At 33.3% G+C, this 144,179-nt stretch overlaps 2 long non-coding RNA genes and 1 pseudogene across 6 annotated transcripts; all 3 read right to left on the bottom strand.

Annotated features, from left to right (window-relative positions):
• Positions 1-38,103: 38,103 nt before the first annotated feature.
• LOC115698213 (uncharacterized) lies at positions 38,104-39,927 on the bottom strand. Of its 5 annotated transcripts, XR_004008074.2 has the most exons (5): positions 39,715-39,924; positions 39,441-39,621; positions 39,141-39,208; positions 38,910-39,001; positions 38,104-38,680 (listed from the first exon to the last, which is right to left on the bottom strand). It is a non-coding gene; the product is annotated as an uncharacterized LOC115698213 (long non-coding RNA). The 5 variants fall into 5 exon arrangements; XR_009683377.1 differs by having other exon boundaries at positions 38,910-39,208; positions 39,715-39,927; XR_009683379.1 differs by having other exon boundaries at positions 38,104-39,001; positions 39,715-39,921.
• Positions 39,928-58,472: 18,545 nt separating this feature from the next.
• Positions 58,473-58,967, bottom strand: LOC133039864 (uncharacterized). The gene is made up of 2 exons (XR_009688801.1): positions 58,744-58,967; positions 58,473-58,627 (listed from the first exon to the last, which is right to left on the bottom strand). It is a non-coding gene; the product is annotated as an uncharacterized LOC133039864 (long non-coding RNA).
• Positions 58,968-59,398: 431 nt separating this feature from the next.
• LOC115696689 (uncharacterized) lies at positions 59,399-133,776 on the bottom strand (annotated as a pseudogene).
• Positions 133,777-144,179: the final 10,403 nt, after the last annotated feature.

Below are 144,179 nucleotides of genomic sequence, written 5' to 3'. Positions count from 1 at the left end.
AAGTTTCTACTAAAGTTTGGAATAAGTAAAACATTTTCTAAAATTAAAAATCTTTGTTGAAACTTGATGCGGGCTTTTCCTCTAGCTTTGACCGACACTAATTCGCCATTGCCAACTTTAAGCTTTAACTCTCCTGGAAGCAGATTTTCCCAAGTTTCAAGCAACTGCAGTGAAGAACATACATGGTTAGTAGACCCAGAATCAACAATCCAGATGGATTTGTCGTTCTCTAAAACACATGATTCAAAGACAAAAGCATTACCTTCGTTTGAATTGTTTAGAAGCCTGGGACATCGTTCTTCATGATGTCCCTTTTCATTACAATTCGAACATAGAAGACCATGTCTGATAATTGTATTTAAAGAAGCAGCTTTGCTAGATCCTTCATACCTAGTCCTTTTCCTTCGATTTTGGATTGCAAACCCAGGGGGACCCATTGCAATCAAATTCCGTTCATGGGCTCGTAATTCTGCTTCGAGCTTGTCCATGTCGGAGGAGTTAGAATTGTTGATCATGTAAGAGATAACAAATTCATTATACTCCGGAGGAAGACTATTAAGGATGAGTTGGAGCCATTGTTCTCTTGATAAATCAATTCCTAGTAGATTTGCCTTTTGGAACTTCAGATTCATCATCAACAGGTGCGAGTTTATGCAACTACCAGGATGCATTTTCACACTATAGAGTTCTTTTGCTAAGATAGTAACTAGGAGAGATCGGGGTGAGGGTTATTCATAATGACACTACAACACATCAATAAAACAAAAGTAAGGTTTTGGCTCATAAATTCATACACAGTTCAGAAAATAACAAGTAATGACATATGTTATAGAAATACTAAATCTAACATAGTTTATTTTCCAAGGTATTTCAACAAATTGATACAGTGTCCCGTTTAGGCGAGAGTCAAAGCATCATCCATTGAATAGAGTTGTCAGCTCATCTAAAATGATAACCATTCTAGCAACCTTTTATTCGATCAAGATTGGAATTCAGCGTTGTCCCGTTTAGGCGAGAGTCAAGGCAATTCTATCTTATGAGCTTCCACCATTGTTTCATAATTTACAAGTCAAGTATGGTCGCCACCATTAGGGTGATCCATACCATACAAAACACTTACAAACTACTTATCATGCGAGGTTAAACGGTGTGAAATTGCTAATGAACGTTCCTCCATTAGGGAGGATTACTCACTAAAACAAACGCGGTGTAAAACCCACAATGGAGATCGAATATCTCTTGATTAAAAGCTCATTATTTAAAAAATATTATATGTATTTTGTATAATCAATTTAATTCGATATTATAATAATGAAAAATTACAAACTAAAGTTGGTTTAAATAAAAAATCAACTTTAATTAATTTTCAATTATTATTTAATTTGAAAAATAAATTCAAATAAATATCGAACAAGTTCAATAATATAATAATGAAAAATTACAAATCAAAGTTGGTTTAAATAAAAAATCAACTTTAATTAATTTTCAATTATTAATTAAATTCGAAAAATAAATTCGAATGGAACAAATTTGAAAATATCTTGTTTAAGTTGTTTTAGAAGAATCTAAAAAATCAACTTAAATATCTTTCAAATCAGATTTAATTAAATTAAAATTAAGTTGTAACCACTTAATTTGAAGATATTCCATTTTAAGTTAATATTCGAAAAGATATTAACCTAAAAAATATCTAAAATATTCCATTTTAAGTTAATATTCGAAAAGATATTAACTTAAAAAATATCTTAAGAATCTTAATAACCAATGCCTAAAATTCCTCAACTTAATTTTGAAATTTTAAATCCAAAAGATATTCAGATTTAAGTTGGTTAGTTGTAGATAACTAAATATCAACTTAAATAAGAATATTTAATGAAAAATTTAAATTAAGCTTCAGAAAGAATCTAGATGGTTATAATTCTATATTTAACTAAATACAAGAAAATACATATAGTTTAGCTTAGAATATAAAATTCTTTAAACTATGGTTTTCTTAAATTAATTTCAAAAATAAATGAAATTAATTATGTTGCTAATCAATTTTATTAGGTTAAACTATTGTAATTAACCTAGTATAGTTATTCAAATCAGGCAAATGGGCCTTCACAATTGGGTGGTTCATGTGAGGGGGTGCTGGGTTCAGTATGTCGTACCCACTACTATGGCTCCCAACTCTCACACAAGCCCCAAAAGAGAGGAATTAAACCTTAAAATGAACAACTGTTATTAATTGACTAAGCCAAAAAACTAAATGGGCCTTAATAAAATCTATTAAGAACTATGAAATTTTATTTAGCAATAGCAACCTATATGCATCTATAATGAAATTAAACACATAGGCTCATACAGGCACACTTTGGATGGGTCCTATCATGTTGCTAGGTCATACACAGATGAAAGAAGATTGTAAATATACCTGTTACAAATTATTAACTTGACCAAGGGAGCCATGAGTTAAAATCAAATCATTGGATCTGTCAACAAGTTAACAATGGCTATTTGCAATCAATGAATAATAGGTTTTGAAAGCTTACACACAAGCTAAAACACATACTCCTGCAACAAGGTTAGCTGGATAGTTGGATGTAGGATTTATTTAATTTTAAATTAAATTATTAATTTCGAAATAATTAATTAAATAAAAAAGTAATTTTCGAAAATTTAAAAAAATTTGAAAAAAAAAAATCAAAATTTTTTTTAAAAAAATTAAATTTTAAATTAAACCTACAATTTTGAAAAATTAGGTTTCAACCAACCTAAATATCATTTCAAAATTTGCTAACTACTTTTAAAATTTAAATGTTATTTTATAAATAAAAATTAAATAAAAAATTTAAAAAAGATAAATGAATATCTTTTTCAGATTTTAAATGTAATTTAAATAAATAAATAACAAAATTTAAAAGTTAGCAAAATATCTTACATCTTTTTAAAATTACATGATTATAGTTATCTTATTTTAAATTTAAATAAGGTCAAATTATTTAAAAAAAATAATTTAAAATATTTAAAATCTGACCTTAAATTTATAAATAAGATAAGATATAATCAAATTTAAAAATAAGATAGATTATTAAGCAAAAAAAGATAGATACTAACTATTTTTAAATTCAAATTACACTAATATCTTGAATTAAATTTAAAAAATATTAAATTAATTCATAATGATAATTAGAATTGAATTAGGAATAGTAATAGTATAAATACAGAACTACACAAAAAATCGGAAGTAAATTCCATGAAAAAGCATGAAAAAACGAAGAAAAACGAAAAAATTGCGAGCTGTACGGACGGGATGTTATGCATACCCGTCCGCGCACGCAGGAGGGTTGCTTGGGCGAGTTTGTGCGGCGAAACAGATATTCAATTATTTTAACGAAAATTCACAAACACCAATCAATCATCAAATAACACTCAATACAACATGATACCATCCAAAAACAAACAAACAATCGTTTTAAAGTCCAAATTTCTTGCAAGTAAATCAATTACCATGGCTCTGTGGCCAGTTTTTGGAATTTATTTTACCAGGATCTTAGATCTACTCACAAGTATGTTTATTAACACCCTAAATATGAACTTTCTAAAACGATGAAATAAACACGTATAAAGTTTAAGAAACCTTACATTGGGTGCAGCAGAATTAAATGACTCCTTCCGTTCAGATCTCTAACCCTTATATCCTTTCTGTAGCAGAGTATTATCAAGATCTGAACCTGGATCTCTTTCTCTGAATCCTTGATGCTGAAACTCCTTTGCTGATGATCTTTCTTCACGATCTTCCTCACTATGATTGAGGTATTGCTTGCTGTGTGTGGGCACTACTCTAATCACTAAGGTAATTTCGAAATTCTAAGGAAGAAGAGAGAGAGAGAGTGGCGGCCAAGGTAGAGAGAGAAAGGCTCAGGTTTTCTGATTCAGAAGTGTTATTTTCTTGAAGCCTTCACTATCTATTTATAGCATTCCACTAGGGTTAGGTTTGAATTATTTGGCATTAAAATAATAAAAATATCAGTTTAAAATGCCTACAAAAGTGGTCGGCCATGGCTTGTTGGATTTGGGCCTTGCTTTTTGCAATTTTGCAATTTTAACACTTTTGTATCTGATTTTCTCAAAAATGCCAATTTTCTTTTTTAACCATTTAAATGCCAATTCTAACTATTTAATAACTATAAATAATTATTAAATAATATTGTCATTTATCATATTTATTAATTGAACCATACAAAGTATCATAATTAACAAATATGCCCCTAACAACTCTTTCTTTACAATTTCGCCCTTACTTAGTGAAAATTTCACAAATAGACATAGTCTAATTTGTGAATTATAATGGATTAACCAAAACCAATTACACGAGTCTTACAAACAATATTATCTCAACTAGTGCGGGGACCATGGGTCTATATAACCGAGCTTCCAATAAGTAGATCAAGAATTTAGCACTAAAATTCACTAACTTATTAATTCTTCGTTGAATCCACGCATAGAACTTAGAATTGCACTCTCAGTATATAGAATGCTCTATATGCTCCACCATATAGACGCATCATTAGTTATCCATTGTTATAATCCTAATGTGATCAATGATCCTTTATATGAATGATCTACACTGTAAAGGGATTAGATTACCGTAACACCCTACTATGTATTTTATCCTTAAAACACTTGACCCCGTATACATGATATTTCAGCTTATGTGAAATGAGTACTCCACCATTTATGTTCATTTGGTCAAGCTCGAAGGAGGTCATCCTTTGCTTACTATTCGCCAGATAGAAGCTATATATTCCATGTTTATGCTAGCGCTCCCACTCAATTGCATTACCGTGTTCCCAAAATGTACGTATCACCCTGACCGAAAAGTAGGCTTAACTAACAAATCAAAGAACACGAATAGCCTTCCAAGATTGAGCCTAATCATAACAGGATTAAGAACATTTGATCTAGGATCAACTTGGCGATATTGACTTGAATAGATTTTACGGTAAGTTTAATTAAATCTAAGTCAAAGTTCAATATCGGTCCCTTCCGATGCATACTCCATGCATCCAACCTGAGCTTTACTTTAACCAATGTTCTGGAAAGAACATAGCATTTCTCCAAATGCAAGTAAACTCTTGTTGTAGATTATCATATCAGTAAAACCCTGTGTCTGATAAATCTAGGAAACTTTATTCACATAGTCATGTTTACTTTCCAATGTGATGACAACACAATAAACGGGATCTAGTATGTGAAAAGGGTTTAAGTTGAATTTATGAATCAAATAGACAAGCAATTGATAAAGTGAACCAAAACATACACAAATGAATGAAAAATACTTCTGTTTCTTTATTGATGTTGAATAAAATAGATTACATTGAAATGGAGTTTTATTTAGGGCATAAAACCTAACACGAAGACCCTAAAAAACTTCATAAAAAGATTCAAAGAAGTGGTCTGAAAAACAAAAAAAAGGCAATGATGGACAACAGCTAGCGCTACTCCAGGCTGGGATACGAACTGGAACTCCTTTTTGAATGAGAATTCAGTAGGAATGAGTTGCCAGCCTTCAAGATTTCCAAAAGAGGGTCCAAAAATTCATCAACTTAGAGGAGGCGCACATAACGGCCTACGGTGGGTATTATCCAACTGGTGGGCCAGGGTACATGCCAGGAACACAACTTCCTAGAGCTATCCTCCCGACTATACCACAGACAAGCCGAGTGACCCCACAGTATACTCAAAACCTCCCTCTTGCTCTGGCTCAATATAGTTTTGGGGCACTAGGTCCATGCTCAATCTTCTCCACCAACCAAAAGTGTTGCGGGAGCCCCCCAAAACTCCTAGAGCAAGAGATCCTCAAAAGGAAGCACCCAACCTAAGGATAAGAGACAAAGGAGAGGTTATACCCCCCAGTATACATAATACACGTGGATACTCAAAAACGAGTGTACTTCTCAATCCAACACAACACTCATTATTGGAAGCATCTTCCTTTGTATTGAGATAGCTTCCGGAGAGACCCCAACAAAAGGTGCGACTACCATAACGATATTGGTCACACCACTAACGAGTGCAAAAACTTGAAAGATCAAAGATAGGTTACCACACTTGAATCTTGGGCAAGTCAGAGTCCCAGCACCTCAGGGGGGACCTACAACAGTACTGGAAGGGCAGATACCTCCCGGGGGTGTTACCCATCAGGAAGTACCCAGAAAACCTCCCCGAACTAATGGAAGGGTCGCCATGATCTCAGGATGTCCCCACATAGGAGGAACCACAAGGAACAAATTGAAACATTATGCGAAGGCCTTGGACTACGACGGGGAGATATCGAAAGTCAATCAACACATAGCCCAAAGACCGAGACTCATGGATCAACCCATCACCTTCACAGAAGAGGATGCTAAGCTGGTGTGCTTCCCACATCACGAATTGTTAGTCATAGAAACCCCAATTACAAACAAAATTATGGCCCAAATATTAGTAGACAACAGAAGTTCAATAAACGTATTATTTAAGGAAGCTTTTACGACCATCAGACTCGCCGATCGAGAACTCTCCCCAAGCAGTTCACAACTCACAGGATTTAATGGGACTACACTTGTTCCAATGGGAAAGGTAAGACTCCCTATTACCCTGTGTCCGGACACCCCACAAAGTACGTTCAAATATTGCAACTTTGTGGTGGTAGATTGCCCCATAGCTTACAATGCCATCTTGGGTCGTCCGGCATTGGTCGACTTTGGAGCAATAACTTCCATCAAGAACTTGTGCCTCAAATTTCCCACTCGGACGGCTGAGATAGGAATGGTCTGAGGAAATCAAGGAGAGGAAGACAGTGTTATAATGTTGTTTTACACTTGTCCATTTTCACAATCCAAGGGGTTACAACGGCATCCTCATCAAGCCAAGATGAGTTGGATCCTCGCATCGGCTCCAAGACTACATTGGAACCCATGGAGGATATTGAAGAGGTAAGAATTTGTGATGAAGACCCAACTAAGGTCAAAGGCTTAGGAAAGGGTTTAGATCTAGAGGAATGAAGCAAATCATCGATACCATCAAAGAATCAAAAGACGTATTCGCATGGTGTCATGGAGACATGACTGAGATAAGTCCCCATGTTATTACTCATGTTCTGAACGTCAACCCAAGCATGCTTCTGGTACAATAAAAAAGGCGTCCATTAGATCAGGTAAAGTTAGACGCCCTGGAAAAAGAGGTAGATAAAATGCTCTCAAACATTTTCATTTGAAATGTATAATACCCAGAGTGGTTGACAAACCCTGTCCTGGTACCCAAGCCAAATGGAATGTGGAGGATATGTATAAACTTCACTGATCTTTACAAAGCTTGCCCAAAAGATTGATTCCCATTACCAAGGATAGACCAGATGGTGGATGCCACTTCAGGTTTTGAATTACTGTCTTTTATGGATGCATATTCACGATATAACAAGATCAAAATGCATGTTACGGACCAAGAGTGCGCTAGCTTCAGAACCAACAAGGGGGTATAATGTTATCTGGTCATGCCCTTTGGATTGAAGAATGGAGGAGCTACATATCAATCCATGGTCAACTGAATGTTCAAAAGCCTTCTGGGGCAAAACATGGAGGTTTACTTGGATGATATGCTAGTCAAATCTAAGATACATATGGGCCATGCAGATGATCTCATGGAATGCTTTGAAGTAGTCAGAAAGTATGGGATGAAACTCAATCCACGAAGTGTGCTTTTGGTGTCAAATTAGGAAAGTTTCTAGGGCTCATAGTAAGCCAGTGCGGAATAGAGGCAAACCCAGAAAAATCTATTAGATATGCCTTCCCCAAAAATACATAAAGACGTGCAAAGCTTGATTGGGAAGGTAGCTACTCTGTGTCGCTTCATCTCTCGTTCCACCGATAAGTGCATCCCAATCTTCAGCATCTTGAAAAAATGCCAAAAGTTTGAGTGGACGAAAGACTGTTAGGAAGTGCTTAAGAAGTTAAAAGAACACATGGCCAAGCCACCGGTATTGTCCAAACCTGTTCACTGGGAAGACCTGTACCTATACCTCGTTGTCTCTGATAATGCGGTTAGTGCAGAATTGGTCAGGGAAGAGGAAAAGGTTCAACATCTGGTATACTACATCAACAAACGTGTAATAGGGGCAGAAATTCAGTATCCTATGATTGAAAAGTAAGCTTTCTGTCTCCTTATTGCATCGAGAAAACTAAGGCCATACTTTTAGGCCCACTTCATCAAAGTATTCACAAACCATCCTCTCTAACAGGTCTTACAAAAACTCGAAGCTTTTGGGAGACTCCTCAAGTGGGCAATGGAACTAAGCCAATTCCGCATACAATACATATCCCATATCTCGATCTAAGGTTAGGCGCTCACAATATTTATTGTTGAGTGCAATGAAACCGAGGCTAACGCTAGTATGCCATATCTATATATGCCTACATGGAAAGTGTATGTCAATGGGGCATGAAATGAGAATGGATTAGGGGTTAGGGTAGGAATGATATCTCCTGATGGACTGAGACTCCAAGTAGCCCTGAGGTTTACATTTTTGGCTTCCAATAATGAGGTTGAATATGAAGCCCTGCTAGTAGGACTAAGTCTGGCAAACGCAGTAGGAGCCAACAGGGTGGAGGTGTACAACGAATCTCAACTCGTTGTTAACCAGGTGTGAGGAGAATACCAAAAACGTGGAGAAAAGATGGTCGCTTACGTCTTAGGTGTCAGAGAATTACTGCAAGAATTTAAAAATTACAAGATCGAACAGATTCCCCAAGAAAGGAACGTTCATGTAGATTGCCTAGCTAAGTTAGCATCGGATAGTGAGTTAGAAAATTTGGGGGTAGTGCCAGTTGAGTATCTCACGGAGCCAAGCATTAGGCGAAAAGCAGAAGTAGCAACAAATGAACGAATGCCAAGGTGGATGGACCAAATTGTCAAGTACATAACAAAAGGAGAAATGCCTCAGAAGAGGACAATGTCCATAAGGGTACAATATCAAGCTCACCGATACTTGATAATCGATGGTATTCTTTATCCAAGGGGCCTCAAGATCCCATATCTAAGGTGTGTATCGGATCCTGAAGCTAGACAGATTATACAAGGGTTCCATTAAGGATTTTGTGAAGATCACACGGAGGCCCAAATCTCTCCAAGAAAATCCTAAGGCAAGGATACTTTTGGCCTAGCATGAAGAAAGATTTTGTAGACGACGTCCTTAAGTGCGATCCATGCTAAAGATTTCCAAACATCCCAAGAGCCTCGCCAAATGAAATCACCTTAATAACAAGCCCGTGGCCCTTTGCGGTATGGGGAATAGACCTTATAGGGTCTCTACCCAAAGGAAAGGGTGGGATAAAATATGCAATAGTAGATGTGGATTACTTCACGATATGGATAGAGGCAGAACCTATGAAGTCTATAACAGCTAAGAAATCTTTGGACTTTGTCGTCAAAAATATTGTTCGTCGATATGGTTTGTTGCATAAAATAGTCTTAGACAATGGTAAGCAATTCGATTGTGATGAGTTCATGGATTTCTGCAACAAACACAGAGTCATCAAGAGTTTCTCCATTGTGGCTCGACCACAAGCAAATGGAGAGGCGGAAGCCGTCAACAAGATACTAAAGGTCACCCTTAAGAAAAAACTGTGGCATGCAAACACAATTGGTCTAAAGAGTTGCCAAGCGTATTATGGGCATACAGGACCACTAAAAGAACTACCACTGGACATTCCCCATTCTCAATGGTGTATGGGTGTGAGGCCATGGTCCCAGTAGAAGCTGTCATCCCCTACCATAGAAGAACTACTTATGATCCAACAACAAATCAAGCCTTGTTACAAGAAGCACTTGATTTAGTAGATGAACTCATGGAAGAATTACAAATACGCATGGCAGCATACCAAAAGAAATTGGCAAAGTATTTTAACTCCAAAGTCAAGAAGGAAATTTTCCATTGGTTATCTGAACCTAAGAAGGGTCTTCCTAGCTTCCCAAGAATCAGGAGTGGAGGTACTCCAACCAAATTAAGAAGGCCCGTAAAAAGTTGAAGATGAAATAGGCTCTGGGACTTATAAATTGAAGCGAATGGAGTGATCCATAATACCCAGAGCTTGGAATGCTGATCATCTCCGAAAATACTATCAGTAGTTAAGAATTAAGTATTTAATTTCATCTTTGCACTTTGTAAGTTAGCATGTAGCGAACAAAGATATATGCATTATCCCAGGTAAATCTAAGCTAAGTGACCCGAAAATTCCTTTTTAAGTCACTTAGGAGGGTACTAAGGCATAACTATACGCAGAGACAGGCAAAAAATTAAAAACAAAAAGAGGCGACAAATAGATAAATAAAAGAACTTTCTTAAAATATAAGTAGTCCAAAAAAGATAGGCCTGGGGAAAGGCTATAAAAATGTCTCCCCTAATAAAAAGTAAAGATAGTATAAACTAAAAATTAAAAGTATTGTCTTAAGGGGGAGAGTAGTAAAAGGAAGTAAGAGAGAAGGGTTTAATTAATCAGCTCTTGGAGGAAGTCGAGGGCCCATCCGCTTAGCCAAGGCCTCCTCCAGCTTCTTGTTCTTTCCCAAAAGCGAACCACTGTATCCTCAGGATCAGGCATGAAGTGGAGGCGAGGTTCAAATTTGTTCAATTTCCAACACATAAAAACTCCATCCTCGAAGTGCTTCACACAATGCTTATATGTCACCGGAGTTAATAAAGCTTCCCCTGCACCTTTTGTAGCCTCCCTCTGGGTTTGTTCCCAGAACTTGCGCAACTCTTTAAGCTCAGCCGACATACTTACGACAGTCTCCAAGTCAGTCTTATGTAGCTCTTCAAGAGTCTTGAGTTTCACCATGAGTCCCTGAATCTCCTCTTGAGCATTTAGAAGGTCCTTCTAGTTTGAGGCAATAGTGTCATCTTTGGCCTTCAAAGCCTCCTGGTCTCGATCCCTGAGAGCCTTCTCCACCAGAGTGTCATTGTGAAGAGTCTCCATCTGGTTCTCAGACTCCCCGAGCTTCCTCAGAACGCCATCCATGCCACCTAGCTCCAAAACAATAAACCCTTGGTCAATTAATGTCTTAGAGATATGACCAGCCTCCATAGCAATTTGACAGCAATCAATAAAATTGGGTCAGGTCTTCAAAAATAATAATGAAAAAGGAAAACAAACCTGGAAAGTATATACTCATGGAAGTAAGAACCACGCTCATGTTCTCAATTTGGTAGACAGGTTTAGTGGAGGCGTAGGATGCATACCTTTTTGTTGGAAGTTGGGTTAGGTCAGCAGCAAAATGACTTACCATCTCAGAGGAAAAAAGTGTCAGGGTTGGGCCCAGGTAGTACTTGAACCAGTCGATCATGGGATCAAGATTTAGGTCTTAGACCACCCTAGTATACTCACCTCAAAAAGGCCCATCATGGACCTCCCTTAGCCATTTTTTCAGAGCCTCTACCTTTGCGTCGCCTTTGGACAACTCATCCACCGCATAGTTGTGTTTGGCAATGTGGAGCTAGACCCGATCTTCATCAGGATAGGCCGAGGTTAGGAGAATGGCTTGAGTGGCGAGGAAGTCTTTAGCTTCGGTTGGGATATTGAAGTCAGACCTAGGATCAGGGGTTATTGACCGTCTAGGATTTTTTGAAGGCTCAGGAAGGGAAACCACACCTTTCCGTTTACGGTCAAGTGGGGGTATCTCTTCCTCCTCTTCCTAGATCAGTACCACCCCCTGGTTCCCAAGTACCTCTTCAGTCATGGCCCCAGGAGTCACCGTCACCTAGGGAGGATTAGGCATCTCCGACTCAGGGCTATGAGTGGTGGCTAACATGGCCAGTAGGTTGTCCATGGGTTTTGCTATTCAAAATAAACAAAAAGAGTTAAAAAAAAAAAAGCACTAAGGAATCACAAATGCAAGTATAGCACATCAAGGAAGGCTAATTCTACCTTGACGCTCTAATTGTGCCCTAGGAAATTCATAAATTAAAGAGCTGGTGTTGTCATCCCATAGAAAGCTATCTGAAGGAAGGAACAACCTCAAGGTCATGTAAGAGGAATGATCCAAAAGGATAGGAACAGGAGGACTAGAGTCCATTTGAGACCGACCCAAGAAATTACACAAGTTGGAAAAGTAAAAACCTTTTGCATTATTGCCCCACCGAGTATGGGGCATCCAAAATTTATACAGCCTCATGTCAAAACCCACTGGCCTTAAGTAAGAAGAATCTTGGACGGAAGGAATGAAATGAAGGTTCAAAGGGGACTTATGGGCTCTAGAGGTACTGGCATTAGGGGTCCCGGAGTTCAAAACAGGAAAAGAAAATTCAGGCCTAGCTGGCGTCTTTTCTGTTCTTCCTTTCTCCTGGACGAGCCTCGCGGAAGCATCTTGGAGGCGAGCGTAATAGAGTTCCTATTCCTTCTTGTATCTATACTTGTTGTATTTATCCTCGACGGTTGAAATAATGTCAGCCTTGAGTGCCTTTTCGCTCCTAGGATTACGGGCATTGGGGCAAATTACCTTGGACAAGTTAAAATCTTCAACCGATTGACCCTCCAAAATTAGTTTAGCCCTCTGACAATTGGAGATTGTCACCAAATCTCCCACATTCAAGTATTCTTTCTTATAGCCAGAAAACACATGGGCATGGTTCAAGAAAAGTTGAGTGGGAGCAGTGCGATGCATTGGGGATATCCTGACCCAGTCCGTCAATAGATCCGAGTGTTGAGAGGCTTTAAACCTAGAAGAAAAGGAAAACCTATGACGGTATTACTTCACGTTCTTTTGAAAATTGAAGGATAACAGGGTTTCATTGGCTGGATGACCATGTAACTTGTAAAAATTTTCTTTAAATTTTTTACCCTTCTCGAGGACAGAAAGAAGTTCGTAAAAATATAAAATTTTAGTGGGCCTGGGACCGGCCCAAGCCCTAAAAGCATAAAAAATAAAAATGCCTAATAATAGGTTGTAGGCTTGAGGAATTAGTAGGTATGGCACAAGTCCCAAAAATACAAGGAAATCAATGAAATAGTCATGCAGAGGTAGCATGGCTTCAGACATAAGATGGGTTTGGGTCTAGGCTCCAAAACCGCTGTAATTGTGGTTCAGTGTCTCTTCATCTTTGGGAAGACGATGATAAACTCTAGAGCCGGAAGATTTGATCCCATTTACAACCACTATCTTCTCTAGCTGATGGGCATAGGTCAAAGTAGAATGGAGTTCATCGGCCTCCCAACCGTTGGAACGACAAGAGTATTTCTTGTAAGCAACTAGGCCTTGCATAACCTCTTCCAGGGTGGCAAGCTTCTTTGGCCCTTTCTTGGAGGATTTGGCGCTAGACACATTAGGATTCAACATGGAGTTTGTGTGATGGAGCTCAAGAATTTCTTTGTCAAACCCAAAGAAACCGTGTTTGTGAAGGTCTTAAAGAACTTCACTCATCTGAAAGATAAGAAACCCATCAGTTAGCCCCCACATAAAACCCTAGGTTAAAAGGGGAAATGGGGGTCCCCTAACCGCTGGGAAGAAGCCCTCTCCGGATCAATGTTAAAAGGAATCTAACGATTCACAGTGGCAAACATCGAGTTTAAAGAATCCAAGCAATATAGAGAAATCAAGAGAAAATAATAGGAATGTGCAGAGATGGTTTAAATCGCTAAATATTTACAGAGAAAACGTGGGTCGGAGGGCCTCTGGCCCTTTGCTCCACCCAAAGGAAAAATAAATATATAATAATAAAGGAAGATAAAAGAATCGTCAGACATTCCAAGAAAGGGTATCCCACGAATAACCGCCATGGCTGTTATCCAGGGTTAACATGCATACGATTTCCTTTAAAAAGAGTGAATCACTATCTATCACCTCATGCTCTACTATATGAAAAAGTGAAAAGAAAGAAGAGCTTACACGATGAAGGCAGAGTAGAGGTAGCAGCTGCCGTACAACGGTAGTAACTCACCTGGCAACGGTGGAGGAAGAGTAAAAGGAAGTCGGAAAGGTTTGGAATTTTGTCGAGAGAGTTTGTACGACTGAAAATCAAAATACACTGCGTAAGTAAGCCAGTGACAAGAGGTACAAGTTTTTATAGGCCCCTCAAGGAATGAGCCAGCATCAATCGAGTACCATTGAGCGGTGGGGGTTCACAATGATTCAAATTCTAGTGATCCAACGGTTAGGGTAAATGCATGAGATGAAGAGAAAAGGGCAGTTTAGACGTTTGAGTACCTTTTTGACATCGACATTAATGAAGGGTCTGTCAACAGGTGGGAATCGAATCGTTGCCTGCCAAAAATAAGACAGAATGATTATGAACATTAAAATGGACCACATGCATGCGAGGTACGTGCCATGTCACTTCCTAAGAACAGAAGCAATACACAAGTCTCATTTACAAAGTACTAAATAAGACTTGGGAGGTAAATGTTGCCCTGGTTTTCTCCCAATGTACGTGGCAATCTCGCAATGTGACATGTGACAGATTAAGCTCGAGGACTCGGAGATAATTAAAAGAAAGTCATTACATAGGCGAAATCTCCGTAGCAAAACCCAATAGCTACTCCAGGAGCAATGACTTGGTCTAGAGGATTCGTCTTGAATTTGCCTTCAAGAGCTAGATAGCGTCCAGCTCCTCCGAATTTAGGGTACCGGAGATGTAGTGTCAACAAGCATTTAATGCAGCATGGAGGAAGCGTCTATCAATGTATATGAAAGGACGTGTCAGACGTATTAAACCCATCCTTAGGCAATTATGTGCTAATCAAGGATATAAGTGACGACTCCATAATGTCCAATCACATCAATCAAAAATGGGTTAAGAGCTAGTCTCACCTAAACCCTACGCACCCTACTAAGTAGGGAGTGCATGCCCTACTTCATAGATTTGGAAAGTTGTGTACAACTAAGGTAGAAGCTTAAGACAATTGTGACCTTTCTTCTCTTTTACAACTACTATAAATAACCCCAACCAAATTAATGAGGGGGAGAGAGGGTAAAAAAACAAAAAGAGCATAACATTCCCTGTAAGAAATACCCACATATTAATATCAAGGACTCGTGGACTAAGGCTCATTAATGCCCCAACCACGTAAAAATATTTGCATTTACTCTCCTTAAACCGTCTTTACTACATTAATGATTTAGTTGCCAAAAATCTCGATCAACACTGGGAAATGAGTATTGATTATTATCTAGACATAGATTTTGATATAGGACGAGAGTACCTATATGGTTATGTAGCATTTAGGATTTTTATGCTTAATGGCTCATATGTGTTTAAATTTATCACGAGAGTAGAAAGTTGCATATAGGTTAAGATTTGTATGTCCTAGCCCGAATATAAGTTTCTTTAATAAATTTGCTATCACATGAAAATTAAAATTGAGAATTAAATTATATTAAATCATATAAAGTAGATGTAATTGAAATTAATCACCCTAAGTTTTATTCATTCTTAATTTCACCTTAATTATTAATTTTCTTTGTTTTTTAGTAGAAATTTATCATCTTTTCTTATTCTATTATCACCAAATAGAATTAAGAATTTAATTATTTGGTAATTAACTATAGTCCTTGTGGGATCGACTCACACTTGTAAGTCTATTACTTGTAAACGATACGTATACTTGTGTGTTGGAAAATTCATAACACCCAATGCATTTACAACTGAAGTAGCTAGTTGGACCTCACTTTTACTTTTAAGTTAATAAAATTAAAAGTAAATAAATAAAATAGAACGACACGATTACTTGGCAGTGACAATGCTACAAAAATTATCACTCAAAAAACACGTTCTCTCAACTTCATCACTGTTAGATTTTGTGCAATAAATAAAAGTCATTTCAATATAATCATATTTACTAATTAATAAAATATCAAAAATCATTTTATGTTGCATGGTTCACATGATTTATTTCATGATTATATGTTTAATGTATAAATTCTATTAAATCCAAAACATATAGTTATTCGTGATTATAATGTTATCAACAGAGTGGAATATAATCATGATTATATGTTTCAAAGTTTTATGTCTCATGATTTGTCAATACACTAGATTTAGATTGACATGATAATCAGCGATAAAGTATACTTACACCTTAGATAAGGTTCATGTCCTTTCTAGGATATTGGCAAAGTATGCTAGTATCAAATGTATAGATAATGCATCGGATTGGACCAATATTAAACTTGGATAAGATACCATAAACTTAGCGTTATATCTATCTAAGTCAATATCAATTAGTTGATCTTAGGTCAATAGATCTTAATCTTGACATGGTTAGGTTCTGGTTAATTTTATTATTTATTGTCTTAGAGTTGTTCGTTAAGACTAGGTCAGCCGAATACTTGCATCTTGGGAATATGATATATAATTGAGTGGGAGCGCTAATCATAGATATGGAATTTATGGCTTTTATAAGTATTTAGAAGTGAAACGTTGATTTCCTTCGAGCATGGGTTAATAGAGATAAATAATTGAGATCGCACTTCAGTAATTATATTAGTTTACTGAAATATATTTATAGGTAGCTAAGTATTTTAAGGATAATATACATTGAAGGGTATAACGATAAATTTGTCTCTATTAGATGTAGACCATCTAGAGAGGATCTTTGACTATTTGGATTAGAACGATAGATAATTCATAGTGTGTCTATATCTTGGTACATATAGAGTATTCTATATAATTAAGAGTGTAATTTTGAATCTATAGTGGCACAAGAAGAAATTAATAAGGTAGAGAATTTACTTGGTAAATTCTAGATCTACTTTTTGGAAGCTTGATTATATAGGCTCATGGTCCCCACACCAGTTGAGATAATACTTCTTGCAGAATCAGTTAATTGGTTTTAATTATTCAATTATAATTCTAAAATTAGTTTATGTCTTATTTATGAATTTTCACTACGCAAGGGCTTAATTGTGAAGAAAAGAGGTTTTGGGGTTTGTTTGTTAATTAAGAGACTATGTTAAGTCTAATTAATAAATAAAATAAATGGCAATTTTATGTGATAATTAATTATAATTATTAAATAAATAGTTTTAAAATTTATAGGATTGAAATTGGAAAATATGGTATTATTGAAAGAAATATAAATGGGTAAAATAAAGTAGCAAAATTGTAACTAGTGAGGCACATTAAGTGACTAGCCACTAGAATTTTTTTTTACCCATTATTTTATCTTTTTTAATCCATATAATTAAATCCTAAACCCTAGTTGAAATACTATAAAAGTGTAATATCCAGTTTATATACATATATTGGTATTTAGTATATTAAGTGTGATACAATTATATTGTTATTATTATTACTATTATTATTATTATTATTATTATTATTATTATTATTATTATTATTAATATCTTTTTTTTGTTGTTGTGCGTGTGAGTGGGTAGAAAAAAAATTGATATATATGTATATATTAAATAGTGAGATAGATAGATAGTGAAGCATTAGATTAGTTAGTTTAAAATTTAAAATTTTAATTATATCAGCATAATTTTATCTGATTAGTTAGATTTTTTTTTTTTTTTTAATTTAAACCTATTATACGATATGTTATATACGTATATACTCTAGAACCCTAGCAGCCAGATAGTATCGTATTCCTTTATTCTCACCATCTCTCAATTTTTTTTATCCTCTCTATTGCACCAAATCAATTGTTTTAATCTTAAGAGCTTCGGGGTCAGCAATCAACCGATCATCGTTCCGTGTCTTCGGAATCTTCAGGTAAAAATTCGTAGTGTGTTTTATTTTCGTTTTAAGAGAAATAGGCTTTCATAAAATTACCATATCTCTCTTCTCGTATATCCGTTTTAAGAGATCTAGGTACCATTTTAAAGATAATTTAATGTTCTACATTTTTTATACAGACACTCTTTCCTAATTCTGATTATTTCGATGTCAAAAAATTCATGTTTTACACTGACTGTCGAATTATAGTTTTTTTAAATTTCTTTCCGACATTACCTTAGTAAAACTGTGATATCTCTCTCGATATCTATTATTTTCTAGCAATTCTTATACTGTTAGAAATATAATTCAATAATTTATATTTTCTTTGAAGAAACCTTTCCCTAATTCGGAGTTCTTACCAGTCAAAAGTTAGTATCTTTACTCGATTAGGATATTTCGTTTTAAGTTTTGTTTCAGAAAAAATGTCTTCAGTAAAAATTCAATATCTCTCTCACTTTTGATCCATTTTAAAAGATCTTTATCTCGTTTTAAAGCGTAGGAAGATAGCTACATTTTTTATGAAGGAATTATTGTCTAGATCTGGGTGTAACTATTTTTAAAACTTTTATTTTTAGGCTGTATTCAGAAATCGGCATGATCCAGGATTTTAAAGAAACTGTTTTACGAAAACATGCATAACTCCTAGGTTATAGATCCCATTTTGATGATCTTTATACCGTTAGAAAGGTCTTTCGATTAACTAAAAACTTTGTGGACAGTAGGACTTCTAATTCAAACGTTTTATGAGTCAAATTCTAGGCTAAACTTGTTGTACAGTAAGAGTAATAAATATATTGAGTTTATCGGTGGACTAAGGGTTTCACTAATTGTTATAGGGCCTAGAAGGTATCGTAGGAGTTAATTACAGCGGAGTTCAGGTAAGGAAAAATAATTATACTTTATACTTGCTTTTTATATGGTTTGAGTACCTAGTATGACTGCTTGAATAAATTGTATTGAAACTGTGGAATGTGATGGTTTCGGTGAAATAATGTTTTGTCGATGGATTGTTATTTTTTTTAATAAAGGCAATATTTGTATCTTAATGCCAGTTTATTTATGCATCTTATTTTACGTAAGTAAGCGCGTTACAAATGGTACCAGAACCACAGTTACATTGATCCTGAATTCACGCGACATACACACCATCGCTGCAAAGGATCAACTTGTCATCAAGTATGTATGCTTTATATATGTTATGTCTTATATGTTAAATTTGGTTTAGTCTTTATCTTTTGATTTTCCTTTAGTTAGCTAGAAGTTTAGGGTATGGTTAATCGAAACAATTAACTGATTCTTCGGAGTTAGAATTTTAGTATAACTCAAACAATTTTCTTATTAGTGTAATTTTTTTTTATATGAGTGAAGATTATTTATTTATTTATTTATTTTACATGGTGAATTGTTGCTTGATGATTTACGTTTTTTTTTTAAGTTTATATAATTTAGTGTATAGATATTTCCTTTTTGAGCGAGATACATCTTTGGTTATTTTTCTTACCCCTACCATCTCCTTTCTTTAGAAGAACAAGTTAAGGGATTTGATGGAAAACGGTGAACCCAGAAGATCAACCCGGTTGAATGAAAGAGCGGCTGTAAGAGACCGAGCTAGAGGTCGAGGGCGAGGAGGTGCTCGCGGTCGAGGTCGCGGTCGAGGCAGGGGAAACCAGCATGTCCCTGCCGAGGCGGTGATCCAGGAGAATCAAAATGCCCCTGTAAATGGACAACAACCAAGTCAAGGTGGGGGCAACCACGAAGTTCCTGCTGGGGTAGTTGGTCAAGAACACCAAAATGCCCCTGTAGTGATGCCACCACAACAAGAAGATTTGGCGCAAGAAGTTGCTCGTCCCAGAGAAGAAATTAGGAAGCGAGATGAAGAGCCTCACAACCGTCAGGAACAACCCAATCAAGGACAACATCAATTTTTGCTGGGGCAATACATGCCTGTGCCGGAGGGTCGATGGGAACCAATATATGAAAGGTTCCGCAAGCAACACCCACCAAATTTTGAAGGGGGCTCAGATCCAATGGAAGCTGAGGAATGGTTAAGAATAGTGGAAGGTATTGTTGAGTACATGCGGCTCGGTAACGGAGATAGTGTAGCTTGTGCTGCTAGTTTATTGAAAAAGGATGCCCACATCTGGTGGGATGTTATTAAACAAACACGGGATGTGGCCGCAATGACCTGGGCTGACTTTGTACAAGTTTTTAACAAAAAATACTATAGTGAAGCAATACGCTCAGCTAGAGTTAATGAGTTCACAAACCTGAGGCAGGGTAAGTCTACAGTTACAGAGTATGCTTGCCAATTTGAAAGATTAGCAAAGTTTGCCACATATCTTGTTCCTACTGAGTTTCTGAGGATTGATCATTTTCCTGAAGGGCTCGACTCCCGAATAAGTCGGGACATAGCGATGTCAGGAGTAAGGGCAACCACATATGCTGAGGTACTGGAAAAAGCCCTAGAAGCTGAGTTGTGTGAAAGTCGTATACAGAAAGACAATACAGCTAGGTGGGAGGCCAGAAACGCCAGTAATGGAGGTGGTGATAACAAAAGGAAACTGCCAAGTAACCAACACAACGAAGCCGACAAGAGAAACAAGATAGGGTCCAATAACTACAAAGGGAAGAAGCCATATGTGGAGTACCCCCTATGCCCAACATGTGGTCGTAAGCATCCGGGAGAATGTCGACTGAAAGGCAAGACTTGTTACAAGTGTGGGCAACCAGGCCACTATAAGAAGGACTGTCCGCAAAAGGGTGATCAACTCAAGGATGACAAACTTGTCCCAGCTCAAGTATTTGCACTAACCAGAGGGGAGGCTGAGACTAGTAACACTGTGGTTGCAGGTCAGATTTCTATCTCTGGAAAACTATGCACTGTTTTATTTGATTCTGGAGCTACGCACTCATTTATTGCTTTAAAGATGATAGATAAGTTAGAACTACCGTATGTAAACTTTAGTTAAAAGTTCATGACAGAGTTGCCCTCGGGCGAGGTTATGATATCATCAAGAGGAGTGCGGGATGCGCCAATAAGGATTGCAGACAAGGAACTTAGTGGAGATCTGATAGAGCTGGAGATGAGGGATTACGATCTTATCTTGGGTATGGATTGGCTATCACGACATGGAGCAACAATAGACTGCCGAAAGAGGACAGTGACTTTCACCCCTGAATCTGGAGAGGCATTCATATTTGAAGGAATCAAAGTCAAGTCAAGCTTACCGCTAGTTACAGCCCTGAAGGCACAAAGGATGATACGTGCGGGATGTCAAGCATACTTGGCCAGCATAGTAGACAAGTCAAGAGAAACCACCCTCAAGCCAGAGAATGTCCACATAGTATGTGAATTCCAAGAAGTTTTTTCGGAAGACCTACCAGGGCTACCCCCAAATAGAGAGATATAATTTGTGATTGAGTTAGCGCCAGGGACAGCACCAATCTCGAGGGCTCCATACCGCATGGCTCCCAATAAATTGAAGGAATTGAAGGCTTAACTACAAGATCTTTTAGACAAGGGGTTCATTAGACCAAGTTACTCACCTTGGGGTGCGCCAGTGTTGTTCGTCAAGAAGAAGGACGGTAGTATGCGGATGTGTATAGACTATCGAGAGTTGAACAAAGTGACTATAAAGAACAAGTATCCCTTGCCTCGCATCGATGATTTGTTTGATCAGTTACAAGGGGCGATCGTCTTCTTAAAGATCGACTTGAGATATGGGTACCACCAATTGAAAGTCCGAGAGGAAGATATATCAAAGACGGCATTTCGAACACGGTATGGGCATTATGAATTTCTAGTGATGTCATTTGGGTTAACCAATGCCCCAGCAGCCTTTATGGATTTAGTGAATAGAGTATTCAAGGAATATCTTGACAAGTTTGTGGTGGTATTCATTGATGACATACTCATTTATTCAAGGACAATGGAAGAGCACGAGGAGCACTTAAGGCTAACTCTAAGCAGACTCAAAGAGCACCAATTGGACGCCAAATTCAAAAAGTGTGAGTTTTGGTTGGAGAAAGTGGCGTTTCTAGGCCATATAGTGTCCAAAGATGGGGTAGAGGTGGACCCTGTGAAAATTGAAGCAGTGAAGAGCTGGCCAAAACCAAAAACCGCAAGTGAGGTTCGGAGTTTCCTCGGACTAGCTGGATATTATAGGAGATTCGTTGAAGGGTTCTCAAAAATAGCCACACCGTTGACGAATCTGACTCGAAAGCAACAAAAATTTGCATGGACAGATAAATGTGATGAAAGCTTTCAGACATTAGAAAATAAACTCATAACAGCACCCATCCTGTGTGTTCCAACTAACAAAGACAAATTTGTAGTATATTGCGATGCATCAAAGCAAGGGCTCGGCTGTGTGTTGATGCAGAATGAGAAGGTGGTAGCCTATGCCTCTAGGCAGCTAAAGGAGTATGAGACAAGGTACCCAACTCATGACTTAGAGTTGGCAGCAGTGGTCTTTGCATTGAAAATCTGGAGGCACTACCTCTATGGAGAGAAGTGTGAAATATACACAGATCACAAAAGCCTAAAATACTTCTTTACACAGAAAGAGCTCAACATGAGACAGAGGCGGTGGTTGGAACTGGTAAAAGATTACGATTGTGAGATACTGTACCATCCTGAAAAGGCTAATGTAGTGGCGGATGCACTTAGCAGACGCAACTATGCAAGCTTATTAATGTTAAGGGCATTAAAAGTGTCGTTGCAACAGGAAATCGAGAGATCTGGAATAGAGTTAGTAACAGGAAAGCTAGCTAACCTCACAATTGAATCATATTTATTAGAGAATATCAAAGAAGAACAAGCCCAAGATGAGTTTTTAATCAAGAAGCGGGTCGAACTACAAAATGGGAAAGTCGGGGACTTCTCAGTTAATGAAGATGATATTCTACTATACAAGGCAAGGGTGTGTATACCTAATAAAGCGAAGTTGCAATCAAAAATCTTACAAGAGGCGCACACTACACCCTCTTCTTTACACCCAGGATCAACCAAAATGTACAATGATCTTAAAGGTAGGTATTGGTGGCCGGGTATGAAAAATGATATAGCAGAATTTGTAGCAAAATGCCTTACCTGCCAGCAAGTTAAGGCCGAACACCAGAGACCTGCAGGGTTGTTGCAATCTCTTGATATTCCTGAGTGGAAATGGGAAGATATTGCTATGGATTTTGTGACGGGGTTACCGAAGAACAGCAAACAACAGGATTCTATCTGGGTGATTATCGACAGACTCACTAAATCAGCACATTTTCTGCCTGTGCACACTAATTACAACGCAGAGCAATATGCTGAACTGTATGTAAAAGAAATTTTAAGGCTACATGGAGTCCCAAAGACCATTGTATCTGATAGAGGTTCAGTTTTTACCTCTAAGTTTTGGGAAAGTGTGCAAAGTGCTTTGGGCACAAAACTGAAGTTGAGTACAGCATTCCATCCTCAAACCGATGGACAATCGGAATGAACTATTCAAATACTAGAAGACATGCTACGAGCTTGTGCGTTGGATTTCCCAGGTAACTGGAGTAACTATTTGCCACTAATGGAGTTCTCGTACAATAATAGCTATCAATCTACAATAGTGATGGCACCCTATGAAATGTTGTATGGGAGGAAGTGTCGATCACCACTACACTGGGATGAGGTTGGCGAAAAGCGATACTTAGGCCCAGACCTAGTAAGAGAGGCCACTGAAGCAGTAGAAAAGATTTGAAATAGAATGGCAACAGCACAAAGCCGCCAGAAAAGTTATGCCGACGCAAACAGACGGAATGTGGAATTTGCAGTGGGTGATAAAGTGTTCCTTCGAGTGTCACCTATGAAAGGGGTTATGCGTTTTGGAAAGCGAGGAAAGTTAAGTCCAAGATTTATAGGTCCTTTTGAGATATTGGACAGAATGGGACAGGTAGCTTATCGACTGGCATTGCCACCAGTATTAGCAGAGACGCATAATGTGTTCCATATTTCTATGCTACGAAAATACGTGTCGAATCCATCACACGTGCTGAACTATGAAAGAATGGAGCTAAAGCAGGACTTGAGTTATGAAGTGCGACTAGTTCGCATTATAGAGAGAGGAACGAAGGAGTTAAGGTCCAAAAGTATTCCTCTAGTAAAAGTTCTGTGGAGAACCGTTCAGAAAGGGAGGCAACGTGGGAAATGGAGGGAGACATGAAAGAACAAAACCCCGAACTTTTTGGTAAGTCTAATTTCGAGGACGAAATTTCCTTTAAGGAGAGTAGAATGTAATATCCAGTTTATATACATATATTGGTATTTAGTATATTAAGTGTGATACAACTATATTGTTATTATTATTACTATTATTATTATTATTGTTATTATTATTATTATTATTATTATCATCATCATTATTATTAATATCTTTTTTTTGTTGTTGTGCGTGTGAGTGGGTAGAAAAAAAAATTTGATATATATGTATATACTAAATAGTGAGATAGATAGATAGTGAAGCATTAGATTAGTTAGTTTAAAATTTGAAATTTAAATTATATCAGCATAATTTTATCTGATTAGTTATATTTTTATTTTTTTTTAAATTTAAACCTATTATAGGATATGTTGTATACGTATATACTCTAGAACCCTAGCAGCCAGATAGTATCGTATTTCTTTATTCTCACCATCTCTCATTTTTTTTTATCCTCTCTATTGCACCAAATCAATTGTTTTAATCTTAAGAGCTTCGGGGTCAGCAATCAACCGATCATTGTTCCGTGTCTTCGGAATCTTCAGGTAAAAATTCGTAGTGTGTTTTATTTTCGTTTTGAGAGAAATAGGCTTTCGTAAAACTACCATATCTCTCTCCTCGTATATTCGTTTTTAGTGATCTAGGTACCGTTTTAAAGATAATTTAATGTTCTACATTTTTTATGCAGAAACTCTTCCGTAATTCTGAATATTTCGATGTCAAAAAATTCATGTTTTACACTGACTGTCGAATTACAGTTTTTTTAAATTTCTTTCCGACATTACCTTAGTAAAACTGTGATATCTCTCTCCATATCTATTATTTTCTAGCGATTCTTATACTGTTAGAAAGATAATTCAATAATCCATATTTTCTTTGAAGAAACCTTTCCCTAATTCGGAGTTCTTGTCAGTCAAAAATTAGTATCTTTACTCGGTTAGGATATTTCATTTTAAGTTTTGTTTCAGAAAAAGTGTCTTCAGTAAAAATTCAATATCTCTCTCACTTTTGATCTATTTTAAACGATCTTTATCTCGTTTTAAAGCTTAGGAAAATAGATACATTTTTTATGAAGGAAGTATTGTCTAGATTGGGGTGTAACTATTTTTAAAACTTTTATTTTTGGGCTGTATTCAGAAATCGGCATGATCCAGGATTTTAAAGAAACTGTTTTACGAAAACATGCATAACTCCTAGGTTATAGCTCCAATTTTGATGATCTTTATACCGTTAGAAAGGTCTTTCGATTAACTAAAAACTTTGTGGACAGTAGGACTTCTAATTCAAACGTTTTATGAGTCAAATTTTAGGCTAAACTTGCTGTATAGTAAGAGTAATAAATATATTGAGTTTATCGGTGGACTAAGGGTTTCACTAATTGTTATAGGGCCTAGAAGGTATCGTAGGAGTTAATTACAACAGAATTGAGGTAATGAAAAATAATTATACTTTATACTTGCTTTTTATATGGTTTGAGTACCTAATATGACTGCTTGAATAAATTGTATTAAAACTGTGGAATGTGATGGTTTCGGTGAAATAGTGTTTTGTCGATGGATTGTATATGGTTGTTTAATTATGTTCCAGTTACTTTTAAGTGGTTGGAAACCACACATGTATGGTGATGTGGTAAGTGAGGCAGTGTACGTAAGGGTGCACTGGTTATTGGTACTGCGTTCTGGTTAAGAACGTAAGACACTCCAGATTCGTATGGAAGCTGGAGTGTGAGTGTGTGGTATTTCAGTATTTGTGTGGCTGCCTCTATTTATACTTATGATTAGTTTGTTGTATGTTGTATGTTTGATGTATATGTTTGTGCTATGATGTGTGAATGCTGGTACATAGTATTTTGTTTTTCCTTACCGGGCTTTGCAGCTCACCCCTTATTTATCCCCTATGTGCAGATAAGTAAGCCTGTAAGCTTTCGGTGACAAGTTGAGTCTGGGCAGCGTGGGGTGTATCTCGTGTGATCATGTAACTGCGTGTGGTCTTGGCCATCTTCCGGTGAAAGTTTTTTTTTTAATTTATTAAACTTATCGAGGATGTTGTCGTTTAAATTTTCTATTATTTTTCCCTAAGTGGTAATACTTTATTTTCAACTGGGTACCCATGTTTTGAAAATTGTTATTTTTTTTTAATAAAGGTAATATTAGTATCTTAACGCCAGTTTATTTATGGCATCTTATTTTACGTAAGTAAGGGCATTACAAAAAGGAACATGATGCTCTCATTCTCATCCAACTCAACCAATCTCAATCAAACTAAACCTAGTTTTCAACTCTATCAGACAACTAGTAGATGAGAGACTCCTTTCATAGTGATTTTTAACTCCTCTAGCTGTTCTTCCATCAAATTCAATCATTTAGTGATAGAGTACCATGCCCATACATAGCAAGTCAAGTACTCAATCATAGTGCGGAGTATGTTGGTTAACCAATCCGAAGGAGAGAATGAGATCTAGGCTCAGATCTTTTTATTACTCTGCGACAGAAAGGAACAAGGGTTAGATATCTGAGTGGAATGAGTCATATTATTCTGCTTCCATCATGTAAGGTTTCTAAACATTATATGTGTTTATTTTATTATTTTAGGGAATTCATATTTAGGGTGTCAATCAAATATCAATGTTAGTAAATCTAGATCCTGGTAAAATAAATTCCAACAACTGGCTTCAGAGCCATGGTAATGATTTACTTTCATGACAAAAGGATTTAAAGTGATGATTGTGATGATTTGGATGTGCTCATGTTAGTTTATGTGTTTAATTGATGATTGTATGTTCATTATAAATTTTCGACAAAAAAATATTTTTAGTTTCATACTGTAAGTATTTTTTCTGGAAAGTAGATGAAAAATTAATCAATTTAGGCTTATATGCATCTCCAATTCGATTAAAATTGACTGAGATATGATTTTTTAAAAAAAATTAGTTGCAAGGTTGGCCGAGATACCCTACTTGCACATGCGGATTAGACAAGTTTTTTTTGAAAAACTCGGCCAGGACACGCTCGGACAACCCCTTGCGCATGCGCACACCCCTTTTTGGCCCCATTCTCTCGGTTAGGTCCAAACTTGCATCCAAACAGGATTTTATCATATCTTGAGTTTTAAAAATCATTTTTTAATGATTCAAAAGACAAAATTTATTAATTTTTTTTATGTAGAATTCAAATTTCAATTTAAAAATTGAAATATCATAAGAAAAATTATTTTTATTTATTTTTTTAAATAATAAAAGTTATTATTAGATATTAGGAGGTTTACAAATTTGAAAATTGATTTTTTCACATAAATTATTATAGTTATTTTTGAAATTTGATTATTTTATTTAGATTTATTAATTTTAATTATAAGATCAAATATTTACATAATTTATTAATAAATTATGAAATGATCTTGTTTTGACTTTAAAATATTAATAAAACTTGAAGATAATCTAGAGAAATTTTAAATTGCTAACTATATCATATTTTCAAAAATTTATCTTTTTTAAAAGGGTAAATACCATTTTGGACTCTGTGTTTTGCAAAAGTTACAGATTGGACCTTGTGTTTTGTTAAATGACAAAATGAACCCTGTATTTTCTAAAATAGTAAAAATAGGACCCTGAGCTTAATTTTTGACAACTTTTTTTTTTAATACAACCAACTTGAAGACGATGCTTAATACGAACAGATACAAAAAATGTAAACAGTTTTGTCATAACACTTTTAGATCGGATTATAATTAAACTTTATTTTGACAAAAAATCAATTCAGGGTCCTATTTGTACTATTTTAGAAAATACAGGGTCCATTTTGTCATTTAACAAAACACAGGGTCCAATTGGTAACTTTTGCAAAACAGAGGGTCCAAAATGGTATTTACCCTTTTTAAAATATATTTTATTAATTTAAATGATAAGATTAGAGAAATGTTAATTATTTGACATTTTATCTTATAATGACATTTATCCTAATAAAATTTAAATTTTTTGTTAAAATTACATGCAATGTTTTGAATAATTCATTAATTTTGTTTGAATAGATATTTTAGGATTTTCTAACCATAAATTATTTTTTAAATTTAGGATATTTTATTTTATTTATTTTTCAAATAAAATTTGTAATAACATAACGATAAAAAATATCCTATTTTCAAATTTTTTTATTTTGTTAATTTTAATATATTAAATTATAAAATTTGAAATATAACATTAGAATTATCTCTATTTTTAAATTAAGATATTATGTTACATTCTCTTATTAGTTATTTAATTAATTTATATTAATTAAATAAGTTATATTTAAAAATTAGTTGGATATTTAAATTTCAAATTTGAATTTAAGATATTTTAGGGTTTGTTAGATTTTAATATTTTTCATTATTTTTAATAACCTAATTTTAATTAAAATTAAGATATTTTTTAATAATATTTTATTTATTAAAATGAAATATCTTAACCAACTTTTCAGATCTTTATTTTATTGTCTAATTCAAAACTTTTTTAAACAAACTTATTATTTATTTGATCTAAATTACTATGATTAACTTATTGACAGATCCAATGACCTAATTTTAATAATAGTCCAGTTGTTTATATATCAAATAAATAATTTATAACTGGTAAATTTTGTAATTTCTTTCATCTGTGATAAACCTAATAACATGATAGGGCTCATCCAAATAAGTTTGTCTGTGTGAGCCTATATGTTTGCTATTAGGCTTAGATGCATATAAGAAGCCCATTTATTTCTAGATATATAAATATACTAGGTCCCTAAAATAAAGTATCACATGTGATAGTTTTATTTAGGCCTAATTAGTATTGGACTTATTCAATTAATAATAATTATTTAATGAAAGGTTAAATTCCTCTCTTTTGGGTCTTGTGTGAGAGTTAGGGAGCCAATAGTAGTGAGAACGACATACTGGACCCAACCCTCTCTCACATGAACAACGCTAATTGTAAAAACTCATTTTCCTTAATTATTTAAATAATTGTATTAGGATAGTTATATTAGGTTAACCTAACTAAAATTTAAATAGCAACATAATTAATTTTGAAATAAATGAAATTAATTTTACATTAGATTATTTTAGAATCAATTTAGAAAAAAATACATTTAGTTTAAAGAAAAGTAACTAGATAGTAATTTCTAGTAACTAATTTATATTTTCTAATATTTAATTAAGTAGAAAAATATATTTAAGTTGAAAATTAATTCTAATTAATTATAGACCAACTTAAATTAGGACATTTTTCTTAGAACTTAAATTGGAATTAATAATTAAGTTGGTTTTATTCAAGATACTTAATTTTTAACTTCTATTTCAAGAAATTAAATTAATTAGAAAATATATTTAAGTTAAAAATTGATTTATTTATTAATTTTAGACCAATTTAAATTAGAATATCTTTCGTAGGTATTAAACTAGATTTAATAATTAAGTTGATTTTAGATACTTAATTATTTTTTTTATTTTAATAAGTTTAATTAAATAGAAAATTATATTTAAGGTGGAAATTTTTAAATTTCAGATCAATTTAAATTAGGATAATTTTCATAATATATTTTATTTTATTTTAATTATTATTTTTTTATGTAAATTTTGAGATACATTTATTTCAATTGTAGATATTTTGAAATTTTCAATTTTGAAAATTTGATTGAAGTTGAAAATTAATTTGTTAGTTAATTTTAGATCAACTTAAATCAAGTAAAATTTATTAATTAAAATAGATAGACTAAAATATTTTTTTTTTAATTAGAAAATAAATAATTAGTTCATGAAATATCTAGATAGTTATTTTTTAAGTAGATTTTTTGGTATTTTTCTAGATGTATTTAGTTAAATAGAAAATTAATATTTAAGTTGATTTGTTCAAGGCACTTAAATATTTGATAATTTTCTTAAGAAATTTAATTAAATAGGAAAATTATATTTATGTTGAAAATTAATTTATTTATTAATTTTTTATCAATATAAATTAGAATAATTTTTCCAAGTTTATTTTATTTTATATTAATGGGTAATTCGAAAATATATTTTTAAATGCATTAGATTTCGAATTATGATTAGATATATATATATATATATATATATATATTAAAAATTAGCTTTAAGTTAAAAATTATTCTTAATTAATTTTAGATCAACTTAAATTAAGTAATTTTCATAAAATTTATTAAAAAATTAATACTAAGGATGGAAAATAAATTTTTATTTTCAGATCTATCCGGGTATGTGTAATTTTATTAATAAATTAAAATTTATATTTAGAGTTATGTAAATTAGTAATTTTAATTAAATAAATATATTAATATTAAAATAAATATATTAAAATACATATCAAATGAAAATACAATCCTTTAAAATAACGAGCTTTAGTTTAAGGATATTCGATGTCCATTGTTGGTTCTACATAGTTCTTGGTTTAATGAGATTCATTCCTAATAGATGTTCATTCATTAGCAATTTAACACCGTAGAATCTCAAAAGATAAGTATTATTGTAAGTTTTTTATTCTTAGTAACGATCACCCCAATAGTTACTGCTAAGAGTAGGGCTTACAAAGTATGAAATAATATTGAAAGCTCATAAGATAGAATGGCCTTGACTCTCGCCTAAACGGGACAACGCCAGATTCTTGTCTTGATCAAATAAAAGGTTGCTAGAATGGTGTCCATTTTAAATGAGTTGACTACTCTATTCAGTGAATGATATCTTTCACTCTTGCCTAAATGGGACACTGTATCAGTTTGTTGGAAACCTTAGAATTGATTTAAGATGTGTTTATTTTGTATTTTCACATGTCTTTATTATGTTCTAAATTTATAATAATTTCAGATTTGTATATGAATTTATATTGAACCTTCATTATATTTTCTATTATTAATTATTGTAGTACCGATTTCGAGTCTTCACTATTGGTCTAACATAATTTGTTGTTTTTAATGGGACAAATCCCAAAGGATTGTCATCCGTTAGACAAACATGATAGTGTTAGATCTTGACAGATTAATATTTTTAAATGCAACATCTAGTTAACTCATCAAAATATTACAACTTAGACTAGTGCTTACAATATGAAACAATGAAGAAATTTATAAAATAAGAATAACTTTGACGCTCGCCTAAACAGGACATCATTAGATTCTTATTTTAATTGAAATTATCCTTTAGTTTTTCCTCTTAGCTTATTCATTAAGAAATTGCTTAGGTAGTATGTCATTGGACAAAAGGATTATAAGTCATTTGCTTATGATGTCATTCTATTTTCTTTTATGAAATTGAATGGCGTAGATAACTATATTCTAGAATTCTATCCCGAAATGATATAATCCTTGATCTTGGAGAATCTCCTACTTGTATAAGCTTAATAAAGAAATCTACTGTTGGAAATATTTTACCAGGATCTAGATTTACTACCATGTATGTTTCATTAACATCCTAATATGAATTATAAAACAATGAAATAAACACATATAAAGTTTAGAAAACCTTACATTGGGTGCAGCGGAATATGATGACTCATTCCGTTCAGATCTCTAACCTTTGATTCCTTTCTGTAGCAGAGCATCACCAAGATCTGAACCTGGATCTCTTTCTCTCCTTCTTTGATGGTTGGATTCTACATAATCTTCCACACTATGATTGAGATACCACTTGATGTGTGTGGGCACTACTTTATCACTAGGGTATTTCAAAATTGAAGAGAAGAAAAGAGAAGAGAGGGTGGCAGCTTGGTTCAGGTTTTTCTCTAAGAGAAAATAAGATGCAAGTCATAGTTTCCTAAAGCCATCACTTTCTATTTATAGAATGCCATCTAGGTTTAGGTTAGAATTGTATGGCATTAAAATAATGAAAAATATAAATGGTAAACCCTATACAAAGTGGTCGGCCATATTAGTGGATAATGGGCCTCACTTTGCAATTTTGAAATTTTGTCATTTCTCAATCCCATTTTCTCAAAAATGTCAATTTTCTAATTTAACCATTTAAATGCCAATTCTAATTATTTAATAACTAAAATTTAATTATTAAATAATATTGTCATTTAATATATTTATTAATTTAGACATATATAGTCTCTTAATTAATAAATAAACCTAAAATCTCTTTTCTTTACAATTTCGCTCTTGCTTAGTGAAAATTCATAAACTAAACATAGTCTAACTTTAGAATTATAATTCATTAATTAAAATCAATTAACTGAGTCTTACAAGCAGTATGGTCTCAACTAGTATGGGGACCATGGGCCTATATAACTGAGCTTCCAATAAGTCGAACCGAATTTACCAAGTAAATTCCCTAACTTATTAATTCCTTATTGAATCCACACTTAGAACTTGGAATTGCACTCTGAGTCATATAGAACGCTCTATATGTTCCACGATATAGATACGCTATTAAATATCCATTGTTATAATCCTAATTTGATCAATGATCATATAATAAATGATCTACATTGAATAGGCACTAAATTACCGTTACACCTTCAATGTATTTTATCCTTAAAACACTTAGCTCCATATAAATGATATTTCAGCGAAGTGAAATGAGATCTCAACTATTTATCTTTGTTTAGCCAAGCTCAAAGGATATCATCGTTTCACTTCTAAATTCCTATAGAAGTTATAGACTCCATATTTATGTTAGCGCTCCCACTCAATTATACTATCATGTTCCCAAAATGTACGTATCACCCTGACTGTTCAAAAGTAGGCTTAACTGACAAATCAAAGAACATGTATAATACTCTTGAGATCGAACCTAACCATATCAGGATTAAGATCATTTGATCTAGGATCAACAGGTGATATTGAATTGAATAGATATTACGGCAAATTTAATATATCTAATCAAAGTTAAATATCGGTCCCTTCCGATGTATACTCCATACACCCGATACTGGTAAACTTTGCCAATGCCCTGGAAAGGACATCACACTTATCCAAGGTGTAAGAATACATATCGCTAATTATATCATGCCAGTCTAAATCCAGTGAACTGACAAATTAGGGAATAAACTTTCGAACATATAATTAAGATTATATTCTACTGTGCTGACAACACTATAATCATTAACAAATTCATATGTTCTGGACTTAAAGAGAATTCATACATTATATACATATAATCATGAAATAAATCATGTGAACCATGCAACATTAAATGTTATTTCTGATCTTTATTAATAAGTAAATCTGATTATATTGAAATGGGTTTTATTTAGGGCACAAAATCTAACATCTACACCTAGAGTTAGATTAGTAGTGGTGGTCCAAGCTAGCATAAAATTCAAGATATATTTGGTATAAATTAAAGTCTTTGACTTTAAATTTTAGATACTACATAGAAATTTTAAATTTCAGTTTCTAGAATACATTGAACAATATAGTCTAACTTTCAACAATAGATCCAAATTGTATGTAAATGTATAGATCATGAGTTTTGTATTCTGTGACTAGAATCTACTTGGACTATTCTAAGAACTCTTTGTTGAAACTAGACCTATGTCATAAAAAACACAGCCACATAATATATATCTATGGCATTTGCATCTTATTCATAGTAGTTTTGACAAGATTATTCTCTGAAAAGAGTCAAATATGCCAATATCCACTTGAAAGTAGGGTCATCTGTATTTGAACAAATGGATGTACATTCACGGGGTGGATATGAGTTATCGTTAAATTCTTACGACGATTACTTTAGATATTTACCTTATGGAAAGAAATTTAAAATGTTTGAGAAATTTCATGAATTTCTAGCTGTTATACCCAAAATTCGGCAGGCAGACACGTGTCAAGATAAAGAGAATGTGAATCGGTGTCGTATCTTTTTATGGAATAACTCATTAATTGAGTAAGTACTAGAGTATATTTACAACCCGTTGACTGTAAAGTCTTATGCGAGGAATCAATGTACGAACTAGTACTTAGAGTATTAACGAGAAACCATATGCGGCCGAAAAAGAATAGCGAGGCACCAGAGAAGAATAACTTTGAGAATAATCTTCCAAGTCATAACAGGGTGGGTTCTTTGAAACCCTCCCACTACGACAAGGTACTGTGACTTTCTATTTAGGAACACTAATGGTATTATCCCCATCGATTGTATCAAGACAATAAAGGCAATGGGACCATCTTATATAGATTAAGATGATAGAGCATTTTGGAATAAAAAAAATATCTCCTCTACTTTGCTACTTTGTTCTAAGATTTAGTCATATTCTTAGAAAAATAGTATTTGTTGAAATAAACACTTTCTTATCTTAATGACCATAGGATGGTCCACCCCTAATCATTTTAGAATAACTATCAAACTTGTAAACCTTAGTTGACAGTTCTAGCCTTTTTTAAGTTCATGATCAGGACATCCCTGAATCTAGTATTGGTGTATACTAAGTACATAATCATTCTATCATTCTGAAGTTTTCATATCACTAGGGTATTTCCCTAGAAGGACTCAAGCAGCTGCTAGTAACTAATCATAGACCTTATACTTTCATCAATATGCAATCAAAGTTTTTGGGAAGGTAAGTTTGAATACAATTCAAAGTTCAACTTAATGATCTTTGAACTGCATAACCAAATATTTCTCCACCCCTATCAGTTCGCAAGATCTTTAACCACTTACCTTAATGGTTTTTCACCATTGATAGTGTTAACGCAGATTTTCGTTAACCAAATTTGAGCCTCACGAATATGATTCAACGACACAGAAAATATAAAAACAATAGAAAAATAACATATGGACACAGGGTTTTTTACGTGGTTTTGCAATTAAAAATCTACATAGTCCACGAGTCAATCTTATTCAGATTTCTAAGTATATTTTTTCAGGGCCTCTCGCGTAAGAGTTTTCTTTTTGTCCCCCCTTTTTGATCTTATCTGCCACTATTTGTAATTGCATAGTGGTAGTTAATTACAAAGCTGACCAAAATGTTATTACAGTCATTATGCCTTAAATCATGAGATTTGATTACATATTACAAAATGTAAACGCGGTTAATGATTTTGAAAGTCATACAGCTGTGATTTTCCTGGTTTTATTAGGTCAGAAATATTGTGTATTAAACACGTCTTTAATTGTTGATTCTGAATGTGTTTCGACAGAAACTTGATTATAGTGATCCCAATGGCGAGCTGGAACCATTATTCTATCCGAGATTGACAATAAACGGTGATCGCGGATATAAGGAAATCAGCTGACTTGCCAGGGTTGTGAGTCTCACTTCCGTTAGTTGGATGTAACTATAGGAAGTTTTCTCCTGGCGAGATGGTCTTCTCGTATTATGGTACTCCGAGGTGGTTTGACTTTTATAGTTAGTCTGCTTATTTGTGAGCCGAGGTATGTGTTATTCTTCTCTGGTGCCTCGCTATTCTTTTTCGGCCACATATGGTTTCTCGTTAATACTAAGTACTAGTTCATACATTGATTCCTCGCATAAGACTTTACAGGCAACGGGTTGCAAATATACTCTAGTACTTACTCAATTAATGAGTTATTCCATAAAAAGATACGACACCGATTCACATTCTCTTTATCTCGACACGTGTCTGCCAGCCGAATTTTGGGTATAACAGCTAGAAATTCATGAAATTTCTCAAACATTTTAAATTTCTTTCCATAAGGTAAATATCTAAAGTAATCGTTCCACCCGTGAATGTACATCTATTTGTTCAAATACAGATGACCCTACTTTCAAGTGGATATTGGCATATGTTCTCAAGAAGTAACATTGAGAAAGCGGGTAGTAAAGGGAAGTTTCAAGTGAGTAAAGCTTATGACTATTTGATTAAAGATGATGCTCGGGTGGCGTTTAAGAAGGTTGTATGCTGTTCTTTATCAGCTCCAAGTCATAGATTTATTTCGTGGTAGGTAATTCATGCAAATCTTCCTATTCGAGATAATTTAGATAAGAAGCATGTGTATGTTGATGTTGCTAATTGCTCAATAGTGAGGTGAAACTTAAAAGTCATGAACATTTAGTTGCCTTTTCTCGTAGAGGGTATTGCTCAAAATCAGTAAGTAGCTTGGTTTCCATCTTTGGTCAGATCAATTTGAGGATTTATCCCATTGGTTGAATACTAAGAGACCTAATCGGTTGATAATGGATATATTTTATGCAGTTCTTGCAGGAGTTGTATATGGCATTTTTGGATCAATCGAAATTTATATATTTTTGAAAAGAAATGTTTAGGTTCTCATTGTATAGATGAAATAGTGAAAGAGAATCTTAATGTTAGATTATGTCTTGTAAATGAAAGGAAGTTAAACCAAAATGATAGAATTATTTTGGCTTTATAAAAAGTTTGGTACCTATACATAGGCTTGGCTGGTATGCGTGTTTGTTGAGTGTAAATTGCTTGTTTGGAGGAGGATTAGGATAAACTCAATCGTTATTTATTTTTATTATTATTATCTTTTTCAAATAACCACTACAAAAAATCTTACTTTTAGTCACAACAAAACTTGTGACTAAAAGTAAAAATATTATCACTAATTATAAATTATCATTCTTATGCTGTGACTAAAAAGTTCGTGGCTAACAGTATTAGTCACAAAAATTACAATTTGTTGTGACTAAATGTATATTTTTAGTCACAATACTTGTTCTGACTAAAGGTGACAACTTGTAACTAAAGACTATATTTTAGTCACAAGTAATATTTTGTTGTGACTAAAAGTCACATTTAGTCACAAAAAAATTATGTTGTGGCTAAAAAATTATCACTAAAAGTAGCAGTTTTTTGAGTGAACTAAATTTGGAATAGGGCTACATCTTTGATGTTGTAGAACTTTTTTTGGATAGAATTTGACATATATATATATATAAATATATATATGGAACACTTCTTAATGGGTAATACCCATTGATGGGAACTAAAAAAATTAATAAGGTAACAATCTAATAACCTTTTATGGCAAGTTTCTAACAATTATTTTTTTTTAAAAAAAATTATATTTATTTTTTATAAAATTGGAAATAATAATTACAACTAATAGTTTAAAAAAAATTATAAATTATTTTTTAAAATTAAGTAAAATTACTAATTTATTATTTTATGAAATAATTGTGAGTTTATTAATAATTTATTATTGTAAAACTAAAAATCATTTACATGTATATTAATGTGTTTTTTTTATTAGGAGAATAAGAGCTTGATTGTGGAATCCAATTGTCTTAATATTATTCATACTCTTAAAAATAAAACGCTACAATATAATACTTCTTAGTTCTTACTTAGGGTATCATTGTTAGAGAAATATTATTATCATCCAATAAATTTTTTGACATTACCATGCATCATTCTCCTAGAATAACTAATGATGTGTTGTTTATTATTTATATTTTTAGGATTGGAAGATGATAATCTTGTCTAGGGGTCAAGTATAATTTTTTGTGCTGAAATTCTTGTGTTCGCAATTGCCATTATTCAATAATGTTTATGATACTTTTTTCTTCGTTCATTTTTTTTTTTGTTAAAATTTTCTTTATTGGTTTTGTTCTTATAGATTTTGGTAAGCTCAAGTATTTAAAAAAAAAATATAAATAATTGTTAATTATTATGAAATTAAAGATTTTAGGTTTAAAAAAAATCTTATACATTTTATATGTATTACAACTTAAATTTTAAAGTTATTATTTTTTTTGTTCTCAGTAATGCAATTTAGAATTTTAGTTTGAAGAAATTTTATAAAAAGATAAATATATACTTTTTTTCTTTTTAATCTTTAAAATGATTTTTATTAAAAAAAATAGTTTGTTAGTTTTTTTAGTGTGTTTTATTTTTTAAATAACAATTCCATTTATAAATTTTTTATTTCTATTAATAGTTTTATCTATTTTAGGAATATAGAGAATAACAAAATTAAAGAAGAAGTGACAAAATAGGAAATATTAATTTTTTAATATTTAATTAATGATAATAAATATCAACCATTAGATATTTGATGCAATGGTAAAGAATGAAATACCCATACATGGGTAATACTCATTAAGAGCATACCCATATATATATATACTAGAAAAAAATTACGTGCGCGAGGCACGTATACTTAGTTTTATGTTAGGTGTTAACTATTTCATTTAAAAATAATACAATAAGTAATTGAAGAAAAATTATTATTAGTTATTATTTGATTTTGAGATTATTTTTAGAGGTACATTTATATTGAGTAGTCAACCTCTGATTAAATGAAATGAACGATGCAAAGATGTATACTAAATAATGCCCAAAAACAATGTTAAAGTGCTTCCTTTATCACATTCACACAAGTAGTTTCACTTTCTTTGTTGACTTTGTTAATAATATATCTATACATATTTAGAACAATAACTATTTAGATTTTCCAAGACAAAATGAGTTCTCCAAAGCTCATTTTCTTCTTCTTCATCATCATCATCATTATTAGTTAATAATAATTGAAGAAAAATTATTATTAGTTATTGTTTGAGATTAAATGAGTTCTCCAAAGCTCATTTTCTTCTTCTTCATCATCATCATCATTATTAGTTGTAGCTTCTCTTCAATTTTTGCTCAACAACCATATGTGAGAGAAGACACAACCGAATGTGACAAAAAGGATAACTCAAACTCTTCTCTTGGCTACTTCTGCAATGGTCTAAACAGAACATGTCAAGCTTTCATTACTTTCAGAGGTGTGCCTCCTTACACAACCTTAGCAGCAATCTCAAATCTTTTGGCTGCAGACCCTTCTCAGATTTCTGCAATAAACTCCAATAAGACAACCTTTGATACGAACAAATTGGTCATAATTTCAGTAACCTGTTCCTGTTATGGCGGCTACTACCAATCATACACCAATTGGCCCAACAATAGCAATAATAGTAGTTATTGAAACTATTCTCTTTTCCGGCTCCACAATATATATGAATTGCTAATAGATTGTTGTTGAGCATAGTTTTTCCTTTATAGAAAAATAAAAGTGATTACCTAAATCAAGTGGCCAAGTCGATATTAGCCTCATTCGGAACCGTCATGTTCTTATGAAATAGACGATCCTCCCATAGCAACTTCTTCGCCTCCTTCAACAATTTCAAACCCAACCATTAAAAATTCCTTTGAAAACAACAATAAGAAAAGAAAAAAAAATGGAGACCACCAAAATCAATAAATACAAAAAATTGCAAAGTAACCCATATCAAAATAAAAACAATAGCATACCTAGTTCTGGTCAAAATTTGTTCTTACACAATGCTAGAGTTCAAATTGTATTCGATGAAATTAAATAACTAAAGTAAAAGAGAACAAACATATTAGTGAAATTTAAGAATATAATAGAAATACAAAAAAAAACAATCTCATATTCTCGAATAAAAAAAAAACCCTAGGTAAATATATGATGTTAAATATATAATAAGATTCATTTCATTTAATACATAATATATAATTATACATATATAGAGAGAAGAATTGTTACTGTAATTTACTGTCGCAATGAGAGAGAGAGGTTTTAGTTCTTACCCAGAAAATTGAACACCTCCGTTCGTAATTGTCATCACTCTCAAAAGCTTGCTCAACTCTTCATCGTTTCTCACAGCCAATTGAATGTGGATCGCAATGATTTTGATCTTCTTGAATGAGGACGCACGGTAGGGAAGGGCTTGAATGATTTTGCAATAACTCTGAATTCGTATTTCAGAATCTGTAATTAAGAAAATAATTTTTATTTTAAAAAAAAAAAATTGAACGGAATAAGAGAAAAGACAATTAAGATTTTTCCTGTCTCGTTTCCTACTCTTTCTCAAAGATGAGCGTGGGATCTCCGAAGGGGAGGAGCGAAAGAAGAAGAATTAAAATGCGAACTTATTGTAAAACTCTGGCCTGCGATTGGAAAAATCAATAGCTGCGAAGACTACGAAGAAGAAGAAAGACTTACGGAGTGCAAAGCCATAGCTGCATTTGGTTGATCGTAAACGAAAGCTAGAGAATTGGATTTGATAATTTGGGGATATACAGTTTGTTGGAGAGATGTGTGACTAATATGATTTTTTTAATTTAAAAAAAAAATTGTTTAATTTTTTGAGTTTAATTATTGGGTTTATTTGTTAACGTGAAATTAACATCGTTAAATTTAACAGAATATTCTTTGGATTTATTGGGTATATTCTGTTAAACCAAGAAATGCCGTTAGATAGGCACTTTTAATATATAAAGATATATATATATATATATATATATATATATATAAATTGAAGGCTCTAATAAAAAAAAAGTTAAAAGTCTTTTCCTTTAATAAGATTTTGTGACTAAATGTTACTTTAATTGATAAATATTCAGAATTCCAATATCTCTATATATATATATTTTAGGTTGGACCAAAAATATATGAATATATTTTGGTTTTGTCCCAAGAAGATCATCAACAATCAACAACTTATGCTTGATTTCAAGCTGTTTTAAGAAGCAAGAAACTTTGCTAAACTTGAGTTCAAATGTCTACAATACCTCCTTGATGATGTCTAACAATATATACCCACAATATATTCTCTAATCTAATGTAACAATATCCACTATATTTTTTTTTAGTAAATTAGAAGATTTATTCAAAACACAAAGCACTATTTTGGCATAACACATTGTACTATATTTTTTACACTACTACAAATATTATTATTTACAATTAAATATATTCTTCACACTTTAAATAGCTAAAATGTTTTATTTCGAACCTTCCAAACATAATACACTACTGCTGCCACAAAAGCCACATAGATCAACTTTTGAAACTTATATATAACTCATATATGAGCTCGAGAAATCTACCCCAATAGAGTGTTTAATGATTCTAATTTGTAAACAATTCATTTCATGAGCATACCAAAAATATAGAAATGAATTAATGTCACTTCATCAAAATCTAGAAAGTTCACATTCGGCTCAATCGTATATGGTCGAAAAATTAAGGAAAAACTTCTCACAATTGATGTGTTCACTAAGACTCTTCCTTCAACAATATTATAACTTTCATTTCCAAACTATGTGAAGGGGGGAGTAGGATTGTTTTTATCTAGATTTTCAATTTAAATTAATTCAGTTAATTATCGTTGTGTACTTGATAGTTGTATTGTTACTATAGTTTCCTTAACTAATAACTTCTCCTTTTCAAAAAAAAAAAATTAAAAAAATAAATAATAAATAACGTTAACCCTGATACTGTATATATATATATATACATAGCTAGCTACTTCTTGAAACTACTTTTTTGATCATTCAATTCAATGCAATATACTTTCATTCGTTCATTACTTCATTTACGCAATATAATTAAATGAATTATTCTTAAAAATATTTTCACCAGAAATCCTGGTTGTGCTAAAAGTTTTATAACAATATTTGGAAAAATGAATATAGCTGTGTTTTTTCTGATCAGTATATATTAGACAGATATCACTTTCGTTGGCATAAAGCATGCATGCATGTACATATAATTTATTTTGATATTTATGGAGTTTTTGTTGTACAAGTATAAGATACTAATTTGACAATTTTCAAACTCAACATGAATTGACATTTGTATATAATTTGACAGAACTAACACACGTACGAAGAAAAATGAAAGTTAGACCGACAAGATCTAATCCCAAATATTCCAGTTACGACTTCTCTTACTATATACTACTGTCCATTTTCTGTTGATTAATATTTGGATTCCAAAAATTCTTCAACACTATATATTAATTTTATGCAATTTAGTAATTAGTATTTAAAGGTAAATATAGAGAAAGAAATTATTTACTAGCTATATCAATTAAATTAAGTAATAAATAATTATTGTGTTTTAAGAGAGTCTAGATCTAGCCTACTATATTATTAAATTGTGTAATTTGTGATGTATATATAATCTAAAATGAATGATACCATATCACATTTCGATCTATAAACGTACAATAATTATTTCTCCGTACATACAAATGATCAAATTAATATTCAATGCATGTCTCTGTTGATTGATGTCTAGTCTATATATATATATATCAAGTTATCAACTAACCGAATTTATTTGTAGATAGTTAAAATGTTAAATCTATGATTTGTATAGTGAATGTCTAATAAATAATTAAAATATATGCTAATAATCATTCCTTTTACTGTATAATAATAATCTTCAAATAACTCCAGAATTATATAGAGGGGTAGAAATAGAATAGTAGTCAGCAATACTGTTCATCAAGTCGAAGGTAAGCTATAGATAGGGTTTAATAACTTGTTGCTTTTTCAAATTTTCATTTGCCAAATCAAAATAAGTAAGTAACCTACAAAATATTGAATATTGATTATTGATTATTGAATTGAAGAAGAAGAAGAAATTGTTGGAGATGGATTTCGGGTTAAGGGGGGAGGCACGTGCAAGTTGGGAATGGGGGCAATCAATTTGTTCTGCTAAATCTGGCAAAGAATAAAAACAGTAGTAATAATAATAATCACTATCCTCACTCTTTTATATATTTCACTACTCTTTCTATCTTTCTTTTTCTCATTTCTGTCTGTCTGTTGAGTTGTGTATGTGATGGATTGATTTAAATCTCAAACCAGTGGACAAAAAATGAAATGAAAAGACCAAATTGATTTGACATCTTTGACAAGATGTAACATTGCTGCCTACCCCAACTCTATTTCCTTTTCAATACAGCCAAAATCATCAATTTTACAATAAAACAAACTACTTTATTATCATCATCATCATATTCATACTCTCTCCATTTGTTTTTTATTCTTTATATAAATAATATTTAAAAACTAAAAAACACTTCATTTTCTGGCACAGTACTATTACTACCATACTATATCTACTACTTCTTTACTTCAAATCCATGTTTCGTGTACTCTTTTCATGTTAGATTTCCCTGCATGCATTAATTTACTCCTCTTTTCAAGGGGTGCATGTTGTTTTCTCAATATCTCTCTATTTTATTTATTTTTTAAAAAAATGTTTTTCATTTCTCAAATAATTGTAACACACTACAGTGCAGTACAGGCTCTTTGGAAATGCCATTATTGGAAGGATTCGGGGGCATGTCTTCTGAAAGTGAGGCCATGATTCTCTCTTTTGTTTAATTTTCTTTTGGTTTTGTTAGAAATGAGTTGGGATATTATTGGTCTCATAAAATATATATAAAATAATTATAATAATGGTTTTGGAATTAGACTACACATATTGATTGAATAAGATAATTAATAGAAGGTAGCAGCAACAGTTTAACACACCAGAATTAGGTCACCAAGGTTTACCAATGAGTCACGTCGGTACTTTTTTATATCCATTATTTATTATAATTATTTTACTGCCTAGGCTTGTCACACTCAGTAGTACCATCTAGTTCTATCATTTACTGTTTTCTTTTCTCTTTAATTCTATGTGTATAACGCAATCAAAGATAGGAGTCTATTCTATTGTCGATCCATGCATTCCATAGTACGATCTGTATTTAATAAATACGTACCTATTTACAACTAACTAATGTTAACCCACTAAAGCTATACCTCACTCGTGAGGGAGGAAGGGTGGAAAAAGATGGAGGACATGATGAGTACCCGCGTTTGAATCTAAGGGTGTTTGCAAATTATTAAATTATATATATTTAATAAATTATAACTTTTATTTAATGATAGAAAAATAATAAAGTTATATGGGTTGAGAATTATGGGGTTCCATCTCAAAAGAAATTGGCAATGAGTTGAGTAGTCCATGTTCTTTATATATGGTTCAATACTTTTATATTTAATCCATGTGAGACAATCTTCTCCAATATCCCCCTGAAGATGGTGGCTATTTTCGCTCACCAATCTTGAATCACCTTATCACAGGCCAGTGCGGCTGGCTAACCATCTGAATAGGTGTGGATCAAAAGTTCGCTACGGATATGCCTCTAATACCATGTTGAGAATCATGGGGTTCCATCTCAAAACCAATTGGCAATGAGTGGAGTAGCCCATGTTCTTTACATATGGTTCAACACTTTTACATTTAATTCATGTGAGACAATGTTCTCCAATAATATCAAATTTCAATTTTTTTTTTGTAAGTAAGAATGTTATTGCAAACTATTAATTTTTTTAAAAAATAACAAAACACAATTAATGTCTTGTACTTAAACTATCTAATATTCATTAAATATTATATAGTAGCTTTCTCTTTTTTGAATTAAGAAAACCTAAAATAAATTTTCTTTTAATTCTATTTATAAGAAAATTAGAAGTAAAAACTGGAGCAATCCACAAAGTATTATTTCTTGCATCCCAAATATTTTAGACCAAGGTATTTATCAAAGCAATAAACATTTCTCTTCTTAACTTGGACCCCCAACACTTCTTGATTAATTTTTGACTATAGGCCAACTCACTTTTATGAAGCTTTATGCCAATCCAATCACACAACTCATAAAAGATCATTTTACTATAATCACAATCGAAGAAGAAGAGATGTTGGTGAGTTTCTATATTCCCTTCACAAAAAAGACAATTATCCCAGTCAATGACACCAAATTTACAAAGCTAAATGTCTACTTTGGAGTCTACCCCAACATGCCACCCAAGTAATGAGTATATGCTTTGGAGTACTTTTTCTATTCTAAATGATATTAACCCATTTCATTTCATAATTCTCTTTAGGCCAGATTTTAGAGCAAATAGTGGAAATATTGGTCATATTCTTGAACTCTATAGCCCATCAAATTTCAATCTTACTATTTTTTTCACAACATAACTGCACTTTACGTGGTTATTATACTAATCAATAAATTTTTTTAGGTTAATTTATGATTTTTTTTTATTTTTATCATTTACAGCCACCACATTAAGTTGTGCTGCAAATATTTCTTTATTGTATCATAAAAAATGTATCAACTTTTGTGTTTATTTTAAAATAATAACGAACAATAATTAGCTTCGGATTTACCAATTTAAAATTTTATATTTTTGTGATAAATTTTCTATGTGAAAATATATAGATAAACTAATCTCCAAAGTAAAAAAAAATACTTTCATTCCCCAATTTTAACTATTTAAAAAATTGAGACTAAATTTATGAAAAACTAAAATAATAACAAAACATTTAGATAGACGAATAAATCTATAAAAATGGTTATATAATATTTTTTTAAAAGAATGCTCAAATATTAGTATGTTATATGATAACCTATAAATTTATAACTTCATACATATATATACTAGGTTATTGTTACGTGCATTGCACGAATAATTAATTATATTTTTAGTTTTTATTTTAGTTATGTGTATTTTTAAAATTTTATAAATTAAAGAAAGTCACTTAATTTTATAAATATTTAGAGTTTTAATAGTTTGAAGAAAATAAATAAAAAATTTAAAATATTAAAATTAAACGTACTCTCAATATTAAAAATAAAAATAAAAAATAATAACATTATAAATAATATATTAATATTTGTATATATTTATATTAATCTAAAATTGGTATTTTTAAATTTAACAGAATATTCTTATAATCTTATAATATTTTCTTAAACTAACAAAAACTGTTAGATACCCACATTTTATATATAAAGATTTTGGTTTTTATTTTTGTTGTGTGTATTTTTTAAAATTTTATAAATTAAAAGAAACCACTTATTAATTTTTTTAAGAAGAAACATTATTTCAAGCTTTAAAAATTTTAGGAAAATAATATAAAGTTTAAAAATAGTAAAATTGAGCATACTCCCAATTAAAAATCACAATATAAAAATAATATTACAAGTAATATATTAATATTTGTATATATTTATAAAACTAACATCGTTAAATTTAAAAGAATATTCTTATATTCGTAAAATATTCTGTTAACTAACAAAAATCTTAGATAGCCACATTTTATATATCAAGATACATTCATATATGTTGGGTTTTATGCCCTAAGTAAAACTCATTTCAATATAATCAGATTTACTTATTAATATAGATCAGAAATAACATTTAATGTTGCATGGTTCACATGATTTATTTCATGATTATATGTACATAATGTATGAATTCATCTGAAACCCTTTTCACATACTTGATCCTGTTTATTGTGCCGTCAACACATTGGAAAGTAAACATGACTATGTGAATAAAGTTTCCTAGATTTATCAGACATAGGGTTTTACTGATATGATAATCTACAACAAGAGTTTACTTGCATTTGGAGAAATGTTATGTTCTTTCCAGAGCATTGGTTAAAGTAAAGCTCAGGTTGGATGCATGGAGTATGCATCGGAAGGGACCGATATTGAACTTTGACTTAGATTTATTAAACTTACCGTAATATCTATTCAAGTCAATATCGCCAAGTTGATCCTAGATCAAATGTTCTTAATCCTGTTATGATTAGGCTCAATCTTGAAAGGCTATTCGTGTTCTTTGATTTGTTAGTTAAGCCTACTTTTAGGTCAGGGTGATACGTACATTTTGGGAACACGGTAGTGCAATTGAGTGGGAGCGCTATCATAAACATGGAATCTATAGCTTCTACCTGGCGAATAGTAAGCAAAGGATGATCTCCTTCGAGCTTGACCAAACGAACATAAATGGTGGAGTACTCATTTCACATAAGCTGAAATATCATTTATACGGGGTCAAGTGTTTTAAGGATAAAATACATAGTAGTGTTACGGTAATCTAATCCCTTTACAGTGTAGATCATTCATATAGAGGATCATTGATCAAATTAGGATTATAACAATGGATAACAAATGATGTGTCTATATGGTGGAACATATAGAGCATTCTATATAACTGAGAGTGCAATTCTAAGTTCTATGCGTGGATTCAACGAAGAATTAATAAGTTAGTGAATTTTAGTAATAAATTCTTGATCTACTTATTGGAAGCTTGGTTATATAGACCCATGGTCCCCGCACTAGTTGAGATAATATTGCTTGTAAGACTCATATAATTGGTTTTGATTAATCAATTATAATTCTCAAATTAGACTATGTCTATTTGTGAATTTTTCACTAAGTAAGGGCGAAATTATAAAGAAAGAGTTTTAGGAGCATATTTGTTAATTATGATACTTTGTATGGTTCAATTAATAAATATGATAAATGACAACATTATTTAATAATTATTTATAGTTATTAAATAGTTAGAATTGGCATTTAAATGGTTGAATTAGAAAATTGGCGTTTTTGAGGAACTCAGATGCAGAAAAGATAAAACTGCAAAATTGCAAAAAGTGAGGCCCAAATCCACTAGTATAGGGCCGGCCACTTTTATAGGAATTTACCTATGATATTTTCATTATTTTAATGCCAAATAATTCAAACCTAACCCTAGTGGAATGCTATAAATAGATAGTGAAGGCTTCAGAAAAATTACACTTTTTTCTGACACTTTCTGAATCAGAAAAACCTGAGCCTTCTCTCTCCCTATCTTTGGCCGAACCCACTCTCTCTCTCTTCCTCTTGAATTTCGAAATCCTTAGTGTATGAGTAGTGCCCACACACAGCAAGTGATACCTCAATCATAGTGAGGAAGATCGTGAAGAAAGACTTTCAGCAAGGAGTTTCAGCATCAAAGATTCAGAGAAAGAGATCCAGGTTCAGATATTGATAATGCTCTGCTACAGAAAGGAATCAAGGGCTAGATATCTGAACGGAAGGAGTCATTTAATTCCGCTGCACCCAATGTAAGGTTTCTTTAACTTTATATGTGTTTATTTCATCGTTTTAGAAAGTTCATATTTAGGGTGTTAATAAACATACTTGTGAGTAGATCTAAGATCCTAGTAAAATAATTCCAACAACTGGCCTCAGAGCCATGGTAATTGATTTACTTGCAAGAAATTTGGACTTTAAAACGATTGTTTGTTTGTTTTTGGATGATATCATGTTGTATTGAGTGTTATTTGATGATTGATTGGTGTTTGTGAATTTTCTTTAAAAATAATTAAATATCTGTTTCTGGAATTATTTTTATTGGATAGTATGGAAAAAAATTAAGCAAGTTACTTTTTTACAGAACTTAATTTCGATTTAATTTGAATTAGTTATGATTTTTTGAAGATTCGAAAAAATCGGAGTTGTGCTGAAATTTTCCTGCGATCGCGAAAACTGTTCGTACAGCTCACAATTTTTTTGTTTTTCTTCGTTTTTTCATGCTTTTTCATGGAATTAACTTCCGATTTTTTGTGTAGTTCTGTATTTATACTATTACTATTCCTAATTCAATTCTAATTATCATATTGAATTAATTTAATATTTTTTAAATTTAATTCAAGATATTAGTGTAATTTGAATTTAAAAATAGTTAGTACCTATCTTATTTGCTTAATAATCTATCTTATTTTTAAATTTGATTATATCTTATCTTATTTTTAAATTTAAGGTCAGATTTTAGATATTTTAAATTAATTTTTTTTAAATAATTTGACCTTATTTAAATTTAAAATAAGATAACTATAATCATGTAATTTTAAAAAGATGTAAGATATTTTGCTAACTTTTAAATTTTGTTATTTTATTTATTTAAATTACATTTAAAATCTGTAAAAGATATTCTTATATCTTTTTTAATTTTTTATTTAATTTTTATTTATAAAATAACATTTAAATTTTAAAAGTAGTTAGCAAACTTTGAATTGATATTTAGGTTGGTTGAAACCTAATTTTTCAAAATTTTAGGTTTAATTTTAAATTTAAATTTTTTAAAAAAATTTCGAATTTTTCAAATTTTTTTTAAATTTTTCGAAAATTATTTTTTATTTAATTAATTATTTCGAAATTAATAATTTAATTTAAAATTAAATAAATCCTACATCCAACTATCCAGCTAACTAGGTTTAGTCCTCCTCCTACACATCATCTAGCTAGTTTGATTTTTCGTAACAAACACGCTCCTGCTGATGTGGATAGCTAAATTTCGTGTTCCCACGTCACTGCCAGAATGCTGAATTCGTTTCAGCATTGCTTCAGCAATTTGCCCCAATTTAAGCTTTTATTCCCACTTCATCCTTGCTTCCTTTTCTTTTTCCTAACAACTTAATTCTTCTTTTTCAACAACAAACAACCACGTTTAATTAGAAAAAACACAACTAACATTAACAATTTTTACTAGACTTAAAAGCTAGCTTACAAAATAGAGAACGAAGCTAAAACTAATTAAAATTAAGCAAACAAACACATTTTCACTACTCTTCTCACAATAATTCCAATTTAAAAGCATAAAAAATAACTCTATACCATAGAGTTGTCAGAGGTCGTGGCAGGTTTTAGGGTGGTTGACATGTGAACCCACCTCAAGCTCCACCAGATTGGGAGCAGAGATTCGCAGAAATGCAAGATCATATCCGCCAGCAAGATGAAGAAATTCTGAGATTAAGGCAGTATGGTCCTTCTGCAGTGGCTCCACCGCAAGCTCAGGTCGTTGTTATTCCTAGGTGCCAACAGAACAACCTGTTACTGGCAACCGTATGGAGCTGTTATACGAGAGGTTTCACAAGCAAGCACCTCCAGTATTTTTGGAAGGTCCAAATGTGATGAAAGCTGAGTAGTGGCTCATAGTAATAGAAATACCATATTTTCTAATTTCAATCCTATAAATGCCAAAACTATTTATTTAATAATTATAATTAATTACTAAATAAAATTGTCATTTATGTAATTTATTAATTAGACCACACAAAGTCTCTTAATTAACAAATTCACCCCAAAACCTCTTTTCTTCATAATTAAGCCCTTGCTTAGTGAAAATTCTTAAGTAAGATATAGTCTAATTTTAGAATTTTAATTGATTAATTAAAATAAATTGACTGAGTCTGCAAGCAGTATTATCTCAACTAGTGAGAGGACCATGGGCCTATTTAACCGAGCTTTCAATAAGTAGATCTAGAATTCACCAAGTAAATTCTCAATTTATAATTCTGCCTTGCGCCACTATAGATTTGGAATTGAATAACACTCTCAGTTGTATAGAACACTCTATATGTACCACGATATAAATACGTTATGATTATCCATTATTACAATCCTAATAGTCAAGGATCCTTTATAGATGATTTACACTGAATAGGGACAAATTTACCGTTCCACCCTTCAATGTATTTTATCCTTAAAACACTGAGCAACCTATAAATGATATTTAAGTAAACTAATATAATTATTGAAATGAGATCTCAATTATTTATCTCTATTCAACCAAGCTAGAAGGAAATCATCGTTTCACTTATAAATACTTATAGAAGCTATAGATTCCATATCTATGATCAGCGCTCCCACTCAATTGAACTACCATGTTCCCAAGATGTAAGTATCCGCCAGAACCAAAAATTAGCTTCCACAAATAACTCAAAGAACATAAATAATACAACTAAGATGAACCTAGCCATATCAGGATTAAGATCCATAGACCTAAGATCAACCATTAATATTGACTTAGAAAGATATAATAGTAAGTTTATGATATCTTATCCAAGATCAATATCGGTTCCTTCCAATGTATACTCCAAACATCCGATACTGGTAAACTTTGTCAATGCCTTGGAAATTACATAACACTTATCCAAGGTGTAAGTATACCTTATCGCTGATTATCATGCCAGTCTAAATCCACTGAACTGAAAAATCATGGGAATTAAACTTTTGAACATATAATCATGATTATATTCCACTGTGCTGACGACACTATAATCATGAACAAGTATATACATATTTATATATGCTCTAAACTTAATAGAATTTATACAATAAGCATAATCATGAAATAAATCATGTGAACCATGCAACATAAAACGATTTCTGATCTTTATTTATTAGTAAATCTGATTATATTAATATGAGTTTTATTTAGGGCACAAAACCTAACAATAGTAAGTATAGTTAGGGTTAAGGCAATAAGTGCGTAAGTGTGGGTTTGGTTCCTGACTCACTGGGGTTGTTGATTTCAGGACTATTTGAAAAAGAATGGACCCTCCACAATAATTTAGACCACATGGCAAGCACGTAGAGCCTGGTAATGACCAACCCATTCCACCGGCACTGCTTGCACCTCCATAGAATCCAAGGGATAATGCGGGGGTGAATAATGCTAATCCACCTGGCGACTGGTAGCAAATGTTTCTTGAAATGTGAAGTATCATACTTCATCAAGAAGATAAATTACGTCGGCTTAGGTAACCCGCACCGGCAGCTCCAGCAGAACAAGTGTTACCACCAGCTCCTATTCCAGTGGTGGGTAACTCAGGATTTATTCTACCACATCGAGACTTTGTGTTCGAATGTTTCGTGAAGCTGCAACCTCCAATGTTTTTGGGAGGTACTAATATTATTAAGACTGAACAGTGGATGAGTACTATTACTAGCATCCTAGATAACATGGGGGTGACGGGGATATAACGAGTTAATTGTGCAGCATTCATGTTACAAGATTATGCCCGCATCTAGTGGGATATTGTGGGTCAGACCCGAGATGTTAGCACCATGTCTTGGGAAGAGTTTAAAACCCAGTTCGAAGAAATTTTTTATAACATTTCTGTAAGAACTTCACATATTCATGAAGTTGACTCAAGGAAAGATGTCAACGGCCAAGTATACCCTAGAATTTGACCGTCTATCTAAGTTCGTTGGTGACCAGGTACCAACAAACTTCACCCATAAACAAAAATATGTAAGGGGACTGAATGCCACTATTAGTCAGGACTTGAAAATTACCACCAATCATGACACTTATACAAGAAAGTGGTTAAGTTAGCCTTACAATCAAAATGTTATATATTATTATTATTATTAACATTTCTTGTAACTATAGCATTACAATCAAAATGTTATATATTAATATATAAATTATTATTATTTATATGTTATATTTAGTAGCAATTATGAGTTAATGGAGAAATGAGAAGACAAAGCTAAAGAGAATAACTCCACACATTTATAAATCAAAACTGAAAAATAATTATTAGTCATACTTTTTGAAAAAAAAAAAATTTTAAACTATTTGAATGATAGAAAAATTGAAAAATTAAGAAAGTTAGGAATAGGAGTAGAAGCTCATCCATAATGCCACATCACCTTGATTAGTAAGAAAATTATATATAGATAAATAAATAGAAAGATTTTGATTCTTTCATTTAATAATATTACAAAGAAAACTATTTATATTCTTTGAATGCTATAAATTAATGTAATAAATTTTAAATTTAGTTCATGGGTTTAAATGTTACTAATTAAAAGAAAGGAATAGACTAAATATATAATTAAATCGTTGAAAATATGAGTAAATCTAAAAAATTAAGAGAAGAGAGATTGGACAAAAATGACATAGAAGTTGCCACATCAACTTCCCTAAAATTCTCCTATATATATATATTAATTATCAGAATATTTTAACAATCAATTAAAAAATTGAATTTGTAATTAACATAATAATAAACATCAATGAGAATATTAATTTGATATCTTAAATCAATCAATTATAATTAATTGATTATACATAGTGTGAAGAAAAGTATTCTAATATTTTTAACTTAAAAATTGAATGAAAAGGTGGAATGGACTACTAATACTAATTTTTTAAAGAGGTTCTGGATTTATATATTCAACAAATTTGAGATTGGAGATCACCAACCAATTTAAAAGGTGCGTTAAATTGGAGATCATTTCCTACAAACAAGCCAGCTTAATGCTTGTCCATATTAATATATTTAATTCTCACCATAAAAATTAATATTATGAGTGATGAGAAACAAGAATTTTGCATGGAAAGCATGCAATCTTTTGTACTAGTAGTGTTGCTTTACATATACATCTTTTCATAGCTTGAACACAAAAAGTGGCATATTAGGGTCACAATATATTTGTGGAAACATAACCACCAAATAATCATATTTTATATATTATTGTGGGGTTTGCTCTTAATAAAGCTATCTAAAAGAAGCATAACAATTAATAACCTATATCCTTACTTCTTTGAAGACATGACATGATTTTTCATACCTAAACAGATCTATTATGATCCATACATATATATTTATATGATATAATATATATAAATATATATATATATATATATTATATAATAGGGGCGCCCAGGCGGCCAGCAGACCATCACTATCTAATGCCTCTTTGCTTCAGAGTGAGAGTGGGTTGATTTTAATATACTTGAAATCTGATTCTGATTAGGACTGAAAGGTACAAAAAATTCTGTAAAGATAAGAAGATTAGATCCATGAAATATGGCTCTTGTCTTTACTTTAACCAACATTCTTAGTTGGGTTTAAATTGCCATATACCTATTCTATTCAAATTATATGGCTACTTATTACATGCCATTATATATATAATTAGTACCAGCTTAACCATAAGACAACTTAAGAAATTACCTAAGTCTCACGAAATATATGGCTTACATTTAAGGGTAATATACATTGTTTTTATTTATAATGTGGGTGATGTATTAAAAAATATAAATATAATTTTAGAAAAAAAAATCTTCATTCAATTAATTTAATTATAAATATTCATGACTACTAATTTTCAACATTACAATTCAATTAATTTTAAATTTAAACTTTTGGAACTATTAATTAATCTTTAATGATTTTTAAATAAAAGATTATATATATAAAACAAATTAAAACAACATAAGAATATTTTCTTATAATTATACTTATTTTATTGTGATCATTTTTATATGATAATGAACTTATTTTTTATGAGAGAATTTTATAAATGAATTAAAGTTCATTTATGAAGAAAAAAAAATTAGTCATAATACATGTGATGATTATTAATAAAATATGAAATTAATATAAAAGTAAAAATCTTAATAATATGAATTTAAAATTAATTTGTCTGAAAAATAAAATTTCAATAAATTTTAATAAAATTATCTAATTTAATTTTTATCTTAAACTTTATTTAAAATTTCGCCTAAAACATTGTACAAGCTTGAGACCGCCCTATATATGATCATCCTCATTTTTAATACAAAAATTAAATAAAACTCTTTAAAAATTAGCTTTATTGAACCTATAATACATAATACATATTATATATGTCTGTTTTTTTTTTCTCGAAGAAATATATATGTTTGCTTCTTAATTATGCATGGACATCATTAAAGTAATAAAGAGATTTTTTTCAAAGCAAGTAATAAAGAGATTATTGACATTGAAAATACTATATAATAAAAGTTGGCATATTATTTTTATTTGGCCTTTTTCAAGAGCTTTACGTCTCACTTCGGTTGTTCCAAATCAAATTTTGTTTGTTGTATTCTATAGCTTGTCTTATTAATTGGAGTTGACAATTGAAACATAAAATATTAGGATATGCATGAGAAAAAGAAAAAAAAAAACCAAAAATCTCAATTTATAAAATAACTGAACAGAATAAAAATTTGACAGTTTTCTTAACATGTTCGTACAATCAAATAAAGGAATCCGAAGTTCCCATACTCAATTTTAGTCACTGAATATATGTTTGGTTACCACTGAATATATCATGGAATGTGATTGAAAACTAGAGTGGAAATTAAATATTTTATACAAAATTCGCAAAAAAATGATTGTTTCTCAAAATAATTATTTTATGAAAAAAAAAAATAGTTTAATGTAATAACTTATTATGAGTGGCGGAACCCGATCACAAAACAAGGAGGGGCCCACTACTACAAAAACACCCTTTAGAGGCGGTTTTTAAGCCCTTTAGGCATCGGTTTTCGCGAAATTCGCTACCAACGCCTATCAGGGCGACGCTAAAGGGTTTATATGAACCGACGCCATATATACCCCTATGGCGTCGGTTATTAGCTAGGAACCAACGCCATAGGGGTATATATGGCGTCGGTTCCTAGCCAATAACCGACGCCATAGGGGTTGTAGGAACCGACGCCAAAAGTGAGCAGATTTCAGTTTTTTTCATTTTTTTTAATTTAATTATATAATTTTAATTTTATATTTATTAATTTATATATTATTATATTTAATTTAAATTACATATTTATTTAAATTTTAAATTACATATTTATTTAATTTAATTATATATTAATTACATTTTAAATTAAATAGTAATTAAATTTGGGTAAAAATATAATTTGATTTCATAAAAATAATTAAATATTACACAAACATGTAAAATTAGTTAAAAATATTAATAAGTTAATAAATCTAATTACAAGTTAATCTATAAAAATTACATAATGAAGAAAAATTCTTCGACCTTTGAACCTCAATCGTCACCGTGAATCACCGCCATCAATTGTTCGATCCACTTTCGCTGTAGTGGTAACAATTCTGTTTTTGGATCGTATTGCTTCTTACCCCCAAACTGTTAAAAAAATTAAAAATTTATATTAGTTTATGTATATGTATATTATATATTTGTTATTATAAAATTTATATACTATGATCAATAATTAAAACTTACAGCTTTTTGATCTTCTATGTAACGGTTGGGGTTGGCACGTGCGACGATGTCAGTGATATATTTCAAAACATAAAAACCGCATTCTTGGCTTTTAGGTTGTCTTGGACGATTGCTTGTGAAATTCCTTGCCACGGCCAAGATACCGATGTGCGTCCTATATACATGAATGCCCTGTTTGGGAAAATTATATTAGCATTTCAATTCGTTAGTTAATTTAAATTCGTTACATAAGAAGTCATTAAATAATTACCTTCCGATCATTTGTTCTATTTCTTCGGGAATTGGGCGGCCTTTTACAGGGTTTAAATGGATAATTTTCCTTGGCGCAACCACCACTAGCGTCCAATGCATCCTAGAAAATTATATTGGAATATAAGTAAGATAGTATAAAAATAATTTGAAGACATAATATAGAAATGAACAATTAGCACTAAAGAATTTAATAAATTTACCCGATATTCCAAGGAATAAAGAACATTTGGTGGTTGTTGTTCATTAATGATAACCAATTAGCCAATCGTCTTGCCGCATCGTCAAAAGATCGACTACGTTCTTCATCGGCGATCCCATGCACCGTGAGAAGCTGCGGGTCGTAAAACTTGAAAATTTTTCTCGGACCGTTGATGCTCTCCCATATGTGCCTCGCCAAAAAAAGTGTTAGTGCCTTATAATAATTTAACTATAATTTGATATAAGGTTAATTAGATTAAAGAAGAGTATACATCATTCCAAACGGCATTCCCCGGTTGCCGATGTAGTTACACGTAGCAACTGTCGCAAATCCTCTCCAGATAAAATGATCTGGGTACGCGGTGCAATGAATCCTCGGGGGACAGAAATTGTGATTATATCACGTTTATCTTTGAGCCTTAGGAATTCATGAATCATCCATTTTAGCGAATTAGGGATCAACGCCATCTTCTCTTCCGTGAACAACTCATCTTCCCGTGCACCACGGCTTTGTGGAGAAAGCATCGGAGCTTTCCCCTTTGACGCATCACGTCTTGAGGGCGGTTGAGCGAGTGGACCCTAAACAAAACGAGAACATAATATATATATATATATATATCAAATTTTATCTAAATTCTACCGAAATTTCGGCAGCATAACGGTTGTAATTGAATGACCCCAAAAATTTTGAACATGGCTGTATAACGACAAATAACACATATATAACAGTAGTTTGTTCATCCATCCCACCGCATCACATATATTCGCAGAACCTACTTCACTACGGATGAATATTGAAGATATTCAAACTCCACTAATCATTAATAATTAATTTCAGTTGAGAAGTTACCTCGGTTGTTAAAATTAAGTGTTTAGGCCAAGGAAGGAACATCTGGTACACGTCCCTAACATATCTGAACTCTTCAATTGGGACTGGGATTTCAGCGTCCTCTTGCAGGATTTCCGAAACCATGATCCGAGCATGTGAATCATCGTAATCCTGGCAGTGAACTTTGATCTTACCCACATGCTCGTACAAATACCCTCGGGCCACAATATTGTCGATGTTGTCAGAGCAGAGATGTACTTGCTGATTAAGGGCCGCATGGTCATCAAAATTGTATAGGATACCTTGGTCGTTGAGGGAAATGAACTCCTCAGCATAAATTTGTGGTTGTACCTCATCCTGAGGAGCGTATGGTTGTGGAACATACGCCTCACCAGCCACCTCTCCTTCTTCCTCTTGTTCGGCAGCGTTCCTCTGCTGCTTAAGGGATTGGACTTCGGCTTTTAATTGTTCAATCTCCTTCGCTTGCCGAGCCACAACATCAGACACTTCCCTTTTTTCCACAGTATTGACCTTTATCATTAACTTCGAGGGCCACTCTTTTGCCCTGATCCATTAGTTTGGATATTTCATTCATTTGCGTCGGCCCTCGTGTAGGTATTGTGGTTGGACACTCATTTTCTGCTCCCGAATCAGATCCTGATTCCGAGTTCGCCATGTCTACACCATTAACAACCAAACTTCAAAGTTAGCTATATATATAACAAGTAGTGTATATGAAATATTAAAAGCATAAACAATATGTTAATGATTTAGGAGCATTCACAACCACAATATAAAGTAAGCTATATATCAAGTCATTCCCGAGTTGGAGTATGTTAATGGAAGTAAGTCTCGTTCGATTTCTTTGGGTTTCTATTTTAGGTTAACAGAACAATGAATCAATGATTTAAGCATAAGAAATGTGTTTTTTGCTTTAATTTACTTTTATTATTTTTATCTGTTATTGCATTTGTATTCTTCTTCCATAATTAAGTAACTTTTTTTTTTATTACTATTATTATGTGTAATGATGAATGACTTTTAGCTTAAGGATTGTGATTTTAGTAAAGTGTTAAACATGTTGTGGACCATGTAGCTAATCATTACAATGGTCATCAATTATACCCAAAAAGAAGATGATTGAAATGATATTGGGATTTATTTTTATTTTTTTTATTAGTTATGGCAAAGATGAATTTTTGGGCATGTTTGATTCCAATTTTGAAAGAAATTTTAAAATTAAGGTCACCATTTTCACTAGATTAGTAAGCTAACATAACAAATGGTTAGATTATTTTTTAGTGACCTAACATCTTATTACTATGTTATAGCTAATTAGTTCTTTGGGTGATGTAAATATTAATATTTTTTTAGTAAGATTTATCCTAATTCTACCGAAATTTCGGCAGCACAACTACCGTAATTGGACGTTCCCAAAAATTTTAAAAGTGCCTAAAATAACAAACAAAACAGATAACCAATACAAAATTTATCCACCCATCCGACCGCAGTACATGTATTCGCAGAACCTACTTCACTACGGATGAATATTTAAGATATTCAAACTCAACTAACATGCATTGATAATTAATTATATAATAAGAAAAAGTTAGTTAAAGTATATACCTATCAATGCAAGCTCAAATACACTACACACAAAATTATACCGAACCTACAATATAAACAAATACAACGAAATTGCAAAAATAATTATTTCATTACTTATAACTAGTTATTAAAAATAGTAACAAGTTACTTAGTTACTAAATTATACATACATATATATATAATCAATTATATCTCACACTATTATCTCAAAAAAATATTATTTCCCACACTAATTTAATTTTAAAATTTTTATTTCTAAACTATACACACACTAATATACACACATTATATACACACATATTCAATAAAATATAAAATTACATATATATACTATATGTTGAGCTTTAAATTTTTACCTAATAACCGCAATCCGACGAGCAATTCCGTAAAAAATCCGGGCACTACACATACAACACAACAATATTACCATTAAAATTAAAAAACCCAAAAAATATTTTACAAAAACTAAAAATAAAACAATGTACATTATAAAAATGAATAGAAACTATATTTATACCTTAAAAGAGGTTGAGATTCAATGTTTTCTCAACAAAAAATGGTGGCCGGAGTTATACCCACTATTTTTGTATAGGTTCGGATGACAGTGAAATAGGGAAAAAAATTAAAACTTTTTGGGTGTATAGGATTAAGTATCGAAAATAGAAGATTTTGCAACAAAAATGGGCTCAAATGGTTGAGAAATGGGGGAGAAATGGGTGGTGGAGGCGGTGGTCGGCGAGGGTTTTTCGTCTGCGGTGGGTCTTGGTTTGGCTTTGGCTGGGTTTGGTCGAGTGAGGAAGAAAGCTGAGTCGAAGGGGTAGTTTTATAGCCCTATGCCGTCGGTTCCTTTATAGGAACCGACGGCATAGGGTACACGTGTCAGCAAACACGTGTACCCTATGCCGTCGGTTCCTATAAAGGAACCGACGGCATAGGGCTAAACCTAAAAAAAAAAAAAAATTATTTCCCAACCGCCTCTAAATGGTATAATGCAATTTTATACCTACGGTTTTTATCAAAAAACCGCCTCTAAATGTCAATTTCGAAAAAAACGGGTATTTTCACACCCTTTAGCTTCCCTTTTTATAAGTGGGAGTGAAAAAACAGCCTCTAAAGGCCAAGATTGTAGTAGTGGCCAAACAAAGTGTATTTTTACCTATTTTGTTTTTAGTATATAGTATTATATAAATTAATATAAGAATTTAAATAAGGAGCTTTATCCAACACATATAAAATAATATAACATATGCAAATATATATCATTGATTGAGAAAATATAAAAACACATATAAATATATATCATGCAAAGTAATACATTGTCTAAAACTGAAACCTACGTTCTTTTAAAGAAACAAAATCATCAAGTATTGAATCTAAATCAAAAGTCTCAACTATCTCTCTTTCAATATAAACAACTAAATTGTTTGCTGGAAAATCATCTTCCATTTTATTCCGAAGCCTTGTTTTAATAATCTTCATAGCTGAAAATGCTCGTTCACTAGTCGCTGTAGATACTGGAAGAGTTAAAACAAGGCGAATTAGTCTATCAATAAGATAGTATATCTTTGATTTCTCTCTCTGTTAATCTTCGACATAATTCTGCGATGGATGACAAATTTTGGAACTTCGAATTAGTAAGCACGTCAAGTTCAAAATGCTTCAATTGAAACCTTAAATTAATTCTCTCATTCTTAGAAAAATCAAGAGGATAATACTCTTCTGCAAGACAACATATATCATCAATATTGAAAGATTTAAAAGCATCCTTTGGATCCAAAGCTGAGGTAAGAGTTAAAAGCTTTGTTGCTCCTTCACCAAACCTGCTATCAAGCTCTTGTATCTGAAAGTCAATGTTAACATTAAATATATCAAAATGATAATGATGCTCTATTGTAATGTGATCACGTTGATGACGACCACGTCCTTGGACATAACGAGAGCCAAAATTTGGAATGTCAATGTCAAATTTCTTGGAGAAAGAGACAACATTTTTAAGCAAATTTTTCCAACCTTTATTTCTTAGTTCTTGGATAAGATTTTTTGTAGTAGATACCATATTCATGGCATTCAATATGTCTTAAGATTTTTGCTACAAAACTTGACAAAAAATATCAGTAATACCCATGATTTCCTTCATTAAGTGCAATATAAATATAAATTCAAATGATGTAATCATTTTATAAGCAGCATTTGCATCTCAGCGTTGATGGTAATTAGATCCTTCCTTTATTATGTTTTCAAGCACTGAGCAAGTGGCTCCAAACATATTTTGCAGACTACAAATAGAAGAAAAATGAGAGCCCCAATGAGTATCACTAGCTTGTTTGATTGTACCAATTTGATTTGCTCCTCTTCCACTTTCGAGTTCATCAATAACTATCATATGTGCAATTTGTGTTGCTTGAGCAGCTTGTAGTTCATCATGACGTTTACATGAAGCCCCCACGACATTGATAACAAAATTCAAATTTGAAAAGAATTCATGCACATAAAGTACCTCTCTAGATGCAGCAACTAATGCTAATTGTAATCGGTGAGCAAAGCAATGAACATAGTATCCATATGGGCAATCTTTAAGAAATAATGCTTGCAAACCTTTCCATTCACCACGCATATTACTAGCACAATCATATCCTTGTCCACGAATATTTTGAATATCAAGACAATGGTGAGAAATAACTCTAGTTATTTCATTCTTTAAAGTCAATCCAGTTGTATCTCTAACATGTACAAGATCAAAAAATCGTTCTTGTATAAAACCATCATCATCAACAAACCTTAAGATTATAGCCATTTGCTCCCTCTTAGACTCATCTCGTGCCTCATCAACAATAATACAAAATTTAGAATTCCCAACATCTTCACGAATTTTGTTTTGTACTTTATTTGCAAGAACTTCTAAAATCTCTTTTTGAATTTTGGGTGAAGTATACTTCGCAGATTTAGGGGCATTTTCCAAAACAACTTGTTTAACATTTTCATCATATGAAGCTAGTAATTTAACCATTTCAAGAAAATTATCTCGATTTTTTCACTCAAGAGTCTCATCATGACCTCTGAAAGCACATCCTTGAAATGCAAGCCAACGAACAACATCAATTGATGTTCTCACTTGTAGCCGATTCTTGAGAATTTGCTTAGAACTTTGTGCATTCATTACTTTATCAATATGTTGTGACTGCTTTAATAAATCCTCACATGACTTCAAGGCATTATTATGAGTAGAGCAAGAATCTTGTCCAACATGATTCAAAAAGGCACAATTTTTTCCATCATTAACCTTCTTCCAATTTTTAAATCCTGTGACAGTAACTGCATCCCATCCAAAACGTCCAGAGGCTTTCATTGTAAAAAGATAACAAGGTAAACAATATGCAGCATCCTTCGACGGAGAGTACTCTAGCCAAGATGCAAATTGCACAAACCAAGAAGGTTGAAAGCGATGAGGATGATTTTCAGGACAAGATGGTGGATACTTTAAGAGATTTATTTGATAAGAACCCATTTTTAAGTAAGCTCTTCTTATTTCATCACGTTGATTGACATGATAGCTCCACATAGGTGGACGTAATCCTAGATCTCGTTGTAGTGTAGACAAATCAACTTCTTTATAACCAAATGTTGGAGATGTAAAAGGAATATCATCATGATTTTCCTCTAGTTCAACCCTTAGAATTTTAGAAGAATTTTCTGTAAAGTCCTTTTTTGGCAAGTTAGTTGACAAAATATTTTTTCTTTTATGGTAAGATTCTTTTGCATACATACCCGATTTCTTACCTTGTATTTTCAATTATAGTTGCTCTTTTCTTTCTTAGGAAAGTTGCACTTTTCAGCTGAACTTTCCTTTATTTGGAAACTTCTTGTAAGAAAAGCAATTCTCTTATGGAAAGTTGGTTTTTTAAGGAAAGTTTGACTATTGCCTTTTCCTTATTGAATTCGATTGTATCTTGATACAATCAGAATATCTAATCTGTTTTTGGCAGGAATCAAGCATTAACAGAGGATCGGACCCGATTATAGCAAGTTTCCCGTTTAAATTCGATTTCTTTGCGTCAGCATCCGAATCTGATGCTGCAGATCGTGTTTTCTTAGGAAAGTTTTTGTACAGCTGTAGATTCGATCTTGTGACTGTCTCTAAGGTTTCTATGTTCTATAAATAGAGCCTAGAGAGCAGCCATTTGAATTAGCTCTTCCATTATTCATTTTTTGCACTTATCTTATTTGAGAGAAGAGAGTTTTCTTTGTTTTATGAGAGCCTAGTTGTTCATCTAGGTTCTAGTTGTTTATTTCTGTTCTTACTCTGTCCTAGAGGTTGTGAAGAACTACTTGACTGAACAAGAGATTGGTCTTCGGGAGAAGACTTGATAAAGCCTTACTTCGGGAGGAAGTAAGCACTTGGTCTTCGGGAGAAGACTTGTTGAAGTCTTACTTCGGGAGGAAGTAAGCACTCACACTTCAAAGGCGAAGGGAGTTCGTGCTTGAAGGTGTTTCAAGAAGTCAGATTCATAAAGTGGATTACAAAGGATTGCGGCAATATTTTAGGGGGAGTCTAAACTTGTTTAAGTCAATTGTCTTTGTGATTTTGATACTTTATTAATTGATTTCATTCTTTGGGCGTGGCCTCGTGGACTAGGAGTGTTCGGGAGAACACTGATACCACGTATAAATCTCTTGTGTCAATTTATTGATTTTTCAGCAAATATTTTTATATTCTGCCTGTTCTGTTTTGTCACTGCAAAACTGGTTTCTGCAGTAACAGAATTACTTTCTTCTGCAGACGCATACAGTTTTATATTTTCATATATATAATTGACATTTGTAAAAACACGGTTTTTCATTTTCTAAAATAGCACCTTCTTTTCTTTTGAAAAATGAGTCAATAGTTTTAAATTTAGACATACCTCATAGACCTATAATTAAAATACAACATATAAATAAAGTTAGATCATGATATTATAAATTAAAAAAATTCAAGAAAGTTACAAATAAAGAAAATAAGAGATACCCCCAATAAAAGTCATGTAAGAAATTAACAATCCCTAAAAAATTACAAATAAAGAAATGAAGAAAACTTCTTATTCAATAAAAGTCATATTCATATATATATGTAAGAAATTAACAACCCTTAATTAAATGATATAATAAATTAGAATGATCAAATTATAAAATTAAAAGATTTCAAATACACACATGATATGTCAAAAAAAAAAAAAAATTACACACATGAGATATAATATTAGAGCACATGATTAAAGTTATGAGATTTAATTTAGGGTTTATCACACAAGATTAAAGGTTGATTAAAATATCAAATAGAAAAAATGTAAACTCTAAAATAAAAATAAAAATAAAAAGGATGAGAAGAGTACCTTTTCTTAGTCTTCTTCTTTATCCTCCCCCTTCTTCTTTCTATTTTTTGGTTTTTTTAATCAATGACCTCCCTTTCAATTTTTTTCCCAAGCTGAGAAATAATTTGGAAACTTGGGGAGGAGAACTATTACAAAACTTGTAGAATACTCTTTGAAAAATAAATCACATTATTATATTCTTAATGGACTATTGGGTTTTTGGGTTTCTTAATGGCTATTGAATTTTGGGCTTCTTAATGGATTATTGGGTTTTTGGCTTTTTTTAATTTAAATTTGATAATTTATTAGTGGATTGGACTTATTATAAGAGAATGATCTCTTTCTTCTATTAACTTAATTTTGGGCCTCTTTGTTTGTTATATATATATATATGTATATATTTTTTTTAGAAAAATCTAGGAGGGGCCATGGCCACCCCACAAATAGACATAATTTATTATTATCTTATATTGTTTATCATATATATATATATATATATATATATATATATATACTAGAAAAAAAATCTAATGCATATAATATGTTGTTTGCCAAGTAATAATTTTTTTACTCTAGTGTAGTAATGTCTTAAATGTTCTGTTTAGAAAGAAACACACAGTATTTCATAATTTGTGCATATACATATATACATATATAAATATATCTTCCTTTCAAAAAGAAATATACATGTATTTTTAATAAAATGTATGGTAAAAGATACCTAGGTTGATGTTACGTGCAATACACGTATAATTAGTTTTTTTTTTTTTTTTATTTAGGCTCTAGACTTAATAGAATTTATACATTAAACATAATCATGAAATAAATCATGTGAACCATGCAACATAAAAGTTATTTCTGGTCTTTCATTAATTAGTAAATCTGATTATATTGACATGGATTTTATTAAGGACACAAAACCCAACAAACTTCCACTTGCACTAGTATAAAACAAAAAGTGCATTTCAAATAATCTTAACACCTTGATATACAGATCAAGTGTAGTTTTTAGTATTCTCTCCGTAATAGGATCTCACAGATTGTATTCAATACAACCTTTCCTCCACCATTACAGTTCCTTAATCACAAAATCTTTGATATTGTGAAATTCCTCTATATATGTCTACTCCTCTAGGGATACTGGATTCTTTACTTTTTGGCAACTACTTCTGTGTTAGTCAGGAAGTAACAGTAGTAGTTAATAAATTGTTGGTACTATGCAAAAAAATGTATAGAACTTTCCATAGACTGAATAAGTATCTTTCATGCAACTTTAAAATTCTGTCTCACTAGTAGACTTAAAGACTTCAGATAGGTTTTTGCACTTCTCCAAAATCACTACGAGTAATCACCATCTTATCAGCAGACTTTCTAGCACTAAGGCAAGTCTAGAAACTTGATTTGGTGTAGTCTAAGAGTATTAAAATACCACCCTTATCGACTAACATATAGTTCCTTTTCTTGATCTTAAGATTTACTTGATTGTCTTCCAATGTTCCTTTCCTGGATTAATCTGATACCTACTCATTACTCTCATTCAACAGCAAGTGTCCGGTCTAATGCTTAACAATGCATATCTGAGACCTCTCACTGTTGATGTAACACCCTAACTACCTTAGGCGTATTACGTGATTTTTAAACGTACTGTGCAGCTCGTTGCTAATCAACGAGGTTTATGGAAAAACGTGATTAATTAAAATTTTGCTTTTTGATTAAACTTGTAAAACATATTACAAAAGACTCGGGATCCCGATTATAAAAATATTTACAAAAAGTTTAACTGTTTAACTATTACATCAAAATAAAAGTCGTCTAACGACAGTTACAAAAATCTCAGCCTTGCTGTCCCGAGGATCGTACGCTCCAGGCCTAACCGCCCCGACATGTACAATCTCATAAGCTCGCTCACGGTCCATCAGCTACAGCCTTGCCTTTACCTACACATGAACATAAACTGTGAGTCGACAGACTCAGTAAGAAAAGGATAATAATATCATACATAACTAACTGTCGTGTCCAACACGATACTGAGTCCCGCTACTGCCATGTCCAACATGGTACTGAGCCACTACTGCCATGTCCAACATGGTACTGAGTTTTGAACGTTCAGGGGACGGTACTATTGACAAGTATCCTCCTGATCGGTCGAACCGGTCATACTCCTGCTGCTGGTCATACTCCGGCTGTACCGACGGGATAGGTCAATAGCACCGAACCACCAACCAAGTGTCGGCTGATCGGTCGAGCCGGTCATACTCCGCCGCTGGTCATACTCCACTGTACCGACGTGACGGGGGTTGGATGGTTCGAAGCCTAAATACATAACTAATGTAATCTAGCGGGCTTCCTACATGCACGCTAAACATGTAATCTACATATGCATACCGTTATACTAATCTTACCCGGATTCGATTTCGGGTGTGCGGTCAACTCCGACCGGAATCGAAGCCGAGCGACGGCGGATTGCGGCTCCTAAACCATAAAAATCACAACGCTATAAGTGACACGCTAAATCACTTCCCGGGGACTAAAACTTGGAACTAAAAGTTTCCCTATCGATAAAAAGCATGGCAATACCCCTAAAAACCTAAAAACGAGGAAAACTAGGGTTCGGAAAAATTCCCCAACCGGCAGACCGGTTGCCCAACCGGAATTCCGGTCCGGGAATTATCGAACCCTCATCCGAATTCGGATGCACAACCGAATTCGGTTCCTCCCGAGCGACCAACTAAAATTCTCATAACTCGACCAATTCAACCCCAATTGGTCCCAAACTTTCCAGACCTATTCTAAACTATCCCTAGAACAAATCCAAGGCATCAAAACCACCCAGAAAACACATATACAAAAATCACCATTAAAGACCAAGCTTTGAGTTCCAAAACTCAAACTTGGTTAAATCCACTAACATGCATCCAAACCTATTTAATTCTACTCAAATAAGCATAGTATCACCTCTGCAAACTAATAGAAACAACAGCAACATCACAGAACAGATTCACAATATTTTCCTTCCAAAAACCACATTTTTACATAGAAAACTCAAAGCTTGAACAACCTAACTAATCTTGCTTCAAACAACTCATTTAACATCAATTAAACATGCTTTGAACCTCAGAAAATAACAACTAAACACAGCCATAATAACAGCCACAAAAGCATGCATGCATCAACAATATATCAAACTTTTCCTAAAATAAAAGAGGAGAAAGCTAGAAGACACCTACCACAAACAAGAATTCACTAGAGTTTTGCAAATCAAGCTTGAATCACCACAAAAATCCAGCTCCAAGCACCCCAAGTTTCAGCCGAAAAAGAGAGAGAGAAAAGAGAGTGTTTGCTTGAAATTTTCTTTCTTTTTTTTTTCTAAACTTAGAATTTTGTGAAAATGAAAAAGGATTAAACTAACTAAGCACTATTCATTTCAGCCAAATAAACCATGAAATAAACATTTAATTTTTCAAATAAAAAGTCACTAAAGACAAAAAGTCATTGGGGCAAAAAGACCATTTTGCCCCTCCACCATAAAATCATGAAAATCATACTAAAGGGGTATTTTTGGGAAATTCTAAATTCCCGGCCATTCCCGACATTCCCAATGTCTAAAACCCGTCCCCAAATTACTAACATACTAAGTTGTGATTTCTACTGAGCCAAACGCCGAGTTCCAAAATACCGGACACCGGAAATGCAAAATATAAAAGCTACTGATGACATAATCATGCATTTCTAAATTCCATAAATAACAGTAATAAATTATTTAAATAGCTATAAATAATTTCATAATTTAAACATAAACAACTGCTAATTTCCAAATTAACTAAGCGGGCTTTACAGTTGATCCTAAGGAATTCTTTCTTTGGCCTTTATCTTTTCTGGAATAGTTGAAACTTTTCCTTAGATAAATCAAATCTATGTCTAGAAGTCGAGAAGCTTCTATAGATGTAGCTATTAGAAAAATGCTCCTGCATCTTACTAAAGTATGTTGCTTGCACTAGAGTAAGTAAATCACCAGGCATACCATAAGCCATTAGTTTAGATAAACTCAAACATATAATACTAGGAACAAGAAGTTTTGTTAAGTCCATTGAATAGACTTACTAACAAAATTTCCGATCTTGTCCTTGTAATAGAAAACTTTTAGGCTATTCCATGTGAATGGTTTTAACCATAGTTCTCTTGGCTTTACTTCTTAGTTTCTTATTGTGACTATCCATTACTTGTTTAAACTAACAATGGATTTTAATCACAAGTGTCGTCCAAGTCATAATAGGGTAATTTTCTTGAAACCCTCCCACTACAACAAGGTATCGTGACTATCTGTCTAGGAAAATAAGTGGTATTGGCCTCATCGGTTATATCAAGACAACAGAGGTAGTGGGGTCATCTTATATCGAATAAGATGATAGAACATTATGGAATTAAAAGAAAAAAAATCTCTTCTACTTTGCTACTTTGTTTTCAGACTTAGTCATATTCTTAGAAAAGTAGTATTTGTTGAAACAAACACTTTCTTATCTAATGACCATGAGATGGTCCACCCTTAATCACTTAGAATAGTTATCAAACATGCAAACCTTAGTTAACAGTTCTAACTTTTTCTTATAGTCATGATCAGGACATCCATGAATCTAGTAATGGTTTACACTAAGTACACAACAATTCCATCATTTTGAAATTTTTCTATCATTAGGGTATTTCCCTAGAAGGACTTAGGGAACTGCTAGTAACTAATCCCAACCTTAGACTGTCATCAATATGCAAATCGAATTTCTGGGAAGGTAAGTTTGGATACAATTCAAAATTCAACTTAATGATCTTTGAACTGCATATTCAAATATTTCTCCACCCCTATCAGTTCACAAGATCTTTAACCACTTACCTTATTGGTTTTTCACCATTGCTAGAAATTCATGAAATTTGTTAAACATTTCAAATTTCTTTGCATAAGGTAAAATCTAGAGTGATCATTTTAAAGAACTTAATGATAACTCATATCCACCCCTGAATGTACATCCATATTTTTGATTATAGATGATCTTACTTTCAAGTGGATATTGGTATATTTACTCTTTGCACAGAATGATCTTGTCAAAACCACTATGAACAAGATGCAAATGCCATATATATATAAGAATGTGGTTGTAATCTTTTGATGACTTAGGTCTTGTTACAATAAAGAGTTCTTAGAATAATCCAAGTGGATCTTAGTCACAGAATACTAAACTCATATTCCATACATTAACATACAGTTTGGATCCATTGACATAAAATGGATATTGAAACTTGTGAAAGTCATACTGTAATGTATAATGTATTCTAGGAAACTAAAATTTCTATTTGGAATCAAAAATTTAAAGTCAAAGACTTAAATTGATACTAAATATACAATGAGTTTTATTCTTGCTTGGACCACCACTAACAATCTAACTCTAATTTTAATTTTCCGATAGTAAGCATATACAAGTAGGAGATTTCTAAGATCGAGAATTTATATCATTTTGGGATAGAATGTTGGGAATATAGTCATTTGCGCCATTCAATTTCATAAGAGAAATTAGAGTCATGACATCATAAGCAAATGATTTATAAGCCATTCATCCAATGATATACTATGTAAGCAAATTCAAAATGAATAAGCTAAGAGGAAAAATAAAAGATAATTTCGATTAAAATAAGAATCCAACGATGTCCCGGTAGGCGAGAGTCAAAGTTATTATTATTTTACACGAAATTTACAACTACAATTAATAACAGAAAATAACATGGTTCAATATAAATTCATACACAATTCAAAAATTATCATAGCATTTAGCAAATAACAAAGACATGTTAAAATACAAAACTATCATATCTTAAATAATTTCTAAGGTTTCCAACAAACTGATATAGTATCCTGGTAGGCGAGAGTCAAAGTAATCATTCATTAAATAGAGTTGTCAGCTCATCTAAAGTGAACACCATTCTAGCAACCTTTTATTCGATGAAAAGAAGAATCCAACATTGTCCCGGTAGGCGAGAGTCAAGGTTATTCTTATTTTATGAGCTTCCATTATTGTTTCATACTTCGTAAATTTATCTCTAAGTAGTCACCGTAGGGGAGAGTCTAATAGAGACAAAAGCTTACAATATACTTATCATAACAGATCGTTACTGTTGGGTTTTGTGCCCTAAATAAAACCCATTTCAATATAATAAGATTTACTAATTAATAAAGATTAGAAATCGCATTTTATGTTGCATGGTACACATGATTTATTTCATGATTATATTTAATGTATAAATTGTAATAAGTCCAGAACATATGTATTTGTTCATGATTATAGTGTTGTCAGCACAGTAGAATATAATCATGATTATATGTTCAAAAGTTTAATTTCCTGATTTGTCAGTTCACTGGATTTAGACTTGCATGATAATCAGCGATAGGTATACTTACACCTTGGATAAGTGTTATGTCCTTCCCAGGACATTGGTAAAGTTTACCAGTATCAGATGTATGGAGTATACATTGGAAGGGACCGATATTGAACTTGGATTAGATATGATAAATTTACCGTAATATCTATTCAATTCAATATCACCTAGTTGATCCTAGATCAAATGATCTTAATCCTAACATGGTTAGGTTCGATCTCAAGAGTGTTATTTGTGTTCTTTGATTTGTTAGTTAAGTCTACTTTTTTGTCTGTGTGATACGTACATTTTGGGAGCATGGTAGTACAATTGAGTGGGAGCGCTAATCATAGATATGAAATCTATAGCTTCTATCCGGACATAGAAGTGAAACGATGATTTTCTTCGAGCTAGGCTAAATAGAGATAAATGATAGAGCGTTCATTTTAGTGATTATATTAGTTCACTAAAATATCATTTATAGGTGGAAAAGTATTTTAAGGATAAAATACATTCAAGGGGTGTAACGGTAATTTTGCCCCTATGCAGTTAATGTAGATCATCTATAGAGGATCATTGATTATTAGGATTATAACAATAGATAATTAATAGCGTATCTATATCGTGGAACATATAAAGCGTTCTATGTAACTGAGAGTGCAATTCCAAGTTCTATCGTGGATGCAATGAGGAATTAATAAGTTAGTGAATTTACTTGGTAAATTCTAAATCTGCTTACTGGAAGCTCAGTTATATAGGCCCATGGTCCCCATACTAGTTGAGACAAAATACTTGTAAGACTCAGTTAATTGATTTTTGTTAATCAATTATAATTCTAAAATTAGTCTATGTCTAATTTATGAATTTTTCACTGTGATATGGCTTGATCGTGAAGTGTTTTGGGGTTTATTTGTTAATTAAGAGACTTTATAGAGTCTAATTAATAAATATTATAAATGATAATTTTATTTTATAGTTATTTTAATTATTAAATAAATAGTTTTGGCGTTTATAGGGTTGAAGTTGCAAAAAGTAGTATTTGTGAAAAATAGATAAAATATTTGAAAAAAATGGCGAAAACCAAATTTGTATGGGGCCCATTAAGTGGCCGGCCATATGTGCTAATTTTCACTCTATTTTTATCAATTTTTTATTCTTAATAATTCAACTCTAACCCTATTGGAGAATAGTATAAAAGGAAGGCTATGATCTCATTATCCAACTAATGATTCCAAAACTAAAAACCTAGTTTTCTCTCTAGGTTGATGAGACCTTTTCCTTTTCTTCCTCTTCAATTCGAAACACCATAGCCTCTTCTTCACAAACAAAAATTCAGCCATTAGTGATTGAGTACATGCCCACACATAACAAGTTGGTCCTCAATCATAGTGTGTAAGACTGTGAAGAATCCAAATTCAAGAGAAGAAGAATCAGGCTCAGATCTTGGTGATACTCTGCTACAGAAAGGATACAAGGGTTAGAGATCTGAGCGGAAGGAGTTATTTAATTCCGCTGCAATCACTGTAAGGTTTCTCAAACTTTATATGTATTCAAATTATATTATTTTTAGAAATTCATATTTAGGATGTTAAATAACATACATGGTAGTAAATCTAGATACTAGTTAAATATATTCTAGTAGTTATGGTGTTAAATGCTTCAATGAATAACCATCCATAAGCGGGACGAAGTCTAGCATCTCGAGCTTATATTGAAAACAATTAACTATGTAGGACCAACAATGGAGATTGAATATCCTTACACTAAAGCTCAATATTTTAAAGAGTTGTATTTTCTTTTTATACTTATTTTAATCTATTTATTTTAATATATATATTTATTTAATTAAAATTACTAGTTTAGATAAGTCTAAATATAAATTTTAATTTAATATTTATAAAATTATACCTTAGGAAGATCTGAAAAATAAAAAATATTTTCTATGCTTAGTATTAATTTTCCAATAAATATTATGAAAATTACTTAATTTAAGTTGGTCCAAAATTAATTAAATTAATTTTCAACTCAAATTTAATTTTCTATAAATATATATGACGAAATTCGAAATCCAATGTATAAAGATACACTTTCAAAATTCTCTAAAATAGAATACAATAAAAAATAGAAAAATTATTCTAATTTATGTTGCTCTAAAATTAAATAAATTAATTTTCAACATAAATATAATTTTTCTATTTAATTAAATCTCTTAAGAAAAATATCAAATATTTAAGTGTCTAGAACAAATCAACTTAAATATTAATTCTCTAATTTAATTAAATATATCTAAAAAATACCAAAAAGTCTACATAGAAAATATCTATCTAGATAATTCATAAACTAATTACTAATTTTCTAATTAAAATATATTTTAGTCTATTTATTTTAATAAATCATTAATGAAAATTACGTGAATTAAGTTGATCTAAAATTAATTTCCAACTTAATCTAATTTTTAAAATAAAAAAAAAATTTGAAATGTCTGCATATAAAATAAAGGGAAATTATAGTAAATGGCCCCAAATTATAGGGCTATGTTAGTGTTGCCCCTGATTTTGCCTAATATACGTGGACCAACCACACAGGGACACGTGGACACGAAGACCTTAACATTCAAATTAATGGCTAAGTCTTTGTAAAGAAAGGCGTTATCCAGGACCTACTTTTCGGAGAAGGCATACAAAGTACTCCATACTCCCGGAGACCTAAGCGATATCAAAGCACCTCCGGGAGATGTCAGGCTTCCACTAAGCAGTCACCTTGCATTTAATGCCGCATGGGAGGAAGCGTGTTGGAACTGCCACATGCAATAAAGTCTGACGACACAACCCCCGATCTACACCTACAAGGCTATCACCACTTAAGTCTAATGACGGCTACACTGTGAAGAATCACATCAGTCAAAAGGCAATAAGGACAATCCACATAAAATCCCTACAGCACCTAGGGATTTGACCATGCATTACCCATGGTATATTCATTGGGAATACCCAACTTTATTGATAGTTACAGAAATACATGTACTATAATTCTGGGAATCACCCCACAAAAACACTATAAATACCCCCTCAAAGCTCATTAATGGGGCCGAGAATTTTGGGTTGCATAAGTGCAAGAAGAGTAAATACTCACCAAGAACATTCTCTCTGTATTAAATACACTCATAAATATACAGACTCGTGGACTAAGGTGTTGGGAATTATTTTACCAGGATCTTAGATCTACTCACAAGTATGTTGTTTAAACACCCTAAATATGAACTTTCTAAAACGATAAAATAAACACATATAAAGTTAAGAAAACCTTACATTGATGCAGCGGAATAAATGTCTCCTTCCACTCAGATCTCTAACCCTTGATTCCTTTCTGTAGCAAAGTATAATCAAGATCTGAGCCCGAATGTCCTTCTTCTTCAAGTTTTGATCCTTCACAGTCTTCCAATCTATGATTGAGTTACTGCTTGCTGTGTGTGGGCAGTTACTCTTTCACTAGGGTCACGAAAAAGATGAAGGGAAAAGAGAGAGAGGTATTTCGGCCAAGGTTAGAAAGTGGGAAGGCTCAGTTTTCTGAAGAGAGAAATTTCTGTCAGATTACTAATGAAAGCATGTGTTGTGACTGAGCCATCACTTTCTATTTATAGGCAACTACTAGGTTTAGGTTAGGATTTATTTGGCATTAAAATAATGAAAATATTAATTTAAAAAATCTATTTAAGTGGCCGGCCATATGGTGTTATTGGGCCTCACTTAATTTTGCAATTTTATCAAATTTTATCTCTATTTTCTCAAAAACGCCAATTTTCCAATTCTAACCTTTTAAATGCCAAAACTAATTATTTAATAACTAAAATAGATTATTAAATAATATTGTCATTTAGTTTAATTATTAATTAGACATATAAAGTCCATTAATAAATAAATAAACCTAGAAACTCTTTTCTTTACAATTTCACCCCTGCTTAGTGAAAATTCATAAAATTAGACATAGTCTAACTTTAGAATTATAATTGATCAATCACGAATCAATTAATGAGTCTTACAAGCAGAATGTTCTCAACTAGAATGGGGACCATGGATCTATATGCTGAGCTTCCAATAAGTGAACCAAATTTACCAAGTAAATTCCTACTTATTAATTCTTCGTTGAATCCATTCTTAGAACTTAGAATTGCACTCTCAGACTTATATAGAGCATATTGTATGTTTCACGATACCAATATACTATCTCATTTAACCATTGTTATAATCTTATTGTGATTTAAAGATCCTCTATATAGATGATTTACATCGAGATGGGATTTTTTTACCGTTCTCACCCCTCAATGTATTTTGCCCCTTAAAACACTTAGCTACCTGTAAATGGTGTTTAGTGATCTAATGATTAGTCAGTTAAACAAGAGCTCATCCATTTACTTCTATTTGCTAAGCTCGAAGGGAATCATCACTTAACTTCTATTCACCAGTAGAAGCTATAGATTCCATATTTATGTTCAGCACTGTAAAGCCCGCTTAGTTAATTTGGAAATTAGCAGTTATTTATGATAATCAGGAAATTATTTATAGCTATTTAAATAATTTATCATTGTTATTTATGGAATTCAGATATGCATAATTATGTCATCAGCAGTTTTTATATTTCGCATTTCCGGTGTCCGGTATTTTGGAACGCGGCGTTTGGCTCAGTAGAAATCACAACTTAGTATGTTAGTATTTTGGGGACGGGTTTTAGACATTGGGAATGTCGGGAATGGCCGGGAATTTAGAATGTCCCAAAAATACCCCTTTAGTATGATTTTTGTGATTTTATGGTGGAGGGGCAAAATGGTCTTTTTGCCCCATTAGTGTTTTGTCTTTTAGTGATTTTATTTATTTGAAAAGGATTTGTTAAATGCTTATTACTTTGCTGAAATAAAGTTAATATATGTTAAATGATTTATTAGTTTATTTTTCAAAATTTCAAAGTTTGGAAAAAATAGAAAAATTGGAAGCTTTTTCTCTCTTTTCTCTCTCTCTTTTTCGGCTGAGAACTTTGGGGTTCAAGAGCTGGATTTTGTGGTGATTCAAGCTTTGGTTTGCAAACTTTATTGATCTCTTGTGTGGTATGTGTTTCCTAGTCCCTTTCTCCTTAAATTCTTGAAGAAAAATGATGAAATTGGATGATAATGCATGTGATTTTTGAGAGATGTTTCTGCTGTGTTTTGTTGTTGATTTAAGTTGTTTAAAGCATGATTTTTGATGTTAAATGAGCTGTGTTGAAAGCTTATTAGTTAGATTGTTCAAGCTTTTAAATTATATGTGAAAATAGGTGATTTTGTGAGAAAAATGCTTTGTTTAGTTTCTGTGTTATTGCTGGATGTTATTGTTAGTTTGCAGAGGTGTTTTAATGCTTAGTTAAGTAGAATTAACTAGGCTAGGGTGCATGCTAGTGGGTTTAACCAAGTTTGAGTTCTTGAACTCAAAGCTTGGTCTTCAATGGTGAATTTTGCATGTGGGATTTCTGGGTAGGTTTGATGCTCTAGAATTGTTATTTGGGATCTATAGAGGAGGTCTGGAAAGTTTGGGATCAATTGGGTTCGAATTGGTCAAGTTATGAATTTTTGATGTTGCTGCCTGCGAGGAACCGGAATTCCGGTTGAGCATCCGGAATTCCGGATGGGGGTTCAGATTTTCCCAGAACCGGAATTCCGGTTGGGCAACCGGTCTTCCGGATGGGGGATTTTTCCGAACCCTAGTTTTCCTCGTTTTTGGGTTTTTAGGGGTATTGCCATGCTTTTTATCGATAGGGAAACTTTTAGTTTCAAGTTTTAGTCCCCGGGAAGTGATTTAGCGTGTCACTTATAGCGTTGTGATTTTTATGGTTTAGGAGCCGATGTCCGCCGTTCGGCTTCGGTTCCGGTCGGGTTGGCCGGCACACTGAAATCGGAATCCGAGTAAGATTAGTATAACGGTATGCATATGTAGATTACATGTTTAGCGTGCATGTAGGAAGCCTGTTAGATTACATTAGATATGTATTTAGGCTTCGAACCACCCAACCTGTCACGTCGGTACGGGCTGGAGTATGACCAAGGCGGAGTATGACCGGTTCGACCGATCAGTGACACCGGTTGGTGGTTCGGTGCTATTGACCTATCCCGTCGGTACAGCCGGAGTATGACCAGCGGCGGAGTATGGCCGGTTCGGCCGATCGGAGGATACTTGTCAATAGTACCGTCCCCCGAACGTTCAAAACTCGGTACCATGTTGGACATGGCGGTAGTGCTCGGTACCATGTTGGACATGGCGATGGCGGGACTCGGTATCGTGTTGGACACGGCGATCGGTTTTATGTATGATATTATTATGCTTTTCTTCTTGAGTCCGTCGACTCACGAGTTTACGTTCATGTGTAGGTAAAGGCAAGGCGATTCTTGATGGACCGTGAGCGAGCTTATGGGATTGTACATGTCGGGGCGGTTAGGCACTGGAGCGTACGATCCTCGGGACGACAGGCCGAGATTTTTGTAATCGTCGTTAGACGACTTTCATTTTGATGTAAAAGTTTAACGATTAAAAAGTTTGTAAATATTTTTATAAATCGGGATCCCGAGACCTTTTGGTAAAATGGTTTATAAGTTTAATGAAAAAGCAAAATTTTAATTTATCACGTTTTTCCATAAACCTCGTTGATTAGCAACGAGCTGCACAGTACGTTTAAAAATCACGTAATACGCCTAAGATAGTTAGGGTGTTACAATTTGGTATCAGAGCCGCCAGGTTGTCTTCCGAAGATCGTCACGACATGTACAATCATCATCGGCGGTTAGCTCGGTTCACGGTTCGGTAAGCCTTTATTGCTTTAGTAGTTTATTTTATTCGGTTATGAAAAAGAAAAGCTGTTAGGAAGCATGTTAGTAGCTTTGATAGTAGAATAGGCGCATGTTTCATTTCTAATTTCCAAATTAAGCGGCATTAGTAAGCTCGCCTTGAATACGACCTGATATGCCAACTCTTGGTTTCGCAGGCGGTTCTAACTAGATGGACGCCAGGCGGACTACCAGGAGTCGAGGCAACTCAGTGGGGTCGAATCAGGGAGAGGGAGCTCGGTTTCCCCCACCTGCTAGGGGCCGAGGTAGAGGTCCCCGAGGCAGGGCTCGTGGCCGGGGTGATGAAAACCCGCCACAGGCTGCCCGAGCTCCCCGGCCGATCGGGGAGCCCGGGCGGGAGTTGCGGTTTGCGGAGATGCAAGCCCGGATCGAAGAGCAAGACCTCGAGATTCGGAGGTTGAGACGGCGGGGTGCTCCTGCGGTTCCGGTGCCGATAGTTCCGGTGGCACCGCCCTCGCCCTGTGCCGAGATGGTAGTGGCGGCCCATAGATTGGAACCTTTGTATGAGCGGTTCGGAAGCAAGCACCTCCGTATTCCCGGGAGGTCCGGATGTGTCGAAAGCCGAGCGGTGGCTTACGGTGATCACCGAGTCGAACTTTATGGGTGTCACCGGCAACGACAGAGTGGTGTGCGCCACATTTCAGTTCCAGGAGGATGCCCTGGTATGGTGGGACATGGTGTCTCAGATTCACGATGTCACCACCATGACTTGGGAGAGGTTCCAAGAACTCTTCAACGCGAAGTACTACAATGAGGCAGTTAGAAGCGCCAAGAGGAAAGAGTTCGTTCACCTGACCCAGCGGGAGAACATGAGTGTCACTGAGTATACTACTCAGTTGTGGGTTGGCGAGGTTAGCCTCGGGAATCGTGCCGACCGACTTCGGCGGGGAAGGAGAAGTATCCGGACGGGTTGAATCCCAAGATCGTGCATGACCCGATGATTACCACCGACGACGGCACCACCTACGCTCGGATGGTGGAGAAGGCACCGCGAGCCGAGGGCGCGGTGGGGTGTATGTCGGATTCGGCCCGGTACTCGGTTGGTGGCGGAGCTCCTACCCCTCCCGCATCGGGCTTTAGCGGGGGAGTAGTGGTTCGGCCATTGATCGGAGGAAGAGGGCACCCACGCTTCGGCGGCTCGAGTCGAACAAGAGGTTCGGGGGAACCGGAACGAGAGGGAGTCGTCCTGGTGGTAATGAGACTCGCTTCTCCTATCCCGAGTGCCCTAGCTAAGAGGCACCATCGGGGAGAGTGCAAGGGGCAGGATGCTTTCATTGTGGCATGCCCGGGCACTTCAAGAAGGAATGTCCCCGGCTCGGTCGGAGGCACCGAGAGCTCCGGCGATACCCACTCCGGCCCGGGGTATTCGCCATCACGCAGCCGATGCGGATGCCGGCCCATCGGTTGTTACAGTCGGATTCTTATTAACGACTCGTTTTATTCGGTCTTTGTTTGATTACGGGGCTACACGTTCTTATGTGGCGGCCGAGTCTTTAGTAAGTTGGGTAGACCCTTTGATAGATATGAGTCGGGGTTTGGAACCCCGTTACAGCGGAGAATTGGTTATCTCCAATAGGTGGATTAGGTCTATGCCGATCGGGATAGATGGTAGAGAGTTGAGCGCCGATCTGATAGAGATGAGCTTAGTCGAATTTGATATTATTTTAGGAATGGATTTCCTATCTAAATATTCGGCGAGCATTGATTGCAAGAGGAAGATGGTGGTCTTCCAACCGGAAAGTGAAGAACCGTTCGTATTTGTGGGTTCGGTTCAGGGATCTCGGATCCCGGTGATCTCGGCTATGTCAGCGAGAGAATTATTGCACGGTGGGTGCTTAGGGTTTCTGGCCGTGGTGGTGGACACCACTCGGCCAGACACCATTCGGCCAGAGGACATCAGTGTGGTTCGGGAATTTTTGGACGTGTTTCCCGAAGAACTTCCAGGGTTACCACCTCAACGGGAGATTGACTTCGTGATTGACTTGGCACCAGGGGTGGATCCGGTTTCTAAAGCCCCGTATATGATGGCTCCAGCTGAACTTAAGGAGTTAAAGATTCAGCTCCAAGGGTTGCTTGACATAGGGTTCATTCGGCCCGGTGTCACCACTGGGAGCCCCGGTTTTGTTCGTGAAGAAGAAGGATGGATCTATGAGGATGTGCATCGACTACGAGAGAGTTGAACAAGCCGACGGTGAAGAATAAATATCCATTACCTAGGATCGATGACTTGTTCGATCGGCTTCGGGGGAAGACGGTCTTTTCTAAGATTGATCTCCGTTCGGGTTATCATCGATTGAGGATCCGAGAGGAGGACATTCCAAAGACGGCTTTCCGCACTAGGTATGGACACTACGAGTTCCTGGTTATGTCATTCGGACTAACCAACGCTCCCGCTGACATTCATGGACACGATGAATAGAGTATTTAAGGATTTCCTCGATATCCGTGTGATTGTGTTTATCGACGACATCCTCGTGTACTCTCGGTCGAAGAGGAGCATGAGTTACATCTTCGGATGGTACCGCAACGACTTCGAGAACATAGACTCTACGCCAAGTTCAAGAAATGTGAGTTACGGTTGTCTCGGGTGTCCTTCCTAGGGCACATAGTGAGTAAAGATGGGATCAAGGTGGATTCGGGAAGATCGAATCCGTCGGGGATTGGCGAGACCGAAGACGGTGACGGAGATCGAAGCTTCTTGGGATTAGCCGGGTACTACCGTAGGTTCGTGGAGGGGTTCTCCAAAATTTCAATGCCCCTAACCGAGCTTACAAAGAAGAATCGGCGATTTATCCGGACGGATAAATGCGAAGCTAGTTTTCGGGAGTGAAACGAGATTGATTACTGCTCCGGTACTAGCTTTGCCTTCGGACGAGGAGAAGTTCGTGGTCTATTGTGACGCATCCAAACAGGGTTTGGGGTGCGTATTGATGCAAGCCGATCGGGTTATCGCTTATGCCTCCCGTCAGTTAAAGGATTATGAGCAGCGATACCCGACTCATGATTTAGAATTGGCCGCAGTGGTTTTTGCACTGAAGATTTGGCGGCATTACTTGTATGGTGAGAAGTGCGAGATCTATACCGACCATAAAAGTCTCAAGTATTTCTTTACTCAGAAAGATTTGAACATGAGACAAAGGCGTTGGTTGGAATTAGTGAAGGACTATGATTGTGAGATCCTTTACCATCCCGGGAAAGCCAATGTAGTGGCCGATGCCCTGAGCAGAAAGGGTCCCGGGCAAGTGGCTAGCATGGTTCAGATCTCACCTCAGCTAGCAGAGGATATGGTTAGATCCAGCATTGAGTTTGTGGTAGGTCAGCTTCACAACTTAACGCTACAATCTGATCTGTTAGAAAGAATAAAGGTTGCTCAGACGTCAGATCCGGAGTTAGTGAAGATCCGAGATGAGGTATTGGCTGGTCAAGCCAAAGACTTTTCAGTGTCAGACAGTGGGATGCTTTTGTATAAAGCCAGGGTTTGTGTCCCGAACAGTGTGGACTTGAGAAACGAGATCTTTGAGGAGGCTCATTCTACTCCATATTCTCTACATCCCGGCACCACCAAGATGTACCAAGACTTGAAACCGTACTTCTGGTGGAACGGTATGAAGAAGAATTTGGTAGAATTCGTTTCGAGATGCCTCACGTGTCAGCAGATCAAGGCTGAACATCAGAGACCAGCAGGGTTGTTGCAGCCTCTAACCCTACCAGAGTGGAAATGGGAGGATATTACGATGGATTTTGTGGTCGGGTTACCTAGGACCACGGGTATGTATGATTCCATCTGGGTAGTGGTGGACCGATTTACGAAATCTGCTCATTTTCTGCCGGTCAGAACAACATTTACAGTGGATCAGTTGGCAGAGTTATATGTCAGGGAGATAGTGAGACTTCACGGGGTACCGAAGTCTATAGTTTCGGACAGGGATCCGAAATTCACCTCCAAATTTTGGCAAAGTTTGCAACGGGCAATGGGTACGAAGCTAAAATTCAGTACAACATTCCATCCTCAGACAGATGGTCAGTCCGAAAGGACAATTCAGATATTGGAGGATATGCTGAGAGCCTGTGTTATGGACTTTGAGGGTTCATGGAGTAAATACCTACCGTTAGTGGAGTTCTCGTACAACAACAGTTACCAGAGTACGATAGGGATGGCACCCTACGAACTGTTGTACGGTAGGAAATGTAGATCCCCTATCCACTGGGATGAGACAGGGGAGAGGAAATACCTAGGTCCGGAGTCGGTTCGGCGGACCAATGAGGCAATAGAAAAGATTAAAGCTAGAATGCTTGCCTCCCGGAGCGGACGAAGAGTTACGCAGATCCGAAACGTAGAGATGTTGAGTTCCGAGTAGGGGACCATGTGTTTTTGCGAGTATCTCCGATGAAGGGGATTAAACGTTTCGGGAAAAGAGGCAAGTTATGCCCTAGATTTACAGGACCTTTCGAGATTCTCGAGAAGATAGGTCAAGTGGCATATCGGTTAGCATTGCCTCCAGCGTTATCAGCAGTGCACAACGTATTTCATGTCTCAATGTTGAGAAAATACGTTTCAGACCCCTCTCATATACTCAGTTATGAGGGCCTTCAGCTTCAGTCAGATATGTCTTATGAGGAACAGCCAGTGCAGATCCTGGATAGAAAGGATAAAGTCCTTCGGAATAAGACCATAGCATTGGTCAAGGTTCTCTGGAGAAACAGTAAGGTGGAAGAAGCCACCTGGGAGCTAGAATCAGATATGCGAGCTCAATATCCAGAGTTATTCAGGTTAGATTTCGGGGACGAAATCCTTTTAAGGGGGGAATAGTTGTAAAGCCCGCTTAGTTAATTTGGAAATTAGCAGTTATTTATGATAATCAGGAAATTATTTATAGCTATTTAAATAATTTATCATTGTTATTTATGGAATTCAGATATGCATAATTATGTCATCAGCAGTTTTTATATTTCGCATTTCCGGTGTCCGGTATTTTGGAACGCGGCGTTTGGCTCAGTAGAAATCACAACTTAGTATGTTAGTATTTTGGGGACGGGTTTTAGACATTGGGAATGTCGGGAATGGCCGGGAATTTAGAATGTCCCAAAAATACCCCTTTAGTATGATTTTTGTGATTTTATGGTGGAGGGGCAAAATGGTCTTTTTGCCCCATTAGTGTTTTGTCTTTTAGTGATTTTATTTATTTGAAAAGGATTTGTTAAATGCTTATTACTTTGCTGAAATAAAGTTAATATATGTTAAATGATTTATTAGTTTATTTTTCAAAATTTCAAAGTTTGGAAAAAATAGAAAAATTGGAAGCTTTTTCTCTCTTTTCTCTCTCTCTTTTTCGGCTGAGAACTTTGGGGTTCAAGAGCTGGATTTTGTGGTGATTCAAGCTTTGGTTTGCAAACTTTATTGATCTCTTGTGTGGTATGTGTTTCCTAGTCCCTTTCTCCTTAAATTCTTGAAGAAAAATGATGAAATTGGATGATAATGCATGTGATTTTTGAGAGATGTTTCTGCTGTGTTTTGTTGTTGATTTAAGTTGTTTAAAGCATGATTTTTGATGTTAAATGAGCTGTGTTGAAAGCTTATTAGTTAGATTGTTCAAGCTTTTAAATTATATGTGAAAATAGGTGATTTTGTGAGAAAAATGCTTTGTTTAGTTTCTGTGTTATTGCTGGATGTTATTGTTAGTTTGCAGAGGTGTTTTAATGCTTAGTTAAGTAGAATTAACTAGGCTAGGGTGCATGCTAGTGGGTTTAACCAAGTTTGAGTTCTTGAACTCAAAGCTTGGTCTTCAATGGTGAATTTTGCATGTGGGATTTCTGGGTAGGTTTGATGCTCTAGAATTGTTATTTGGGATCTATAGAGGAGGTACGGGAAAGTTTGGGATCAATTGGGTTCGAATTGGTCAAGTTATGAATTTTTGATGTTCTTGCTGCGAGGAACCGGAATTCGGTTGAGCATCCGGAATTCCGGATGGGGGTTCAGATTTTCCCAGAACCGGAATTCCGGTTGGGCAACCGGTCTTCCGGATGGGGGATTTTTCCGAACCCTAGTTTTCCTCGTTTTTGGGTTTTTAGGGGTATTGCCATGCTTTTTATCGATAGGGAAACTTTTAGTTTCAAGTTTTAGTCCCCGGGAAGTGATTTAGCGTGTCACTTATAGCGTTGTGATTTTTATGGTTTAGGAGCCGATAATCCGCCGTTCGGCTTCGGTTCCGGTCGGGTTGGCCAAGCACACGAAATCGGAATCCAGGTAAGATTAGTATAACGGTATGCATATGTAGATTACATGTTTAGCGTGCATGTAGGAAGCCTGTTAGATTACATTAGATATGTATTTAGGCTTCGAACCACCCAACCCTGTCACGTCGGTACAGGCTGGAGTATGACCGGCGGCGGAGTATGGCCGGTTCGACCGATCAGTGACACGGTTGGTGGTTCGGTGCTATTGACCTATCCCGTCGGTACGAGCTGGAGTATGACCGGCGGCGGAGTATGACCGGTTCGACCGATCAGGAGGATACTTGTCAATAGTACCGTCCCCTGAACGTTCAAAACTCAGTACCATGTTGGACATGGCAGTAGTGCTCAGTACCATGTTGGACATGGCAGTAGCGGGACTCAGTATCGTGTTGGACACGGCAGTCAGTTTTATGTATGATATTATTATGCTTTTCTTGCGAGTACGTCGACTCACGGTTTACGTTCATGTGTAGGTAAAGGCAAGGCGATTCTTGATGGACCGTGAGCGAGCTTATGGGATTGTACATGTCGGGGCGGTTAGGCCTGGAGCGTACGATCCTCGGGACAGCAGGGCTGAGATTTTTGTAACTGTCGTTAGACGACTTTCATTTTGATGTAAAAGTTTAACAGTTAAAAAGTTTGTAAATATTTTTATAAATCGGGATCCCGAGACTTTTGGTAAAATGGTTTATAAGTTTAATGAAAAAGCAAAATTTTAATTAATCACGTTTTTCCATAAACCTCGTTGATTAGCAACGAGCTGCACAGTACGTTTAAAAATCACGTAATACGCCTAAGATAGTTAGGGTGTTACAAGCACTCCCACTCAATCATACTATCATGCTCCCAAAATATGCGTATCACCCTGACCCAAAAGTAGGCTTAACTAATAAATCAAAGAACATGAATAGCACTCCTGAGTTGAGCCCAAGCATATCAGGATTTAGATTCTTTTAATCTTAAGATCAACTACTGATATTGACTTGGAAAGATATGTATAACGGTAACTTTGTAATATCTTAACTTAGTTGCAATATCGGTCCAGTCCAATGTATACTCCATACATTCGAAACTAGTATACTTTACTAATGTCGTGGAAAGAACATAACACTTACTCCAAGTGTAAGTCCACATCATCGCTGATTATCACATTAGTGTAAATCCAATAACATTGATGAAACAGGGACCAAAACTTTTGATTCATATGATCACAATCACATTCCACTGTGTTGACGATACTGTAATTGTGAATAAACATATGATCTGGATTTAACTGATTTTGTGTGTATGAATGTAATAAACATATTAAACATATTAAACCATTAGCATGTAAAATTCATGCAAACATCAATCACTTCAAATTTCTTATATTGATAACTAATCAGATTGTAAAGAGTTTTATTTAGGGCATAAAACCCAACATAAGGCTCATTAACGCCCCAACCACGTAAAAATCCTTCTCTTAATTTCTTACAGCTCTTTAATCTTTTATTATTTTATTTGTTGCCGAAAACCTCGGTCAACAGTTAGTTTATGTCCTCATTTCAAAAAAATATAGCAAATGACCCTAAATCATAAGACTATGTTAGTAAATGTCCTCATTCCAAAATCATTATTTTTTTTTTATTTTTTTTAGAATTAGTAGCAAATTATTTAAACATTATGGTACACCTATATTCGTTTTGTTAAAATCTTTTTTATTTTAAAGTTATGTCAATTTTTTTTTTAATTTTTTATGAGTTGTTTTGGGTTGATGGTATATAGATTTTGTTGTACGGTATATTTCTATTTTGTTATATGGTATATTATTATTCTTAGATGATATTTATTTTTTATTATGACATGTATAATAGTGGTATATAATTTTATTAGCATAATAAAAATATTTTAATGTATGTATATAATTTTATTGCCATGCTACATATATTTAATTATTATTTTTATATTTTTTGATTGTATGATTATTTATTTTAAATAATATTTAATTTGTTTTTATTTTATTATATACAATGGTCATGGTATATATATTTTAATTGTGGTATATAATTTAGTTAGTATAGTATACATACATATATATATTAGTAATCTATATTTTTATTATTATTATTTTTTGTATGTATGTTTTGGTGTATGGTATATGTATTTTTTGTCATACGGTATATAATTTCTTTAAATAATATTTGAGTTTTATTTTCTATTGTACTTTTGTTGACATGATATATCATTTTATTAGCATTCTATATATTTTATTTTTATTTGTTATTATTATTATATATATTTCTATTGTAAGCTATATATTTTATGTTATATGGTATATAAGTTTTATTGTACAGTATATCATTTTATTTTAGACAATGCATATTTAGTTTTTATTTTAGTATACATAGAGGTGATATATAATTTTGTTAATATGATATATATTATTTTTTTAATAATATTATATTATTTTGTTTTATTTTATTTTTTATTGTAGGTATATACGTTTTATTGTACGGTATATGGTTTTTGTTGTCTATAATATATTATTTATTTAATATGATATTTAGTTTCTATTTTATTATATATAAATTTTTTGGTATGTATTCATATTTTATTAATGGTGGTATATATAATTTTGTTAGCATGATATATATATATATATATATATTTTGAGTATTAATTTAGTATTGTTATAATTTCTTTGTGTTATATAATTTTATTACTACGGTATATTAATTTTCAGTACTACGATATATCTAATACTGTTGTATATATTTAAATGATATAATATATTTATTTATTTTTGTTACAATATAATAATATGCAATACTAAAAAAATTATGTAACTTAATTTTATTATTATATATATTTTTTTTTAAAAAAAATATGTAATAAATGATTTTTATAATTTTTATTAACTAATTTATTAGATTTGGCAATTTTCTTAATTTTTTTTAAAAAGTGGACATATACTGACTTAGTTACCAAATTAAAGGCCATTTTGCATCTCAACCCTAAAATAAATCAATACAATTCAAAATTACGTGGGAAAAAGATTATTAAAATAAAATAAACTATATTTTGAAAATTATTCTAATTTTAGTTGATCGGAAATTGAAAAATTTTCAACTTAAATATAATTTTCTATTAAATTAAATTCCTTAAAATAAAAATAATTAAGTATCTTGAATAAAATCAACTTAATTATTAATTCTAATTTAATATCTAAAAAATATCCTAATTTAAGTTGATCTAAAATTAATTAAAAAATTAATTTTCAACTTAAATTTATTTTCTAATTAATTAAATTTCATGAAATAGAAACAAATAAATAAGTATCTTGAACAAAAGCAACTTAATTATTAATTCTATTTAAGTTCTAAGAAAATATTCTAATTTAAGTTGGTCTAAAATTTAAAAAAAATATTTTTCAACTTAAATATATTTTTCTACTTAATTAAATATTAATAAAAAAAATTAGTCACTAGAAATCACTATCTAAAATATTTTATTAAACTAAGTGTATTTATTCTAACTTAATTTTAAAATAGTCTAATGAAAAATTAATTTTATTTATTTCAAAATTAGTTATGTTGCTAATTCAATTTTAATTAGGTTAAACTAGTATAATTAGCCTTATACAATTATTTAAATAAGACAAATGAGCCTTCATAATTGGGGTTGTTCATGTGAGGAAGGGTTGGATTCAGTATGTCGTACCCACTATTAATGGCCCCCTCACTCTCACACAAGGCCCAAAGGAGAGGAATTTAACCTTTCATTAAATAATTGTTAATCATTGAATAAGTCAAATACTAATTGAGCCTAAATAAAACTATCAAAAGTGATATTTCATTTTAGCAACCTAGTCCGTTTAAATGTCTAGAAATAAATGGGCTTCCTACATGCATCTAAGCCCAATAGCAAACATATAGGCTCACACATGTCAAATTGATTTGGATGGGCCCTATCATGTTTCTAGGTTTACACAGATGAAAGAAATATAAAATTTACCTATTACAAATTATTTATAGGATCTATTGACAATTGGAGTATGATTAAAATCAGATCATTCGATCTGTCAACAAGTTAAGCATAACAATTTAGACCTAATAAATAATAGGTTTGTTAAAAAAAAATTGAACAAACAATTAAATAAAACAAACACAATATCCATGTAACAAATTCAAAATAAGATATTAATATATTTAAATTATTATTTAACTAACCAACTAAATTTTGAAAAATTTAGTGTTAAAAACAACCTTAAATATCTTTTAAAAATTTAAAGTTAAAAAATGAAACTAATTTTAAAATATCTAGGTTTATTTGAATTATTTTTATCAAATTAAATTAAATATCTAATAAGATAAATTATTTGAAAATAACTAAAAAATATATTTTCAATATCATTTTTTAATCTTATAATTTAATAAAATTAAAATAATAAAATAAAAAAATTTTAAAATAGATACGGTTAGGCAATTATTATTTTAAAAATAAAAAACTAAATAATAATTATCCTAACTATATGTCAAAATATCTCAAATTAAGTCTTTTTCAAATTTCAACAAAAATATCTAGGTTATTTAAATATTTAATATGCTATTTAATTATAAATATCTCATAAGTAAATGATATAAAATATCATTTTTCTAACTTATAATTTATAAAAAAAAAAACAAATATTTAACAAAATAACCAATTTTGAATTTGAAAACATTATTGTTAGAATATAAAATATCTAAGTTAATTTTAAATTTATTAACTATTTAATTTATCTTATAAGATCATTTTAATATAATATTTCAAATTAAAAGGATAAAGTTATCTTTTAATTTAAAATATGACTAATATTAAAATATCTGATCTTATAATTAAATAATATATATATATTAAAGAAATTAAAAAAATTTTAAATTTGGCCATAATTTTAAAAAAATAAAATAATCAAATTTGAAATTTAAACCTCAAAATATCATAAAATTAATAATAATCTATTAAAAATTAAATATTATTAATTTGAAATTGATATTTAAGTTTAAATATATTAAAAATAATATTTTATTTTGAAATTAGTGTTGGAAAATTGAAAAAATTTGAAATTTGGGGAAAAATCCAACAAAAATCGCAGTTTTGGGTGTGCTGCCTAGGAGGGCTGCACTTGTAGCCAAAAGAGGATGCAAATGGCCCAAGACGCGCGCGGAACAAGAGGACTGTAGGGTGACCCGTCGAGAAACCTCAGCGGGTGCAGCATGCACACAGACGGGATTGCAGCCTTGCGTGTCTGAAGGCGCGCATCCCTTGTCTTCAGACACAATGCGCCCCTGACATGCGTGCACCAAGCTTCGACGCCCATGGCACCCGATATGCAAATCTTCATAACTTTTTCAATTTTTATCGGAATTGACGTCTGTAAAAACCAAAATTGCTTAATTTTTCACAAGGAATTCAAATAAAATACATTCAGAACGAAAATAAAATTATTTTCATGGAAAAATTTCGTAAAACACATTCAATCATCAAATTACACATAAACCAACATGAACACATCCAAATAAACATACAAAAAATATTCATCGTTTTAAATCCATATTTCATGAAAGTAAATCACTACCATGGCTCTGAGGCGAGTTGTTGGGAATATTTTACAAGGATCTAGATTTACTAACAAGTATGTTGATTAACATCCTAAATATGAATTCTCTAAAACAATGAAATAAACACATAAGGGTTTAAGAAAACCTTACATTGATTACAGCAAAATAATATGACTCCTTCCATTCAAGATCTGTAGCCCTTGATTCGTTTCTGTAGCAGAGCATTATCAAGATTTGAACCTGAATCTCTTTCTCTCCTTCGGGTTTGGTTACCACCGTCTTACTCACTATGATTGAGTACTTGACTTGCTATGTGTGGGCACGACACTCATTCACTCAAGCTTTCGAATGTGAAGAATAATGAAGGAGGTTAGAAATCACAAAGGAAGGAACTCTCTCATCGAGTTTGGTTGAATAGTCAAGTTGACATTAATTGGATGAGTGAGAGTATCATGTTCCTTTTATAGTATTTCAACTAGGGCTTAGGATTGAATTATATGGATTAAAAAAGAATAAAATATTGGGCGAAATTCAACTATGGCCGTACACTTTAAATGGACCAATCTCTAGTTACAATTTCGCCACTTTATTTCACCCACTTATTCTTCTTTTCAATAATACCATATTTTTCAATTCAATCATATAAATGCCAAAACTATTTATTTAATAATTATAATTAATTACTAAATAAAATTATCATTTATGTAATTTATTAATTAGACCACCCAAAGTCTCTTAATTAACAAATTGACCCAAAAACTTCTTTTCTTCACAATTAAGCCCTTGCTTAGTGAAAATTCATAAATACGACATAGTCTAATTTTAGAATTATAATTGATTAATAAGAATTAATTAACTGAGTCTGGAAGCAGTATTATCTCAACTAGTGAGCGGACCATGGGCCTATATAACTGAACTTTCCATAAGTAGATCTAAAATTCACCAAGTAAATTTTAACCTTATTAATTCTGCCTTGCACCACTATAGATTTGGAATTGAATAGCACTCTCTGTGATATAGAACGCTCTATATGTACCACAATATAGATACGTTATGATTATCCCTTGTTACAATCCTAATAGTCAAGGATCGTCTACAGATGATCTACACTGAATAGGGACAAATTTACCATTCTACCCTTCAATGTATTTTATCCTTAAAACACTTAGCAACCTATAAATGATACTTCAGTAAACTAATATAATTACTAAATAAGGCCTTAATCATTTATCTCTATTCAGCCAACCTAGAAGGAAATCATCATTTCACTTCTAAATACCTATAGAAGGTATAGATTCCATATCTATGATCAGTGCTCCCACTCAATTGAACTACCATATTCCCAAGATGTAAGTATCCACCATAACCAAAAGTTAGCTTCCACGAACAACTCAAAGAACATAAATAATACAACTAAGCTGAACCTAACCATACCAGGATTAACATCCATAGACCTAAGATTAACCATTGATATTGACTTAGAAAGATATAATGGTAAGTTTATGATATCTTATCCAAGATCAATATCGGTCCCTTCCAATGTATACTCCATACCTTCGATACTGCTAAACTTTGCTAATGCCCTAAAAAGGACATAACACTTATCCAATGTGTAAGTATACCTTATCGTTGATTATCATGCCAGTCTAAATTAAGTGAACTGACAAATCATGAGAATTAAACTTTTGAACATATAGTCATGATTATATTCCATTGTGCTGACGACACTATAATCATGAACAAATATATATGCTCTAGACTTAATAGAATTTATACATTAAACATAATCATGAAATAAATCATGTGAACCATGAAATATAAAAGCGATTTCTGGTCTTTTATTAATTAGTAAATTTGATTACATTGAAATGGATTTTATTTAGGGCACAAAACCCAACAGTGTGGACGTTACTGGGGTAACGTATAAAAGAACGTTAGGAAGAGTAGTGGTATCACTAAAATAAAGAAGATTACCTAAATTACTTAAGGTGATAAGGTAATGATGGAGAGTACTTTATAATTGATTGGATAGTCAGTATGGTATATAAGGAGACCATTGACATTCTGGGAAAGGATTACTTTATTATGCAATTATGGAAAGGCATACTCACCAAGAATGGGAAAAAGCTTATGAATTGAGATGCAATTTAATAGACACATAATTGAGTAATTGGTAGATGTTGGATCACAAAGTAGGTTGTTTATTAAACAACGAGCAATATAATTGAGTGTAGAATAAGTTTTAAAGTGGTTAACCAAGTATGAAGATAGTGATGATTGCAAGGAAGCATTGGTAGCATATGAACCAGGGACTGAAACCTTAGTGGTAATGATGGAAAAAAGAACATGAGAGTCTCAGATATTGATGAATTAGCATCATCAATGGTAGACTCACTATAAGTTAGTATGGTAATTTTTACCAAGGGATTATCAATAAAACAAAAAATATACTTGAGGTATGTATTTTTCTGGATGCGCTTGAAAAACTTATCAAGATTTCTACCAAACATAGAAAGAATCTTTAGGATCAAGGAATGACCTTTAATTAATTGTTATTAGTTGAGATGTAACACCCTAACTATTTTAGGAATGTTAACGTGATTTTAAACTTAACTGCACAGCTCGTTGCTAATCAACAAGTTTATTGAAAATCGTGATTAATTAAATTTTGCTTATTTAATTAAAACATAAAATATCATACATATAAAAATCTGGGATCCCGTTTACAAAAGTTTAACTGTGCATATACAAAAGTTTGTCGCCTAGCGACTATATAAAATAAGACTTGATGTCCCAAAGATAGTACGCTCCAGGCCTAACTGCCCCGACATGTACAATCTTCATCTACTCGCTCTCACGGCTACTCAGCTTTAGCCTTGCCCTTACCTACACATGGAAATAGCAATTGTGAGTCAACAGACTCAGTAAGAAAAGCATAAATAATATCATAGCAATAATCTGAATTATAATCAGGCACCCATAAACCCAACCATAACCCTAACCGAGTTAGGAACGTTCTCAACAAAGTATAACTAACTACGAATCTAGCCTATACTCAGTACTCTAGTCGTACTGATGTGGTAGCAGATAACTCATACTATCTGATAGCCTAGAATATATCTGTTGGCATATCGGTGCAACTCTATGTACACCTCACTGATGCCCTAATATGCTAATCTAATGGCTATAGATTTGCCTAACATATATCTGTTGGTATCTCGGTGCAACTCTATGTACACCTCACTGATGCCCTGATATGTTATTCTGATGGCAACTAACATGTACGCTAAACATGTATAAACATATGTATATCATTATACTAATCTTACCTCGTTTCTGAATTCAGGTGTGTCGGACACCCTGAGTGGAACAACAGCTCGGTGAATTATAGGCCCGTAAATCACATCGTTCATAACATGGATCAGTGACACGCTAAATCACAAAAGCTCTGAAACTAACACGATTCGAAAACACAAAAAAGTGCAGGAAACCGGTTTTTGATCCAGTTCACAGGTTTTACACCAACTAACCTAAAATTTTTGAAAACCTAACCAATTCAACTCCAAACCTTACCAAACCTTCCAGACCTGCATATAATACCCCAATAGACATATTCCAAGTAATAACACAACCACACAAGCTCATAATCAAAAATTGCCATTAAAGACCAAAGTTTGAGTTCTAAACTCAAACTTTGTCTAACAACCCCAAATCAAGCTACCAATTAACTTCAAATCAACTCAACCAACCATAAAATAACATCGGGAAACCCAAACAAACAACTCTAAAAACTTTAGAACCGTAATTCACAATTTCAAGTAAAACTCTTTAATTTAAGCTTAAATAAACTAAGAGAAAAGGTACTAAAGGGGGTAACCTTCAAAAGATCCACCAAGAACAAACTTTAATCCACAAAAAGCAGTTGAAGAACTCCAAATGTTGCTGGTTCTCTAAGGAACGAGAGAGAGAGAGAGAGAGAGAGAGAGAGAGAGAGAGAGAGAGAGAGAGAGAGAGAGAGAGAGAGAGAGAGAGAGAGAGAGAGAGAGAGAGAGAGAGAGAGAGAGAGAGAGAGAGAGAAGGCTTTTTCTTGAATTTTCAAACTTTAGGTTAAATGAGATAAAACTAATGTTTATCTAACCAAAGTAAATTATATAATCTGAATATTTAATCAAATATAAGCCCACTAAAGACAAATTAATCTTAGGGCAAAAAAGACTATTTTACCCTTTGCTAACCAAAAAGCTTTTAAGCCACTTAGGGGTATTTTGGTCATTTTGAAATCTAAACTATTTCTGACATTTCTAATGTCTAACTATATTGCCCCGCTATACTAAAAATACTAAGATGTGATTCTAATAGCCAAACACCACGTTCCAATGTTACCAGGCACAAAACATCCAAAATTATGAAATTCCATATATGACACATAAAATGCATTCTGAATTTAAATAAATCTCCGTAAATTAATAATTCATAACTAATATGCAAGTTTCACAATTAAACCCTAATTATCTACTAATTTCCAAATTAAAATTTAGCGGTCTTTACAATTATCTCCCCCTTAAAAGGATTTCGTCCCCGTAATCCAACCTGAACAACTCTGGATATTGAGCCTTCATGTTGAAGTATAACTCCCAAGTGGCTTCCTCCACCTTGTGGTTTCTCTAAAGTACTTTGACCAAAGCTATGGTCTTGTTCCGAAGGACCTTATCCTTTTTGTCTAGGATTTGAACTAGCTGTTCTTCATAAGATAAGTCTGATTGTAGCTTGAGGTTTTCATAACTCAACACATGAGCAGGATCTGAAACATACTTTCGTAGCATGGAAACGTGAAATACTTTGTGAACTGATGAAAGAGCTGGAGGCAAAGCTAAACGATATGCCACTTGTCCAACCTTCTCGAGAATCTCAAAAAGTCTTGTAAACCTAGGGCATAATTGCCTCTTTTCCCGAAATGTTTGATCCCCTTCATTAGAGACACCAGTAGGAACACATGATCTCCTACCTGAAGCTCTACATTTCTGCGTTTCGGATCTGCATAACTCTTTTGCCTACTCTGAGAGGCAAGCGTTCTGGCCTTAATCTTCTTTATGGCCTTATGAGTCTGTTGCACTGATTCCGAACCTAAGTATTACCTTTCTCTTGAATCATCTCAGTGAATGGGAGATTTATACTTTTTTCCATACAACTACTCATAGGGAGTCATCCCTATATTGTACTCTGATAATTGTTATTATACGAAAACTCTATCAGTGGTAGATACTTATTCTAGGAGCCCTTGAAATCCATAACATAGGCTCGTTACATATCTTCTAGTATCTGAATTGTCCTTTCAGACTGTCCATCAATCCATGAAGCAGCGAGAGTGACATACTCGTGTATAAGAGCCATCATTCCGTGGGTGTAAGGGCCCAGTGGAGGCTTAAAGCGGGGACGTTACAAATGGTATCAATTGTAAAGACTGCTTAATTTTAATTTATAAATTAGCAGATAATTAGGGTTTAATTATGAAACTTGCATATTACTTAAGAATTATTAATTTACGGAGATTTATTTGAATTCAGAATGTATTTTATATGTCATATATAGAATTTCATAATTTTGCATGTTTTGTGTCTGGCAACATTGGAACGCAGTGTTTGGCTATTAGAATAACATCTTAGTATTTTTAGTATAGCGAAGCAATATAGTTAGACATTGGGAATGTCAGGAATAGTCGAGATTTGAAAATGACCAAAATACCCCTAAGTGGTTTAAAAGCTTTTTGGCCCTAAGATTAATTTGTCTTTAGTAGGCTTATATTTGATTAAATATTGAGATTATATCATTTGCTTTAGATAGATAAAAATTAGTTTTATCTCATTTAACGTAAAGTTAGAAAATTCAAGAAAAAACCTTCTCTCTCTCTCTCTCTCTCTCTCTCTCTCTCTCTCTCTCTCTCTCTCTCTCTCTCTCTCTCTCTCTCTCTCTCTCTCTCTCTCTCTCGTTCCTTAGAGAACCAGCAACATTTGGAGTTCTTCAGCTGGTTTTTGTGGATTATATCTTGTTCTTGGTGGATCTTTTGAAGGTAACCCACCTTAGTACCTTTTCTCTTACTTTTTTATACTTAAAGTAAAAGTGTTTTACTTGAAATTTTGAATTAGGGTTCTAAAGTTTTTAGAGTTGTTTGTTTGGGTTTTTTGATGTTATTTTATGATTGGTTGAGCTCATTTGAAGTTAATTGGTGGCTTGAAATGGTTGTTAGACAAAGTTTGAGATTCGAACTCAAACTTTGGTCCTTAATGGAAATTTTTAATCTGAGCTTGTGTGGTTGTGTTATTGCTTGAAATATGTTTATTGGGGTATAATATATAGGTCTAGAGGGTTTGGTAAGGTTTGGAGTCGAATTGGTTAGGTTTTCAAAATTTTTAGGTTACCTAGTGTAAAACTGGTTAACCAGTTTTACAGGCCTGGTAAAACCGGTTAATCAGATCAAAAACCAGTTTCGTGCACTTTTCGTGTTTTCAATTCGTGTTAGTTTTAGAGCTTTGGTTGGTTAATTCCCTCTTAGTTTAGGGTATTGCCATGTTAACTTTCAGTAGGTAAACTTTTGGTTTAAAACCTAAGTCCCCGGCAGTTATTTAGCGTGTCACTTATCCATGTTATGAACGATGTGATTTAGGGGCCTGTAATTCGCCGAGCAGTTGTTCCACTAAGGTTGGGTGCCACACCTAAATTTGGAAACGAGATAAGATTAGTATAATGATATGCATATGTTTATACATGTTTAGCGTACATGTTAGTTGCCGTCAGAATAACATATCAGGGCATTAGTGAGGTGTACATAGAGTTGCACCGGGATACCAACAGATATATGTTAGGCAAATCTATAGCCATCAGATTAGCATATCAAGGAATTGGTGAGGTGTACATAGAGTTGCACCGATATGCATACAAATATATGCTAGGCTATCAGATAGTATGAGTTATCTGCTGCCACATCAGTACGACTAGAGTACTGAGTATAGGCTGGATTCGCAGTTAGTCATACTTTGTTGAGAACGTTCCTGACTCAGCTAGGGTTATGGTTGGGTGTATGGGTGCTTGATTATAATCTGAATTATTGTTATGATATTATTTATGCTTTTCTTACTGAGTCTGTTGACGCACAATTGCTATTTCCATGTGTAGGTAAGAGCAAGGCTAAAGCTGAGCAGCCGTGAGAGCGAGCAGATGAAGATTGTACATGTCGGGGCGGTTAGGCCTGGAGCGTATGATCTTTGGGACATCATGGCTTATTTTATATAGTCTCTAGGTGACAAAATTTTGTATATGCACAGTTAAACTTTTGTAAATACTTTGTAAACAGGATTCTAGATTTTTATATGTATGATATTTTATGTTTTAATTAAATAAGCAAAATTTTGATTAATCACGATTTTTAATAAACTTGTTGATTAGCAACGAGCTACATAGTTAAGTTTAAAATCATGTTAACATCCCTAAAATAGTTAGGGTGTTACAATTTGGTATCACAACCTTGACCCAGCTGGAAGTGTTGTCGACGAGGACGTCGAACCCCGTAAGGGGGTGATTGTGACAGTCAGTAGATGGTGTAGGTAAGCTGTGCAATCCCACATCGCCTGGGGAAGGTCAAGTGGGATGATTCAGAGACTGTGTAGGTATGGGACTACACAATGGATTGATTGGTACTGCCTATATCAATAAGGTGCATGTTGTTTTTCGGTAGCCCATCACGAAAGAACTCTAGGGTTAAGCGTGCTTGACCTGAAGTAATTTCAGGATGGGTGACCTCCTGGGAAGTTTTCCTAGGAAGCATGTGAGTGAGGACGAAGCACGCTAGAAACATTCGTGTTGGTTTGTAGGGTTAGTCATCAGTCCATGAAGTAGCCAGAGTGACGAACTCGTGTATAAGATCCATCATTCCGTGGGTGTAAGGGCCCAATGGAGGCTTGAAGCGGGGACGTTATATGAGAATTCCAGAAATGGGTATTTCCAGTTTAGTTGTGGGTACCTGGTATGAGCAGTGTTGCCTCTACCGTATAAGTTTAATCAATTTACTTTATAATGGTGGTTAACCGTAAATGATTGGAAAAAAAGCAATTAAAAGTTGTGTCAATTCAAGGGAAATTGATACAAGTTAAAATAAGTTGAGATGGACATGATTTAAGTTGACAATGAGATGGGAATTCCTCAAGTTTAAGTGAACAAACCCGATGAGGAATCGCAAGAGGTTAATGAAGGGAGTGATGGGAATTGATTTTTTTTTTCTTTTTACAAAAGAATGAAAGCAAGAAATAAAATTTAGAACGACAAAAAAAGCATCTTTTTTCTGATAACCCACCATGAGCTTATCTTGGAGTTAAGCATACTTAACTTGGGTAATCTCAAGATGGGAAATCTTTCGGGGATTCATCCTGGAAAGCGTAGGTGTGAGGACAAAGTACGCTAGAAAGATTCATATTATGATGCAAAATTGATAGTCTTTCTAGAGATTTCTAAGAGGAAAGAATGTGTTAACAAGTAAAGATTTACACAACTTTTAAATTGTTATTAAGCTAGGTCAGTAGGTCAACTTAAGAGGTCTCATATAAGGAATGGAAAGACATAATTATGAATTATGTATTGTTGGGTCTTATGATTTCAGCTGAATAGTAACAATTGGACATACCGAGTTGATATGCTGTCTATTAGTATAGAGAATTTATACAATAAATGAGGATATGGAATTCATACGAAGGAATAGTCTAATCTTGTGAAATTCCAAGGTTGATATCTTTGGCAATGATGTTAAGAATTAAAGAAGGTTATTGAGAACCATGGAGATTAACAAAAAAATAGTGTGATTCTTTATTCTTGAAAGGTGGGTAACCTGAGAAGAATAATGGAATATTAGAAACATGCTGTGAGCATATTTCATAAAGGTTATCTTAGAATAATCTCTTCCCCTGACAAAGTGTTTGACTAAAAGTGATAAATAAATGTACCACTGGTTAGGTACCTTAATAAGTGTGGTACGAGAAAAATATTAGATACTTGTTTATTGGAGTAAATAAGCCAGGTAGCCTATTAACTAGCCTTAACTTCTGTGTTGTCCGGAGCATATAATGTGTTTCATGTCTCCATGCTAAGAAAATATGCTTCAGACTTGACCCATATTCTGAACTGTGACGATGTTAAACTTCAGATATATTTATTATATGGGAAAAACATCTTGTCCAAGTTTTGGACTAGAAAAAGGAAATACTATGAAATGAGACAATTCTACTAGTTGAGAAAGTGCTATAGAAAAACAGCACAATAGAAACAATAATTTGAGAGTTAGAACCATAAATATTGGGTAATATCTTGAATTATTTAAATGAATTTCGAGGATGAAATTTCTATAAGGAGGGGATGATTGTAATATCCTAATAAGCCTAATGGTAAATAATTACGGTTTATATTTGTACTATGGGTTAATGAGGTAATTAGTGGGATTATGATCTTACTAATCTATTTTAGTATAAAATTTAAATTTGCTAGTGAGTAAATAAGCGTAATTTATAAATTACGGAGATTTATATAGCATGTGTGAAAGTAATATGCGTTATATGTGGAATAAAAATATTTTCAGGTTCGGCGACTCTAAAAACCTGATAAGTGGATAAATAAGCGTAATTTGTTAATTACGGAGATTTATTTCAAATACGTGGATATAATATGAGTTATTTGTGAAATAAAAATATTTTCAAGTTCGGCAACCCAGGAGACCCGATTGGAGGCCAAAATGTCGCAACATTTTTAGTTAGAAATATTGATGATATTAGTGGGATAAGTTGATTTTAGAAATATTGAGGTAGTTTAGGGTACTTGAAGTTGGCCAAATACCCTAGAGATAGAGATTTCTTAGTGGCTATGAAATAATAAGATAACTATTAATAATAAAGTGTTATCAAGTTCTCAACATTGGCCCTCCTGCCTTACCGCACACCCACGACTTCATACAAAAGGCCCCACTGACCCACTGCATACTTGCTCCTCTGAGCTACTTTCACGAAGTCAATGATCTAAAAATCACCGACAAATTTTCCCTCTAGCTCCTGCTTTTGTCGGCTCTCAAAACTGTGTCACAAGTCCATCTCCCAAAATCAACCCTGCATCCTCTAATTACTCACTAACTTTTGACAGACTTCATAACACGAAGTCTTACTCTTAAGACTTGAAGTCATCCCAATCCTCTATCTCCCATCATCATATGCTCTCTGAACCATTCGGCTTACAGTGTCCCATACAACACCAGTGTCCCCATAAACACAAAACATGGCCATACATGCCGCAAACTACCTTAGTCTTGATCTCAACCTACGCCCCTGCATATTGTCTATCTGCAGCTTGCAACAATCATGCAAGTCTTCGCACTGAACAACCCATCTGTTGTAGTGTTTCCCTCTAGATTCACACACCAAAACTGAACAAGTACCCTTAAGATATATCTCGCAAGCTAATCGCATACTCGCATACGGTCCCCCTATTCCAAATGCCACTTTGATGAAGATGTTCAACTAATGCCTCAGTCTTTCTGACTCTTCGCCCCTGGACATTTCTATGTTGCTGTAGTACCTTAGTCCTTTTGACTTTAACCTTAGGCCAACATTGCCATGGTGTTATCTTAGTACCTGAGTCCTATAGACTTTCACCCTAGATAACGGGCACTGCCTGTGTCCTGAGTCTTCTTGACTTTACATACTGAACAATAATCCATGTCCATGATACCTATCTTGAAGCTTGTAATGAATAACGAGTTTGTTAAGTGAACCGTGAGGTCTCTCCCCCACTTCATCTGTTGGTGTCCTCGACAACATGCCCACACACGAATGCGTGACCACCAAACTATTCATGGGAACCATGTCTTCTAAAAGTGCATCCCGTAGGATGTGACTCTCGAGTCAACTATCTCATATAGCACCCCTGTCGATTTCCATATGCATGCAATGTTCGCTCAACATCCTACTTATTCACACTTGCATCACTCCTTTCTAGCTCCCACGATGTACTAAGTTCCAATGATGCAGCCCTCTGGCCTCCATGAAAACTCAAGCACCCTTCTTGATCTTCGCAGACAAACATGACTTCAAAATCTCACTAGCATGGCTCTCTGGCCTCCACACAAACTCTAGCACCATCTCAATGCGTGCGCTCGGTCTTCTTAGCCCTGCTGGCTTCTTAGATGCATTCATTCCACAACTCCACATCTATATCGATGCCTTTGTGTGACTTACGCCCACTGGCACTTTTACAAGCCAACACATTCCACTCAACTGTCTCGGCACTACCATCTGGATCAAATAAAAGTCACATGCGAATACCTCTAAGTACAATCATTCTCTAGCGATTGCGGCCTCTGCCCCCTTGGTCTCCATGCGCGTCCCACTTGACACACACACGTAGCAACTGAAGCATTCCATTTTTTTAAAAAAATTAACCATCTCGTTCATCTACTCTCGACCGCTGTCGTGACTAACAAGAATCTTGCGGCCCCTGCACTACTTCCACACCCATGTCAACAAGCTTCCTTTGTTGGGTTTTATGCCCTAAATAAAACTCATTTCAATATAATCAGATTTACTTATTATTATAGATCAGAAATAACATTTAATGTTGCATGGTTCACATGATTTATTTCATGATTATATGTACATAATGTATGAATTCATCTGAAACCCTTTTCACATACTTGATCCTGTTTATTGTGATGTCAACACATTGGAAAGTAAACATGACTATGTGAATAAAGTTTCCTAGATTTATCAGACACAGTGTTTTACTGATATGATAATCTACAACAGAGTTTACTTGCATTTGGAGAAATGCTATGTTCTTTCCAGAGCATTGGTTAAAGTAAAGCTCAGGTTGGATGCATGGAGTATGCATCGGAAGGGACCGATATTGAACTTTGACTTAGATTTATTAAACTTACCGTAATATCTATTCAAGTCAATATCGCCTAGTTGATCCTAGATCTAATGATCTTAATCCTGTTATGATTAGGCTCAATCTCGAGAGGCTATTCGTGTTCTTTGATTTGTTAGTTAAGCCTACTTTTGGGTCAGGGTGAAACGTACATTTTGGGAACAAGGTAGCGCAATTGAGTGGGAGCGCTAACATGAACATGGAATCTATAGCTTCTATCTGGCGAATAGTAAGTAAAGGATGATCTCCTTCGAGCTTGACCAAACGAAAATAAATGGTGTAGATCTCATTTCACATAAGCTGAAATATCATTTATACGGGGTTAAGTGTTTTAAGGATTAAATACACTGTAGGGTGTAACAGTAATCTAATCCCTTTACAGTGTAGATCATTCATATAGAGGATCATTGATCAAATTAGGATTATAACAATGGATAACTTATGATGTGTCTATACGGTGGAACATATAGGGCATTCTATATACTGAGAGTGGAATTCTAAGTTCTATGCGTGGATTCAACGAAGAATTAATAAGTCAGTGAATTAAGGTTATAAATTCTTGATCTACTTATTGTAAGCTCGGTTATATAGACCCATGGTCCCCCCACTAGTTGAGATAATATTTCTTGTAAGACTCATATAATTGGTTTTGATTAATCAATTATAATTCTCAAATTAGACTACGTCTATTTGTGAATTTTTCACTAAGTAAGGGCGAAATTGTAAAGAAAGAGTTTTAGCTTGTATGTAAGTTTTCAAAACCTATTATTACTTGATTGCAAATAGCCATGGTTACTTTTTGCCAGATCTAATGATCTGACGGCTCCCTTGGTCAAGTAAATAATTTGTAACAGGTATATTTACAATCTTCTTTCATCTGTGTATGACCTAGCAACATGATAGGACCCATCCAAAGTGTGCCTGTGTGAGCCTATGTGTTTAATTTCATAATAGATGCATATAGGTTGTTGTTGCTAAATAAATTATCATAGTTCTTGATAGATTTTATTTAGGTCCATTTAGTTTTTGGGCTTATTCAATTAATAACAGTTTTTCATTTTAAGGTTAAATTCCTCTCTTTTGGGCCTTGTGTGAGAGTTGGGAGCCATAGAAGTGGGTACGACATACTGAACCCAGCACCCCCTCACATGAGCCACCCCAATTGTGAAGGCCCATTTGCCTGATTTGAATAACTGTACTAGGTTAATTAAACTAGTTTAACATAATAAAATTAATTAGCAACATAATTAATTTCATTTAATTTTGAAATTAATTTAAGAAAATCATAGTTTAAAGAATTTTATTCTAAGCTAAACTATTTGTATTTTCTTGTATTTAATTAAATATAGAATTATAACCATCTAGATTCTTTCTGAAGCTTAATTTAAATTTTTCATTAAATATTCCTATTTAAGTTGATATTTAATTATCCATAACTAATCAACTTAAATCTGAATATCTTTTGGATTTAAAATTTCAAAATTAAGTTGAGGAATTTTAGGAATTGGTTATTAAGATTCTCTAGATATTTTTTTTAAGTTGATATCTTTTCGAATATTAACTTAAAAGGGAATATTTTCAAATTTAGTGGTTACAACTTAATTTTTGATACTTAATTAAATTTAAATTTGAAAATATTTAAGTTCTATTTTTTTAATACAACTTAAATTAGATATTTTTTCAAATTTTGTGGAAAAGATACTTAGTCAAATAAGATATTTACTAGATAGTTATTTCTAGACTACTTATTATTTTTAATATCAAATCGGAAAATATTATAAAGTGTGAAATTAATTATTTAAATAATTAATTTTGGTACAATTTATTTTAAGTATATTTTTCCTAGTATTAAACTAGAGATTAATAATTAAGCCTTCTCTACACTTAATAAATTTATTTCTTGAATTTAATACATTTAATTAATTTGAAAATTAAATATCTAAGTTGATTTTCATCATGATACTTAAATATTTCTTTTTCATGACACTTAATTAAATAAAAAATTATTTTTAGTTGAAATTTATTTTTTCAACTAAATTTAAATAATTTTCAAGATATATATTTTTTTTCTTATTTTATTAATCAAATTTCGAAATTGCATTTCTTAAATGCTGGAATTTAGAATTTTATTTGAAGAATAGATTAAAGTTGTAAATTATTTATTTTAATTTTGAACCAACTTAAATCAATATTTTTTTCATTTAATGATTAATTAAAATAAATGAAGTAAAATATATTTTATTAGAAATTTAATTAATTAGTCAAAGGAAAATCTAGATAGGTGATATTTTTACTTGAAGTATTTTTCTAGTGAATTTAATTAAATAAGAAACTAATATTTAAGTTAATTTTCATCATCATACTTAAATATTTGAAATTTTTCTTATATATATTTAATTAAATAGGAAAATTATATTTTTTGTCGTAAATTAATTTTATTAATTATTTTTGGGCCAACATTAAATTAGACTAATTTTTCCAGGATTTATTTTTTTTTTAACATGCATTTTCGAAAATTGTATCCTTAAATACTTTTATTTTTCGAAATGCAATATGTATACTTATAGAAAATAAAATTTGAGTTGTAAATTAATTTAAATTAATTTTGTAACAACTTAAATTGAATATTTTTCTAAATATTTATTGGAAATTATTACTAAGATGGAAATAATTCATGTTATTTTCATATCCATCTAAGGAAAATTTATATTTAGAATTTTTCATTCTAAATTGGAAATTTTAATTAAATAAATATATATTTAAAATAAATAGATTAAATAAAGAGAATCAAAGAAAATACAACTCTCTTTAAATAATGAGCTTTATTATTAAGATATTCGATCTCCATTGTTGGTTTTACATCGCGTTTGTTTTAGTGAGTAATCCTCCCTAATGGAGGAACGTTCATTAGCAATTTCGCACCGTTTAATCTCGCATGATAAGTGGTTTGTAAGTGTTTTATATGGTATAGATCACCCTAATGGTGGCGACCATATTTGACTTGCAAATTGCGAAACAATGGTAGAAGCTCATGAGATAGAATAGCCTTGACTCTCGCCTAAACGGGACAACGCTGGATTCTGATCTTGATCGAATAAAAGGTTGCTAGAATGTTTAACATTTTAGATGAGCTGACAACTCTATTCAATGAATGGTAGCTTTGACTCTCGCCTAAACGGGACACTGATATTAGTTTGTTCAAAACCTTGGAAATTATTTAGGATTGTATGTTTTAGTATTTTCACTTGTCATTCCTACTTGCTATATGTTTAATAAGTTATGAATTGTGTATGAATTTATATTAAACCATATTATTTTCTGTTATTAAATTGTAGTTTAATTTCGAATCTTCATTGTTGGTCTAACTTGGTTTGTTTATCTAATGAGATAAATCCCTAATGGATTTTCACCATTAGACATATATAATAGTGTTAGATCTCGAAAGATAAATATTGTATATGCGACATCTAGTTGTTCATCAATTGATGACACCTTAGACTATTATTTTTACGATATGAAACAAGAAGATTATATATAAATAAGATTACTTTGACTTTCGCTAATCGAAGCATCGTTGGATTCTTATTTAAACAACGAAATTATCCTAATTCCTCTTAGCTTATTCATTGCGAATTAGCTCAATAACATATCATTGGATGAATGGTCTATATATCATTTCATGTCATTCTATATTTTCTCTTAAGAAATTAAATGACGCATATGATTATAATCTCGAAATTCTATTCCCAATTGATATAAATCATCAATCTTAGAAATCTCCTACTTTATGGGCAAATCTAACTTAGAGTTAAATTAGTAGTGGTGGTCTAAGATAGGATTACTCATTATATTTGGTATAAATTTAAGTCTTTGACTTTAATTTTAGATTCCAAACAGAAATTTTCTTATATTTCTAATTCCAGGATACAATACAGCTACACTTTCACAAGTGTTTAATATCCATCTTCTATTAATGGATTCAAACTGTATGGAATATGAGTTTGGTATTCTGTGACCAGGATCCACTTGCACTATTCTAAGAACTCTTTGATGTAACTAAACCTAAGTAATAAAAAGACACTACCATATTTTTTTATTAATCTATGGCATTTGTATCTTGTTCATAGTGGTTTTGACAAGATCAATCTCTGCAAAGAGTTAATATGCCTATATCCACTGAAAGTAGTTCGTCTCATTCGCAGATGGATGTACATTCAGGGGTGGATATGAGTTTTTCATTGTATTCTTAAAACGATCACTCTAGATTATACCTTATGCAAAGAAATTTGAAATGTTTCAAAAATTTCATAGATTTCTAGCAATGGTTAAAACCATTAAGGTAAATGGTTAAAGATCTTGCGAACTGATAGGGGTGGAGAAATAGTTAGTAGATATGCAGTTCAAAGATCATTAATTTGTTTTTTGAATTATATCCAAACTTACCTCCCCAGAAATTTCGATTTGCATATTGATGATTAGTTACTAGTCGTTGCCTAATTCCTTCTATGGTAATACAATTTCAGAATGATATAATGGTTGTATACTTAATGTAAATCATTACTAGATTCATAGATGACCTAATCAAAATCTTAAGAAAAGCTAGAACTGTTAACCATGGTTTGTTAGCTATTCTAAGTGATTAGGGGTGGAGCATCCCATACTCAATAGATAAGAAAGTGTTTGTTCAAACAAATACTACTTTTCTAAGATAATGACTAAGTCTAAAAATAAAGTAGCAAATAAAGGAGATATTTATTTCTTGATTCCAAAAGTGTTCTATCATCTTATTTGACATATGATGATCCATTTGCCTCTGTTGTCTTGTCACAACCAAAGAGGTTAATACCATTTACTTTTCTTAGACACAATTCACGGTACCTTTGTTGGGTTTTATGCCCTAAATAAAACTCTTTACAATCTGATTAGTTATCAATATAAGAAATTTGAAGTGATTGATGTTTGCATGAATTTTACATGCTAATGGTTTAACATGTTTAATATGTTTATTACATTCATACACACAAAATCAGTTAAATCCAGATCATATGTTTATTCACAATTACAGTATCGTCAACACAGTGGAATGTGATTGTGATCATATGAATCAAAAGTTTCGGTCCCTGTTTCATCAGTGTTATTGGATTTACACTAATGTGATAATCAGCGATGATGTGTACTTACACTTGGAGTAAGTGTTATGTTCTTTCCAGGACATTAGTAAAGTATACTAGTTTCGAATGTATGGAGTATACATTGGACTGGACCGATATTGGAACTAAGTTAAGATATTACAAACTTACCGTTATACATATCTTTCCAAGTCAATATCAGTAGTTGATCTTAAGATTAAAAGAATCTAAATCCTGATATGCTTAGGCTCAACTCAGGAGTGCTATTCATGTTCTTAGATTTATTAGTTAAGCCTACTTTCGGGTCAGGGTGATACGTATATTTCGAGAACATGATAGTATGATTGAGTGGGAGTGCTGAACATAAATATGGAATCTATAGCTTCTACTGGTGCATGGAAGTTAAGTGATGATTCCCTTCGAGCTTAGCAAATAGAAGTAAATGGATGAGCTCTTGTTTAACTGACTAATTATTAGATCACTAAACACCATTTACAGGTAGCTAAGTGTTTTAAGGGGAAAAATACATTGAGGGGTGAGAACGGTAAAGAAATCCCATCTCGATGTAAATCATCTATATAGAGGATCTTTAAATCACAATAAGATTATAACAATGGTTAAATGAGATAGTATATTGGTATCGTGAAACATACAATATGCTCTATATAAGTCTGAGAGTGCAATTCTAAGTTCTAAGAGTGGATTCAACGAAGAATTAATAAGTAGGAATTTACTTGGTAAATTTGGTTCACTTATTGGAAGCTCAGCATATAGATCCATGGTCCCCATTCTAGTTGAGAACATTCTGCTTGTAAGACTCATTAATTGATTCGTGATTGATCAATTATAATTCTAAAGTTAGACTATGTCTAATTTTATGAATTTTCACTAAGCAGGGGTGAAATTGTAAGGAAAAGAGTTTTCTAGGTTTATTTATTTATAAATAGACTTTATATGTCTAATTAATAATTAAATTAAATGACAATATTATTTAATAATCTATTTTAGTTATTAAATAATTAGTTTTGGCATTTAAAAGGTTAGAATTGGGAAAGTGGCATTTTTGAGAAAATAGAGATAAAATTTGATAAAATTGCAAAATTAAGTGAGGCCCATTAACACCATATGGCCGGCCACTTAATGATGATTTTTCAAATTATTATTTTCATTATTTTAATGCCAAATAATTCTAAACCTAAACCTAGTAGTTGCCTATAAATAGAAAGTGATGACTCATTCACAACACATGCTTTTCATTAGCTTTCTGACAGAAATTTCTCTCTTCAGAAAACTGAGCCTTCCTCACTCTCTACCTTGGCCGAAATCTCTCTCTCTCTTTTCCCTTCATCTTTTTCGTGACCCTAGTGAAAGAGTAAGTGCCCACACACAGCAAGCAGTAACGCAATCATAGATTGGAAGACTGTGAAGGATCAAAGCTTGAAGAAGAAGGAGATTCGGGCTCAGATCTTGATTATACTCTGCTACAGAAAGGAATCAAGGGTTAGAGATCTGAGTCGAAGGAGACATTTATTCCGCTGCATCAATGTAAGGTTTTCTTAACTTTATATGTGTTTATTTTATCGTTTTAGAAAGTTCATATTTAGGATGTTAATAAACATACTTGTGAGTAGATCTAAGATCCTGGTAAAATAATTCCCAACAACTGGCCTCAGAGCCATGGTAATTGATTTACTTACATGTAATTTGGACTTTAAAACGATTGTTTGTATGTTCTTTGGATGGTATCATGTTGTATTGAGTGTTATTTGATGATTGATTGATGTTTGTGAAATTTTCGTGAAAAATAATTGTGATTTCGTTTCTGGAATTATTTTTATTGGATAGTATGGAAAAAATTAAGCAAGTTAGCCTTTTACAGAACTCAATTTGGATTTTATTTGAATTAGTTATGATTTTTTGAAGATTTGACAAAATCGGGGATGTGCTGATATTTTCCTGCGATCGCAGAACTGTCCGTACAGTTTCGAATTTTTTCTTATTTCTTCAATTTTTCATACTTTTTCATGGAATAAACTTCCAATTTTTTGTATGGTTTTGTATATATACTATTACTATTCCTAATTCAATTCTAATTATCATTTTGAATTAATTTAATATTTTTTTTTTAATTTAATTTAAGATATTAGTGTAATTTGAATTTGAATAGAATTAGTATTTATCTTTTTGCTTAAAAATCTATCTTATTTTTAAATTTGATTATATTTTTTTTTAAATTTAAGGTCAGATTTTTTAAGATATTTATAATATCTTTTAAGATATTTAAAAATATCTTATCTTTTAAGATATTTATAATATCTTTTAAAGATATTTAAAAATATCTTATCTTTTAAGATATTTTAAAAATATCTTATCTTTTAAGATTTTTTAATTAAATCTTTTTAGATATTTTGACCATATTTAAATTTAAAATAAGATATTTATAATCATGTAATTTTAAATAGATATAAGATATTTTGCTAACTTTTAAATTTTGTTATTTTATTTATTTAAATTAAATTTAAAATCTGAAAAGATATTTTATTTATCTTTTCTAATTTTTTATTTAATTTTTATTTTTAAAATAACATTTAATTTTTAAAAGTAGTTAGCAAATTTTTGAAATGATATTTAGGTTGGTTGAAACCTAATTTTTCAAAATGTAGGTTTAATTTTAAATATTTATTTTTTAAATAATTTCGAAATTTATATTTTTTTTATTTTCGAAAATTAATTAAATTTTTTTAATTTTTTTTTATTTTTTCGAAATTAATTAAAAATTTTTTTATTTATTTTTTCGAAATTATTTATTTAAAATTAAATAAATCCTACTTCCAACTATCCAGCTAACCTTGTTGCAGGAGTATATGTTTTTAGCTTGTGTGTAAGTTTTAAAAACCTATTATTACTTGATTGCAAATAGCCATGGTTACTTTTTGCCAGATCTAATGATCTGATGGCTCCCTTGGTCAAGTTAATAATTTGTAACAGGTAAATTTTACAATCTTCTTTCATCTGTGTATGACCTAGCAACATGATAGGATCCATCCAAAGTGTGCCTATGTGAGCCTATATGTTTATTTTGTTTTTATATAGATACATATAGGTTGTTGCTAAATAAAATGTCACACCATGATAGATTTTATTTAGGTCCATTTAGTTATTGGACCTATTCAATTAATAACAGTTATTTATTTTAAGGTTAAATTCCTCTCTTTTGGGCCTTGTGTGAGAGTTGGGTGCCATAGAAGTGGGTACGACATACTGAACCCAGCACCCCCTCACATGAACTACCCCAATTGTGAAGGTCCATTTGCCTGATTTAAATAACTGTACTAGGTTAATTATATTAGTTTGACCTAATAAAATTGAATTAGCAACATAATTAACTTTTAAAATATATGAAATTTTTTTTTTCATTTTAATATTTTAAAGTTAGTTTTAAGAAAAACACTTTTAGTTTTAGATATTATTTTTAGACAAACTATTTGTATTTTTCTTGTATTTAATTAAATATAGAATTTTAACTAACTAAGATTCTTTCTGGAGCTTATTTAATTAAATGTTCCTATTTAAGTTATAAATTAGTTGTATCAACTGATTTTTCTTAACTAACTTAAATTTGAATATTTGATTTAAATTTTAAATCAAGTTGAGGAATCTTAGGCATTAGTTATTAAAGATTCTTAAGATATTTTTTAAGTTAATATCTTTTCAAATATTAACTTGAAATGAAATATCTTAGATATTTTTTGGTTAATATCTTTTCAAATATTAACTTCAAAAGATATCTTCAAATTAAGTGGTTACAACTTAACTTGTGATATTTAATTAAATCTAGATTTGAAATTATTTAAGTTTTAGATTTTTTCTATATAACTTAAATTAGATATTTTTCAAATTTTGAAAAGATACTTAGTCAAATAAGATATTTTCTAGATAGTAATTTCTAGACTACTTATTATTTCTAATATTTAAATGGGAAAATCATACTTTGTGAAATTAATTATTTAAATAATTAATTTTGGTACAATTTTATTAAGTATATTTTTCCTAGTATTAAATAGAAATTAATAATTAAGCCTTCTCTACACTTAATTATTATTTCTTGAATTTAATACATTTAATTAAGTTGAAAAATCTAAATATCTAAGTTGATTTTCATCATGATACTTAAATATTTATTGATTTTTCATGACACTTAATTAAATAGAAAATTATTTTTAGGTTGAAATTTAATTTTTCAACTTAAATTTAAATAATTTTCAATATATATATATTTTTCTTCATTTTATTAATCAATTTCGAAATTTGCATTTTATTATGCAATATTTTCGAATTTTTTTTTTGAAAAATAGATTGAGTTGTAAATTAATTATTTATTAATTCTTGGACCAACTCAAGTCAATGATTTTTTCATTTAATTGATTAATTTAAAATATATATATTATTAGAAATTGAATTAACCAGTCAAAAGAATATCTAGATAGGTGATATTTTTGCTTGAAGTATTTCTTTTCTATTTTTATTATTTTCGAAAATTGTATAGTTTTTATACTTAATTTTCGAACTCAATAAATGTATTCTCAAAGGAAATTTTTAAGTTGCTAATTATTTATTTTAATTCAACTTAAATTAATTTCCTTAATATTTATATTTAAGATTATTACTAAGATGGAAATAATTAATTTTATTTCAATCACCATCTAAGTATAATTTTATAAATATTATATTAAATTTTTATTTTTGAATTTTAATTCTTAAATAAATTTTAATGAGATTTATTTATTAGAATAATAAAGAAAATACATTTTAAACAATGAGCTTTATTATTATTAAGATATTCGATCTCCATTGTGGGTTTTACACCGCGTTTGTTTTAGTGAGTAATCGTCCCTAATGGAGGAACGTTCATTAGAAATTTCGCACCGTTTAATCTCGCATGATAAGTGGTTTGTAAGTGTTTTATATGGTATAGATCACCCTAATGGTGGCGACCATATTTGACTTGCAAATTGCGAAACAATGGTAGAAGCTCATGAGATAGAATAGCCTTGACTCTCGCCTAAACGGGACAACGCTGGATTCTGATCTTGATCGAATAAAAGGTTGCTAGAATGTTTAACATTTTAGATGAGCTGACAACTCTATTCAATGAATGGTAGCTTTGACTCTCGCCTAAACGGGACACTGATATCAGTTTGTTGAAAACCTTGGAAATTATTTAGGATTGAATTTTTAAGTATTTTCTCATATCATTCCTACTTGCTATGTGCTTATAATTTCTGAATTGATTTTGTGTGTTAAACCATTATTAATTTCTATTTGTTGATTTCTATTATTTTGTAGTATCCTGTTTTGTCAAAATGAATCCCATGTTATCACTGTTGACTGAAAATAAGCTGAATGGATCTAACTTTAATAAATGGAATGAGAACATTAATATTGCTCTCATAGGAGAAAGTGCCTTGTTTGTTTTAACTGAGCCGTCACCTGAAATGCATGGGGACAATGCATCCAAAGCTGTGAAAGAAAAGTATGAGCGTTGGCAGAAAGCAAATGACAAAGCTCTATACTTTATGCTTTCTAGCATGGTTTACACCCTCAAAACTCGGTTTTCTAAAACTGAGAAGGCTGCTGAAGTTATGACGAAGTTAAATGAGCTATTCGGTAAGGCATCACTTCAGTCACGCTTTGACGCGACTAAGAAGTACATTAACGCACGGATGGAACCTCATCAAAACGTGCGTGATCATGTTCTCCTCATGTCCAGTTATTTCCAAGAAGCCCAGGATCATGGTGCTGAAATGGACAGTGCTACTCAAGTTAGTCTTATCTTGAATAGCCTGACTCCAGCATTTCTACCATATACATCAAATTATGTCATGAATAAGAAGGAAATTGACTTTCATGAATTAGTCAATGACCTTCAAACTTATGAAAATTTGATTGGAGGACCCAAGAAGAAAGGGAGTAAACCTCATCCTGGTAATGGTAATGGGATGATAAAACCTGAAGCAAATGTTGCCTCTGCTTCAAAACCCAAATCGAAGAAGAAGTGGAAGAACACCAAGAAGCGAACAAAAGCCATGAAAAAGGCTGTTCCTTCTAGTGATGCTACACTTAAAGGAAAGTGTTTCTACTGCAATGAGAAAGGTCATTGGAAACCCCAGTGTCCTAAACTTCTTGCAAAGAAACAAGGTATTTCCATTTATAAACTTTAAGAGTTTAGTGAATTGTTATCCAATTGGATTTACGATTCTGGACTAAACTTTGTTTATTTGTTTTCTTCTTCTGATAGGCCAAGCTACTTGAACTCAATTGAATTGATCAGAAAGCTAGACCAAGGGTGAAATCGTCCAGATGAAGATGAAGCTCTTCATTTTTGAATTAATTGTTTTAGTTTAAAGACAATTTGGATTTCAAATTTTAGTCAGGGATATTTATCCCTGTTTTTCTCATATTGTTGCAATACATTTTTTTTAATAAAGTTTTTTTTTCGAAATTCACTATTGCAATTTATGAGATTGAGCTTCATTTTATCTTCATCAATTATTACCACATTATATTTGTATGTTTGTATGTGTAAGTGATTTTATTATTGATGCAAATTCTATAATATTTACAACTCTTCATAGAGTTATATTATGTAAACATTAGAAATTATTTCTATGTTTATCAATAATTGTTAATTCTCATACAATTATTAAGAATTTGTTTAATAAAAGGATCTTATGATCTGATAGGGGTGGAGAAAAGTTAAGAAAACTATGCAGTTCAACGATCTTTTATATCTAATGAACTCTGGATAGTATTCAACTCCACATAAACTCTATCACACTAAGAGAATCATGATCTATACAACCTTTAGGGGTGGATCATAGTCTCTATATACTTAGGGGTGGAGGTTTTCCATAGTACCCTATATGTATATTCTTAGGGGTGGAGTCTATTCCACAATTCCCTATGAAACACATATCTTGTTTAAACATAGAAGTAATATAATGAGTCAGCTATTGTCAATATAAATTCTTGATCTTGATTGTATGTTCCATTTCGATTTTACTGTTGTAAGTAAAAGTTTGATACCTTTGAAAGTTCTTTGTTAAAGTTTCACACTACCTTAATTGAGTGGGAGAATTTTAAAGTTCTATACCCATCTTCATTAGGTTGATACTTGTGATAGGTACTTAAGAACACTACTGAAAAGCAAATCTAACCATTCACATGGATAGGTATAGCTTATCAGAATTATGAGAATAAGATAAAGAACTCTAGTTCAGTCCATTCGAATGACTTGAACCAAGAATTCTTAATCCTCATAAAAATTTGATGGTATCTTAATTTTGATTACTTTAATCTCTGGCATGTATTTTTCACTTCAAATACTAGTCTGCTATGTTGATGACTTAGTCTTGACTTAAAGTTTCAAGACTAATACAAAAGTCACAACTAGGTAACTCTCTAAACAATCAGAGGTTAAAAGTATTATTTAACCAGACATCTGCTATTGAGTGGGAGCTATCTGAGATGTAATCAAATAGGGAACATTAGAAGATATTCAAGAAAGATTTATGAAAGTGATCTATATGTCAGATATTAAGGAACTGTGTATCAGTTGTCCTTGTATCTCACCATCTAATTTCGATTTATATCAGATGGTGCTTACTTTGGGGGTGGAGGAATTATTGTATAATAATTCAAGCTCTACCAGAGAAGAATTATAACTTTGTGTATTCGAAATCCAAGAAAGTTATATCACTGAAGAAAAGTCTACACTGTATTATCTCAATTACATATTTTAAAATATGAGAGATATGTCTTCTGTTAATTCAGATGTACTTTTAAAACAGTAAAGATTTCAGTATCCCTTGATAAGTAAAGCATATAGTAAAGGATGTTTCATAAGTGTATTTATGAACTAGTTTCCAGAACTTTGGGTGGATTCAAATATACTACACTTGATCTGAAGATCAAGACATCAGATTGACCTATTTGCACAGTTTGTTTTATATTAGTGCAAGTTGGAGTTTGTTGGGTTTTATGCCCTAAATAAAACTCTTTACAATCTGATTAGTTATCAATATTAGAAATTTGAAGTGATTGATGTTTGCATGAATTTTACATGCTAATGGTTTAACATGTTTAATATGTTTATTACATTCATACACACAAAATCAGTTAAATCCAGATCATATGTTTATTCACAATTACAGTATCGTCAACACAGTGGAATGTGATTGTGATCATATGAATCAAAAGTTTTGGTCCCTGTTTCATCAGTGTTATTGGATTTACACTAATGTGATAATCAGCGATGATGTGTACTTACACTTGGAGTAAGTGTTATGTTCTTTCCAGGACATTAGTAAAGTATACTAGTTTCGAATGTATGGAGTATACATTGGACTGGACCGATATTGCAACTAAGTTAAGATATTACAAACTTACCGTTATACATATCTTTCCAAGTCAATATCAGTAGTTGATCTTAAGATTAAAAGAATCTAAATCCTGATATGCTTAGGCTCAACTCAGGAGTGCTATTCATGTTCTTAGATTTATTAGTTAAGCCTACTTTCGGGTCAGGGTGATACGTATATTTCGAGAACATGATAGTATGATTGAGTGGGAGTGCTGAACATAAATATGGAATCTATAGCTTCTACTGGTGTATGGAAGTTAAGTGATGATTCCCTTCGAGCTTAGTAAATAGAAGTAAATGGATGAGCTCTTGTTTAACTGACTAATTATTAGATCACTAAACACCATTTACAGGTAGCTAAGTGTTTTAAGGGGCAAAATACATTGAGGGGTGAGAACGGTAAAGAAATCCCATCTCGATGTAAATCATCTATAGAGAGGATCTTTAAATCACAATAAGATTATAACAATGGTTAAATGAGATAGTATATTGGTATCGTGAAACATACAATATGCTCTATATAAGTCTGAGAGTGCAATTCTAAAAACTAAGAGTTGATTCAACGAAGAATTAATAAGTAGGAATTTACTTGGTAAATTTGGTTCACTTATTGGAAGCTCAGCATATAGATCCATGGTCCCCATTCTAGTTGAGAACATTCTGCTTGTAAGACTCATTAATTGATTCGTGATTGATCAATTATAATTCTAAAGTTAGACTATGTCTAATTTTATGAATTTTCAGTAAGCAGGGGTGAAATTGTAAGGAAAAGAGTTTTCTAGGTTTATTTATTTATTAATAGACTTTATATGTCTAATTAATAATTAAATTAAATGACAATATTATTTAATAATCTATTTTAGTTATTAAATAATTAGTTTTGGCATTTAAAAGGTTAGAATTGGAAAAGTGGCATTTTTGAGAAAATAGAGATAAAATTTGATAAAATTGCAAAATTAAGTGAGGCCCATTAACACCATATGGCCGGCCACTTAATGATGATTTTTCAAATTATTATTTTCATTATTTTAATGCCAAATAATTATAAACCTAAACCTAGTAGTTGCCTATAAATAGAAAGTGATGGCTCATTCACAACACATGCTTTTCATTAGCTTTCTCACAGAAATTTCTCTCTTCAGAAAACTGAGCCTTCCTCACTCTCTACCTTGGCCGAAATCTCTCTCTCTCTTTTCCCTTCATCTTTTTCGTGACCCTAGTGAAAGAGTAAGTGCCCACACACAGCAAGCAGTAACTCAATCATAGATTGGAAGACTGTGAAGGATCAAAGCTTGAAGAAGAAGGAGATTCGGGCTCAGATCTTGATTATACTCTGCTACAGAAAGGAATCAAGGGTTAGAGATCTGAGTGGAAGGAGACATTTATTCCGCTGCATCAATGTAAGGTTTTCTTAACTTTATATGTGTTTATTTTATCGTTTTAGAAAGTTCATATTTAGGATGTTAATAAACATACTTGTGAGTAGATCTAAGATCCTGGTAAAATAATTCCCAACAACCTTGTCGTAGTGGGAGAGGTTCTAGGAACTCACCTTCTTATGACTTGGAAGACACTAGTGATTAAAATCCACTGTGAGTTTAAACAAGTAATGGTTTGTCAAGATAAGAAACTAAAAAGAAAAGTCAATAGAACTATGGTTTAATCCATTCACATGGAGTAACCTAAATTTTTCTATTACAAGGACATAAAAGGAAATTTTGTTAATAAGTCTATTCAATGGACTTAACAAAACTACCTGTTCCTAGTATTATAGGTTTGAGTTTATCTAAACCTATGGCTTATGGTATACCTTGTAATTACTTACTCTAATGCAAGCAACTTACTTTAGTAAGATGCTGAAGCATTTTCTTTCTAATGGCAATCTATAGAAGGTTCTCGACTTCTAGGCATAGATTTTATTTATCTAAGGAAAAGTCTCAACTATTCCAGAAAAGATAAAACCATGAAAGAATTTCTTCAATCAACAGTGAGAGGTCTTAGATATGCTTTTGTATGCCTTAGACAAGACACATGCTGTTGAGTGGGAGTAATGAGTAGGTATCAGATTAATCTAGGAGAAGAACATTGGAAGACAATCAAGTAAATCTTAAGATAAAGAAGAGGAACTATATGTTAGTCTATAAGGGTGTGTTTAAAACTCTTAGACTACACCACATCAGATTTTGAAATTTGCCTTTGTGATAGAAAATCTTTCTGATAAGATGGTGATTACTTTGGGGGTGGAATAGTGATTTTGGAGAAGTGTAAAAACCTATCTGAAGTCTCTAGGTCTACCAGAAAGGGACTGAATGTTAAAGTTGCAGGAAAGGTACTTATTCAGTCTAGGGAAAGTTCTATACAACTTTGGCACCATTCCAAATTGCCTTAACTACTAGTGTTAATTTCCTGATTAACCAAAAGTAGTTGCCAAAGGTATAGAATCCAGTATCCCAAGAGAGTAGACATATAGAGAGGAATTTCACATTATGAAGGATTTTGTGATTAAGGAAGAGTAATGGTGGAGAAAAGGTTGTGTTTAATTCAACCTTTCAGATCCTATTAAGAGGAGTTTACTACTACTACACTTGATTTGTATATCAAGGTGTTGAGATTAATTGAAATGTACTTTTTGTTTTATATTAGTGCAAGTGGGAGTTTGTTGGATTTTATGTCCTAAATAAAACTCATTTCAATATAATCAGATTTACTTATTAATATAGATCAGAAATAACATTTAATGTTGCATGGTTCACATCATTTATTTCATGATTATATGTACATAATGTATGAATTCATCTGAAACCCTTTTCACATACTTGATCCTGTTTATTGTGCTATCAACATATTGGAAAGTAAACATGACTATGTGAATAAAGTTTCCTAGATTTATCAGACACAGGGTTTTACTGATATGATAATCTACAACAAAGTTTACTTGCATTTGGAGAAATGCTATGTTCTTTCCAGAGCATTGGTTAAAGTAAAGCTCAGGTTGGATGCATGGAGTATGCATCGGAAGGGACCGATATTGAACTTTGACTTAGATTTATTAAACTTACTGTAATATCTATTCAAGTCAATATCGCCTAGTTGATCCTAGATCTAATGATCTTAATCATGTTATGATTAGGCTCAATCTCAAGAGGCTATTCGTGTTCTTTGATTTGTTAGTTAAGCCTACTTTTGGGTCAGGGTGATACGTACATTTTGGGAACACGGTAGCGCAATTGAGTGGGAGCGCTAACATAAACATGGAATCTATAGCTTCTATCTGGCGAATAGTAAGTAAAGGATGATCTCCTTTGAGCTTGACCAAACGACGAATAGTAAGTAAAGGATGATCTCCTTCGAGCTTGACCAAACGAAAATAAATGGTGGAGATCTCATTTCACATAAGCTGAAATATCATTTATACGGGGTTAAGTGTTTTAAGGATTAAATACACTGTAGGGTGTAACAGTAATCTAATCCCTTTACAGTGTAGATCATTCATATAGAGGATCACTGATCAAATTAGGATTATAACAATGGATAACTTATGATGTGTCTATACGGTGGAACATATAGAGCTTTCTATATACTGAGAGTGCAATTCTAAGTTCTATGCGTGGATTCAACGAAGAATTAATAAGTCAGTGAATTTAGGTTATAAATTCTTGATCTACTTATTGGAAGCTCGGTTATATAGACCCATGGTCCCCCCACTAGTTGAGATAATATTGCTTGTAAGACTCATATAATTGGTTTTGATTAATCAATTATAATTCTCAAATTAGACTACGTCTATTTGTGAATTTTTCACTAAGTAAGGGCGAAATTGTAAAGAAAGAGTTTTAGGGGCATATTTGGTAATTATGATACTTTGTATGGTTCAATTAATAAATATGATAAATGATAATATTATTTAATAATTATTTATAGTTATTAAATAGTTAGAATTGGCATTTAAATGGTTGAATTTGAAAATTGGCGTTTTTGAGAAAATTAGATGCAGAAAAGATAAAACTGCAAAATTGCAAAAAGTGAGGCCCATATCCACATTGCATGGCCGGCCACTTTTGTAGGGTTTTCCCTCTGATATTTTCATTATTTTAATGCCAAATAATTCAAACCTAACCCTAGTGGAATGCTTTAAATAGATAGTGAAGGCTTCAGGAAAAACACACTTTTCTTCTGACTTTTCATTCAGAAAAAACTGAGCCTCTCTCTCTCCCTATCTTTGGCCGACCACTCCCTCTCTCTCTTCTTCCTAAAGATTTCGAAATTCTTAGTGTTAGAGTAGCGCCCACACACAGCAAGTGATACCTCAATCATAGTGAGGAAGATCGTGAAGAAAGACTTTCAGCAAGAAAGAGTTTCAACATTAAAGAAGGAGAGAAAAAGATCCAGGTTCAGGTATTGATAATGCTCTGCTACAGAAAGGAATCAAGGGCTAGATATCTGAACGGAAGGAGACATTTAATTCCGCTGCACCCAATGTAAGGTTTCTAATACTTTATATGTATTTATTTCATCATTTTAGAAAGTTCATATTTGGGGTGTTAATCAACATACTTGTGAGTAGATTTAAGATCCTGGTAAAATAATTTCCAACATCCTTTTCAACAAAAGCGCCTCCTGCGGCTTACGATGTCAGTTAGGCAAACTTGGCCTAGTGTACCAAGCATATAGTATGGACTATCCAATCACTCTTGTACTATACCAACGAGTTTCGAACATTCTGTTTCACCTCTCTACAATTGCACGTGGTAGTTGCCTTTCTAGCATCTTTGAACTTAACTCGAAGCAACAATCATTGTCTCCTCTCTAGGATGTCCAGTATTCCCATGAAGAAAAGCAACCCAGTCTCAACTCCATCTCAGTCTACTAATCCCCTTTAAAAGACTAACTGGCTCAACGACATCTTGTTCCAACATTCGTACCATCTCGATCTGTCCACACGCCTACATCCTCTCTAGGGTAGGCCAACTAGGTTCACCTCCCACTGAGATGAGCTTGGCTCTAATACCAACTGCCACGGGCTCACTTTTTCAAGAAGTGGAACACCCGTGCGGGACCTTGACTTCTCTAAGCCAAGGTCAGCCTTCCAACAATCCGAGTAGCAACGAGCTCATTTTTTGCTTGACTGTGTGCCTCATGCACACTTCCGTCTCTCGAACAACTCCCGCCAAGTCATGCTCGCAAGCATCCATGAGTGCATCCATGCATCGAGGTTCTCTAGCCAAGATACTTGCACTGTCCTTAGGTTCCCACTCTGATAAGGCAAATCCCAACACCAACGCTCACCTTGTCACTCGTGACCAAGGTAGCATGTGTGGCAAGATGCCAACACCAAGTCAACGTGCCAACGCTTCTATCATGTCCCATTCGATGCTGTCTGTACAGTCTCCCTCGTCGTCCAAGGACTCCCATACGTCGATGGAAAAATCCTCAAGGTGTCATGCCTCCACGCATATTGGCAGGCCCTCCAGACAAGCCACCGAACTAGTAGCATACGTTAGACCACTGTCTCTTTCCAACATGGTGCATTCGTCCCATGCGCGTATGCAAACTAGCCCCGAAATGACTACTCGTGTCATCTCATGTTGAGACTCGTGGCCAAGGTGCACCATAATGTCTCTTAGAAGTTTAAGCCACATCCCGTGCAAGCGTCATACCGGCAAGTCAATGAAAACAGACCCATTAACCTTTGGCAGCTTCTTAAATGCACTACCGGGTCAACCCGATAATGTCCATGAGTACTCCAACTCATGGAGACATATGAGTCCCCTCGTGGTCCTCATATGGCTGTCGTACTAGCCCTTCTAACTAGTAGTAGCTCACTTAGCACCAAGGTGCCAGGGGGTGGTGGAGAGCTGACACCAGGGTACCCCCTTAAAGAGAATCTGAGCTTTTGCCCTTTTACCAAGAACATACATGATTTTTGGCTCTCTAGACATATGGCCGAACCATATACCAAATCACATAGTTTCGCCAATCCGATTGCACCATCGTATTGGTAGACCCAAATAAATGGCGAATACCAAGTCCCGTCCCAATCCGGACAATATTGAAGATATTTATGAAAATGCCATTGCCGTGCAAACTAAGAATCAACATGCCACCCGCATGCACCTCAACATGCGCCACCACTTGACCACTACTTGGACAACTTGTGGGCATAACTTAGCTTGTAATTAACATGCTATCATGGCATGCACGTTACACCCAGCTTTCAGACAAGAATTTTCTGAGCTCAGCGCACGTACAAGTCTTCTTGTCCAAGCACCTGCGCGCGCATGGTGTCACTCGATGACACCCTATGGACCCGAATATTCAAACTACCATAACTCTCTCATTTTTTATCGAAATTGAGTTCCGTAAAAACAAAAGTTGCTTAAATTTTCATAAGGAATCCAAATAGAATGTTTTCATGGAAAATTTTCGTAAATCATATACATTCATCAAATAACACATAAATTAATATGAACACATCCAAATCAACATAATAAACAATATTCATCGTTTTATATTTATATTACATGAAAGTAAATCATTACTATTAACGCATATTTTTGTTAACTATATTTGAGTCTAAGTAGTGATAAACTTGCATAGAAATTACGAACGACAAAGAAAAGATAAGAACACAAAGGTTTTTACGTGGTTTTTCCGTTAAAATTTTGCATAGTCCATGAGTCAATCTTATTAGATTTCTGATATAGCTCTTAGGCCTTTTCTCTAGTGATTTTATTTTGTCCTTTTTTCAGTATAACTTGCTCCTATTTATAATTACATCATAAGGCAGTTAATTACATAGTTGACTGATAACTTACAACAATTATCCCCTGAAATCATGGGGTTTGATTACATACCATGTAAAATAAATGTGGTTAATATTTTAAAATCACACAACTGTGATGGGTCCACTTTTACTGGGTCAATATAAATGTGTATTAAATATGTTGTAAATCGTAATGTTTAGAGATGTCTCGATGGGAACACAACAACAATAACCTTTGTAGCGAGCTGGAGCTTTTCCCATGTCTTTTCAAGGTTGATAATGTAAGCCTCGTCGTTCATGCGCTTGAAGATATTATGCTCCATCTAAAAATTGCAGTTCTTGGTCACATGGTGTACCTCAGCAGTCAACATCATTTGCGTGCCAACTTCAATTTGAGAGAGAGCTGACTCGATGGGGCCACAAACCCCACTGAAAGGTGTCTGGAGCTTGTTGGTGAAGGTATCATGGGCGCGCCTTCCTATAGCGAGATGGGTGCCTCGCTATTTGTTGTTTGGATTTACCCGATTGTTATACTTAGTTTGTATAATATGTATTATACACTAAGTGTCTTTCCAGTTATCATGTCTCATCTCCTAATGCGTAATAAGGTTGATGCCTCGCCTTGTACATCTAACGATGTATAGTTTCTCGTTAATGTACGAGGCAACAATTGGTATATCTTTATCTCTAATATGACCTTACGGTCAGTAAGTTGTAAAAAAACTCTGTCAATTCTACATTAATGAGTTATTTCATTTCAAATATAATTATCATTACATTTGTTGGTTCGTATTCTTTCCAGTTTGACACGTGTCCTCCTTTAAAACGACAATTGAATTTCAGGTATAACAATTGCCTGTTAAAAAGTTCTTTTTAATAAAAAAGTATTTTTTAAATGATTATAAAGAGTATTTTTGTCATAACCTCTTTTTTCAAAATTACACATGTCCTTGATTTTGACGGCTTCATGGTTTTGAGGGTCATTATTAGCATTAATGACCCACCCTTTCCACTTCTTCTCACTCCCAGCCGTTAGATCTTCCATCTTGTGACCTTACTGTGACTGGGCTCAAAGTATAAAATGGTAAGAACCTATTTTCCTCCATTTTCATCTTTGATATTCTTCTTGTGACTTTTTTCAAACCCGCCTTTTAATTTCACACAGTAAGTACCTCATTCTTCGTTTGATTTTACTCGAGTGATGATCTGCCTTAGGCTTCATTACTTCATTTAATTCAACATCTAAGGTTCATATACATTTTTTTTTGTTTGGCATAGTTTATGCTAGCTATATTTCATAAACCCCTAGTTTGGTAAACTTCATCTAGAAATTGGGATTGTCCTTCTTCCGTGGAGATGTCCCATTCTGGTTCAGAAATTTATCGTCCAAAATTTATAGCACCAAAATATACCAAACATCTGTTATTCCCATACAAATCCAAAAATTCAAAACCTTAGTCCAAATTAGAAGTGAATAATTCCAGGATTGAAGATCATCTGATTAAATCAAGCCAAGAAGAAACTTCTAGTCGTTATAGGCGATTCTTACAAGAGATTTTTGAAGGCAAGCATTATTCTTTGCGAATAGTGGCCTGGTCTAAACCCACTTTTTTAATTTCTACTCCATTTGCAAATCCAATGTCACTGTTGCTCACTGATTTTTTTACTTTTGTCTCCGTAAGAATGGACGTAGATTTTAAGAGCATGTTCAAAAGTTTATCCAAGAAAAGGCCTTTAATCCAAGTTTTTAAGGCTTTTTATCTCGGTTTTCGCTAAAATAAAAATCGGAATATATGCTAATGGGATAAAAGGTATTTAAGAAAATGGAATAAAAAGTACCCCTTTTATCCTGATTTTTTGAAAAAAGTGGGAGAAAATGGTACTTTTTATGAAAAAACTAGGATAAATATATCCTTTTATCCCACTTTTTCTACAAAAACCGCTATAAAAACTCTTATTTTTTAATACATACATATTCTGCCTATATTATATGTATATTAATACTGCCTATATAATATGTATATTTCACATATATATACAGTTTTTTTTTTTTGAAAGCAAATAAAATTTATTGCTCCAACGAAATTCTTTATAAATGGTAATTAAAATATTTTTCATATACATTCATACCACTATAATTTTATATATACAAACATCAACACATAATTAATACTATAAATCTTCCAAGTTACAAAAATAAAGAAAATGCACAATATTCCTCCCATGAGCTATCTTTTTTTCCTCACTTTCCTATACTTGTTACTTTATCCTGAAAAATTGAAAGTTATTAATATATTGTAAGTGACAACATGAAAAGAAATAATTTCAATAATAACACATTCAAACAATAGTGTGTAAGGAATAAAATCAATAAACTAACATGAGAAGATTTAATATCAATTGTTGTTCTTACTTCATAATCCTTATAACACAAACAGAAAAGAAAAAAAAAAAGAAAAAATGTCATTGGTAATTTAGTTTATAAAAAACTTTTGTTATTACAAAATAATCTATTGAACCTAATTTCTCTTCTAAAAACCAAAACTTCTAGGTAAATAACTAAAGAAAAATAACAATACAATAAGCAATGTGCACAATATATGTAAATTAACAACCACCTAAGAATGATTATAATTGACTTATGCAAATGAACAACCACAACTAATTCATGTAATAACAATTCAAAGAAAACATCAAACTAGTATTAACTATATAGAGCCTTTCTCAAACATGATTTATTGAGGATTAATAAAACTATATGAAGATTATAAACAGAGATGATTACTCTTCGGGAATTGAAGACTAAAAAGAAAAAGCAATACAAAGATTAATAAAACTAGCAGTGGTACTTCACTATTTTTTTCTTCTATTTTTTTAGGTGAACTAAAGAGAATATAAATATTTTTATTCAATTAAAACTAAGTAAAGACCATACACTAATATAGAAAATTATGGACAAGAAAATATGCAAATGTGATTCTTTAGAAAAATAGGCATGTTGTGCCACAAGAGAGGCATATAAAGATTAATGAAACTAGTATTGGGATTGTAATATTTATTTTATTTGTTTGTCTTCCCTTGAGGAAAAATAAAGACAATATTAACATATTTGTTCATGAGACATGTAAAGACAAACCCTTTCAATATGTTAAAGAAGTTATAAAATCTCTCTGTCTAACATTTCAAGTTCAAACTTGTTTTTTTTTCTTTTGTTGAAATGTCAAGTTCAAACTTGTTGTTTTTGGGGATTCGAAAATTTTTTTGACACTGATTTAATGATAGAAGTTTTCACCTTATTTAGCACCCCCATACACTATTTTCACACACAAAACAAATAACGAAAAAACAGTCGCTCAACTTGCACAAGCAACATCACAGAAAAAAAATATAAAAATCAAATAAAAACTATGTTGAACATCGGAATCGACATAGAAAAAACTTGGAACCAAGATATAATCCCTAACTTTCAGCAAAAAATAAAAAAAAATGATATAATCTCAAATTAGTAACTATATTAGGCTTCAAAATTCAAAAATTGAGAGTAGTATGTATGAATGAACACTAAAGCACAATCATGAATCAACAACCTTGATGGTTCTTAAACTCCTCTTTTTTTTCACACAAAAAACAACAATGTTGATTAACATTATAAATGTGAACCAAACCCAAGAAAATAAAACATATTACTACTTTTAATGAATTCAATAACCATACTTTATTTCAAATCATTTAATACTCTAAAATCATGCTCACTTGTCAATAAAAATCCAAAAACCTATACATATGCAACTAAAGGGAAAAAGGTTGTTATTGAGCTAACCTTGTGGCTTGCCCTTGACACCAACCACTCCGCAACAAAAAAGAGAAAGACAATGGTTGCAGCTTATATAGTCCCTAATAGCAATTGTTCCAATTACTGTCAATTATATATATATATATATTGAGTTCTAGTTAAGGAATATATATAACACTTTAAACTTAATTATTTTACAATAACCTTAATTATATATTTACTTATCTATATGTATATATAGGTACCTTCAAGAATAGCAAGAATATTGATATTGAGCCTAAGATTCCAAAAGGAAATAATAGCTTTGAGACAAATAGGGAAATTTTCAATGGCAACATCCCCAAAGATCCACAACAAAAGGAATATGGCCATAATATAGTTCAATCAGCCCATTTCTTGTCCTTGCTCTTATTTAAAAAACCATAACCTTCCAATCATCAATCCGAAAAAAAAAAAATAGAATTTCTGTAGTGAACAATAAAAGGAACTTTCAAGGTAAAGGAAACAAAACAAGTAGGCAAACACCAAGCATGCATGAATTACTCCTACTACATTTTATATAAATCCACACCTCACCACTAAAAGTTTCAATTAAAATTTCCCATATCAGAATGGCTTACCATAGTTCCAAGAAGAGTCTCGCTGAATCTTCGAATTTTAAGGTTTTTTGGTAACTATGTAATGATCACTTTCACCATTGATCATTGGAATTGAATATGCGATCCTATGATTATCATTCACTCTCTTTCCTTCTATTCTATTTCTTCTACAATAATTACAGAAAAAAAATAACCTGAGAAGAAAATAATAAAAAATCTTAAAATGGATTAAACATGACCTTAAACATTATTAACTTTGAAAATTAATCAACGTAAACTGTAGCCCAACTAGTAAAGAAAGACCATAAGCAATCTACTCTTTCTCTATATGTATAAAGCCAATAATTTTAAAAACTAGTAATGTAATATCCCAGAAAATAAATAATATTTAAATGGACATATTTTATTAAATATGTAATTACTTGGAAAATGAAGTAGGATTATGATCTTACTTAGGTAAATTGTTGAGAAATTATTTAATGAAATACGTTATTTTTGGACCCGGCAATTGTGGAAATTTAGCTATGTGGTTAGTAATGTCACGACATTAAATGAAAGAATTATTTTGAGGATATCCCGGATTAAGTTAGAATTTTATTAGAATGTCGGATTGGGGAATTAGTAAAATTACAAAAATGCCCCTAAGGTTTTTTTTTAAAAAAAAATTATGCAAGGGGGGTAGATTAGCAAATTCAATGGAACCCTTTTTTTCTTTTTGACTTTTCTTTCATTTTTTTTAAGCTGCCTATTATTTTTTTTTTTTTAAAAAAAAAAAGAAAGAAAACCCTTATTTAAAGAGTTTCCTTCCAAGGCAAGAAAATATTTTCAAAAAAATCAACACCAAGCTTCTCTTCTTCTTCTCCTTCTGCCGAGCCCTAGGAGCAGCTTGGAACCAGGTGAAACTCATTTTATTTCATCCACTCTTGAGCTAATCTAAGCCCTAGAAGCTAGCTAAGTGAAGGTATGATTTTCTACTCTTCTCTTGATTGGTTTTCTTGAGTTTAGTATAGGTTTTGGTGAAGGTTTTCAATGAATTCTGAGCTGGGGTATAAACTGAGGGTAAGGTAGGTTCTTAGGGTTGAATTTGAACTTGTTTGAATGAAAATTGAGTGAGGTTAATGGCTGGTTGAAATTGGATATGGTTGTTGAGAGAAAATTTAGTTTTTCTTAACTTTGAAGTGTGATTTTGAGCTAATTGATATATTGTATTGAAATGGTTGTTTGGTTATGTTATAATTGCCATAATATACTATTCTGGAAAGTTTGGTTAGGTTTGGTGGAGCTTTGATTGGTTTTTGGGGTGAAAAACCAGAAATCACCATGGCTGCCAGGAAAAAAAGGCAGGCCGTTTTTCTGGGTGTCTGAAAAACGGCCGACCGTTTTTCCTAGGAAAGGGGGGATTTTGGGTTTTTCTCCTCAAGTCCGATCTGTTTCGGGGTGTCTTTCGGAGTGGAATTCAGGGTGTTTTAGAGATGGTTAAGCTAGTTGATCTGGGGGAAAGTATGGTGTGTTCGATTGTGAGAATAGTTGATTATCAGAAATTTGATTAAGGTTTTCATTTGAGTTTTAATTGTTGTGACATAGGACCGGAATTGCTTAGCTTGTTTTCCACTCAAGTCGGCCCGTACTCTTGATTTCTGAACCAAGGTAAGAAAAGTGGTAAGCACCGTATGTGGTTAAAGATTAATGTTTGAATGGAAGTGGCCTTGATTATTATCAAGACTTTGATTAAATATTTAGTAAGCCTAGGTTATGACCTAGGGTTGGAAACGGTTATTACCGTTACGAGTAATTACTCTTGAAACCGCGGTTAGATTTCTTACTTATCGTTTGCTTTATCGGGCAACGATAGTGACATATTCAGCTCGTGGTTAACGAGTGGTAAAAAGGGGTACTTTATAAAGTACCAAGATTGTGTAATGTGAATGCGTAATGTGTAAAGGAATACTTTATGATATTGTATAATGAGTAAACATATTGGTATGAGATTAAATTGATAATCATTTTCAGTTAACGTTTTGGTTACTTTTCTTACTGAGTCTCTGTGACTCACGGGTGCTTTGTGTTGCATGTAAAGGAAAGGCAAAAGTTGAGCAACCATGAGTTTGTTGTCGCAGCAGCAATGTACATACCAGCCGCAGTGTCACGGCCCAGTAAACAGGATGCTCTATTTTGATTGTATTTTGGAAGTATAAAGTTTATGTTGTAAAATACTTTGAAACCAGTTTGTGAATATTTTGAAAACAGGGGAACCCCGTAGTCCATATTACTTATCTTTTGTTAAACAGTTTAAAAGTTGAATTTTAATTATCAAAATTTAATTACCCACACTTTTAGTATAATTACATATTATATAAATATCAGTATTTTATTAAATTGCACACACGTGGCGTCCCTATTGGACAGGGCGTTACAGCATGGTATCAGAGCGCCAAGGTTTTTAGATCCTGAAGACTGGTTTGATATGTACATTGGCTGCAAGGACCTGATCGACTCATGGTTTAGTAAGCTTTAAGTTAAAAGATAGTTTGTTAATTTTCTGATTACCTGATTATTTGAATTATGTTGATATCGTAATGGTGTGGGTAGAATAATACATGGAAATACTTATCAGTATTGCTATTACATGGAATGTGATCGCAAGTGTATAGTTATGCACCCGAGGCGGACTGGTAGGGGTACCCGCGAGCTAGCTGGGCTCGGGGCTGCCGGTGAGGGTGAGAACCCTTTACCACCACCTAACTGGGAAGAGTTATATGCTGCAATGCAAGAAACTATTCGGCGGCAGGATGAGAAAATCAGAGAACTAAGAGAGCAGCGAGCTCAGCCTGCTCTAAACCTTAATCCTAATCCTCTGGCACCTCTGGTAGTGCCACCGGATGCAGGGAATCGTTTGGAACCATTATATGAGCGGTTCAGGAAGCAGAACCCGCCAGTGTTTGAGGGTGGTGCTGATCCACTCAAGGCGGAGCAATGGATGAGTATGATAACATCCATTTTTGATTTTATGCGAGTTGAAGATAATGACCGGGTCAGGTGTGCTACTTATATGCTACGAGATGATGCCCGTATTTGGTGGGAGATTGTATCTCAGGGCCATGATCTGAATAACATGACCTGGGAAGCCTTCCAGGCCTTATTTTATGAGAAGTATTATAATGAGTCTATTCGGGCAGCAAAGGCAGAAGAGTTTATACGGTTAACTCAGGGTAGTATGACTGTGACGGAGTATGCCACTAAGTTTGATCGACTGCCAAAGTTTGCCTCAGATGAGGTGGCTACTGAAGCTGCTAGGAAAGCAAAGTTCATTCGAGGGCTGGATGAACACATCGCCCGGGATGTGATTGTTGCTTCTAAACAACCGGGGGTTGCCCGTACTTATGCTCAAATAGTTGAGTTGGCCTTAGTTTCTGAGGGTGCAGAAGCTCAGATACGAAAGAAAAATATTGCCAGAAGAGATTCATGGAAGCAAACATTAGGTGCTGGTTCGGGTAGGGGTACTGATCCCGGTGACCGCAAGAAAAGACCTAGTGAATCATCAGCAGCAGGCCCAAATAAAAGATTCCAGGGTAACCAAGGTTTCCGTCATGGTGGAAACGAAAACTGGCGGACTTTTCCTGAATGTTCGAGATGTAAAAGGCATCACCTGGGCGAGTGTCAGGCCAGGGCCTGTTTCCACTGTGGAATGGTGGGTCACATGAAGAGAAATTGTCCACAATTTCTACGACTAGAGCAAAAGAAGGATGATACACCCACTCCTGCCCGAGTGTTTGCCCTGACTCAAGCTGAGGCTGATGCTGGTCCTTCCACTGTGACAGTCGCCGCTTCGTTGCCGGTACTTTATTGACTGTTCTAATTGATTCTGGTGCGACGCATTCTTATATTTCAAGTAGAATAATTGAGAAGTTGAATAGACCTAGTGATGTGCTTTCTAGAGGTTTTGGAACCTTGTTGCCTACTGGGGAGTTGGTTATCTCCAGCAGGTGGGTTCGATCCCTTCCAGTATTGGTGGAAGGAAGAGAGTTATCAGTTGATCTGATAGAATTGAGTCTGGGGGATTTTGATGTTATTTTGGTGATGGATTGGCTTGCTAAATACAACGCCACCATTGATTGTAAAAGAAAGATGGTAACTTTTCAGCCTGAGGGCGAGGACCCCTTTGTATTTGTGGGTAAGATGCAGGGATCTCGGATTCCCTTAATTTCAGCCCTTAAGGCAAGAGATTTGTTGTGTGAGGGGTGCATTGGTTTCTTAGCAAGTGTTGTGGATATTACCAGGGAACCACTAGCGGGACCTGAGCATGTCCCAGTGGTTCGAGAATTTCTGGATGTTTTTCCAGAAGAGTTACCGGGGTTACCGCCAAAACGTGAAATTGATTTTGAGATTGATCTAATACTGTGTGCCGAACTCCGTATCGAAAGCTCCCTACAGGATGGCACCTGCGGAGCTGAAAGAGTTAAAAGTTCAATTACAGGGGATGATGGATTTAAAATTTACTAGACCTAGCACTTCACCTTGGGGTGCACCAGTTTTGTTCGTGAAAAAGAAAGATGGAACTTTACGAATGTGCATAGATTATCGGGAGTTAAACAAGTTGACAGTGAAGAATAAGTATCCTTTGCCAAGAATAGATGATTTATTTGATCACCAAGTAGGAAAGACTGTCTTTTCCAAGATTGATCTTCGGTCTGGTTATTACCAACTGAGGATTCGGGAGGAGGATATTCCCAAGACAGCTTTCCGGACCCGGTATGGCCATTACGAATTCCTGGTAATGTCCTTCGGATTAACAAATGCCCCAGCAGCATTTATGGACCTGATGAACCGAGTGTTCAAAGACTTTCTGGATGATTTTGTTATTGTCTTTATTGATGACATTCTAATTTATTCAGACTCAGAAGAGACTCACGAAAGACATCTTCGAATGGTATTACAACGTGTCAGGGAACATAAGTTGTATGCCAAGTTTAAGAAATGTGAATTTTGGTTACCTCAGGTGAGTTTCTTGGGCCATGTGGTGAGTAAAGATGGTATTTTAGTAGACCCAGTAAAGATCGAAGCAGTACGTGACTGGCCTCGACCTAAGTCAGCAACCGAAGTTAGAAGTTTCCTACGGTTAGCAGGGTATTATCGAAGATTTGTTGAAGGCTTTGCAAAGATTTCTACGCCTTTAACTGAATTGACCCGAAAGAATTGTAAGTTTGTTTGGACTGACAAGTGTGAAGGTAGTTTCCAGGAATTGAAGCAAAGGTTGATTACCGCTCCTGTGTTAACTTTACCAAAAAGTGATGAAAAGTTTGTGATTTATTGTGATGCATCCAAACAAGGGTTAGGTTGTGTTCTTATGCAGTCATGGAAAGTGATTGCTTATGCATCCAGGCAATTGAAGGAATATGAATAACGGTATCCTACCCATGATATTGAATTGGCAGCAGTTGTCTTTGCACTAAAAGTTTGGCGTCACTATCTGTACGGTGAGAAGTGTGAAATTTATACAGATCACAAAAGCCTCAAGTACTTTTTCACTCAGAAGGATTTAAATATGAGGCAACGACGATGGTTAGAACTGGTCAAAGATTATGACTGCGAGATTCTCTACCACCCTGGTAAAGCAAATGTGGTAGCGGATGCTCTAAGTCGGAAAGGACCAGGGCAAGTTTGTGAACTAAAGGAAATCTCAGCAAAGTTGGCTAAGGATATGACGAGAGCGGGAATTGAATTGGTAATTAGAAAACTTGCTAATATCACCATACAGTCTGATCTATTGGAAAGAATTAGAGTAGCCCACTACTACAAAATTCACTATTCACGTCAGTTTTTAAGTGTCACTTAAAGAATTTACGTCGGTTTATAAAACCGACGTATATACCGTAGACGCAAATAGTTTTTTATTAGCGTCATTTTCAAAACGACGCAAAAAAACATTTTCGACATTTATAAACCGACGCTAAATACTTAGTTTTCTGTTTTATTTTTAGCGTCGGTTAAAAAATGACGCTAAATGTTTCATGGCATTTTAAAACTGTCACAAAAAATTTATTCCGTCTGTTTTAAAATGCCATATCGATTCTATTAACTAATCACATAATACCAAAATTGCATTCTACATCTTGAAAACCTTAAAATCAAAGATAATGAGCTAATAAAAAATTAGATTAAGCAAATTATTTAGTTTATATTCAGTTATTTCTGTTTCTTTTTTGTTTGAGCTCTTTTCACAATCATAATTCTCATATTCAAAAAATTTACATGTATCAAGGGATCCAAAAGGATATGGAAAAGTATCACCAAGGTTATGATCAAAATACTTTAGCTATTAGACAAAGCAACAATTGACTTTTCTCTTTGTCAAGACTCGTGGTTGTAGTTAAAGATGGCTAATTCAATTTTATATGTATATACCATGGTTTGATTAATACAAGAAGCTCTAAATCTTTTGTGGAGGGATATCAAACAAACCTCTAAGGCTTCATCTAGTAATTGCTTAAAACTCTCTATTGCAGCCTTCTGAGCATCTCTTTTTTCCTTGCGTTCCTCCTCCACACGTGTTTTACAAAGTGCTTAAACAAGGATCTCCTAGTGGAGTAGCTTGGAATAGCCTGCAATGAGACCCAAAATCAGTCTCCCTCATTTTATAAATTATAAGATGTCAATTTTAAAATAAAACTTAGAAACACTATCAGGAAGAAAATAAAGAATGGAAAAATATTCACTTGGTGGGTGGGAGCTAATAAGTAATAATTAACTATATACTAGACTAACAAACATCAAAGTTGAAAAACAGTTATGACTTCATGTTATTTTAGTTCCTCTTAATTATCAGACAGTGCATTATATATTTTAGTCTATGGGCACCTAAAGTGCAAAAGCTGCTAGTACTGCCTTCTAGTTTTTTTTAACTAATATCGCCTAAGCTACAACATTTTGAGACCAAGAAGGAATAACAATTACTACATGATTGACTATTTGAGCAATTCAGAAAGCACATTGTAATATTTTAGTTCAGCAAACCTTAAATCGCGGATCAAAAACAATCTTCGGAAGTTCCTTCTCCCATTTTGAGAATGGTACCACGTCTCGTAACCTCGTTTGGAATCTGCCAGCTACTTACCTGATTGTGGAAAAAACATCAAACAAATTAGTATTGAGGCTTACCAACAAATTATCTCTACAGTGATACTATAACAAAAGTAAACACTTTACACTGTTAAAGGTTTAGCAAGAAGAAAACTGTGACAAACCATCCACCATTTTTCTGTAACCAAAAAATAAAATCTATTGTTACCCAATGCTTCTTCCTAATATAAATTTCTCATTTATCATCAGACTTACTAGACAAAGTAGTGAAACTCTAATTCCCCATGACAAAGAGCATAGTACTTCGCAAAATGCAAAATTTTGGTCAATTGATCTTGTTTTTAGTAATGGCATCAAAGACAACAGATGAAGTAGTAGTAGATTTATGAAAAGAATGACAAAAGACAGTCTTCAAAGGTTTAACAAAATAAGACAAAAATTACCTATAGAAACTAATGCTGAGACCCGAATAAAAAGACTAAAACTATCACCAACTAACAATAAACCTAAAACAATCCTAGTTAACTAGATAATATGAATCATATTCATAAATATTAATTACCCAAACATCTTATTCCACTGTCCACATAACCAAGTGCTATAATTTCCAAAATGCATCTCTCATTATGCTTTCTTTCTTTCCTTTTTTTTTATGCTTTCTTTCAGTTGGAAATTCAGTATTTTTTTGGCACAACTTTTGTTTTCATAACTCTCTATGGCTTCTTTTCTTTAATTTGTTTATGAAGATGTCAAATCTCATTTCTCTCTCTCTTTTTTTTTTCCAGTACTGAATTAAAAAATAGTGAACCAAAGAAATTGAAAGGAGAAGAATATATAAAAAAGGAAGACCATAATAATTAATAAAAACTTTAAGCGACCCCTCTGGGCTACCTTAGTTTTATTGTTGTAATGGTATTGCTCACTCCCCAAGCTTGTTGCTGGCTTTTAACAAAGCAATATTGTCAATCTCAATCTCAAATAGACTACATTCTTAAAATTGAGCTATATATGGAACATTAGAATATTGGAGTAAATCATGTCAAAACCGATTGTACAAAATCTGTGGAAATAAGACACAAGCCCTATTCACTAAAATGGTTATAAATAATAAAAAATCCAAATCTAAAATATGCACCTTACTGCTTCTTCTGCAGAGTATGACTCGGCCAATACATCATCAACCACTTCTAGTCTTCTGCTTTCATTCCACAATTGCCATGCCTACCAAACAAACATGTCTAACCAATCAAGAAGAACATTTGAAAAATGAACTGATAAAATAGTAAATTAGGAGTTGCGACTATAAACTCACATAATCGACAAGGCTTAGCTCCTTCTCATAATAGTAGAAGCTAGAGTTCTTCTTCCCACTGATTATCTCTAATAGCAGCATCCCATAGCTAATATTTATTTCAGTATTTCAATGAGACAGCAATGACATTGCAAGTCCACTTAAGTTGGTAATATTTAACTTCCATCCATCCTGAGAATAATCTTATAAATCCTATACGATTGGAATAAGGCCTGTAATGGTTCCACAATTTCATGAACACTTCTTTAAACTTACATTTCCAAAGACAAAGATGATAAGAATCAAAGCTTACCCAAATACTTGTAGAATCTATTCATTGTACAATTACTTTGTAAATAAATAAAATAAAAATGAAGATGGCTCTAATTTCATTTAATCATCTCATCACTTGTAAAGCAACAAAAAACCTTCTCTGGACATCACCTTCCACCCACCTTCAAAGCAATGCTTAACAAAATTATCAATACCAATGTCTAGTGATCATTGAATTACAATATAAAATACTAAGTTGAGAAAAACATATTGAAATGAAATGTTTGTTATCATATAACTGAAGAAGAACCACAAATATTGAGTTGATGTTTTGAACAGCCACAAATGACAAGATTTACCAGTGCTCACTCAATATTCTTGTAGCAGAGTTTAGAGGCCAACTGCTGCCTCGATGCAGCAACTGATAATTGTTCCTTTGAAAAATCAAGACCAGTCACCTTCATATTATATTGTGACACAATCAAACATGATCAGTTCACATTATAATAATAATAATATGAATTCATAACACTAACCACATAGAGAACGGATAGAGAACCTACATTACATTTTTATGTTAATTAATTTATATTTAACAAATTAAAATTATAAAAATTAATTAAAATAATTAATCTTCACAAAGTCTAAATTAAATTTTAGTAAAGCAGAGACACTATTCTGTTGTTGTAAGAGAAAGAAGCAACCTTGCCACTGAACCCAACTTTCTCAGACAATAGGAAAGCCAAGTCTCCACTCCCACAACACAAATCTAAAACACAATCTTCCAGTTTTGCTCTGTTCCATAAATCAATACATTAAATTAAACATAAATTTATTATAATTAAAAAGTAATAATAATAATAATAATTGTGAGCTTGTACAGTTGCATACCCACACCAGGAAACAACCATTCTTTTCCAAATTCGATGCGATTAAATAGATCTCGATGACGTTCTGTAGTACATCGAATAGGGTGGTGGATGAGAGTGAAAAGAAGAGGACGAAAATGGAGAAGGTGAAGGTGTTACTGAGACATCAAACCTGTACCAACAAGATGAGAGAGTCGAAGATGGTCGTGGTTGTTTGTTGGCAGCAGTGGCAAGAACAAGATGAGAGAGAGAGAGAGAGAGGAACACAAGACTAGATTAGGTGAGTCTCGAGTGGACGGTTTCGAAGAGGACGAAGGTTTAAGTAGACGATTTTGAAGAAGACGAAGGGGCCATTTTCAGTGAACCGTTTTCAAAAACCCTAGATACTTCACGAAATCTAAAACACATATGAACTAATCACAACCGCAAAGACAGACCCACAAAATTTCTTTTTTGATTTTCAAGTTACGATTCCATCGGAAGTCTTCAAACATACAAGACATACACACAGATAAACATATATGCATACTTATGTATACCCATAATCAGAAACAGAGAAAGAGAGGAGGAATGCTCATGAAGTTGCAATGAAACCCTAAAATACATACCTCTTGAGTGCGAACTGCAGAGTGTGGAATGGAGACGAGGACAATAGAGAGGAGGAAGAAGAGCAAAGGGTCTAGGGGCTAGTTGCGTTGGTTTCTCTCTCTCTCTCTCTCTCTCTCTCTCTCTCTCTCAATGGTATTTAGCGTCATTTTTTAAATCTCGCATATACATTAGGCGAGTGTTAGCAACAGACGCAAATTGTAAAATAGATTTTTAAATTTTTTTGCTTTATTGCGTCAGTTTGTTTTTTTACCGTCGTTTATAAATAGACGCAAATCATATATTATTAGTGTCGGTTATAAATAGACAGTTTTAATTATTGGGTACTATTCACGTCGGTCAACGCTATGAATAGTAGCGTTGACCGACGTAAATAGTGTAATTTGTAGTAGTGGCCCAACAAGGTGATCTTGAGCTACAAGGACATAAGGAGAAGTTAGAGGCTGGATTGGCAAGAGATTTTTCGTGTTTATCTGATGGGTTGTTGCGATACAAAAACAGAATCTGTGTACCGGTTGATAAAGAAATCAGACAGGAGATTCTTGATGAATCTCATACTACACCGTACTCCTTACACCCGGGAACAACCAAGATGTATCATGATGTGAAAGCTTTATACTGGTGACCGGGTATGAAGAGGGATATTGTTGAATATGTGTCAAAATGCTTAACCTGTCAACAAGTTAAAGCAGAACACCAAAGGCCGGCAGGTTTGCTTCAACCTCTAAAGATTCCTGTATGGAAATGGGAAGACATCACCATGGATTTTGTGGTGGGATTGCCCAGAACAGTAGGGTATTATGATTCTATTTGGGTGATAGTGGATCGATATACGAAGTCCGCTCACTTTCTCCCGGTGAGGACAACGTATAGAGTGGATAAATATGCTGATTTGTATATCAAGGAGATAGTTCGACTTCATGGTGCCCCAAAGTCGATAGTTTCGGATCGAGATCCAAAATTTACATCCAAATTTTGGGAAAGTTTACAGCAAGCAATGGGTACTAAGTTGAAATTCAATACAACTTTTCATCCTCGAACCGATGGTCAATCTGAAAGGACTATCCAGATACTTGAGGATATGTTGAGGGCATGTGTAATGGATTTTGAAGGTTCTTGGAACAAGTACCTACCTCTGATTGAGTTTTCTTATAACAATAGTTATCAGAGTACCATTGGCATGGGTCCGTATGAGATGCTTTATGGAAGGAAATGTCAATCACCTATTCACTGGGATGAGGCTGGTGAACGTAGGTACCTTGGACCTGAAGCTGTCCAAAGAACGAGCGAGGCTATTGAAAAGATTCGAGCTCGTATGCTTGCTTCCCAGAGTAGACAGAAAAGCTACGCAGATCCAAAGCGTAGAGATGTTGAATTCCAAGTTGGGGATTTTGTTTTTATTCGGGTATCCCCAATGAAAGGAATTCGAAGGTTCGGGAAGAAAGGAAAGTTGAGTCCCAGATTTATTGGTCCATTTGAGATTCTTGAGAAAGTAGGTCAGGTAGCTTATCGGTTGGCTCTACCTCCTGCTTTATCTGGGGTTCATAACGTGTTTCATGTCTCGATGCTTCGGAAATATGTATCTGATACAACTCATATCTTAAGTTATGAAGACATTGAGCTTCAAACCGACCTGTCATATGAAGAACAACCAATACAGATCTTAGACAGGAAAGAAAAGGTGCTGCGGAACAAGACTATTCCGCTAGTTAAAGTGCTGTGGCGGAACAGCAAAGTTGAAGAAGCGACTTGGGAGTTAGAGTCGCAGATGCGGGAGTTGTATCCCGAGCTTTTCAGGTAAATTTTGAGGACAAAATTCCTATAAGTGGGGGATAGTTGTAATATCCCAGAAAATAAATAATATTTAAATGGACATATTTTATTTAATATGTAATTACTTGGGAAATGAAGTAGGATTATGATCTTACTTAGGTAAATTGTTGAGAAATTATTTAATGAAATACGTTATTTTTGGACCCGGCAATTGTGGAAATTTAGCTATGTGGTTAGTAATGTCACGACATTAAATGAAAGAATTATTTTGAGGATATCCCGGATTAAGTTAGAATTTTATTAGAATGTCGGATTGGGGAATTAGTAAAATTACAAAAAATGCCCCTAAGGTTTTTTTTTAAACAAAAATTATGTGAGGGGGGTAGATTAGCAAATTCAATTGAACCCTTTTTTTCTTTTTGACTTTTCTTTCATTTTTTTAAGCTGCCTATTATTTTTTTTTTTAAAAAAAGAAAGAAAACCCTTATTTAAAGAGTTTCCTTCCAAGGCAAGAAAATATTTTCAAAAAAATCAACACCAAGCTTCTCTTCTTCTTCTCCTTCTGCCGAGCCCTAGGAGCAGCTTGGAACCAGGTGAAACTCATTTTATTTCATCCACTCTTGAGCTAATCTAAGCCCTAGAAGCTAGCTAAGTGAAGGTATGATTTTCTACTCTTCTCTTGATTGGTTTTCTTGAGTTTAGTATAGGTTTTGGTGAAGGTTTTCAATGAATTCTGAGCTGGGGTATAAACTGAGGGTAAGGTAGGTCCTTAGGGTTGAATTGGAACTTGTTTGAATGAAAATTGAGTGAGGTTAATAGCTGGTTGAAATTGGATATGGTTGTTGAGAGAAAATTTAGTTTTTCTTCACTTTGAAGTGTGATTTTGAGCTAATTGATATATTGTATTGAAATGGTTGTTTGGTTATGTTATAATTGCCATAATATACTGTTCTGGAAAGTTTGGTTAGGTTTGGTGGAGGTTTGATTGGTTTTTGGGGTGAAAAACCAGAAATCACCATGGCTGCCAGGAAAAAAAGGCAGGCCATTTTTCTGGGTGTCTGAAAAACGGCCGACCGTTTTTCCCAGGAAAGGGGGGATTTTGGGTTTTTCTCCTCAAGTCCGATCTGTTTCGGGGTGTCTTTCGGAGTGGAATTCAGGGTGTTTTAGAGATGGTTAAGCTAGTTTGATCTGGGGGAAAGTAGGGTGTGTTCGATTGTGAGAATAGTTGATTATCAGAAATTTGATTAAGGTTTTCATTTGAGTTTTAATTGTTGTGACATAGGACCAGAATTGCTTAGCTTGTTTTCCAGTCAAGTTGGCCCGTACTCTTGATTTCTGAACCAAGGTAAGAAAAGTGGTAAGCACCGTATGTGGTTAAAGATTAATGTTTGAATGGAAGTGGCCTTGATTATTATCAAGACTTTGATTAAATATTTAGTAAGCCTAGGTTATGACCTAGGGTTGGAAACGGTTATTACCGTTACGAGTAATTACTCTTGAAACCGCGGTTAGGTTTCTTACTTATCGTTTGCTTTATCGGGCAACGATAGTGACATATTCAGCTCGTGGTTAACGAGTGGTAAAAAGGGGTACTTTATAAAGTACCAAGATTGTGTAATGTGAATGTGTAGTGTGTAAAGGAATACTTTATGATATTGTATAATGAGTAAACATATTGGTATGAGATTAAATTGATAATCATTTTCAGTTAACGTTTTGGTTACTTTTCTTGCTGAGTCTCTGTGACTCACGGGTGCTTTGTGGTGCAGGTAAAGGAAAGGCAAAAGTTGAGCAACCATGAGTTTGTTGTCGCAGCAGCAATGTACTTACCAGCCGCAGTGTCACGGCCCATTAAACAGGATGCTCTATTTTGATTGTATTTTGGAAGTATAAAGTTTATGTTGTAAAATACTTTGAAACCAGTTTGTGAATATTTTGAAAACAGGGGAACCCCGTAGTCCATATTACTTATCTTTTGTTAAACAGTTTAAAAGTTGAATTTTAATTATCAAAATTTAATTACCCACACTTTTAGTATAATTACATATTATATAAATATCAGTATTTTATTAAATTGCACACACGTGGCGTCCCTATTGTACAGGGCGTTACAAGTAACACCTACTAGTTCAATAGATAATTGATTTATTGGCAATTGAAAATCACCTCATTATCTTGAAATATTTCCAATGCTTGATTGCGTGCCTCGTATACATGATTGCAACCTAATGATGGTCATTTCAAAATATTGTTCCTAATCAAATATAATCTTAGTGGAAACTAGTTTTGCTTATTTATATATACACATCAGTTCATTCAACAAAATTCATCTACACATTTTAAATTAAAAAGAAAAACAGTCACCTTATATTGTGGTCATTTCAAGAGATTTTTATAGATAAGGTATGAGTACAATATTTTTTTCAGCTCATATTTTGAATAGAATTAGAAAATTAAATAAAGAAAAATTAAAGCTCACCTTCCTGCGATTTGTTGTTATGTACTGATAAAACACATTTTATAAAGCTTGTAGAAAGGACATCATGTTCTTTTATGAATATCTCACATTACATTGTAATTATTCTGTGACAATTTACATTCATATTAAAACTAGTCATAAGTATATATCAAATTAAAATAGCATAGCAAATTAAGTTTTGAATAGCAATACTTTCAAATTAAATACACGAATTCTATGAGTACCTTTACAAAAGTCATAAAATGGCAATCACTCTTATGCATAAAGTAGAGTCCATAATTATGTTATAAGTAAATAAACAAAATTATTTTATCTTTTAGATAACAATTTTAGGCTACTTCAAATAGTAATAAAAATAATACACAAACTTAATAATCTTGTTAGTTTAACTATCTCTTGAAATAAAATTACAATAAATTAGAGCAATAAGTATAGCAGTATTCTACTAGTCACTAGTAAGCATTCAAAATTTCATTCCTTCTTTTCTCAAGTTTCTATTGTTTCTAGTTCACAAAATTTGAAACAACATTATTCAATCTTACTTGTTGTCAATACATCCCCCTGAGCACAAGCTACTGCTGCTTTAACTTCTTCCTAGAGACCCTTCGGTTGACAAAATTATATGGAATATAATAAAGAAACAGCCATGAAAGTAGCAACAAGAAAACAAAAATTATTATTGCAGAGACAAGTCACACTAATCTGTTTTTGCATTTATTTTCTTGTCTGAATTTCGATGGTAAATGTTGTGTGTTTTGGATTCCTCGTAAGGACAATTTGTTGGCTCACAATGTGGCTGCTTGGGCTGCGTCCCATAACATTGTTGGGTCTCTTTGTGTTGGGGATGTAGCACCCCTTGTTGCTGTACTTGTCTGACTTTCTGGCTTTTTTCTCTGATTTAATGAAGTTTTCGGTTCAGCAAAAAAAGTCACACTCGCCTAAGATGTATAAAAATTGGCAAAGGGAGCTCATAAAAAATTCTATCAATAACTCATTCAAATATTATAAAAATCAAATCTTTAAGAACTAAAAAAGTAAAAAATGATACATAATAAATAATCCCTAAACTAGAAGACATTATTAACAAAAAAAAAAAAAAGTCAGGTTTTATATTTTCTTGAACCCAGAAAAAAAAATGGTGGAAAAAATACAAAATAGGGAAAAATAATAATGAAACAAAGTTTACCTTTAATCGTTTCAGCAGCTGAGTTTGGGCGAGATTGAGGCTAACATGGGTTTACTGGGCGAGGGTTTCTATTGAGGTTATTGTTGGAAATTATTTTACCAGGATCTTAGATCTACTCACAAGTATGTTGATTAACACCCTAAATATGAACTTTCTAAAACGATGAAATAAACACATATAAAGTTTAGTAAACCTTACATTGGTTGCAGCGAAATAATATGACTCCTTCCGTTCAGATATCTAGCCCTTGATTCCTTTCTGTAGCAAAGCATTATCAATATATGAACCTGGATCTCTTTCTCTGATTCTTTGGTGCTGAAACTCCTTCTTGCTGAAAGTCTTTCTTCACGATCTTCCTCACTATGATTGAGGTATCACTTGCTGTGTGTGGGCACTATTCTCACACTAAGAATTTCGAAATTTCAAGGAAGAAGAGAGAGAACAAGTGGCAGCTAAAGATAGGGAGAGAGAGAGGCTCAGTTTTTTCTGAATCAGAAGTGTGAAATTTTAGTGTAAATTTCCTGAAGACTTCACTATCTATTTATAGCATTCTACTAGGGTTAGGTTTGAATTATTTGGCATTAAAATAATGAAAATATCAGTTTAAATTCCCTAAAAAAGTGGCCGGCCATGCATAGTGGATTTGGGCCTCACTTTTTGCAATTTTGCAGTTTTATCTTTTCTGCATCTGATTTTCTCGAAAACGCCAATTTTCTAATTCAACCATTTAAATGTCAATTCTAACTATTTAATAACTGTAAATAATTATTAAATAATATTGTCATTTATCATATTTATTAATTGAACCATACAAAGTATCGTAATTAACAAATATGCCCCTAAAACTATTTCTTTACAATTTCGCCCTTACTTAGTGAAAAATTCACAAATAGACATAGTCTAATTTGAGAATTATAATTGATTAATCAAAACCAATTACATGAGTCTTACAAGCAATATTATCTAAACTAGTGCAGGGACCATGGGTCTATATAACCGAGCTTCCAATAAGTAGATCAAGAATTTATTACTAAAATTCACTAACTTATTAATTCTTCGTTGAATCCACGCATAGAACTTAGAATTGCACACTCAGTTATATAGAATGCTCTATATGTTCCACCATATAGACACATCATTAGATCCTTAAAACACCCAACCCCGTATAAATGATATTTCAGCTTATGTGAAATGAGATCTCCACCATTTATTTTCGTTTGGTCAAGCTCGAAGGAGATCATCCTTTACTTACTATTCGCCAAGTAGAAGCTATATATTCCATGTTTATGTTAGCACTCCCACTCAATTGCACTACCGTGTTCCCAAAATGTACGTATCACCCTGACCTAAAAGTAGGCTTAACTAACAAATCAAAGAACACGAATAGCCTTTCGAGATTGAGCCTAATCATAACAGGATTAAGATCATTTGATCTAGGATCAACTAGGCGATATTGACTTGAATAGATATTACGGTAAGTTTAATAAATCTAAGTCAAAGTTCAATATCGGTCCCTTCCGATGAATACTCCATGCATCCAACCTGAGCTTTAATTTAACTAATGCTCTGGAAAGAACATAGCACTTCTCCAAATGCAAGTGAACTCTGTTGTAGATTATCATATCAGTAAAACCCTATAAAGCCCGCTTAGTTTAATTTGGAAATTAGCAGTTAATTATGATTAATTATGAAAATTATTTATAGCTATTTAAATAATTTATTATGCTGTTATTTATGGAATTCATAAATGCATTTTTATGTCGCGTAGTAGTTTGCATAATTTTGCATTCTGGTGCCCGGTATTTTGGAACTCGGTGTTTGGCTCAGTAGAAATCACAACTTAGCATGTTAGTAGTTTGGGACGGGTTAGTAGACATTGGGAATGTCGGGAATGGCCGGGAATTTAGAATTTCCCAAAAATACCCCTTTAGTGTTATTTATGTGGTTTTAGTGTGGAGGGGCAAAATGGTCTTTTTGCCCCATTAGTATTTTGTCTTTAGTGATTTTAGTAATTGAAAATAAATGTTTATTTTATTGTTTATTTGGCTGAAATGAGTTATATGCTAGGTGGCTTTTATTCTTTTTACAAAATCAACACTTAGAAAAAAAATTAGAGAAAAATTTCAAAGAAACACTCTCTCTTTTTCCTCTCTTTTTTGGGTTTGCTGCCTGCGAGGAACCGGAATTCTGGTTGTGCATCCGGAATTCCGGATGGGGGTCCTGAATTTTCCAGAACCGGAATTCTGGTTGGGCAACCGGTCTACCGGTTGGGGAATTTTCAGAAACCCTAGATTTCCTCGATTTTATGTTTTAGGGGGTATTGCCATGCTTTTTATCGATAGGGAAACTTTTAGTTCCTAGTTTAAGTCCCCGGGAAGTGATTTAGCGTGTCACTTATAGTGTTGTGATTTTTATGGTTTAGGAGCCTGTAATCCGCCGCGATTAAAGTTCCAAAAGTTGACCGGCACACCTGAATTCGGAATCCAAGTAAGATTAGTATAACAGTATGCATATGTAGATTACATGTTTAGCGTGCATGTAGGAAGCCTGTTAGATTACATTGTTATGTATGTTGGCTTCGAACCATCCAACCATGTCACGTCGGTACGACAGCCGGAGTATGACCAAGCAGGAGTATGACCGGCTCGACCGATCAGTGACACTTGGTTGGTGGTTCCGTACTATTGACGTATCTCGTCGGTACAGCCGGAGTATGACCAGCGCCGGAGTATGACCCGTTCGACCGATCGAGTGGATATAGTAACACGTCGGTACAGCCGGAGTATGACCAAGACGGCGGAGTATGACCGGTTTGACCGATCAGTTGTTACGTGTCAATAGTACCGTCCCTATGAACGTTCGAACTCGATGCACCGTGTTGGACACGGCAGTAGTGGCTCAGTACCGTGTTGGACACGGCAGTAGCGGGACTCAGTATCGTGTTGGACACGGCAGTTAGGGTTGTGATCAGGGGTATGGGCGTCTGATCATGACCGGGATTCATGTACGAGTATTATTATGCTTTTCTTACTGAGTCTGTCGACTCACAGTTCTGCGTTTATGTGTAGGTAAAGGCAAGGCTAAAGCTGATGGACCGTGAGCGAGCTTATGAAGGTTGTACATGTCGGGGCGGTTAGGCCTGGAGAGTACGATCATCGGGACAGCGAGGCTGATTTTGTAACTAGTCGCTAGGCGACAATTATTTTGTATAAACAGTTAAATCTTTTTGTAAATGATTTTGTAATCGGGATCCCGAGTCTTTTGTAATATTATTTTATAAGTTTAATTAAAAAGCAAAAATTTTAATTAGTCACGTTTT

This window comes from Cannabis sativa, chromosome 7, assembly GCF_029168945.1.
Source record: "Cannabis sativa cultivar Pink pepper isolate KNU-18-1 chromosome 7, ASM2916894v1, whole genome shotgun sequence".
Lineage (NCBI taxonomy): Eukaryota > Viridiplantae > Streptophyta > Magnoliopsida > Rosales > Cannabaceae > Cannabis > Cannabis sativa.
This window is presented reverse-complemented; position numbering and strand designations above follow the sequence as displayed.